General features: G+C 44.1%; 1 protein-coding gene, 1 non-coding gene and 2 pseudogenes across 4 annotated transcripts in view; 3 read left to right on the plus strand and 1 right to left on the minus strand.

Moving 5' to 3' along the window:
* The first annotated feature begins 5186 nt into the window (after nucleotides 1-5186).
* LOC110143438 (transcription factor SPT20 homolog pseudogene) lies at nucleotides 5187-60287 on the plus strand (annotated as a pseudogene).
* Nucleotides 16882-18722, minus strand: LOC110143437 (transcription factor SPT20 homolog pseudogene; annotated as a pseudogene).
* A 30961-nt stretch (nucleotides 60288-91248) lies between the features above and the next one.
* The window catches only part of PDK3 (pyruvate dehydrogenase kinase 3), a 126028-nt gene continuing 73097 nt past the window's right edge, over nucleotides 91249-144179 (plus strand). For 2 of the 3 annotated variants that reach the window (XM_020903074.2, XM_020903075.2), the window contains exon 1: nucleotides 137813-138079. In XM_020903074.2, coding sequence (XP_020758733.2) covers nucleotides 137974-138079 — 106 coding nt within the window. In that variant the 5' untranslated portion in view covers nucleotides 137813-137973. Of the gene's footprint in view, nucleotides 91269-137812; nucleotides 138080-144179 lie in introns of those variants that run through there. The other variant, XM_070462388.1, reaches the window with a different exon arrangement.
* TRNAW-CCA (transfer RNA tryptophan (anticodon CCA)) lies at nucleotides 135426-135497 on the plus strand. The gene has a single exon. It is a non-coding gene; the product is annotated as a tRNA-Trp (tRNA).

The following is a 144179-nucleotide window of genomic DNA, read 5'->3' on the forward strand; positions in this document are numbered from 1 at the left end:
GCATCCGTGAATGACCAGATTTATTCCCTTGATGACTGATCCAGCTGTGCAAGGGCAGAATGCCCTGACTTGTGTGGACCTGGACCCCTCAGATGAGCATCCTACAGGCTGCGCTTGACTGCCCTTGGCCAAAAGGAGGGACTGCGGAAATGAAAAATAGCCCTACTGGCAGCTAGGTTGTGATGTTCTCAGCTGAAGATAAATAGCGCGTGTAGAAAATAAATAATGTCCAGAGAAGGCCACTCTGACCACGTTAGGAACTAGAATAAGTCAAGGCCACTCCTCAACCCAGAAAGTGATTAATAGTTCATCCTCTTCCTTGACCAACAGGATTCACTGTAGCTCCTTTACCAATATATTAATAATTCTAGTCCCTTCTTAATTTTCCCCCCTCAAAGAAACAGGAAGATGCCCAGCTATTATACTATTGCTACCTCTTAGCAACATGGAATTCAGAACATGCCCCCTCTTCTGTAAACTCTTCTTAGAACCGCTCAATGCCTGCCTAAATCCCCCAATAGCCCCTCATATTCCTTCTTACTCAAGTGCCCTGTGGCTCCCCAGGAGTGAGTTCTTCCTAGCTGCTGCAAGCTAATGGGATTTTGACTAGAGGCATACTCCTGTCAGTCTTCTTTTGGTAGGCCTCTGTACTGGCCTCTTCTCTTGACACCATCCAATTAGCATCAGAAGAAATGCTAAAGAAAAGAAAACAAATGCCATGATTTTCAAATGTCCGCCATTTCTTCTTTCCTCTTACTCCTGTCTTTGCCTGTGTTAGCTGGAACTGATCTCTTAGTGACTTCTTTTGTATACATTTGAAATATCCTAACAGCTCCCTATATAGTGTGTCTCTGAGTCAGTTCGCACTGTGGTAGACATTTTCTGAAGATGCAGCAGTCACAGCAGGGTCTCCGTCGTGCCTCCATTTAGTTGATACCTTATATTCAGTATCACACATCTCTCTCTTGAAAATGTCCCTCCACCATTTCTTCCCACTTGAACTCCAGCTTCCCAATAAGTTGCTTAACTCTCTTCTCTGCTGCCCACCAGAAAACAAACAAAAATAAACCCTCCAAACCCCCAAACTTCGAAATGACATCAGAAAGCCTCCCATTTTTTAGGCAGAGCAATTAATCGCACTCAAGCCTCTACCTGAACACTCAGCTCCTTTGTAGATCTAAGGATTCGTTAATGAATGAGGAATGGAAACTAAGCAGAGTATCCAGTAATTGGAGAATAGTTAAGCATAGTGCATCAGCCTAGTGGACTATCTTACGGCTGTTAAAAGAGGCAACTAAGGCAACCTAGGGCTTCCCTGGTAGCTCAGCTGGTAAAGAATCTGCCTGCAATGCAGGAGACCCTGGTTTGATTCCTGGGTCAGGAAGATCCCCTGGAGAAGGGATAGGCTACCCACTCCAGTATTCTTGGGCTTCCCTGGTGGTTCAGATGGTAAAGAATCCGCCTGCAGTGTGGGAGACCTGGGTTCGATCCCTGGGTTGGGAAGATCCCTTGGAGGAGGGCATGGCAACCCACTCCAGTATTCTTGCCTGGAGAATCTATGGACAGAGGAGCCTGGAGGGCTATAGTCCATGAGGTCGCAAAGAGTCGGACATGACTGAGCAACTAAGTACAGCACAAGGCAACCTAGAAACAAGGAAAATTGTGTACAAAACAATTGTTTATGAAGATTATAATACAGTGCATACTGTGATTACAACTATTAATAGGTAGCAATCCTCTATGTGTAGCTCAGGGCCTAAGCTGGGTACCAGGAGGGCTTTGTAGGTATGACTTGATGGCATGAGCAGTTGGCCCTCCACGGCTCTACCTGAATGAAGCATAGTTGAACCTGATGGAAAGCATCAGGGCTTGGGGTTAGGGTGAGACACTTGCACAAAATTTAACAGCATGCCAAACAAAAAAAACTGTTGGTAATTGGGGCTTCCTTGGTGGTACAGTGTCTAAGAACCTGCCTGCCAATGCAGGGACACAAGTTCAATCCTTGGTCTTGTTAAGTCCCCAAATGCCACGAGGCAACAAAGCCCCCATGCCACTACTGAAGCCCGCTCACTCTAGAGTCCAAACTCTTCAACAAGAGAAGCCACTACAGTGAGAAGCCTGCAAACTGCACCTAGAGAGTAGCCCCCACTGGCTCTCCCACCTCTAGGACTGAGCCCCATTGAGAATAAAGGCCACTCCTTACTAACCCCAAAGGAGGGAGAGTCCAAAGGCACACACTTGGTTGGGGGATGGCTGATTGGAGGGAAGATATTTCCATGTAGTCAAATGTCAAGTAGATCTTCTAGGGACTTGGGCTGGAACAAGGGGATACAGCAAGAAAAAGTGGCCCATCATGCAAGTCTCCATACAGAGGTGCTCTTATGAATGTAACCCAGGGGAGTGACTTGTTGAGATTCTTGCAGTGCAAAATGGAGTCATGTCTAGGAGTTAGAAGCAGCAAAGGACACCGCTAAATAACCTGGGGCCCTGGGGCACTGCTGTCTTTGTGGAAGCAGAGGCTGAAGAAGCATGTTATGTTTGTGCAAAGATACATGTGGGACAAATAAGAACCCCCCCACCCCCGCCCAGGGAAGGCAGACATCTGGAGATGACTTTTTGGTATATTCTGAAGGTTGAGGGTGGGGGCCGATCTTGTTGAGATTCAGTTTTGCAATGGTCATAAATCTGTTGAACAGCCAGGCTAGGGTGGCCTGTGAAAAATCAGATTCTGTACACAAGTATGCAAGGACTAGAAAGGAATGCCTCTGAACAAAGATGACTACGTCAGAGAGGGAATGTAATGGTTGTGTGAAATCTTTTCATGTTTCTCTTAGTGTTTTTATGAGATTTTTTTTTCCCGCTAATAAAAAGGAAAATGAAATTACCTATGCAGAACCAGGCATCATAGCCTGGAATTCAGCAAACTTAAATTGTCCTACCCCAGTTTGCATGCCTGACTCGCCACGAGGCCAAACAAACTGAAATGCTGGGGTTGGAAACAGAGAAAGTTTATTGCAGGGCCAAGCAAGGAGAGCTGGTGGCTTGTGCCCAAAAGGCCTGATTGCCCTGGTGGTTTTCAGGGAAGAGTTTTCATAAACAAAATTTAGGGGAAGGTATGCAGTGTATGTGACCTTCCTCTGATTGGTTGGTGGTGAGGTAATAGGGTGGCACTCCAGGAATCTCAGTCATCAGCCTTTTGGTTCCAACCAGTCTGGGATCCACATGCTTGTGCTCAGCCTGAAGTTACTGTCCTCCGCATGGGTGGGGACTTTAGTTCCTGTAGGAGAACTCAGAAATATACAACTATGCATACCCCTTGAGGAGGAACCAGGACGCTGCTTTCACCGCTGCACTGTTGTTTCTTAAGTGTTCCTCCTGTTTCTGTATTCCTTCCTTTCCCTAATTAGTAACTGTTTGAATCTGCCCTTTGGAACTCAGGGAAGGTCTAGAGGCTGAAGCCTTTTTCCTACAAACACAAAATGAGGGATGTGAAAAGGGTTTTGTCCTTGGGGAGGGCCCCACAGGGTCCTGCTTGGGTTTCGAAATGACAGTATCTCACATGATTATCTGAATATAAATATGTGAGGTTTCAAAAAAAAAAAATGTGAGGTTTCATTGAGATCAAGAGCTTGGTTTTCCTAATAGTGTCCTTACTAGAAAACAGTAGGTCAACTTTCTATGAAGATAAAGTATCTATAGGATGAGGCCTAAAATAAACATTCTTTTATTTATTCTGGGACTTCCTTGGTGGTCCAGTGGTGAAGACTCTGTGCTTCCACTGCAGGGGGCATGGGTTCAAGCCCTGGTCAGGGAACTAAGATCCCACATGCTGCAAGGTGTGGCTATAAATAAGTAAACATTTAAAAAAATGAAATAAGCTTTCTATACTAAAACAAACTAACAACAATAAAACCCTAGCCAGTCATTCTGACGTGTAGCCAAGACTGAGAACCAATAAACTAGTGCTGCCCAACAGAACTTTCTACAATGATGGAAGTGTTATACCTGCACCATCCAATAGGGTAGCCACTAGCCATATGTAGCCCACATGTGGCCACATGTGAGCACTGAAATGTGGCTAGTACGACTGAATTTTAATTTTTGTTCAAATAAATTTAAATGTAGATGTAAATATATTGCCACAGGTGACTACCGGCTCCTGTGTTGAACAGCACAGCTCTCGTGCACTGGTGCTCAGACTTGGGCCGAGCATCAGAGTCCCCTGAGCAACTTGGTAAAGATACAAAGGTCCAGGCTGCATCCCACTTCAACATACTTGGGTGTCTAATCTTTATTAGTTCGCTGGGAGATGTGTCTATAGTGGCACTTTGCAGACTTTTGTGGGGATCTTGGCAAAATGCAGATTCTGATTCAGTAGGTCTGGGATGGGGCCCTGCATCTGCATTTCTAACAGGCTCCCCTGTGACGCTGATGCTGCTGGTCCAGGGACCGCACTTTGGGTAGCGTGGCTCTTCAGCATGGCTGAAGCTCCAATACTTTGGCCACCTGATGCAAAGAGCCAACTCACTGGAAAAGACCCTGATGCTGGGAAAGATTGAAGGCAGGAGGAGAAGGGGACGACAGAGGACAAGATGGTTGGATGGCATCACCGACTCAGTGGACATGAGTTTGAGCAAGCTCCAGGAGATGGTAAAGGACAGGGAAGCTTGGTGTGCTGCGGTCCATGGGGTCCCTCCCAATGGACACAACTGAGCAACTGAACAACAGACCTTACTTGTATCTGTTTCTTTGTAAGGTACATTCCTGAGTGGATGCTGTTAGCCATTTCCGAATGTTCTACTCAGTGGAAGTTTTCTAAAAATTCATTTAAAATTTTGAGATATAACTGACATATACCGTGTAAGTTTAAAGTGTACCACATGTTGCTTTGAGCACTTGTGTATTGCAATATAATTACCATAGAGTTTGTTCACACCTCTATCACCTCACATGATTAAAATTTCTTTTTTGTGATGAGAACATTTAAGATCTAGTCTCTTAGCAACTTTGAAGTATATAATGCAATATTGTTGTCTGTGATCATTGTGCTGTGCATTAAATCTCCAAAATTTATTTATCTACTAGTTACAAGTTTATACCCTTTAATAATAGCTCCCAAGTCCCCACACCAGGGGAAGAAGTGTTTGGGACATCGGCTATTCTTTCACTTCCCTCCGCCTGTTTGAATCAGGCCAGCTATATTTTGTCCTCCTGCTCCAGTTCCCTGCACGTTGAAAATGCCAGCATCTCCTCAAAGGCTAGGAAGAGGTAACAATCCCAGGTAAGTGGCATCCTGATCATATCTGTATTTTGTGCAGAGCTTTATTTTTCTTTCATAATTTACTACCAGTTCCAGAAAAAAAAAGAGAGGCTGTCTGTGTGTGTGTGTGTGTGTGTGTGTGTGTGTGTCTGTGTCTGTAGGGGGGCAGTCTATGTGCACAATGAGAGTGTTTTGAAATTTTACCAGTTGCCACAAATTCCCATTACTGAAAAATGAAAGCTCTGCACATATTATGGCACAGCAATGGGGTCTGACTTGTATTTGCCAATATTAAACAGTCATATTTCCTATAGATATTAGAAAAAATTTCCTAAACCTATTGCTATAACTTGACAATAAATATAGACTCCTGATTAGTCAATAGAAGAGAAAGGGGGATTTTTAGTGGGTCTGAAGCGGTACATTGTCTTACCATGGACTCACTTTTTAAGTCTCAGGAAGTTAAATCAGTCTTTAATGGGAGATAATGGACACCCTCTTTCTATTTCCACTACTGGTGTGTTCCACAGTGTCACCCATACATCAGGCAGCTGCTCCTTTCTTAACAACTCCAAGCCTACAAAACTCCCATTTAGATAAAAGAACCTAATTCTGCACTGTGCATCTCAATTACAATCTGCTACAAATTGCAGATGTGGGAGAATGGAGGGCTGTGAGAAAAGACCCACGTCTCCCTCAGCCTGCCTGCAGGGAAGGACATGTTTTCCCCCAGGTTCTGTCTTTTCTGACCCTGAAGCTGTCTGACTGCTGTGGCTGGAGTTGCCTTTACCTGTATGTAGGTTGAGGCTTCCAGAAATTACCATCCACCCACCTTCCTGCTCTTCCTCTACTTTCTTGATCACTCCTCAGGCTCCCATTCCAGCTTATTCTTTTTATTTTTACTTATTTTTGGCCACACTGCACAGCATGTGGGATCTTAATTCCCTGACCAGGGATCAAACCCAGTGAAGTACAGAGTCCTAACCACTGGACCGCCAGGCAGGTTCCCAGCTGTTATTTCTTTTCCCAAGCTGTAAATGTTGGCATCTTTCTAAGCTCAGTCCTAGGCTTGCTTTCTTCTGTATTTAGCTGCTGTGTTGCTTGGAACATAAAAGTTTTTGACACTTGTACCTTCTGTTATTCCATGATATACCTCTTCAGTCTCTCAAAGGTACTTTCATCTTCAATTCCCCCTTTCCTGATCAAAATATTGCCATTTCTGTTTTTTATGGCATTGGCCTTGCTGTCTCTTCTTCTTCCTCTTCTTTTTTATAACTTACTGTATAGCTGGGTTTGGTTTCATTTTTTAAAACTCATTTTGACATTTTTGGTCTTTCGATAGAATCAAGTCTGTTTGCATTTATTGAATGACTGGTATACTTGGTTTTATTCCTTCTGTGTTGTATTTATGGTATACCGTTTGACTTTGATGGTCCTTCTTTTTCCTTTTTCTTATTTTTCTGGTCTTATTAAGTTGCTATCCATTCTATTTTTTGCCATTGTTAATGGCATTCCATTGTACTTTTCCATTCTTTTAATGGCAACTTGTTCTTTTCTGGTATTCTTAATCAACTACTTATTCTGTTACCATTATTTGAACATAAGGCACCTCAGCTATTTTTCTCACCAAGACAGGATATTTTTCCCTGAATTCCTTACTCCAATAAGATGATATTGTTAGACTATTTTAATTTCTCTTCCTGCTCTAGTTGAGAAATTTCAAATGCTGTTTCTCCACTCTACCTCCATGCTCACCTGATCCAACGTCTAGGGTTTTCTGAAAGTTTAGTTCTAGATTATTATAAAATTGTCTTTGCAGCAACCTCTTTTGTTTTAAGAATCCTTATCTAGTATTTATATTACATATTCTAAGACTTTGGTGATTGATTTATATTAAACTACATACTAAAAAAATACATACTACTTATTTTTAGAAATCCAATCATTACCCATTTAATTAATTAATTTGGGGGATTTGTGTTTTTTAACTTTTAATTTTATATTAGAGAATAGTTGATTGACCACGTTGTTAGTTTCAGGTGTACAGCAAAGATATGTGTGTGTGTGTGTGTGTGTGTGTGTGTGTGTGTGTAGCTTCTTTTCCTGATTCTTTTCCATTATAGTTATTACAAGATACCAAATATAGTTCCCTGTGCTGTGGTTATCTATTTCACACATAGTAGTTTGTATCTGCTAATCCCAAACAACTAACTCATCCTCCCCTACCCCTTTTCTCCTTTGATAACCCTAAGATTGTTTTCTATGTCTATGATCTATTTCTGTTTTGTAAGTAAGTTCATTTGTATCATTTTTTAAGATTCCACATATAAGTGATATCATATGGTATTTGTCTTTCTTTGACTCACTTCACTCAGTATGACAATCTCCAGGTCCATTCATGTTGTTGCAAATGGCATTATTTCATTCTTTTTTTATGATTGAGTGGTTAGAATGATTTTTCTCGATGAGAGCATGTTGTTGTTCAACTTTTTTAATTCTTAAAAGCCAGGATGGATGAATGAAATACTGGCTGGGTATGGGATTTGTGGTTGTAGTCCTTTACCCTCAGTAATCTCCTAGATGTTACTTCAACATCTAGTTTCTAGGACTTCCAACATTGTATAAGAAAAGCCCAATACTTATCTTACTTTTTATTTATGGAAAACTTGTTCTTTCTGACTAGAAAATTAGGATTTGTTTTTCATTATTGAGATTTATAATTTTACCAGGTTCTGACTAAGTGTGTATATCAGCTTTTGCTACAGTAATGCTGTGTAACAAACTACCACAAAAATCTCATTAGTATTAATCAATAAGCATTTTGTCACTCACACATCTACAAATCTAGGCTGGGCTTGCCTCTGAGATCCAAGTTGGGTCCAGGTCTGCTTGATGTATTTGTCAACCTCCTCGGATCAGGAGCCTCCCAAAGCAGGCACTTCTCAGGGCAGAAAGCAGAAGCGTGGGATGGTGAGCCCACTGTGCAGGTGTATGTCAAGTTTTTTCTTGTGTCATATCCATTAAGAGTCTGTCTGCCAAAGTGAGTCACATGATAAAACTCGAGCTGAAGAGTTGGGAAAGTAGAATTTGCTCCATGTTAAAGGCGAGGGAATCAAAAGAATAAAAAAAAATAAAGGGGAGGGACTCAATACTTGCTGAACAGTAATTAATCTACTATAATGGGTAGATTGTCTACTGTGCTTCTAAGGGAACCTGGGAACTCGGTGCATTTTTTTCAGTTTGTAAACTTGGGTCTTTGTTTTGCTCAAGGAAAATTGAATTTTTTACTTGCTTAATCATGCTTCACCTCCATCAGTTCCTTTCCCTCCTTCCTGATCTCCTATTTTTGCTTGCTGTATCTCCTAGATATATCCTCCAAGTCTCTTAACTTTTGTTTCTCTAAGTTCCATCTTTTTAAAATTTTTGAGACATTATCCCTTGAATATTTCTTCCCTTACACCCAGGTTACTAACTCTGGCCACCACAGTAGCTGTCCTCTCCCTTAATTCAGCTAATGTATTTTGAAGTTTAAAGCCATAGCATCCATTTCCAAAATGTTTATGATTTTTTTTTTTAAGTTGCTATCTATCCACCTCTAGCAATTCTGTTTTGCTGGATGCCTGTCCTGTTTTATGTTCCTCCTCCTGACTGCTGGGAAGTATTAGTTGTCTGTTATTTTTCTTTATCTGCTGTTCTGAGACCGTTTGGGTATCACATGTCATGCATCAGGGCTTGGAATGAGTGGAGCTGTCAGCTTTATTGGGGGACAGGAAAACTTGAAAGGGCAAGGTAGCAAGAGAAGAGAAGGCTCAGGTCCGCTTCCTTCATTCGAGAAGTGCCACTGCACTCTCCTGGGTACATAGTATCCCTGCGTTCTGGTAGAGTGACCGGCATCCTGTTACTCTCTTTTTATAGAATGAGCATGAGAAAACAACCTTATCAGTGACGGCACACACGAACGGCTTGAGTGCCGCCATCTGGACTTGGACACTAGCTATTTAAAGGAGTTGTTGAGGAATTCCAGTAGCCAGCACCTGAAGTCTGTTGGGGGACCCTTCTCCATGTTTTCCTTGTTTCTGGATATCTTATGAGCAGAGACGCTGACGCCTTTATCACAGACTAACTTTCCCAGGAAGTCTGTACAGTGAACAGTCTTAGGAAAAGGAGATAGTATCTCTCTAATGGGGCCAAAGACAGATTTGTTTGTGGACTGTCATAATAAAGATAATGTCTTTCTCTTGAGCAAAAAATTGGGCAGGTTTGTTTACAGCCTCTTTAAAAATATTATTGTTTCCTCCACTTGGGTTCTTCCCCCGTGACACACATCCGCTGTGTGTGCAGCATTCACTTGGACCCACCTCTGTGCTGTCCCCACAGGACTTGGGTGGGCGAGGAAACCAAGACACACATGAAACTCACACTGCCTGTTGTGCTAAGAGTAATAAAGTCCTTTGTCTCTGACCCAATATTCTTGTCTTCTGCCAGCATTCATGAAATTAAGGCCGACTTGTTAGGTTGCAGGGTAGTCTCAGACCCCTCAGAGTACCCGACAGAGCTCTTTAGAAGTGACATGCCCTCCAGTTAGGAAGCTGAATTCCGTGGGAATGCTGCTCTCCATTCTGCTCCAGCCCCAGCCAATTTGTGGTCCAGGCAACCCAGAATAAGGTCACTTTGGGATAATGCTTATTCAACAGAGTGGGTAACTGGCAACTAGAGGGTGTTCGGTAATTCCTGGCCTCTATATGGAGGAAGCCCTAGTCTATGGAAGAGTTGTCGTCCAATGATTTAAGTATTTTTCTAGGGAAATAACTCTATAAATGGCAGTTATACTTAGCCCCAGGTGTTCTTAGACTAGTGCTCTAAACTTACTAATTTCAGTTTAGTGGTTAAGACTGTCGGTTCTGGAGCTGGACTACCTGATTCAAATGCTGACCTGTCCTTAGATGTGTGACCTTTGACAAATTACATTGCAAATTATATTCATCTCAGTTTCCTCACTTGAAATGAATGAAGTTAACAACACTAACTACCAATAGGGTCTTTTTGAGGATTAAATGAATAATGCATGCATTTCCAAGCTGCTGTGCTAACCATTCAGTTATCTAGTCACTATGTACAGTGTGAGCAAATGGTCCCTGATAGCCCTGTTCACAGGCCTTCCCTGGTAGCTCAACTGGTAAAGAATCCATCGCAATGCAGGAGACCCTGGTTCGAATCCTGGGTCAGGAAGATCCCCGGGAAAAAGGATAGGCTACCCATACCAGAATTCTTGGATTTCCCTGGTGGCTCAGATGGTAAAGAATCCGCCTGCAATGTGGGAGACCTGGGTTTGATCTCTGGGTTGGGAAGATCCCCTGGAGGAGGGCATGGCAACCCACTCCAGTATTCTTGCCTAGAGAATTCCACAGATAGAGGAACCTGGTGGGCTACAGTCCATGGGGTCATAAAGAGTCAGACACGACTGAGCGACTAAACACAGCACAGTCCTGTTCATATAGCACACACTGCTGGAGATGATGCTTATTACCTACTTCTTTTGCCAGGGGAGGAGCTTCCATTAGAGCAAGTGTTCTTAACCTGGGGCCCAATGACATTTCCAGGGGATCCATGAACTTAATGAGAAAAGAAAATGCTTAGTGCTTTATATGTTTATATTCTCTGATCTCTAAGTGAAATGTATTATTTCCCACAAATGACTCAGGTAACAGACCACAGTAGTATTAACAATGTCTGTGTCTTTGAAGCAAATTAGAAATCACAGGTGTTTTCATTTACTGCAGATACCTCAAAATATCATTCATGCTCAGCACTTCTTTGAAATTATGATAATTATTAGTTCTGCTAAATCTTATTATTTAATACATTAACAAAGAAGCATATTTATTATGTATTATTTATATATATACATGTATATTATTATATATGTATTATTTATATATATACATGTATATTATTATATATGTATTATTTATATATATACATGTATATTATTATATATGTATTATTTATATATATACATGTATATTATTATATATGTATTATGTATATACTTTCAGGGTTGTATTTTAGTACAGTGGGCTTCCTTTGTAATGTCATATACTTTATGCACATAAAAATGTTATTCTGAGAAATGATTTATAACCTTCACCAAATGCCAGAGGCCTCTTATCCAGGGATTAAGCTCTTCTTCAAAGTAAACTTGGACTTTCACTGCCCACTCATTTCCCTCTGAGAGAGCCAGACCCACGGGGAGGGTCTGTAGATCTCCAGCCCTGCCTGTGAGTGAGTGGAAGAATCTCTCTAATACAGGGCACAGTATTAGAAAACCTGCTTGGTCTAGATCTCAATTATGTCTTTGAATATATGAGCATAACATATAAAGAGAATATATCAACATTCAGCTGAGTACTGAATCTTTCTCCTTCAAATGGTCAGAAACACCAACATATAGCTAAGTGACAGATGGTAATCTGTCATTTCATCCACATGTTTTGAGGTCTTTCCAATCATATGATGAGCCCAGTGGGGACAAGTCCATGTCTTGCCCTCAGTGGGCAGTGGAGAGGTTAGTATGTTAAATTACGTGGTCTCTGACCCCAGGAGGCTTGGGTCCAACTCTGGGCTCTGATACTTCATAGCTGGCTGACCAAGAGAAAATTATTTCAGCACTCATGCTTGTTTCCTCATCTAACTGTACCTTCCTTGCAAAGACTGAGTGAATTAAAACAGGTAAAAACAGAATAGTGCCTAGCAGAAAGTAAGAACAGAGGGGAAAATTTTGTTTTTTTAGAGCCTAGGTGTTTCTCAAAATGCAATTAAAGCAGCTAAGTTTTACATTTTCCCTGCAGATCAAATACTTAAGTAATGGAGTTGAAGGATTATTTTATTAGATTTTGTAGGAAAAGACATTTAACTATCTAAAACACTACTAAGACTGTCAATGTTGTCTTCTCCTTTGCCAGTAAGAATAAACAGTTTTCTCTAAGGAACAGGGGGTCGTGGTGCTATTTCAGGAAGCAAAACACAGCAAAAGCCAACAGGCCAATATTGGTATCTGCTGAGAGGTGGCAAAAGTAAGAACAGGGCGTTGCAGATAGTCTGTCTAGCAAGAAACCTAATATGCTTCTGTTAATTTAAAGAAATAGTAATAAAAGTTTCTTAGGATTCTTTTCCTCAAGATTTCTCAAAACAGCAATCTAGAATTGAATGAGAGATTTTTAAATTTATCACTTATAAACAAGTACAAATCCTCTGTGCAGATACACGTACCCAGATTTCATGAGCTGGGCAATATTTTCTCTCTGGAGTCCTATTTCCATCATTTCTTTGGTTTATGTCCCGACATCCAACTTGTGGCAGGGGCATAAGTCACTAAAACCTTGAATCTTCTGCTATTCCCATTTTCTCTGTCGTGTACTCATCTTTAGATATGTAACATTCATTATTCTATTGAGACTTTATCATACAGGGAATCTAGCTTAAATTGCTGATAGATAAAATTACATGACTTTTGGATGAGACCTACATTCTAAAGAGGTATTTTTCTTTGGTATCTGCATTCTCCCCGTCCCACCTGGGGCCTCATACAGTACAAGGTACATGGGAAGTCCTCTCTACACAGCTGTTTGAATGAAGACACCCTCTGGGATTTTATTTCCAGGAGTACAGTCTTCATCAGTGTGGCAGTTGCTTTGAATTACCAACCTTGGTGAGGACCATTAGAAGGAAATAAACAAAGACCACCAAACAGTAATCTGAAACAAAGCTGCATTTATTTGCTTGTCTGGGAAGGGAGCAGGACTTCAGCTGGTGTCACCATGTAGCACTTGAAAAGATCAGTGAGGACACAAATTCTGAGTTCTGGTGTCTGGTTGGCTCACAAGACTGAGCATAAACTCTTCTTTGCAATTGGCCATTGCACTGCTTCACTCCTTAACAGTGCAGGCATCATCCCCGGAGATGTCCAGTGTGGGCTGCATGAAGCTCTAATGGACTCATGGTCACTCCACTGGCCTCTCTGCGTTGTTGGCTTCAAGCTGACCAAATCTTTCCTTAACAGGATCTGTAGCACATTAGTACAGCTGGATTGATCAAGTAAGACCCGCCTGTTATCTGTCTCTTCGCTCATCTCTTTTGGAACTGCCAGACCAAACTTCCAGGCAAAAGGCATATATGTATACTTAGAAAAAATAATTTTATAAGAAAGTTCTCCTTCAAAGTTATAAGAACAAAATATAAGAGGCATTCAGATACTTGTACACAAATGTTCAGAGCCACACTATTCACAATGGCAAAAGGTGGGAACAACTCAAATGTACATCAACACATAGTGGATAAACAAAATCTGGTGTTCACAAACAAGAAAAGAGTATTCAACCCTAAAAAGGAAGGAAGTACTGAGACCTGTGCCAACTTGGATGAACCTCGAAAACAGCATGCCAAGTGAAAGACTCCAGACAGCAAAGGTCAGATAGTCTCTGATTCCATTTTTAGGAAAAATGGAGAATGGGGAAGTCCATAGAGAAATAATCTAAATCAGTGGTTTTCTGGGCTGGGGGAGAGGAAGCTTGGAAGAGTGCTGAATGGTGCAGAGATTTCCCTTGGGGGATGAAAGTGTTTTGAAAATAGAGGCTGTGGGTGCACAACATTGTAAATGGAGTAAATGCCACTGAATTGTACACTTTGAAATAGCTGATTCTTACGTAAACTTATCACAATTAAAAAAAGGGGGAAAGAAAGGGATGAAGTAAACAGAAAAGTTCAGGGATCTTTTGAGCCCCATTGAAACAAGAAAGAAGGAAAAAAATAGAGAAGAGGAAGAGGGGCGGCTGACCAACGGGTGATCACTCAGCAAGAGACAGAGAGGAAGGGGGCAGGGGGACGTCACCTCGAATGTAACAAGGTTGAAAACACCTGAAAAACAAACAAACCGACTCATTTCCAACCGTTTAGCTATTTACCTTCTGCAAACAACCCAGGGATGTCAAAAATGTCAGTGATTTTATAGGGAGACAACCACATCCCAGAAGTGCCTTCGCACAGCTGCAGCCTGGAGGAGACGGCCTGGGCTGGGGACAACCGTGCAAGCAAGCGCCCCACCCCTGCGGCACACCTGGAGGGGCCCAGGGCCTCAACATTAAAGTGACAAGGTCAACTTTGGGTACGTTTAGCTTTTTCTCCCCCCAAAATGTGTGAAAATTGCATTTCACACACTGTGCAAAAACTGAAACAAATATGGAAGTGCATTCTCTTCTGAAGGATGTTTCCGATATTTCATAGGCAACTTCAGTGTAGATTACACACCGTGAAACCCTCTGTGAAAAGCGACGACCTTCCTGTGGCATGCTAACAGGGATGGACCTTGAAGTCAGGATGCTCAGTGAAGTGAGCCCCTCACCAAAGATGACAACTGCAGGACCCCACTTCTAGGAAGAATCTACCGCAGCCAGACTCAGAGACCCAGAAAGTAGAGGGCTGGGGTGGGGGCTGGGGGAGAGGGAACCGAGAAGTTGGTGCTCCTTGGGGAGAAAAGAATCTGTGCAAGCAGAAAAGAATCCTAGAGATGTGTTGTACAACAAGGTGAGTCCACCGAACACCAGTGAGCTGGACACGTAAAATGGTGACGATGCCACAGTTCATGTGTTAGTAACTCATCGAAAAACTTAAAAAACAGTCATCTTGTTAATACTAATTTTTACTTTCTTGGTATTACAGCTTTATTGCCTGAGAGAAATAACAAGGCTTCAGGAGTTTAAACTGACCCTAGTTTGGGTCTGGATACACTTGAGAACATCACAAAAAAAATAACTGTCCACAACCACCACCAAAGCCATGGCTTAGGTGAAATAATCCCAGTTTATTAAAGACCTTCAGGGCTTGTATGTAAAAATTGTGCCTCTGAGGAAAGTCTGCACATCTAAGAATGTAAAATAGTGACACATTAAAAAATAACCCAAGTGAGGTTGACACTCGGGATTCATTTGATTTTTGCCCTTGGGATTTTTTTTAAAGAGAGAAAACCAGACAGGGCTCAGGGCTTGGGGGCAGCTGGGGGGCCTCCCTCCGGGGTCCCTGCGGTCTGGCTGCCTGAATTGGGGCCCCGAGGGGGCGGCGCAGTGGGGGCTGTGGGGTCTGCGGGGTCTGCATCCACTGGGCACCGCATTATCCTCCAGTAAAACGGCTGGCGCGGGTCCGTCAAGGCCTGGATCCTGTGATGCAAGATCCTCAGTACAGGGTGGCTCTGGACAGAGCCTGGCGGAGACAACCCAGGCACCCGGGGCTGCAGGGGGTCCTGCTGCCGTTGGAGGTGAATGACCATTGTTGGCTGGGTGCGGACAGTGACATTGGGCCAGGCAGTGCCCAGTGCCCCTAGAGCCTGTAAACCCGAACACTGTGGTCCTGAGGCCTGTGCCCGTGGGGTCTCTGCCCCTGGGATCTGTGGCCCTGAGGCCTGTGCCCGTGGGGTCTCTGCCCCTGGGGTCTGTGGCCCTGAGGCCTGTGCCCGTGGGGTCTCTGCCCCTGGGATCTGTGGCCCTGAGGCCTGTACCCGTGGGGTCTCTGCCCCTGGGATCTGTGGCCCTGAGGCCTGTGCCCGTGGGGTCTGTGCCCCTGGGATCTGTGGCCCTGAGGCCTGTGCCCATGGGATCTGTGGCCCTGGAGCCTGTGGCATTGAGGCCTGTGCCCGTGGGGTCTCTGCCCCTGGGATCTGTGGCCCTGAGGCCTGTGCCCATGGGATCTGTGGCCCTGGAGCCTGTGGCCCTGAGGCCTGTGCCCGTGGGGTCTGTGCCCCTGGGATCTGTGGCCCTGAGGCCTGTGCCCATGGGATCTGTGGCCCTGGAGCCTGTGGCATTGAGGCCTGTGCCCGTGGGGTCTCTGCCCCTGGGATCTGTGGCCCTGAGGCCTGTGCCCATGGGATCTGTGGCCCTGGAGCCTGTGGCCCTGAGGCCTGTGCCCGTGGGGTCTGTGCCCCTGGGATCTGTGGCCCTGAGGCCTGTGCCCATGGGATCTGTGGCCCTGGAGCCTGTGGCATTGAGGCCTGTGCCCGTGGGGTCTCTGCCCCTGGGATCTGTGGCCCTGAGGCCTGTGCCCATGGGATCTGTGGCCCTGGAGCCTGTGGCCCTGAGGCCTGTGCCCGTGGGGTCTCTGCCCCTGAGGCCTGTGCCCGTGGGGTCTCTGCCCCTGGGGTCTGTGGCCCTGAGGCCTGTGCCCGTGGGGTCTCTGCCCCTGAGGTCTGTGCCCATGGGGTCTGTGCCCGTGGGGTCTGTGGCCCTGAGGTCTGTGCCCGTGGGGTCTGTGCCCCTGGGATCTGTGGCCCTGAGGCCTGTGCCCGTGGGGTCTCTGCCCCTGAGGTCTGTGCCCATGGGGTCTGTGCCCGTGGGGTCTGTGGCCCTGAGGTCTGTGCCCCTGGGATCTGTGGCCCTGAGGCCTGTGCCCGTGGGGTCTCTGCCCCTGGAGCCTGTATACCTGAAGGCTGTTCCACCAACTGCAGATGACTCACGGGGCAGGGCCGCGGCGAGGGCTGCTGGAGAGGCAGCGGGTAGAGGCGCAGCTGCAAGGCCAACTTCTGGCTGCTCCACACCACCGACCCCTGGGGGGGCTGCACCAGAGTAAAGAGCCTCAGATCAGAAGCGTCCTTCAAAAGCACCTGACCTGTTCTGGGAGGAGGAGGAGGAGGAGAAGGAAGAGAAGCAGGTCGAAGAGGCCCCGGTGGTGCTACGGGCTGCAGGTTCAGTGGTTGAGCTGCGCGCTGCTGGCCCGGCTGGATCCCCACGGGAGCGGGGGCCCTAGGGGCACACCCTCTCCCTGAGGCCTGGCTACGGCAAAAGGGGCCCACTACTTTGATGACCTTCAGGCCAGGGGCAGTGGTCGTGACCCGGACGTCCGGGGTTCTTTGTAATGCGCCTATGATGGACAGGGAGGCTGCAGGAAGCGAGCTTCCTCTGTTCAGCGGCACAGACGATCTCTGGGAAAGGCTGGGTGGCTGAGGAGCAGGGCCAGGAGATGGGCGGGCCTGAGAGCTGCCCGCCTGCTGTGAGGTAAAGCTGTCACCGCAGGAGCTCCTCTCTGGGCTCTTGAGTGGGGGTGGAGGTCTGGCTCCCCAGTCTGGCACTGAGGACGGAATGGACGCAATCCTAGGCTGTGCTGACCGTGTGCCTGGAGCAGGCTGCCTGAGACAGGCTGAGCCACTGGAGCTGGGTGACGTCTGCACTGGACACTGGGTGCTCTTCTGGACCAGTTGCTCAGACTGACTGACCACTCTCCCAGCATCAGCCTGTGGCTTGGACAGGAAACTCCTGAAGTGGTCATCTGTGGAGGACTGGGGCAGACTCGGCTCTCTCTCCCTTGTGGCTTCTTTCTCAGACCCATTTCCAGTGGCAAGTGACTCATCAGCTGGCTGCCTGACGGTCAACCTTGTTGCCTGGGATTGGTAGGCAGCCTCACATCCAACTGCAGGATCACCTAGTACCTCCTGGGTTGGTTGTGACTCCTCATATCTGACAGACTTCTTCCCTTTAGCATATTTCTGCACATCCACTTGAGAAGGGACAGCCAAGTTAAAGGGTCTCTGTTTCCCCGTATCTACTCGAGTGCCTGCTTTAGAAATTTTGAGGTCATACAGTTGATTTGCTTTACTTTCTCTTATATTTTTGCAAGAAGTCGGGATTCTTAGCTCAGGAGGAGGTGGACAATGGGATAGCTCCTGTTGCTCCTGTTGCTGATTCAGAGTGGGCACAGAAAACCTCTTGAGATTCCTTTTCATGGGAAGAGTGTTCATCTTTTGCCTGTTATAGAGCAGTCTGTTTGCAGTGCAGGCTACAGATATGGAAGGATCAAGACACAGTGGTTCTGCTGTAGCCAAGATCAGTTGGCTCTCAAGCAAAAGTTTGTCCTCCTCAGTCCAGTTCTGGTTGTCACGGGCTATGGCCTCTACATCACAGACTAACGTCTGCATGGTGGGACGTAAGAGAATATGCCTGCTTTGGTAACGCGGAGGTTCCCCGGCACTGCACTGCCTGTAGTCCCGTATCTCTACTATGACACACCCCTGATGAAAAACGTTAACCGCAGACTTATCCAGGAAATTCAACAAAGTAGGAGGTAATTCTTCAGCATCCAAATATTCGAGAAATTCCCGTTCTTCATAAGGCAGTCGAATGCTCTCTGAAAGTGATCCATCTTCTCCCTTGAGCATCAGGGAATAGCCCTGGTTTCCTGGGTACAAGTTGACCACCAAACAGTGCAACGACTCTCTCCTAAGGAGCTTCTCTAACAGGTTCACGTTGCTTCTTAATTCCTCCGTACCCTCAGGCTCTTCATCACATTCTTCAACATAAATGTCATACAGTTTCTCCTGGAGAGACATCTCTCCGCTTGTGGAGTATTTCCTTTTCGGCGGTCTTTGTTGGGCAGTTGCAATGACATACTCTGCACGATCCATAGCTTGCTCTGGAGCTTGTTGCATTATCGTACAAGATGGGGACCCTGTAAGAAGAAAACATGTAAGTGGGCGACAAACCGAGAGAAATCTCTTACCTGAAGTATCGATGTGCAGTCTTGCAAACGCAGCCACTCCACTGTGGAGTGAGCAGCGTACCTCAAAATGAACACCAAGAAACCCGCCCCCGCCACCCCCCCAACAAGCATCGTGCCAAATACCTGCGATTTGGGGAAATCCAGCGCTGGTCTAGCCTCGTGCTCCTGCAGATGGACCGGAAGTGGATGGAAGCGGTTCCACATGCCCCGCACCCCCGGCACAGCGCCCCCTAGGTGCACATGCGCAGGTCGCAGATTCTGGTCTCATCATTCAATTACCTCCTGGACGCCCGGCCTGCAGCCAGCACTTCCGGGTCTGAAACCGCACTTGTGCCAACTGCTGGGTGGCGACAGGCCCTCTTCATGTAACCTTGAAAGCAAGCATCCCAAACTACAAGTGGCCAACGTAAACATCCATCATTTTTTTGTACGGCTTTAATACACACCAATTTTCATGGTAATCAGTTGCTGGGAAGGTCATGAAAAGTGGTCGTATCTTTCCTTAGCGATCATGTCACCAAAATTTACCCACTGTTTTAGGAGTCATTTGTTCCCAAGGGCAGGACTGCTCCTGCTGTCCATCGCCAGTTTAACATACTCAGTTCCTACCTCTTGACTCCAGGGACACTTGCTGTATTTGGCGCAAGCATCAGAATTCTTCAATGACTCTTCCCGTGATCTGCCTGATGCTTTTCATAGAGATGTGCACGGTAACATGACATTCTTTTATTTCCCTAGCTATTTCAGAAAGGGCTTTTAGCGTGTGGTAGCTAAGTTATATTGTCTACCAATTGCAGTTCAGGATTAAACTGTTTTAAAAGGTGGTTTGTGTCTGATAGGGTTGAGAACTATTGTTCCTGGTGCTGGCAGGACAGTTTAAATGATTACTCTAACTGTAGACCATAGCTACGGTCCTAGGGATGGTTTAGAAGGATATGACTGAGTCCTAGATACTTTATGGGCCATTGTTTTCTATTAATATTGTTGCCTTGAAATCTGCCAGCCTTTTGAACAAGTTGTTTTTTTTTTAAACCTTTTGATGTTTAGATTTAGACATAATGATAATAGGATATTCACTCTGAAGAGTCACAACTGAGAAGAATCCAAAATCAATTGGTGAAACTCCTGAATTACAGACTACTATAAAATAAATGTTTTTCTGACCAATAGCAATTATGATAATTACATATTACAGTAGATAGAATCTATTGAAATAGGACTAATAACTCCTTGACTAAGAGTTCCTGAAGTATGTCCCTTGTTCAGGACTGGACAGGAATCATTGTCTCCTGGCATGTCAGTTGTCTTGGGGCAAGTGTATAAGTCATCCCTTGGTATCACCAGGTGATTGGTTTCAGGACCCCCTGCCCAGCCCCCTGCTTTTAGGGATGAGCCAACTGCCCAGAGCCAGGTCCTCTGACTGTTGTGTGTTCTCTGCCAGGGGCTCTCAGTCTTGGCGCTAGTGACATTTGTTAGGGGGGACTCTCCTGGGCACCGCAAGATGCTTGCTAGCATCCCTGGCCTTATCCATTAGATGGCAATAGCTTTCATCCCTGTCGGAAGAACAAAACATGGCTCCAGGTATTGCCTGATACTGTTGAGGGGGGGGCGCCTATCTTTCCCTGGGTTCGGAACCCTGAGGTCCCCTGCTCTGTAAACCATGAGCTTGATCCCACTCGGCCCCTCAGCTGATGTCCCCGGGTACCCCTCTCTCAGTAGAGAGGTGTATCTGCCCCCTCTCCTCTGGGATGGACTAGAGGCTCAATTGCTGTGGTGACTGTGTCTTCGGGCGGGGTCCCCAGGAGCCATCCCTGACAAGAGGATTCGAGTGCAAGGAGTTTACTTGGAGTTCATCCTGAGAAACTCTGGGCAGGGGAAGGGCAGCTGAGTCAGGACTGAGGAAGGAGGTGATAAAAGGCACAGTCAGGAGCAGAAGGCTGCTGGGGACAGCTGGTGCCTGCTGCGGGGCTTGGGGAGACCGTGCCGAACGAGCGTCGGGTGGCCCTACCTAGAGGCACAGAAGCTGGGATGCATATCATCCACTCCTCTCTCTCATCGGCCGAGGACGGTCCTGGGGGCCGGATTCCCGATCCCTCTGGGTTGCCACACACGAGTGCTGCCGTGCTACCGTGGCTGGGATGCCCTCAGCGAGCGTCAGGAGCGTCTGCGGTGAAGCTCAGAGCTCGTGTCCAGGATGCCAGTGCCGCGGGGGCAGGGGCAGGGCCCTGGCAGCATGGGCTCCACCTGTGGCTGCAGAGAAGTGGAAGCATTCGGCCATCGTTCTCGATGATGCAGAGAGTGTGCCATGTAACGTATCCGCCCACATGGACACATGAGACTCTTCTGCCTCCAAGCGAAATGGGTGGTTTCACGTGAGGTTTTGTCAGCTGCGACAGTCCACCAGGCCGACAGTGGAGAGTGCGATCCTCGCCTTACTCCTCAGGGGGACGACCCCCAAGGCAGTCTGGCCACATGTGCACTGGCTGAGGCTCTGGGCCCAGCCGTGCGTGTGTCCCAGTGAGCTCCGGTTGGCCTGCCAGGGCTTCTCATGGCTCAGCCACCCCCTACCCCTGAGCTCCCTAATTGCCCGGTCTTTCCACTGGATGAAGGTTTTTGAAATTTTTCGCAGTGCACACCATCCTTGAAGTCTTCAAAACATATGCACAAGCATGAGTATAAGGATTCCAACTGCTGCTATCCCCTACAGCAACTCCATACAGATGCACATGCTGGGAAAACCCATGGCTAGATTAAGACGTGCTGGAGGAGGAAGAGAACTAATTGCAAGAAAAGTTACCTAATTTACAGTAGTCAGCTCGTCTGTTCTCCACCCACTGAGGTCTAGGTCTAGGTTTTTACCACCTCTTCCCTGCTGCAGGGAATTAGATGGACCAGGCAGAGCCTTGGTTCTGCAGACATCACAGATTGCAGAAGGTGATGAGACATTTTTTGTTGGTCTCATTCAGTTTTTTTTTTTTTTCTTGTGGGATCTTAGTTCCCCGACTGGGGATCCAGGTCTCATCCAGTTTTAATCCTCCATCACTCGTGTTGAGACTTCATGTGTTACCCTGTGATCAGGTCCCAGATTCAATAAAGCAAATCCCAGGGAATGTTGTAGCTCTGTGAGATTATATGAGCGGAGATCACTCCCACAGCCTCTTACATCATTCTGTCCTGCCACATCTACTAGTTGTTTCATGGATCTAAGAACTTCTCAGAGCCCGTAAGTGTTGCACTGCATATTTCTTTTTTCTTGAACTGTCTCTCCCCTTCCACCTTTCCCCACTTGTGTGTCTTTTTATCAGTTTACTGAAATTGGATGTTTTTCTGGTTTTATTGCTCCGTTATACACTCCTTGAGATAAATAATCATAGCCTGAGTCATGGTTTCTCAGCCTCTGCTTGTTGTCATTGTTGCAAGGGACTGTCCTGGGCAATGTCGGGCGTTTAGTAGCATCCTTGGCTTCCCTGATGGCTCAGCGGTAAAGAATCTGCCTGCCAAGCAGGAGACTTGGGTTCAATCCCTGGGTCGGGAAGATCCCCCAGAGGAGGGCATGGCAACTCACTCCAGTATTCTTGCCTGGGAAATCCCATGGACAGAGGAGCCTGGTCAGCTACAGTCCATGGGGTTGCAAAGAGTTGGATGCGAGTTAGCTACTACACAACAAACAAACAAGCATCATGACCCCATGGTATCACAAAACAGTTGGGTTTGGAGAAATGAAGCGGCGATCTACAAACCACAAAACACTTCGAATCTTAATTTCTAGGACAGCTCAAATGATTCGATGTGACTTTTAACTTTTTTGTTTGTGTTTTGCTGCGATTAATTTTATGGTTGGCCCCAAATTATCTTGCTAATTCTCTAAAATTTCCATTGGACCAAATTAATATGTAGAGTCTCTGGCTAATAGGAGAGATGCAAACAAAAACATCATTAGATCTTTAGAAAGTAGATTTTCAGAAACATACTAGCAGAGATTTTCCTTTTAATTTCATCTGCCTGATAACAGTCACTAACAATTTCCCAATTTTTCAGCTTTATTCCACAATTGAGAATTTTTGCTTATTTTAATAATTTTTCTTTGATCTTCACTCAGTATTTGCTCTTTCAGTGTATGTTCTCTGCGCTTCATTTTGCTTTCATAATGTCAGACCGTCCCTGAACTCACTCCTTCCCTCACTTTTCTCTATTTACAGTCAGTACTTCAGTGATTTCATCTAGGCTCATGGCTTTAAAACATAGATGGTTTCTCAGTTTATATCTCCAGCCTGGACTTCTCCCCTGAACTACAGACTTATATCATCAAATTTCCTATTAAAAATCTCTACATGGTTGCCTAATAGGAATTGTAAATTTAATATGCCCAAACCGAACTCCTGATCTGCTACCCAAACTTGTTTGTTTGGCAGTGAAACATTAGAGTTCCTGGCTCAAAAAACAGCTCTCCTCTGGTATCTCCTTGATACCTGAAATTTTGAGTCAAAGTTTTTTTTTTTATTTTAATATGTGCTGCTTTAATTTTTAAATTTTTGTTTATTGTTGACTGTGTTGGGTCTTTGTTGTTGCGTGCGGACTTTTTCTAGGTTTGGCCAGTCAGGACTGCCCTCTCATTGCAGTGCACAGGCTTCTCATTGCAGTGGCTTCTTGTTGCAGAGCACGGGTTTTAGGTGCACAAGATTTAGGAGTTTCAGCTTGTAGGCTGTAGGGCTGGGGCTCAGTAGTGGTGGTGCATGGGCTTAGTTGCTCCAGGCATGTGGAATCCTCCTGGACCAGGGATCGAATCTGTGTCTCCTACCTTGATAGGCAGACTCCCATCCACTGTACCATCAGGGAAGTCCCAAAGTTTTTTACTAGGAGAACCACGGACGGGTTTCAGAAGGTCTTTGAACTTTCTAAAACAGTTGATGAACTTTAAATCATTCCTGAGAACCTGTGTGGTGTTTTTTTTTTTTTTTTTCTGAGGGAGGAGAGAAAGCATAGGCTGTTTGAGGGAAGTGAGAAAAAGACCAGAGACTTGTGTGGCCAGGAAGATATATTTCACCTACCTTACAACTTTCTCAGGAGTGAAGGAAAAGTCACCACCCAGTAAAAGACCACTCTGCAGGTGGTAGAAGCTGAGTCAGCCTCCAGGACTCAGTCTGTGGATGATGAGGAACATTCCCCCTCGAAAACTGTGCACAATTAAACCACCAGGGGAGTTAAAACACTCAATTCAGCTGTTCAAGAAAGGCCTTTTCCTTCCTAAACCTTGAAGGTCAGATGCCACTTCCCAGCTGTTTCTTCTCATCATTTTCTCTGCTTTTGTGATCCCTCAAGGAACCGAAGATGAGTAAAGAATGTGGTGATCAATTGATAGGCCAACCCATTCAAAAAGGGTAATTCAACAAGAGCACAGGTCCCCTTGCTACCCTGTCTTCTGTCTGCCCTGCCTACCAATCACCAGGTGAGTTTTCTTTGGAAAGCCACCAACCTCACACTGAGTGCCAATGAAAACTGTCCTGAAATTCACTTTAGAAAGAACCACTTTCTCGGAGTGCTCTCTTTAGTGAGTTTCCCCAATCCCGGCACACATGTCTCCCATCACAAAAATGTCCACTGGTTCTTCTTATTGTGGACAGTGATTTCAGCACTGGCAGTGCATTTGTTTTGAATTTCCTTCATTAAGCTGAGAGTTTTCATCCTGGGTTATAGCAGATTATTTAATGTAGATCAAGACTCCTTAGCATCATCACAGTAGACACTCCATAAATAGGAGCTGTGTGCCGCATAAGGTGGGTGATGTGCTTCCCAGTTTGTTGTCGTTGAGTCGCTCAGTTGTGTCTGACTTTGCAACCCTGTGGACTGTAGCCCGCTAGGTTCCTCTGTCCATGGAATTCTCCAGGCAAGAATACTGGAGTGGGTTGCCATTTCCTTCTCCAGAGGATCTTCCCAACCCAGGGATTGAACCCACGTCTCCTGCATTGGCAGGCGGATTCTTTACCACTGAGCCACCAGGAAAGCCCATGCTTCCCAGTTTACAGACAAGGAGATAGGAGTCTGGAGACTCATCAGAGTCATCTTGCTCGATGACAGCAGTCTTTAGAGCAGAGGTTTATACCCGTAGCTGTTCATTAAAGTCATGGGGGGATTTTAAAATTAGCAACATCTGGAATCACACCCAGAGATTCTGTTGCATTACTCTGGGTGGTACTTAGGCATTCTTCACTTCCAAAAGCTTCTCAGAGGATTCTAATGTGTATGTAGCCAGGATTGAGAACCGATACTTTCAAACTTCATTCTAGTCTTCTAGCTCTTATTTGTCTCTTCCAGACAGCATCTGGTCCAGTGACAGTTTTACAGATGAGAACACTGAGGTCCAGGGAAGATGAGTGATTTTCTTAATGCATCAGAACTGGAAGTAACCATTTTAAAAATCACAATTTATAACACTTCTCTGTCTCTGCATCAGCTAAATGCAAACTTGGCTGAGCATAAGAATCACCTGATTTCTTATCAAAAATAAGAAATCCCAGGTTCCCTCCCTGGATATTATTTTTAAGGAGGTTTGTGGTAGGGTCCAGCTGTCTGTAATTTAATAAGTATCCCTGTGATTAATATGATCTAGCCAATTTATTGGTTCTGTGTAATTTTTAAAGATTCCATATATAAGTGATATATATTTGTCTTTCTCTGACTTACTTCACTTAGTATGATGATCTCTAGGTCCATCCATGTTGCTACAAGTGGCATTATTTCATTATTTTTTATGGCTGAGTAAATTTCATTGTGTGTATGTACCACATCTTCTTTATCCATTCATCTGTCAATGGGCATCTATGTCCATTCTGGTGATGGACAGGGAAGCCTGGTGTGCTGCAGTCCATGGGGTCGCAAAGAATCAGACACGACTGAGTGACTGAACTGATGTCCATTCTGAACCAATGTGATTCTTGGTTTCCCCCCCGCCCCCTGCAAAAAGCTTTCTTGTTTTCATTGGTGCAAGGCTTGGGAGAGGGCTCTGGGGTGGTTAAAAATCTGCCTCGTGGCTGCAGAGAGGGGCTTTCGGGCAGAAGCTCTGACACCAGAGGGGCTCCTCCAAGCCCGCTGGCCTCAGGCGGCTCCTGGTGGTGCTTGCGGGTGAGCCCTTGGAAGAGAGACCTGCTCAGCCCCGCCTGGGGACCAGCCAGCCTGCGGAGGTCGGTCAGGTGGTCGCCCATCTTCCTGACGAGTTTCACCTGCTCACCTAGGACGCGGCTCTCCCGGAAGTGACGGAGGTGGGGGCTGCGCGGGGAGAGCCCCAGGCCTGCAGGTCCATGACGGCCTGGTTCGGATGCTTGTCCTGGAACTCGGTGGCCTCCACGGCGTCCTGGGCTTGACCCCACTCAGCCTGAGATGCGCCTGCGGTCCTGGGAGAGGGCGCGGCTGCCTTGCTGGTCTTGCATTTTCAAGAGATGCTGGGCGCCCTCGCGCTTCTCCTGGGCCAGTTCGTGGACAAAGTGGCCACCGCGCTCCAGAGCCACGTGATCGCGGTGGAAACAGAAGCCTAGAGAGAGGTTGGTGTGTGAGGCCCACAGATGCAGGGTGACCAGGTGGTGGATGGGGCCTCCACCTCGGTGGAGTCATTCTGACGAATCTAGGAGGTCAAGGTAAAAATCGGTGGTCTGGGTGGCTGAGGGTAGCCGAGGGGCTGATTCTGAAGGTTGTGACTGGAAAAGAGGTTGGAGGCTGGAGTGATGGACGTCCCTGGGTCTGTTCCGTCCAAACAAACACTGTTATAGCAAGAGACACATCCACAGGACCACCTAGTGCACTGCCTGTTGCTACTTTCTAAGCTAAAGAAAATTTTAGTTCTTTCGTGGTGGTACAAAAAAGAACTTAAAATTCTTTTTCCCCTGTGGGAAGATATTAAGAAAAGGTAATAACCCTGCTTTATCCAACTCTAGCCTTTAATTACAGTTCTGTAATTCTTATTTTGTTTGGTTGTTGTTTTAAAATGAAGTGAGTCCTTTACTCAAAAGAACATGGATATACTTTTAAGTTGGTATTAAGTTGTGAGTTGAATTCAAATGGTTATAGCTTTGGGGACAGAAAATTAACTGGCCCTACTGCTGCTGCTGCTAAGTCGCTTTAGTCGTGTCCGACTCTTAGCGACCCCATGGACTGCAGCCTACCAGGCTCCTCCGTCCATGGGATTTTCCAGGTAAGAGTACTGGAGTGGGAACTGGCTACTACTATGACCAATTATAATGACACATGCCATTCTGCCCTCTGCCCCAAGTTTGGTGGTTTCCAGGCAGGAAGGGTAAAGCAGCTATAGTCTTAGGTGGTCGAGCTGAAGAGTGCAGCTCAACAACCACTTGTCAAGGGCCCCCTGACTAAGCATGTGACTCCACAGGAATGCCCTTAAATTCCATTCTTCCAAAAGCAGCTTTACTAAGAGATGCAATGGGAAGAGCCCTGAAATCCAACTCTGAAGACCGAGGTTCCAAGATACTGTTCTCCCACCTACTTGCTAGGTGACTATCATCAGATCGTTTGATTTCTGAATCTCACTTCCACATCTGTGGTGAGGATAATGAGATCCATTCCACCTACCTAGTGAGGGATATTTGAGTATTACATTAGCTCATAGATTAGTTAGCATTTGCCTCATAATAAATATCACAAACCTCTGTGGTATATGACAATAAATATTTATTTTTCATAGATCTGTAGGGTTTAGCTAATCTAGGCTGGGCTTCCTGGGCAGCTTTGCTGATGCTGGCTGAATTCACATGCCTGGGACATTGACTGATCCCAGCAGGGCTGGAAAAGGGTGATTAACCCAGATGTATCCTTCTCATGGAAATGGCAGGGTGCAAGATTGCATGAGAACAGGCCCCGTTGCAGAAGCACTTTTACAAGCCTCTCCTGTGTCATATATCTACCATTGATCAAAGCAAGCCACATGGCTCAACTGAAACTTAGGGACTGAGCTTGTATATTTGGCCTTTTGATGGAAAGAGGTGTAAAGCCACACAGTGAATGGCATGGGTACTGGAAAAGATGAAGAAATTGGGTTATTTAACTGTGTTATCTAACACAGCGGATGCTTATGAAGTGCAATGTAAAGTATATTAACTAATAAATGAAACTTCGGTGATCCAGAATGATAAGTAAATTAACTATATGTGAACTGACTTGTGAGTAACTTTTATGGATAGAAGAGGGTATAACTCATTTTATATTCCAAATATTTTCCGTTTTAGTGGGTTTGTAGGCAGCTTTGTGTATCGTGCCTTCAATTATTGTGCCGCCTGATTAAACAGTATAGGACACAAGTTTAAATGACGTGGTTGTCGGAGAGAACTTTTTCTTTTTCCCTGGATTAAGATCTTGAAGAAAGCCAGTTGTGTATATCAGAGGTTCGTTTCACCGTTTAAAACTGTGTTTCTCTGGCTGACTCCAGGGAAGGAGCACAATTGATTGAAGATGAGTGTGGAATATCACGATGTGTCAGGAAGTAAAGAAATGATCTGAAAAATGATAGGGACACCAGTATTCTTGCCTGGAGAATCCCCATGGACAGAGGAGCCTGGTGGGCTACAGTCCATGGGGTTGCAAAGAGTTGGACATGACTGAGCAACTAAGCACACACACACATTAATAGAATGCCAAGCACTGCCTGGTCAATGTGGAGGAAGTCCTAGAGCTGGAAGATTATCATTTAGCCTTGATCAGGCAAGGATCATCAATGGATACTAAATTTAAAGAAAATTTTGATGGGCAGGATATTTCTATGGTTGTTCAGTATATTGCCAGAGATTATTCACTAGTAGCTGGGGAAGGAAAAAATAGTAATTATACAATGGAAAAAGTAGACAACACCTAGACCAGGTGACCAAAATTAACATAACCGGTGAAGGAGAGATGGACATCATGTAGCTCCAGAGGTGATACCCCAAAAAGGATATATGTCATTTAGGCAGTATTTTGACTGAAAATGTATAATCTGAATCTGATCCTGAGGAAACATCAGCCAGACACAAAACACAGAAAAGGAAGTGGTGCAATATTCTTTCAGTGTCATAAAAGACAAAGAAACGCTGTGAAATGTTCCAGGTTAAAGGAGTCTAAAAGATATGACAGCCAAATACAACATCTGAGCCTAGACTGAACACCATACTATGGGGAAAGTGAAAATACTACAAAGGGCATTATTAGGTCAACTGACAAAATTGAAATATGGACAGTAGATTAGACAAAAACATCGTTCTGGCCATGATGAAGTAACAGGGACCAGCTTCACCCTCCTACCTTAAACAACTCAAGAATCAGATAAAATGAAATGATGGTTCACAGACTTTGGAACAGGCAGCACAGGACTGAGATCCCTAAGAGCGGAGAAACAAACAAGGTGAACCCTCTAATTGCCCCTGCTTACTGTCGGGAGCAAGTTTCTAACCTCAGCGCATAGAGGGAAATGCAAACAGAGCCCCCAGTCTTTCTGAGTTGAGACATAGTTGAGAATTTGGAGAGGCCACCGTGGCCAGGATTCGCAGGGCAAAGGACCAGATAGGAGAGTGCTGCATGGAGATAGAACACTGGAGGTCTGCAGAGGGGCTCCCTTGAATCATCAGCTTGAAAAGTGAAAGTGAAAGTCGCTCAGTCGTGTCCTTGTAGTCCATGGAATTCTCCAGGCCAGAATACTGGAGTGGGTAGCCTTTCCCTTCTCCAGGGGATCTTCCCAACCCAGGGATCCAACCCAGGTCTCCCGCATTGCAGGCGGATTCTTTACCAGTTGAGCCACAAGGGAAGCCCAAGAATACTGGAGTGGGTAGCCTGGTGGATCTTCCCGACCCAGGAATCAAACCGGGGTCTGCATTGCAGGCGGATTCTTTGCCAACTGAGCTACCAGGGAAGCCCCCAAAGTGCTGATCTGTGCATGAGTTTCTAAGGAAACTGCCTGAGGCCAGGGGAATTCTCTTCCAAAAGTATCAGATGGCAGACTTCTTGGAGATTGCACAGGCTTGGGAACAGTTCATCTTCCCAGCAGCCAGGCTGGAGAACCCTCTTACTATGTGGGCCTTAGGCAGAGTACTTAGAAATGTATTAGCCCAATGGTGAGATCGCTATTGGGCTTATAAACTAGGCCTAACCTAAAGGCTACTCTGGTCTGGTCTAGCCTAACAAAGCTGAAAAGCAAAATTGGAAAGAATCAAATTATTTCCAAGTAACTTACCTGCATCCCAGAGGAAAGCACAAAATTATTTACCAAAAATTAGAGAATATCACAAAAATTACTTAAATCCAGCACCTAACAATGGACCCAGTGTCTGGCATCCAATCAGTCTGTAACTGTACTGTGGTTATGTAAGAGACCATCTCCATCATTCCGAAGTACACACTAAAATATTTAGGGATCCAGGGCTATGACGTATGAAATTTGCAAAGAGGGAAGTGCGGAGAATAGGTGAATCTGGTTAAATTCAGGTATATCCTGAAAAGGACATACAGGGTTCTTTGTACAATGTTTATTTTGACAAAGTTTTGAATTTGAAATTATTTCCAAGTAAGTTAATTCAAAAAAAGAAAGATAAAGTCAATGTTTCTTTTACCTCAGAAATGAGCAGAAGCCTATCTGGATAGTGCTATGATGGCACTCAATCCATCCACAAGAATGTGTATAACCTTTATCAACTACTACGGAGAATTAAAAATAGCATTTAGGAGGGATCCTTCAAGAGCAGCAAATTAGGGGGGGAAAAGAAGAGAAATATAACAAATAACTATTTGTTACCATAATGAGCATTTGGAAATTCTTTTAAGTGTTAACTTTTTCCTTCATCAGCCAATTCCTATATTTTGCTGAACTGGGGGATATGCCAGTTTGCTTTTCTCCTACCTGTCCTGGTTTTGTGATCTACTGCATTCTGGATGAATGAAATCTAGAGCCTTTCTGATCTAAGTGTTGAGGAAATCTGACTGACTTTGCAAGGAAGGAACAGAACCTAGTATGAGGCAACCAACAACAGGGAGAGACCTGTTCCTGGTCTCAGGGGAACCCGGTAGTTCTAAGTGGAGCCAACAGTTTTCCGCAGCCCTTGATGCTACAGCATTTTCACATGTTCAGTCTAAGTTGAGGGCATATGCACCTTCACTCTGATGGGAACTGGATTTGTCAAAACAAAAGGAAACAGACTTAGCCAAAGTCTGGCTCCTCTTCCTGAGTAACCCTTGAGGTCTTGCAGTGTCAGTATAAAGTTCTGTTGAAGTCTTCAATTCTTATCCTGTGACCAGTTGGAATTATTTTTCTACATAGTGTGATCCTCAGATGCAAGAAGACCCCTAAGTTTATGCTGCATCAAGGTGATGAATGTAAATTCCTTGATCAGTTTGGGTTTTGTGGCACCTATAATATCCTAGGATTTGGGCCTGAGAGAGAGGAGGTGTCACAGATTTTCCAGCCAGTGGAATAGTCCCTATTTCTGATATTTGGGAATAAATTTGATCAAAAGAAAAACAGATTTTTAGTTCACAGTCCCTATCTTTAATAGCCCTGGAACTTACCTCTCTCTCAGGTGTCCAGAGAGGTGGTCATTGAACATTTTTCTGTCTCATGGTCTATTGATTTGCTCTAATATGAAACTTCAGTTCCCACATCGAGTCTTTTCTAATCAGAAACATTATGCAAGTGTAAAGTAATAAGTAGTTTTATTTTGGGAAACCATGAAATTTAGTCTCATCTGTAACTAATGAAAATTTGTGCTCCAGAAAATCTCTAAAAGTTCTGAAAACCATATACAAAAATCACTAAGAACAAATTGGTCAGCCTGCAGAATAAAGAGGATGTTGAATGATGTTTAGAAGAGTCTATGCTGCATGAAGCCCAGTGGATCTCAGCTGTGGCTGTACCTTTGTGGAGCTTTAAAAAATCCCATGACCAGGAAGCCAAGCGCTAGATTGATTAAATCAGAATCTCTGGAGGTGGCTTGGGCATTAGCAGCTTTTAAAGCTCCCAGCTGATGGGCATCTAGGTTGCTTCCATGTCCTGGCTATTATAAACAGTGCTGCGATGAACATTGGGGTGCACGTGTCTCTTTCAATTCTGGTTTCCTCAGTGTGTATGCCCAGCAGTAGGATTGCTGGGTCATATGGCAGTTCTAATTCCAGTTTTTTAAGAAATCTCCACACTGTTCTCCATAGTGGCTGTACTAGTTTGCATTCCCACCAACAGTGTAAGAGGGTTCCCTTTTCTCCACACCCTTTCCAGCATTTATTGCTTGTAGACTTTTGGATAGCAGCCATCCTGACTGGCATGTAATGGTACCTCATTGTGGTTTTGATTTGCATTTCTCATAATGAGTGATGTTGAGCATCTTTTCATGTGTTTTTTAGCCATCTGTATGTCTTCTTTGGAGAATGTCTGTTTAGTTCTTTGGCCCATTTTTTGATTGGGTCATTTATTTTTCTGGAGTTGAGCTGCAGGAGTTGCTTGTATATTTTTGAGATTAATTCTTTGTTGCTTCGTTTGCTATTATTTTCTCCCATGCTGAAGGCTGTCTTTTCACCTTGCTTATAGTTTCCTTTGATGCTTGGGCATTAGCAGCTTTTAAAGCTCCCAGCTATATGTGGAACTTACAAATAAAATAAATTAATGAATGTAACAAAACAGAAACAGACTCACGGATCTTGAGGATTAGTGGTTGCCATTGGGGAGAAGGAAGGGCAGGCTAGGGAGAGGGGATTTGTTGTTGTTGTTCAGTCGGTAAGTCATGTCCAGCTCTTTGTGACCCCATGGGATGCAGCACACCAGGCTCCTCTGTCCTTCCACTGTCTCCTGGAGTTTGCTCAGATTCATGTCCATGAGTGGTGATGCTGTCTAACCATCTCATCCTCTGCTGCCCCCTTCTCCTTTTGCCCTTCAGTTTTTCCCAGCATCAGGGTCTGTTTTATATATAAAATAAATAAGCTAACAAGGATATATTGTACAGCACAGGGAATATAGCCAATATTTTATAATAACTATAAATGGAGCATAACCTTTAAAAATTGTGAATCACTAGTGTTGTACACCTGAAACTCACATTATATTGTACATCAACTATATTTCAATTAAAGATAAAGCTCCCCAGGTGATTCCAGTATGTAGCAGCCTGTGTTGAGAACCACTGAGCTAGAGTAATACATGATTTTCACATTCACCCTGAGGCAGGTATTTCAAAGAAGAAAACCAGGGGGATGATTTTCAGTTGTTCTACATACATGTGTCAATTATGGCTATTAGGTCAAACTATAAACCCAAATTCCATTCTGTGCCTATAAGCATAGAAAATGTAACTCCATATGGTTTAAATAATGACAGAATTAATAACCCATGCAAGCAAAAAGTTTACAGACTAGGTTGGCTTTTGGAGAGCCTTGATCCAGTGGCCTAAGTACATCAGCAAGGATTTTGTCTCTCCACTCCGCCTTTTGCAAAGTCATTCAACCCAAAGATGCATCCTCTTGCAGTCTCACAATGGCTGCAGGCAACACCTATGGTTCCTTTTTCTTTCATTTCTAGCAGGAGAAAGAGAACTTGCTGCCTTCCCAGGAGTAGTTTTAAGATTCACTCTGATTGGCCTAGATTGTGCCACATGCTTACCTTTTAACCAATCATTGTATAGAGAGATGGAGTGCACTTATCGGCTTAGCTTTGCTCAAATGCTCCACCCCTGAGAAACTGATGGCTGTTGAAGGGAAAAGTTAGGGAGTGGGGATGAGAAATTGATATTGGCAGTGCAGCCAACTAAAGCCATGGGACAGTTTCAAAAGTTAAATGTGAATAATTGATGCTTTCGAACTATGATGCTGGAGAAGACTCTTGAGAGTCCCCTGGACTGCAGGGAGATCAAACCAGTCAGTCCTAAAGGAAATCAAAATTCAATGGAAGGATTGATGCTGAAGCTCCAATACTTTGGTCACCTGATGCGAAGAGCTGACTCATTGGAAAAGACCCTGATGCTGGGAAAGATTGAGGGCAGAAGGAGAAGGGGATGACAGAGGATGAGATGGTTGGATGGCATCATCGATTCAATGGACATGAGTTTGAGCAAACTCCAGGAGATGGTGAAGGACAGGGAAGCCTGGCATGCTGCAGTCCATGGGGTCGCAAAGAGTCAGACACGACTTAGTGACTGAACAACAAATACTTAAGCTATAAAAAAAATAATGAAACTCATTTCACCCATCCTTACCACCAGTCTTGTTAGTTTATAGCAGGGGGTTCTCAGTCTCAACAACTATTGGCATTGGGGCTAGATTTTGCTCTTGCTCTGGGGGCTGGCCCATGCACTGTAAGATGTCTAGACTGCACTCTCTGCTTTCCTTCCCAGATTCCAAGGGACAGGAAGGGGAGGCAGAGTGACTTCTATGTCTGGGGCATGGGGGAAATGTGTGTTTTGAAGTTGGACATATGGACAAATGAAGTTTAAATCTCAGTCTTTCCCTTTTCTGGGTTACACTAAAGAAGTCGTTACAGCTCAGTCACTTCATCTGAGAACCTGAATACTATCTACCTCACTGGTTTGTTGTTGTACCTACATGAGTCTTTTTCGTGTGAAAGTACTTTGTAAACTATAACGAGCTATGTCCTTGAACTGTGTTACTGCTGGTATCAGTGAGTGTCTGCAGTTTTTTCTGTGGTGTTCATTTGTGGCCTGTTTCAAGGTTGGTGGCTCTGGACTCTGAGGGCAAAGCCTCTTAGAAGCTAAAGCTCTGTGTCAGCATCATGGCATCCTGGATGACAGGAATCCTTTGTTTTGAAAACCCAGCATGGATCCTACATCCTCTCTTATAGCACCACATTTTCCATTGTATTTCTTCTCAGTCTGCGATTATATATTTGTGTAGAAACAGTAACAGTTAACATTACTGAGCATTTACTACATGCCTTCCATGCACTTAAACATCCCATTTAACGCTAGTAAAGTAATGCTCAAAATTCTCCAAGCCAGGCTTCAGCAATACGTGAACTGTGAACTTCCAGATGTTCAAGCTGGTTTTAGAAAAGGCAGAGGAACCAGAGATCAAATTGCCAACATCCGCTGGATCATCGAAAAAGCAAAAGAGTTCCAGAAAAACATCTATTTCTGCTTTATTGACTACGCCAAAGCCTTCAACTGTGTGGATCACAATAAACTGTGGAAAATTCTGAAAGAGATGGGAATACCAGACCACCTGACCTGCCTCTTGAGAAACCTGTATGCAGGTCAGGAAGCAACAGTTAGAACTGGACATGGAACAACAGACTGGTTCCAAATAGGAAAAGGAGTACGTCAAGGCTGTATATTGTCACCCTGCTTATTACTTATGCAGAGTACATCATGAGAAACGCTGGGCTGGAAGAAGCACAAGCTGGAATTAAGATTGCCGGGAGAAATATCAATAACCTCAGATATGCAGATGACACCACCCTTATGGCAGAAAGTGAAGAGGAACTAAAAAGCCTCTTGATGAAAGTGAAAGAGGAGAGTGAAAAAGTTGGCTTAAAGCTCAACATTCAGAAAACTAAGATCATGGCATCTGGTCCCATCACCTCATGGGAAATAGATGGGGAGACAGTGGAAACAGTGTCAGACTTTATTTTTTTGGGCTCCAAAATCACTGCAGATGGTGACTGCAGCCATGAAATTAAAAGACGCTTACTCCTTGGAAGGAAAGTTATGACCAACCTAGATAGCATATTAAAAAGCAGAGACATTACTTTGCCAACAAAGGTCCGTCTGGTCAAGGCTATGGTTTTTCCAGGAGTCGTATATGGATGTGAGAGTTGGACTGTGAAGAAAGCTGAGCCCCCCAAAATTGATGCTTTTGAACTGTGGTGTTGGAGAAGACTCTTGAGAGTCCCTTGGACTGCAAGGAGATCCAACCAGTCCATCCTAAAGGAGATAAGTCCTGGGTGTTCACTGGAAGGACTGATGCTGAAGCTGAAACTCCAGTACTTTGGCCACCTCATTTGAAGAGTTGACTCATTGGAAAAGACCCTGATGCTGGGAAGGATTGGGGGCAGGAGGAGAAGGGGACGACAGAGGATGAGATGGCTGGATGGCATCACCGACTTGATGGGCATGAGTTTGAGTAAACTCTGGGAGTTGGTGATGGACAGGGAGGCCTGGCGTGTTGTGATTCATGGGGTCGCAAAGAGTTGGACATGACTGAGCGACTGAACTGAACTGAACCCTTCCAACAACCCAGTGAGGTCATTATTTGTCCTTTTTAATTACAGATTTGTAAAAAATGTATTTATTTAGTTTTGCCAATGCTGGGTCTTTGTTGCTGAATTTGGTCTTTCTCTAGTTGTGGCGGGTGCGGGCTCCTCTCTGGTTGCGGTGTGTGGGCTTCTCTTGTGAAGCATGGGCTGTAGGGTGCAAGGGCTCAGTAATCGTGGTGCATGGGCTTAGTTGCAACACGTAGAATCTTCCCGAACCAGGGATCGAACCTGTGTCCCTTGCATTGGCAGGCAGATTCTTAGCCACTGGACCACCAGGGAAGTCGATGATAGATTTTAGTGATGATAGAAATAAAGTTATAGTGTGTGTTCAAAATGTTATGTTCTGTTTTGATCAATTAGTAATAGATTGTGAGAATTTTCTGTCACAATCACTGTACTTATCTTTTAAAAAGTTGTTGGATGGAGAAGGAAATGGTAACCCACTCCAGTATTCTTGCCTGGAAAAGTCCATGGACAGAGGAGCCTGGCGGGCTGCAGTCCATGGGGTTACATGACTGAGCATGTATGCACGAGGGTGGAGGGAGATGGGTTGGTAGCAATAAAGTGGTAGAACTAAAAAAAAATAAAAAGTTGTTGGACTTCTAGGCTGTCTCTAATTTTTCATAGGGATAGATAAAACTATAAAGAACATGTTTCTGCATAAAAATTCTGTTTATCTAAATCTGTCTTTTAACTTTGTTCCTGTAGTTTTTTTTTTTTTTACGAGATAGCTGATTATTTGCACTTTTTATGGTCTGGGATGGGGATTAACAAACTTTCTCTCTGAAGGACCAGATAGTAAATATTTTAGGCTGAGGCCCATACAGTCTCTGTCACAACTATCCTAACCTGCCCTTCTAGTGTGAAAGAGGCACAAACAATGTATAAATCATGGGCATGGCTGTGTTCCAATAAAACTTTATTTAGAGAAGCAAGGGCAAGCTGTACTTAGCCCACAGGCCATAATTTGCTGATCTCTTGTCTGGGAGATCTGACAGAAAAAATTAATCCAGGGAACAAAATCTTTGTAAAACATAAGTGGAGAAGTAGATATTGTCCCTAAAATTGGTAAATCTTTTATAGAAATATTTGTGTTCTCCATGATGTCCTAATACAAAAGTTGAGCATGATAAGGAATGATTTCTAATAAGGATATGTGCTCAAAAAGAGTTAACATAGCAGGCCTGACTGCTGTCCTTTGAAAAGCCTGCTTATAAGATTGGCTATTGACTGACATCTGGGAACTTAGATTTTGGAGAGAATTCCCACTCTTAGCTGATAAGACTAGCTCACTCTGCCCAAACAGTCAGTACAAACAATGTGGTTTATGCTGAAAACCTGCTTTCCTTCCAAGAATCTAGAATTTTTATACATGGTAAGCAGAGGCCGCCTATGTGACCAGCCTCCAGTTAAAAAACCAGCCTCCAGTTAAAAAACCAGCCTCCAGTTAAAAAAACAAAACAAAAAACAGTCCTATGAATTCTAGCGAATCATCAAACCTGGGGATGGTCTGGGGTACTCCCAAGACACAGTCTTTTTTACTTTGTCCACTTAATGTATTCTCCCTTCAGATATGAATTATTGTTAAAGAAAAATGTATTCAAGACCCTCATGATGGTATAGGGACCACTGCAATAGGATTTTCCACTGGAGGAGAGAAATTGGATTCCACTCCAAATATGGTGGGCACGTGGGAATTTACACCAAGGAGCAGGGTGGGGTTCAGTGGCTGGAAAATTATTGAGAGAAAACATCAGGGGTAAGGGGCTGTTCTAGCTAAATTGACCTAACGGGATTCTTTACTGAAGACAGGCCAAGATGATCAGACATCACCAGGGGGATGATGGAAGATGAGGAATGTGATCATATATTGAGGATGATCAGATACCGAGCAGAGGGGATTCTGGTTAACTGACTTAGAAGGTTGTTGCCAAAAGTAGATTCTACAAGAAATTGTTAATGCAGGCTCATGTGTCCTATGGACAGTGAGGTCAAAGTGAAACGTGGGGGTTAGGAGTAGAGAAAGGTTTATTGCAAGTCTATGTGAAGAGATGAGGTGGCTCGTGCCCTAAGAAGCCTCAAGCTCCCCATAAGGATTTCCACAAAGCATTTTTAAAAGCCAGGTGAGGGGCTGGGGGTGGTGTTACACAGTATAGGATCGCACAATTCTCTGTTGGTGAGGTCGCAAGGAAGTGTCACAGTGGTGAACTTACCAGTCCTTAGACTCCAGGAGGCATGGGGCTGAGTGCTCAGGGTCATTCAAGTAGTTAACATCTTCCATTTGGTGGGGAGTTTTCACATCTGCAAAACAACTTCGGAAATTTGCATCAAATACTATTAATTAGGTACTTCAGAGAGGATGTGGGGGGGAGGCCTGTCCCAGGAAGGCCCCATAGGGTTCTGTTCTGTTACACAAGTGTGCAGATAGGCCTAGGAGAAGGTTTAGGAGCCTGACTGAAGTTTGGTCAAGCAAAGAATGTCTATCACCATCAACTGTTAATTATGGAGATGTTTCTGATCACAGTGACAAATCCTGGGTTTAACAAAGTAGTCTTCCCTGGTGGCTCCAGGGTAATGAATCCACCTGCCAAGCAAGAGATGTGGGTTTGATCCCTTGGTTGGGAAGATCCCCTGGAGAAAGAAATGGCAACCCACTGCAGTATTCTTGCCTGAGGAAACCCCATGGACAGAGGAGCCTGGTGGGCTACTGTCCAAGGGATTGCAAAGAATCGGACATGACTGAGCACGCACACATCACACCACTCACACACACACAAGACAGTGCATGATCAGGGCCCCACTAAAAGGAACTGAGCAACCACTTACTGGAAAGCTGGTCCAAATCAGCAGAAAAATGGCTTGATGATGCAACTGTGCCTGCAATCTATATATAACTCAACTGCATTATCTGGAGTCAACATAACAGACTTAATGGGTAAACACAGCTCCTAAAAACCACAACCAGACTTAGGGTTCAGTAAATGGCCTGTGCCCAGCTTCATTACCATGAACCAATCTTAAACTGACAAGCTTGGTCTTGTTCAACCAGTCATTCTTTGTGAAACTTTCTAGGTTTTCTTTTGTAAATCCCACCCTTGCTTTTGGTCTGAGAGGGCCTCCATGGGAGCTGCTCTCCTTTGTGTAGTCCTCAATACTTTACTTGTCTCTGAATTATTATTTGATAGTTTGAAGACTCCATCTCATAAAACCTAATCCTGCTGTATTCAGTCAGGTTTTCCCTTTTTTGTTTAGAAGTAAATTCACCTTAATACTAAGTCTCAAAATCTTTATATTTCCTTCATCATCAATCATCCCAAAGGTTGGGTACAGGGAAGCCTGGGCTGATCTGAATCATGCAGATGTCACTTGGTGGAAAAATCAAGGAAACCACCAAGGTTAACACACAAAACAAAAGAGAGGAAGACAAAATCCAGAACTTGTGGAAAAAACTAAAGGTATTCTTTTCCAAAACTCAAGACAAAAGCTGTTTCTCTAGCACCCAACAAAACATTGTAGGGAGGAAGAAACTTTTCCAGTACCCTTTTATGTTCAGTAGCTGGGCCCTGCTAATTAAACTGACATGAGACAGGACAAAAGATTTCTTACATATGAATATGGAGTCCTCACAAAAAAGGAGTAAAGACTCCAACAGGCACTAGATCCAGGGGTTTATATTCCATTTTAACAAAGGGTGACACATTTGTGGAAAAATGATAAGACAAAGAAAAAGGAGTTTGGGATTCCAGAGGCCAGTAAATTGTGAGAAGGTAAAATATATGGGCTGGAGAAGGAAATGGCAACCCACTCCAGTATTCTTGCCTGGGAAATCCTGTGGACAGAGGAGCCTGGTGGGCTGCAGTCCATGGGGTTGTAAAAGAGTCGGACAAGACTTAATGACTAAACAACAACAAAATATATGGGAGAAACAACTAGAAGATAAAGGCTATTGAGTAAGGTTTGTTATGCAGACCCATCTTGGGAGTGACTTTCTGTCTCAGTTGCTAAAGATGGTTTTCCTTTTCCTGGTATGGGAGAAGGGAGGAGGAACACTTTTACAAGGGGAAATTTATGCTCTGCTTCTAGGCAGATAGGAGGAGGGCAGAGAGCTCTTTCTGTATTTGTTGCTTCCTAACTGCCTTTAGCTCAAAATAACTTTTATGTCAAGGTAGCATATTTGGGGCTGGCATTTTCTGATCCCTTTCTGCTTATGAATCGGTTGTAAGCATTCACTCCTGGAAGGTGATTTAAATTACAGTTTTACATTTATGCCTCTTAAAAGAAATGATCCTTAACTTAAAACTCCCTTTCTAAAACACCAGATAACATTTCCCATCCACCCATCCTCAGTGCATTTGCTTGGTAAAGATCTTGAGCACCCCACCCAAACCCACTTTTGTTTGTTCTACTCCCCTCTAGCCCTTTTATACTCAGTGTTCAGATTTCACCTCCCTCCCCGCAAACCTTGACCTGTCTTCCAAATGTTTGGAGCTTCACAAAGGCTTTGAGGGCCCAGGAAATGGCATAAATTCTTTTCAGAAAAACAGTGGATTTTAACGGATAAAATGTTATTTTCTGGGGCCTGAGAAGCAACCACAGACCTCTCCTTTATGACGCAAAAGCAATTTAAGATTCAGATTAAAGACCTTTCTAGTTCCTGAACGGATGAATAGATAAAGAAGTTGTGGTATGTGTGCGTGTGTGTGTGCGTATACACACAATGGGCTATTACCCAGCCATAAACAAGTATGAAACCCTGCCTTTTGCAACAACATGGGTGGACCCTGAAGGCATTATGCTAGGTGAAATAAGTCAGAGGAAGACAAATACTGTGCGGTTTCACTTCTATGTGGAATCTAAAACAAATAAACACCCCCAAAATCATAGAGAAAGAGATTAAATATGTGGTTAACAGAGGTGGGAGTTGGGGAGAGGAGAGTGGATGAAGGTGGTCAAAAGGTACAAACTTCCAGTTATAAGATAAATAAGTACTAGAGATGTAATGTACAAGATAATGACTACAGTTAACATTGCTGTGTGGTGTATTTAAAAGGTGTTAAGGGAGTAAATCTTAAGAGTTCTCAGTTCAGTTCAGTTCAGTTGCTCAGTCGTGTCCAACTCTTTGCAACCCCATGAACCACAGCATGCCAGGCCTCCCTGTCCATCACCAACTCCTGGAGTTCACCCAAACCCATGTCCATTGAGTTGGTGATGCCATCCAACCGTCTCATCCTCTGTTGTCCCCTTCTCCTCCTGCCTTCAATCTTTCCCAGCATCAGGGACTTTTCAAATGAGTCAGCTCTTTGTATCAGGTGGCCAAAGTATTGGAGTTTCAGCTTCAACATCAGTCCTTCCAATGAACACCCAGGACTGATCTCCTTTAGGATGGACTGGTTGGATCTCCTTGCAGTCCAAGGGACTCTCAAGAGTCTTCTCCAACACCACAGTTCAAAAGCATCAATTCTTCGGCACTCAGCTTTCTTTATGGTCCAACTCTCACATCCATACATGACCACTCATAAGGTAAAAAACCATTTTTTCCCCTTTTTCTTTTGTACATGTATGAGATGAGGGATGTTAGCTAAAATTAATGTCGTAATCGTTTTGTTACCTAATTAAGTCATATGGGCCCTGCTGGGGCCTGATCGTGGTCAAGGTCATCTGCCTCAGCAGAGGAGGTTCTTTTTTTGTTCAGGTTAGAGCAGTCGAATAATAACATAACCAAGCTGAGATCAGCTTAGCCCAAGTTTGATACTGTGGGCAAGAATCCCTTAGAAGAAATGGAGTAGCCATCATAGTCAACAAAAGAGTCCGAAATGCAGTACTTGGATGCAGTCTCAAAAATGACAGAATGATCTCTGTTCGTTTCCAAGGCAAACCATTCAATATCACAGTAATCCAAGTCTATGCCCCGACCAGTAATGCTGAAGAAGCTGAAGTTGAATGGTTCTATGAAGACCTACAAGACCTTCTAGAACTAACACCCCCAAAAGATGTCCTTTTCATTATAGGGGACTGGAATGCAAAAGTAGGAAGTCAAGAGATACCTGGAGTAACAGGCAAATTTGGCCTTGGAGTACAGAATGAAGCAGGGCAAAGGCTAATAGAGTTTTGCCAAGAGAATGCACTGGTCATAGCAAACACCCTCTTCCAACAACACAAGAGAAGACTCTACACCATCATCATCACCAGATGGTCAATACCGAAATCAGGTTGATTATATTCTTTGCAGCCAAAGATGGAGAAGCTCTATACAGTCAGCAAAAACAAGACCAGGAGCTGACTGTGGCTCAGATCATGAACTCCTTATTGCCAAATTCAGACTTAAATTGAAGAAAGTAGGGAAAACCACTAGGCCATTCAGGTATGACCTAAATCAAATCCCTTATGATTATACAGTGGAAGTGACAAATAGATTCAAGGGATTAGATCTGATAGACAGAGTGCCTGAAGAACTATGGATGGAGGTTCATGACATTGTACAGGAGATAGGGATCAAGACCATCCCCCCAAAAAAAAGAAATGCAAAAAAGCAAAATGGCTGTCTGAGGAGGCCTTACAAATAGCTGTGAAAAGAAGGGAAGTGAAAAGCAAAGGAGAAAAGGAAAGATATACCCATTTGAATGCAGAGTTCCAAAGAATAGCAAGGAGAGATAAGAAAGACTTCCTCAGTGATCAGTGCAAAGAAATAGAGGAAAACAACAGAATGGGAAAGACTAGAGATTTCTTCAAGAAAATTAGAGATACCAAGGGAACATTTCATGCAAAGATGGGCTCAATAAAAGACAGAAATGGTATGGACCTAACAGAAGCAGAAGATATTAAGAGGTGGCAAGAATACACAGAAGAACTATACAAAAAAGATCTTCACGACCCAGATAATCACGATGGTATGATCATTCACCTAGAGCCAGACATCCTGGAATGCAAAGTCAAGTGGGCCTTAGGAAGTATCACTATGAACAAAGCTAGTGGAGGTGATGGAATTCCAGTTGAGCTATTTCAAATCCTAAAAGATGATGCTGTGAAAGTGCTGCACTCAATATGCCAGCAAATTTGAAAAACTCTCAGTGGCCACAGGACTGGAAAAGGTCAGTTTTCATTCCAATCCCAAAGAAAGGCAATGCCAAAGAATGCTCAAACTACCACACAATTGCACTCATCTCACATGCTAGTAAAGTAATGCTCAAAATTCTCCAAGCCAGGCTTCAGCAATACGTGAACCGTGAACTTCCAGATGTTCAAGCTGGTTTTAGAAAAGGCAGAGGAACCAGAGATCAAATTGCCAACATCTGTTGGATCATCGAAAAAGCAAGAGTTCCAGAAAAATATCTACTTCTGCTTTATTGACTATGCCAAAGCCTTTGACTGTGTGGATCACCACAAACTGTGGAAAATTCTTAAAGAGATAGGAATACCAGACCACCTGACCTGCCTCTTGAGAAATCTGTATGCAGGTCAGGAAGCAACAGTTAGAACTGGACATGGAACAATAGACTGGTTCCAAATCAGGAAAGGAGTATGTCAAGGCTGTATATTGTCACCCTGCTTATTTAACTTATATGCAGAGTACATCATATGAAATGCTGGGCTGGATGAAGCACAAGCTGGAATCAAGATTGCCAGGAGAAATATCAATAACCTCAGATATGCAAATGACACCACCCTTATGGCAGAAAGTGAAGAACTAAAGAGCTTCTTGATGAAAGTGAAAGAGGAGAGTGAAAAAGTTGGCTTAAAGCTCAACATTCAGAAAACTAAGATCATGGCATCTGGTCCCATCACTTCATGGTAAATAGATGGGGAAACAGTGACAGATTTTATTTTTTGGGCTCCAAAATCACTGCATATGGTGATTGCATTCATGAAATTAAAAGACGCTTGCTCCTTGGAAGATAAGTTATGACCAACCTAGACAGCATATTAAAAAGCAGAGGCATTACTTTGCTGACAAAGGTCCATCTAGTCAAAGCTATGGTTTTTCCAGTAGTCATGTATGGATGTGAGAGTTGGACCATAAAGAAAGCTGAGCGCCGAAGAATTGATGCTTTTGAACTGTGGTATTGGAGAAGACTCTTGAGAGTCCCTTGGACTGCAAGGAGATCCAACCAGTCCATCCTAAAGGAAATCAGTCCTGAATATTCACTGGAAGGACTGATACTGAAGCTGAAACTCCAATACTTTTGGCCACCTGATGCAAAGAACTGACTCATTTGAAAAGACCCTGATGCTGGGAAAGATTGAAGGCAGGAGGAGAAGAGGATGACAGAGGATAAGATGGTTGGATGGCATCACCGACTCAATGGACATGAGTTTGAGTAAACCCAGGAGTTGGTGATGGACAGGAAGGCCTGACATGCTGCAGTCCATGGGGTCACAAAGAGTCGGACACGACTGAGCAACTGAGCTGAACTGAATGTCTGGTCATGAGCACCAGTAGGTGTGTCATTTAATATCTACTGTCGCAGAATCAGCAAATAATGAGACAAGGTCTGTTGGAAGTCAGATTTATTACCATCTTGGTCCTAGCTGTTTTTTTTTTCTTCTATTTTTGTAGTTTCCTTATCTCTGAACCCTTTAATTTAAAGATTATATTAACTTCTGCTAAAGGCTGGGTTGGTGGGCTTTGAGCAAAGAACTGAAGCACCTCTGGCAACAATTTCATAGTATATGTGAGTCAAATCACTATGCTGTGTACCTTAACCGTATTCAGTGTTGTATGTTAATTATATCTCAGTACAACTGGAGGGTGGAAAGTTTACACTCTTCAAGCACCAAAACAAAAAAATGCCTTTCCTTTCTAAAATGTTTCCACTGTTGTCACCTTCCCCTACCACTTATCACAAAGTACTTTGGGGCCTTGTATTTCGTTTAGAGTTGCCTTAGTTGCTTATGTAGGAAGAAACTGTCAATCCTAATCCCAGGGCTTTCCTCTAGTTAGGAATTTAATACGTTATGTTGATGCCTGGTTTCTTTTTACTTATTCAACACGTAAGAAATGTTTATTGATTACCTAACTGTGGTACAGTCTTTAGAGATGAGGAGGTGGACAAGAAATAGTCCCCATCTTTGAGATGCTTCCAGTATAGGGACAACATAAGTAAGCAGTTATAATAATATGTACACTAATGGGGTAAGTGTGGTCATGTTATAAGAACACACTGGAGGAGCACTCATGTCGATATTAGGCTCTTCCAAACAGTCTAAAGCAGAGAAACACTTCGTTTTCATTTTTCAAAATCCCTGTCATGAAGACCACTATATTTGGGTTGACCTAGTTCATTGTATTGTCATCATAGATGACGTCTTCCATGACTCCTGGACCAGTTAATAATGGTGGATGCAGGAGTTCATGGAGGCCTCTTTGTTCACAGAGTTCCCCTGGTTCTACTCATCGTTTCTCCTTGCTGTAGATGATTGCATCAAGGATTGATACTCCCTGGTAACAGCCAATCCTACTTTCTCTCCTGAGAATTTGAAAAAAAATATTTACAGAAACTAAAGACAGAAGATGTCTGACTTGACCAAAGCAGTGGTTCTAGGCTTTGAGCATGCATCAGAATTCCTGGAAGGTTTGTTGAGATGCCTGTCACTGGGCCCACCTCCAACCCAAGGTTCTGATTCAGTAGGTGTGAGGTAGGGTCGGAGGATTTGTGCTTCTAACCAGTTCGCTACTGCTGCTGCTGCTCCTGGTCCTGGCACCACAGTTTGAGAATCACTGGACTAGAGAAAAGAGACATTTTGTGTCAAAGCCCCTGTGGAGTGTTTGTATTACTAAAAATGGCCCTCAGGGTAGACAGCTTATTCTTTCACAAGAGCATGTGATGGACTGACTTCCTGCATATGGTTTGTATCTGGGCAGGAGGTAGAAGAGGGGAAGAGAGCCAGCTTGGCCAATTATAGAATCTAATTTGGTGTAGAGCACCTCTTTGCAAGTTGTATTGCTTTGGGGAAAGTTTGTCCTCTTTAATCAGATTTAAATCTACTGCTGAGAATGTTTTTTTTTTTTTTTTGGCCTTGGGACAGAGGTTTATTTTGCCCAGCGTTTACCCACTGGGGACTGGAGCAGAGAAGGGGCACAGTTTCATCCCGCCCTGCTGGGGAGGGAGCTCAGACGAGCTGACGTATCACACCAGAGATCCTGGGCTGTTCTGCTGGACTTTGGGAACGTCCTGCCTGAGAATTAGAGAGCTGCTGACTACACTTAAAAATGGCTAGAAAGGTGCTGCTTGAGGTTGGTCCCCCAGAAGAAGACCCTAAGATGAGGATTCATATGAGAGTCTTTTTTTTTTTTTTTTAATGAGTGCTTCCAGGGAGACCTTTAAAGGGTAAGAGAAACCGGAGACTAGGAAGGGGAGAAACCCTGAGGATGTGATCTCAGGTGAAGACCCAGCCTCAGCCTGACCCTGTGAAGGGCAGGGGGGCCTCTGGAGGTGGTCACCCCTCTGAGTTTGTCTCAACTTCTGGCCAGGGAACTGGGCTTTCACACTCCTATGCCCGCCTAGCCCGGGCTCTGGCTCTTTAAAGCAGTTTCAGTAGCATAAGGGCAGTCTTCTAAAAAGAGTCTCAAATGTAGACCATCAGAAGCCAAAGCACACAGAAGCCAAGAGAGGGGCACATAGATACTGTAAACGGGGTCCCAGAGGGCCCGGATGGGGCCCCCAACTGCTCACTGCAGAAGCTGATAAACCCAGCACTGTGCTGACCCCTGAGACAGGGCGTGGACTTTTCCTACCCCTGAGACAGGGCGTGGACTTTTCCTATGGTGGGATGAAAACTGCACTGAACACAGGTGATGAAGGGGTCTCCTGCTGTCTCTCTCCCTCAAAGGGACAGAGAAGAGTGGGCCTGGGAGCAAGTCTGAAAACTGGGATGTACCATCAAAAGGACACCACCCTCCTCAATGAAGTCTTTAATGTCCTTTGTTCTTTTCCTTTGGACTATGAGAGAATTGGCAAAGAGTCGGACACAACGGAGCAACTGAACAACAACAGCATGAGAGAATTCATATTTAGCGTTTAGTTAATTTTTTTCTACCCTGTAAAACTGATAAGTTTATCCCCACGCGGTCAGTAAGGTCTTAATCCCATGCTGGGGGAATGAAGGGCAGGCCACCACAGGGAGTGTGGCCCACCTTCCCTCTCCATGACAGCATCGTCACATGGGGGAGAAAGGCTGCCTGCGGTGGCGCAGAGCAGGAGCTCCCAAAGCAGAGAAGGAGGTGCCAAGTGTGTGACTCGAGCAGATAGACGATGAACCTGCTTTTCTCCAAATATAATAGAAAAAGCATCACATTTGAAGACAGTAGGGAGAAGCTACGGCTTGGGTTACACATAGAATGTGTCACATGGGATGTGAGAGGTTCTACAAGAGAGGATACCTTGGCCTTGTAAAGACTAGATTATCATCAAAATGGCAATGGCACAAGGCATTGACTTTCCGAGACAGATGAACAGATAATGAACGATATTTCCAGAAGAATGTAGGCCAGGAGTCATATCTCGTTTTTTATATATGACAAAACTAAAATTATAGTTGGGGCTATCATCTTTTCTTAGTAATGCATTTCAACTGTAATTTAGTATTAGACAGTGTTATATATTTAGTAACATTAGTCAGCCGTATTAAAATGGATCTGATGACACAATTTTCTTTTAAAAATATATTAAGTTTTTACTCTTTTTCAAAAATGTAGGATGACTAAATCGGAGATACTTTGTCTATAGGACCTTCTTTGGGTAAGGTAATATGATGCCCTTGAATATACAAAGAATTTTACTATATACATGAATTATATAAATATTAAAATTATGTATACCAAAGCTTACTATTTCCCCTTATATTTCTATATTTACCACATCTATTTATACACCTTATATTTACATTCCATTTACATAATATTTACATATTAAATTTTAGCATTTATAAAATTATAAAATATATACACAAATGTATTTTTATATTTTTGAGCACAAAGCATGCTTTCCATTTTTTGAGTTCCATTTGGTAATTCTTATAAAAACATGTAGTCTATGAACTGGCTTAGGGATTAGAATGTTGTGGATAATGAAGAAGGTTTTTGTTTCTTTTCATTGTTTTTGAAACAAGCCTTTTGTTCTTGTTGTTGAAGCATAGTTGATTTGCGATGTTGTGTTAAGTCTCTGCTGTGCAGCAGAGAGTCAGTTATACATATACTTAGATCCACTCTTTTTTTAGATTCTCTTCCCATATAGGTCATCACAAAGTATTGAATAGAGTTTCCAGTGCTATATAGTAGGTTCCCATGGAAAAGATTTTTGGTTTTAGCCCTTGTCCTTGGAAATGCTTCCAAGTGGTAGCAGGAGTCCCCTTCCGACCTCAGCAGGTATGAGATTGTGGATGGAACCGAGTCTTGGGGTGATGATGCTGATCTTGCTTTGCTTCTGGATCCTGATCCTGAATGTTGTTTTCATCATGTCTGTTGGGAATGAATACATTTCAGATTTGCCCATTTTCTTGTGATTTTTCTCCTTTCCAGTGTTTTGAGGCTCTGCTAATCGAGCTTCTAATGGACTGTAAGCCTCAGCCTGAATAAATGCCTCACCTTGGGAAAAATTAGAAATAGGGAAGAAAAAAAAAAAAAGAAGCTGTGATTCCTAAAGGCCTTGCTAGAATATCTAAGCCCAAAGGCTTCTAGGCAGTACATTTTAATTTCAAGGGAAAGAGAAAGTTTGTCTGCTAAGAAAAACCATATATATTCCTGAATTTGCTCCAATCATGTGAGCTTTGACGAGGTTTCAAACCTTTTGGGTCTCTTTTTCCTCATCTGTAAAACTGAGACTGTAGTGGGCTTTGAGAGATTAAGGAATGCAGATACTGTACACCGTGAGCACTCAATAACTGTTAGCCATTGTAATTCTAGAAAGCTAAACAGATCTGAAGAGCAGGTGACCTCTGTTGACATTAAAAACTCAGTTTACATAATCTCGGTTTACGTCATGGGGGTGATCCCTGTCTCTGGTTACACCAGGGCAGGGAGCTGGATTTGTCAAGTGTAAACTGTGAACTGATATCAGAAAGGAGTTGGCAGTGCATGTGCTGGGAAAGTGACCAGGCCAAGAGGCCTACAGAAATGGAACATTCCCCCGCAGTCCTCTGAGGGGAAAATGGGGAGCCAGTGGCCTCTTCTTCCACAATGCAATCAGCAGTGGCCTGGGAGGAGCACACTTGGAAACAACCCCATTAGCAAAATAGGCCTCTCAGTTTTGGTTTTTCCTGATTTCAGAGCCTGAGTTCCTACCACTATTTTGTTCTGGTTGGGTTTGTTCTGCGTTCCTCAAAGACCCCTAAAACTCTTACTTACTTGTTTCTGACGTTTAGGATCTTGGAAAGAAAGCATTTTGTAAAATTAAAGAAGGATGACAGTAGATATTCTGGGCAAGGCTGCCTGTGTCTTTTTCATACATCTCTTCTTTCCCCTCAGTTTCAATCAGATACTAGACAACCAGGTAGCATGCTTTTGTTAGAGAAGTATGAGGTTGTGCAAACCTTGATTCAGCAAACTACAGGCAGCAGAATACAGATCTTCACTAAACACTGTATATAAAACATACATTCATTTTCTAGTGCTGCTGTAACAAATTACCACAAATGCAGTGGCTTAAAACAACACAAATTTACAATCTTATATTTCTGGAATGCAGAAGCCTGAAATCTATCTCACTAAGAAAAAATGAAGGTGTTGACAAGGCTGCATTCCTTTTTGGAGACTCCAGGGAGGATTTGTTTCCTGGCCTTTTCCAGCTCCCACAGGCCATCTGCATTCCTTGGCTTCTAGCTCTTTGTTCCATCTTCAAGGCCAGCAGCAAAGCATCTTTCAGTCTCTCTCTCTCTGACTTTCCTCCCTCCCTCCTTCCCTTATAAGGATCCTTGCGATTATATTGGGCCCACCCAGAAGGTCAAGGATACTGTCCTCATCTCAAGCTCTATAGCTTAATCATATCTGCAAAGTCTCTTTTGCACTGAAAGGTAAGAGAATCTCTGGTTCCAAAGAGTAGGATGTGGACACCTGGGGGCAGGGGCATTATTCTGTCTACTGTAAGTACCTAGCAAGGCCTGGTGCTGTGCCCTAGGTAAGCAGTAGTGAGCAAAAGAGCAGTCTAAAGAATGCCATCATTCCCCAACTTCCTACAATCTTGACCCGCCCCCCCCCAAAGATTGTGAATTATATGTGACATCATGTAAGTCACCACAAGCCACACAGTCTCTTAAAGCTAGCAATTCTGAGTCAAATTCAGCTCTCCTTGTTTTCACTTCCTCTAACCAATTACTTATCTGCTCAATCTTCCTTTACAGCTTTACTAACATTGACCTCATCACTTACCACTGGGATATTGCAATCACTTCCTGACCTGTTTTTCCTGCCATCAGTCTCACCCAGTTCCAGTCCATTGTTCTCACCATGGTGCCCCGCTGTCTTAAAGAAACAAAAGGAAAAGGCAGTTGGAAGGGTGATGATGAGGAAAAAAATGGCTAACCTTTAATGAGTTCTCACTATGTCCTTAAACTTCAAAACAACTAGATGAGGGACTTCCCTAGCAGCCCAGCAGTTAAGAATCTATGTTTCCACTGTAGGCGATGGGGGTTCAATCCCTGGTTGGGGATACCTTACAGTGCGACGCGCCCCCCCCCCCCCATACCTTACAGTGCGACCAAAATTTTTTTTAAATAAAATTAAAAAAAAAAAACTAAACCAAGTAGGCGTCAGCGGCATCGTTATCATCTCAACTCAATTTATAAATGAAGAAATGGGCACAAAAGAATCAAATAACTCGCTCAAAGGCACACAGATAATCATTCGAACTATGGTTTAGACTCAACCAGCTGTAGAAATTGACAGGTGATTCTACAATGTGGAAAAGACAAAAGGACTAAGATAGCCAAAATTAATCTACAAAAGAAGAACAAAATTGGAGCTTTATCACTACCTGGTTTCAAAATTTATTATAAAGCTACAGTAATTAAGACACAGTGATATGGCACAAAGATAAGACAAACAGATCAGTGAACCAGAAATGAGAGTTTGGAAATTGGGCTTCACATATATGGTCAATTGATTTTTTGCAAAGGTGGGAAGACAGTTCAATGGAGAAAGGATAATCTTTTCAACAAATGATACTGGAACACTTGGACACCCATATGCAAAAAATGAACCTTGACTTATACCTGACACCTTATACAAAAATGAACTCAAAATAGACAATAAACCACAACATAAAACCTCACTACTATAAAACTTCTAAAAGAAAATATAGGAGAATAGCTTTGTGAACTTGGGCTAGGCGAAGATTACATAGACCTGATACCAAAAGCACAACCTAGAGGAGAAAAAAAGTGATCAATTGGACTTCATAAAAATTAAGAAATTTTGCTCTTCAAAAGGCACTGTTAGGAGAATGAAAAGACCCTGATGCTAGGAAGGATTGAAGGCAGGAGGAGAAGGGGACAACAGAGGATGGGATGGTTGGATGGCATCACTGACTCGATGGACATGAATTTATACAAACTCCAGGAGTTTATGATGGACAGGGAAGCCTGGCATGCTGCAGTCCACAGGGTCACAAAGAGTCAGATATGACTGAGAGAATGAACAGCAACAAAGAATGAAAGGTAAGCTACAGACAGGGAGAAAGTGTTCACAAACACATGTCTCCTACATGACTAGTATCCAGATCATATAAAGACTCTCAAACTTGAACCCAGTAAAAAAATAGGCAAAATGTTTGAAGAGACCTATCAATGAACATATAAGTGGAAACTAAGCTCATAAAAAGGTACTCAATATCACTAGTCATTAGGGACATGGAAAATAAAACCCCAGTGAAATACACTAGACACCTATTAGAATGGTTTAAAACAAAACAGACCTGTTAATACCAAGTGCTGACAAAGATGAGAAGCAATGGAGACTCTAAACATTGCTGTTGGGGAGAAGGAAATGGCAACCCACTCCAGTGTTCTTGCCTGGAAAAGTCCATGGACAGAGGAACCTGGCGGGCTGCAGTCCATGGGGTTACATGAGCGAGCATGTGTGCACGAGGGTGAAGGGAGATGAGTTGGTAGCAATAAAGTGGTAGAACTAAAAAAAATAAAAATAAAATAAACATTGCTGTTGGGAATACAAAATGGTACAACCACTAACAGTTTGACAGTTTCTTGTCCAGTTACACAGACTTACCGTGTTACCCAACATTGCTATGCCTTGATATTTACTCAAGTGAAATGAACACTTATATTCACAGGAAATCTTATTTGCAAATATTTACACCAACTTTGATAATAATCACCCCAAATGGAAAACAACCAAAAGCTGTTAACTGGGTAAGCAAACCCCAGTATATCTACACAATGGAATATTATGCAGCAAATAATAAAGAACAAACTCATAACACATGAAACAGCATGGATGAATTTTAAATGTAGGTATGTTAAGGAAGCCAGCCCCAAAGCTATATGACTTATGAATCTATATGACATTCTGGAAAAGGTGGTCCATAGGCATAGAAACATCAATGATTGCTAGGGACTCTGGGCAAGGCCAGAGTTGACTCCAAATATGCATGAGGGAATTTTTTGGAAAGAAAGGAACAGTTTTATATCATGATGTGGTGGCAACATGACTGAAAACAATTTTCAAAACTCACAAAACTACACTGAAAGTGGTAAATTTTACTCTCTGTATATTACACCTAAAAAAATTTCATGCTTGGCTCATTGAGTATGGAACAGACGAGCTGACTGTTGTAAATTAGGTAACTTATCTTGTTAATTCAGGTCTCTTCCTCCTCCAGCATGTCTTAATCTGGCCATGGGTTTTCCCAGCATGTGCATCTGTGTCTGCTGTAGGGGATAGCAGCAGTTAGAGTCCTTATACTCATGCTCATGCATGTGATTTTGAAGGCTTCAAGGATGGTGTGCATTGTGAAAAATTTCAAAAACCCTCATCCTGTGGAAAGACCGGGCAATTAGGGAGCTCAGGGGTAGGGGGTGGCTGAGCCATGAGAAGCCCTGGCAGGCCAACCGGAGCTCACTGGGACACACGCACGGCTGGGCCCAGAGCCTCAGCCAGTGCACATGTGGCCAGACTGCCTTGGGGGTCGTCCCCCTGAGGAGTAAGGCGAGGATCGCACTCTCCACTGTCGGCCTGGTGGACTGTCGCAGCTGACAAAACCTCACGTGAAACCACCCATTTCGCTTGGAGGCAGAAGAGTCTCATGTGTCCATGTGGGCGGATACGTTACATGGCACACTCTCTGCATCATCGAGAACGATGGCCGAATGCTTCCACTCCTCTGCAGCCACAGGCGGAGCCCATGCTGCCAGGGCCCTGCCCCTGCCCCCGCGGCACTGGCATCCTGGACACGAGCGCTGAGCTTCGCCGCAGACGCTCCTGACGCTCGCTGAGGGCATCCCAGCCACAGTAGCACGGCAGCACTCGTGTGTGGCAACCCAGAGGGATCGGGAATCCGGCCCCCAGGACCGTCCTCGGCCGATGAGAGAGAGGAGTGGATGATATGCATCCCAGCTTCTGTGCCTCTAGGTAGGACACCCGACGCTCGTTCGGCACGGTCTCCCCAAGCCCCGCAGCAGGCACCAGCTGTCCCCAGCAGCCTTCTGCTCCTGACTGTGCCTTTTATCACCTTCTTCCTCAGTCCTGACTCAGCTGCCCTTCCCCTGCCCAGAGTTTCTCAGGATGAACTCCAAGTAAACTCCTTGCACTCGAATCCTCTTGTCAGGGATGGCTCCTGGGGACCCCGCCCGAAGACACAGTCACCACAACAATTGAGCCTCTAGTCCATCCCAGAGGAGAGGGGGCAGATACACCTCTCTACTGAGAGAGGGGTACCCGAGGACATCAGCTGAGGGGCCGAGTGGGATCAAGCTCATGGTTTACAGAGCAGGGGACCTCAGGGTTCCGAACCCAGGGAAAGATATGCGCCCCCCCCTCAACGGTATCAGGCAATACCTGGAGCCATGTTTTGTTCTTCCGACAGGGATGAAAGCTATTGCCATCTAATGGATAAGGCCAGGGATGCTAGCAAGCATCTTGCAGTGCCCAGGAGAGTCCCCCCTAACAAATGTCACTAGCGCCAAGACTGAGAGCCCCTGGCAGAGAACACACAACAGTCAGAGGACCTGGCTCTGGGCAGTTGGCTCATCCCTAAAAGCAGGGGGCTGGGCAGGGGGTCCTGAAACCAATCACCTGGTGATACCAAAGGATGACTTATACACTTGCCCCAAGACAACTGACATGCCAGGAGACAATGATTCCTGTGCAGTCCTGAACAAGGGACATACTTCAGGAACTCTTAGTCAAGGAGTTATTAGTCCTATTTCAATAGATTCTATCTACTGTAATATGTAATTATAATTGCTATTGGTCAGAAAAACATTTATTTTATAGTAGTCTATAATTCAGGAGTTTCACCAATTGATTTTGGATTCTTCTCAGTTGTGACTCTTCAGAGTGAATATCCTATTATCATTATGTCTAAATCTAAACATCAAAAGGTTTAAAAAAAAAAACAACTTGTTCAAAAGGCTGGCAGATTTCAAGGCAACAATATTAATAGAAAACAATGGCCCATAAAGTGTCTAGGACTCAGTCATATCCTTCTAAACCATCCCTAGGACCGTAGCTATGGTCTACAGTTAGAGTAATCATTTAAACTGTCCTGCCAGCACCAGGAACAATAGTTCTCAACCCTATCAGACACAAACCACCTTTTAAAACAGTTTAATCCTGAACTGCAATTGCTAGACAATATAACTGAGCTACCACACGCTAAAAGCCCTTTCTGAAATAGCTAGGGAAATAAAAGGGAATAAAAGAATGTCGTGTTACCGTGCACATCTCTATGAAAAGCATCAGGCAGATCACGGGAAGAATCATTGAAGAATTCTGATGCTTGCGCCAAATACAGCAAGTGTCCCTGGAGTCAAGAGGTAGGAACTGGGTGTGTTAAACTGGCGATGGACAGCAGGAGCAGTCCTGCCCTTGGGAACAAACAAAAGACTCCCAAGACAGTGGGTAATTCTTGGTGATGTGATCGCCAAGGAAAGAAACGACCACTTTTCATGACCTTCCCAGCAACTGATTACCGTGAAAATGGTATGTATTAAAGCCCTACAAAAAATGATGGATTTTTATGTTGGCCACTTGTAGTTTGGGATGCTTGCTTTTAAGGTTATATGAAAAGAGGGTCTATTGTGGCAGAGCCCTTGGAGGAAGTGTGGGCTGTAGGTAATTGAATGATGGAATCTGGAATCTGCTTGTGCATACTAGGATGTGCACCTGGGGAGCAATGCCCTGAGGGCGGGGTGGGTCCTGCTTCCAGCCCATCTGCAGCAGCGAGAGGCTAGACCAGCAGTGGCTTTCTCCAAGTCTCAGGTATTGTGTGCTCTGCTTGTTAAGGGGAGGGTTTTTGGTGCTCATTTTGAGGTACACTGCTCACTCCACTGTGGAGTGGCTGCATTTGCAAGACGGAGTTCATCGCCCACTTCCATGTTCTCTTCTTACAGGGTCCCCATCTTGTATGATCATGCAGCAGGCTCTAGAGCAAGCTTTGGATCATGCAGAGTATGTCATTGCAACTGCCCAACAAAGACCGCCGAAAAGGAAATACTCAACAAGCGGAGAGACGTCTCTCCAGGAAAAACTGTATGACATTTATGTTGAAGAATGTGAAAAACAGCCTGAGGTTATGGAGGAATTAAGAAGCAACGTGAACCTGTTAGAGAAGCTCCTTAGGAGAGAGTCGTTGCCCTGTTTGGTGATCAACCTGTACCCAGGAAAGCAGGGCTATTCCCTGATGCTCAAAGGGAAACATGGATCATATTCAGAGAGCATTCCACTGCCTTATGAAGAAGGGGAACTGCTTGAATACTTGGATGCTGAAGAATTACCTCCTGTTTTGGTGGATCTCCTGGATAAGTCTGCGGTTAACGTTTTTCATCAGGGGTGTGTCATAGCAGAGGTACGGGACTACAGGCAGTCCAGTGCCGGGGAACCTCCGCATTACCAAAGCAGGCATATTCTCTTACGTCCCACCATGCAGACGTTAGTCTGTGATGTAGAGGCCATAGCCAGCGATGACCAGAACTGGACCCAGGAGGACAAACTTTTGCTTGAGAGCCAACTGATCTTGGCTACAGCGGAACCACTGTGTCTAGACCCTTCTGTGTCAGTAGCCTGCACTGCAAACAGACTGCTCTATAACAAACAAAAGCTGAACACTCTTCCCATGAAAAGGAATCTCAAGAGGTATTCTGCACCTGCTCTGAATCGGCAGCAGGAGCTGTCCCATTGTCCACCTCCTCCTGAGCTAAGAATCCTGGCTTCTTGCAAAAAAATAAGGGAAAGTAAAACAAGCAAGCAACATGGCCTTAAGACTTTTAAAGCAGGCAAGTGTGTAGATACGTGGAAACAGAGACCCTGTAACTTGGCTGTCCCTTCTCAAGTGGATGTGCAGAAATATGCTAAAGGGAAGAAGTCTGTCAGATATGAGGAGTCACAACTAACCCAGGAGGTACTAGGTGATCCTGCAGTTGGATGTGAGGCTGCCTACCAATCCCAGGCAACAAGGTTGACCGTCAGGCAGCCAGCTGATAAGTCACTTGCCACTGGAAATGGGTCTGAGAAAGAAGCCACAAGGGAGAGAGAGCCGAGTCTGCCCCAGTCCTCCACAGATGACCACTTCAGGAGTTTCCTGTCCAAGCCACAGGCTGATGCTGGGAGAGTGGTCAGTCAGTCTGAGCAACTGGTCCAGAAGAGCACCCAGTGTCCAGTGCAGACGTCACCCAGCTCCAGTGGCTCAGCCCGTCTCAGGCAGCCTGCTCCAGGCACACGGTCAGCACAGCCTAGGATTGCGTCCATTCCGTCCTCAGTGCCAGACTGGGGAGCCAGACCTCCACCCCCACTCAAGAGACGTCCCTGGAGCCCAGAGAGGAGCTCCTGCGGTGACAGCTTTACCTCACAGCAGGCGGGCAGCTCTCAGGCCCGCCCATCTCCTGGCCCTGCTCCTCAGCCACCCAGCCTTTCCCAGAGATCGTCTGTGCCGCTGAACAGAGGAAGCTCGCTTCCTGCAGCCTCCCCGTCCACCACAGGCGCATTACAAAGAACCCCGGACGTCCAGGTCACGACCATCTCCCCTGGCCTGAAGGTCATCAAAGTAGTGGGCCCCTTTTGCTGTAGCCAGGCCTCAGGGAGAGGGTGTGCCCCTAGGGCCCCCGCTCCCGTGGGGATCCAGCCCGGTCAGCGGCCCGCAGGATCTCGGCTCCCGAACTGGAGGTCCACACCACCGCCGCTGCTTCCTCGTCCTTCTCCCCCTCCTCCCAGAACCATTCAGGTGCTTTTGGAAAACGCTTCGGACCTCAGGCCCTTTGCTCTGGTGGAGCTCCCCCGCAGTTCAACGGTCTGGAGCAGCCAGCAGCAAGCCCCGCAGCCATGTGTCTACCAGCTGGTTCCCCAGCAGGCCCCGCAACGGCCTCAACCGCCAGCGGCCCGGGCTTCCAGCACACGGCGTCCACGGGCACAAGCCCCACGAGCACAAGCCTCAGGGCCACAGTGTCCGAGAGCACAGACCCCAGGGCGACGGGGTCGAAGTTCACAGTGTCCGGGTTTACAGGCTCCAGGGGCACAGGGTGCTGCCCAGCCCAGCACCACCATCCACGCCCAGCCAGCAGTGCTCCTTCACCTCCAACGGCAGCAGGACCCCCTGCCACCCCAGGTGCCTGGGTTGTCTCCACCAGGCTCTGTCCAGAGCCGCCCGAGGCTGAGCATCTCGCATCACAGGATCCAGGCCTCACAGGCCCCACGCCCGCCGATTTACTGGAGGGTAGTGCGGTGCCCAGTGGATGCAGCCCCCACAGCCCCCACCGCGCCACCCCCTCGGGGCCCCAATCCAGGCAGCCAGACCACAGGGATCCCGGAAGGAAGCCCCCCAGCCGCCCCCAAGTCCTGAGGCCTGCCTGGTTTTCTCTCTTTAAAAAAAACCCCAAGAGCAGCAACCTCACTTGGGTTATTTTTTAATGTGTCACTATTTTACATTCTTAGATGTGCAGACCTTCTGCAGAGGCACAATTTTTACATACAAGCCCCGAAGGTCTTTAATAAACTGGGATTATTTCACCTAAGCCATGGCTTTGGTAATGGTTGTGGACAGTTATTTTTTTGTGTGTGATGTTCTCAAGCGTATCCAGACCCAAACTAGGGTCAGTTTAAACTCCTGAAGCCTTGTTATTTCTCTCAGGCAATAAAGCTGTAATACCAAGAAAGTAAAAATTAGTATTAACAAGATGACTGTTTTTTAAGTTTTTAGATGAGTTACTAACACATGAACTGTGGCATCGTCACCATTTTACGTGTCCAGCTCACTGGTGTTCGGTGGACTCACCTTGTTGTACAACACATCTCTAGGATTCTTTTCTGCTTGCACAGATTCTTTTCTCTCCCCAAGGAGCACCAACTTCTCGGTTCCCTCTCCCCCAGCCCCCACCCCAGCCCTCTACTTTCTGGGTCTCTGAGTCTGGCTGAGGTAGATTCTTCCTAGAAGTGGGGTCCTGCAGTTGTCATCTTTGGTGAGGGGCTCACTTCACTGAGCATCCTGACTTCAAGGTCCATCCCTGTTAGCATGCCACAGGAAGGTCGTCGCTTTTCACAGAGGGTTTCACGGTGTGTAATCTACACTGAAGTTGCCTATGAAATATCGGAAACATCCTTCAGAAGAGAATGCACTTCCATATTTGTTTCAGTTTTTGCACAGTGTGTGAAATGCAATTTTCACACATTTTGGGGGAGAAAAAGCTAAACGTACCCAAAGTTGACCTTGTCACTTTAATGTTGAGGCCCTGGGCCCCTCCAGGTGTGCCGCAGGGGTGGGGCGCTTGCTTGCACGGTTGTCCCCAGCCCAGGCCGTCTCCTCCAGGCTGCAGCTGTGCGAAGGCACTTCTGGGATGTGGTTGTCTCCCTATAAAATCACTGACATTTTTGACATCCCTGGGTTGTTTGCAGAAGGTAAATAGCTAAACGGTTGGAAATGAGTCGGTTTGTTTGTTTTTCAGGTGTTTTCAACCTTGTTACATTCGAGGTGACGTCCCCCTGCCCCCTTCCTCTCTGTCTCTTGCTGAGTGATCACCCAGTTGGTCAGCCGCCCCTCTTCCTCTTCTCTATTTTTTTCCTTCTTTCTTGTTTCAATGGGGCTCAAAAGATCCCTGAACTTTTCTGTTTACTTCATCCCTTTCTTTCCCCCTTTTTTTTATTGTGATAAGTTTACGTAAGAATCAGCTATTTTAAACTGTACAATTCAGTGGCATTTACTCCATTTACAATGTTGTGCACTCACAGCTTCTATTTCCAAAACATTTTCATCCCCCAAGGGAAATCTCTGCACCATTCAGCACTCTTCCAAGCTTCCTCTCCCCACCCCGCTCAGGAAACCACCAATTTACATTCTGTCTCTATGGACTTCCCCATTCTCCAGTTTTCCTAAAAACGAAATCAGAGACTATCTGACCTTTGCTGTCTGGAGTCTTTCACTTGGCATGATGTTTTTGAGGTTCATCCATGTTGGCACAGGTCTCAGTACTTCCTTCCTTTTTAGGGTTGAATACCCTTTTCTTGTTTGTGAACACCAGATTTTGTTTATCCACTATGTGTTGATGTACATTTGAGTTGTTCCCACCTTTTGCCATTGTGAATAGTGTGGCTCTGAACATTTGTGTACAAGTATCTGAATGGCTCTTATATTTTGTTCTTATAACTTTGAAGGAGAACTTTCTTATAAAATTATTTTTTCTAAGTATGCATATATGCCTTTCGCCCTAACAAAGTAAAGGAAGTTTGGTCTGGCAGTTCCAAAAGAGATGAGCGAAGAGACAGATACCAGGCGGGTCTTACTTGATCAATCCAGCTGTACTAATGTGCTACAGATCCTGTTAAGGAAAGATTTGGTCAGCTTGAAGCCAACAACGCAGAGAGGCCAGCGGAGTGACCCTGAGTCCATTAGAACTTCATGCAGCCCACACTGGACATCCCAGGAATGATGCCTGCACTTTTAAGGAGTGAAGCAGTGCAATGGCCAATTGCAAAGAAGAGTTTATGCTCAGCCTTGTGAGCCAACCAGACACCAGAACTCAATTTGTGTACTTCCTCTGTTTTGTCCTCACTGATCTTTTCAAGTGCTACATGGCGACACCAGCTGAAGTCCTGCTCCCTTCCCAGGCAAGCAAATAAATGCAGCTTTGTTTCAGATTACTGTTTGGTGGTCTTTGTTTATTTCCTTCTAATGGTCCTCACCAAGGTTGGTACTTGATACAGGATCTCTTTAGAGTATAATACCTGTCTATGTTTTGTGAATAAGCTTTTCATTCATTGTAGCATCTTGAGAACCTGGAGCCTCTTCCCTACCACAGACCAGATCCATGCACTTCATCTGAAATGTGTTCCCTGCAGGCTGTGTCTTCTGGACTTTAGGGCTGAGCATTCATAGTGAGGTGGTTGTGTGAAAGTAGATGGCCTCAGAATTTTATGATACAGAGCAGAGAAACTGATCCCAGTGATTATCATCCAGGAAAATCCAGGTAGACTCCATACAGCCTGGCTTGTTGGGGAGAGTTGGGGCCCTTGTCACAGGGTGGGGTTTTGAGCTCAGGATTATATTCCTCGAGGATAGTATCAAGTATAGGAAGGACTCCGGTTCTAGGTCAGCGCTGAAAGAAATAGAATATGAGTCCTATATATTCAAAATCTACTAGCCATGTTTTATTAAGTAAAAAGAAATAGGAGAACTTACCTTTAGTGATTTAACCAAATATATCCAAAGGATTATCATTTCCTCATGTGATCAATATTTTAAAAAATTTAGTGAGACATTTTATTTTTAAGAATATTCTTTTCTTAAATTTATTTATTTTTGGCTTTCTCTAGTTGCAGCAAGCAGGGGCTACTCTTCATTGTGGTGCTCGGGCTTCTCATTGTGGTGGCTTCTCTTGTTGAGGAGCACAGGTTCTAGGCACATGGGCTCAGTAGTTGTGGGGCATGAGCTTAGTTGCCCCATGGCATGTGGGATCATCCCAGACCAGGGATGGAACGAGTGTCCCTGCATTGCAAGGAGGATTCTTAATCACTGGACCACCAAGGAAGCCCTATATTCTCTTATTTTACTAAATCTTCAAAATCCAGACAGTTGCAGCCTGTCTAACTTCAGGTGCAAAATTTTCATCAGAAATGCTGGATCTGTCTTTACATTTTTACATAAAAAAATTTCTTCTTCCAAACATAGTTTTCAAGTAATTGAATCAAGTACCAGTTTTAAAATCTAAATGAGTTAAAGTTTTTTCTTCAATGTCACTAGCCATGTTCCAAGTGGTTAGCAGCTGCCTATGGCTCTGATGTTGATCTGTGCAGCTCCAGAGGAGCAAAGCAGATCATAGAGACAGCACCTCAGGAATGATTTGGGTACCAATTCTGGAGATAAGGCAGGAGCCGATCACCAGAGCACAAGGGTGGAGTGGGAATGATGACGCAGATCCCATGTGCTGTGTGGTGCTCTCAGGAATCCTCACTGCCTCTGGTCACCTGGGCCTGGACTTGTAGGTAGAGATCAAGTGACCCCAGCCTTGGAGCTCAGAGGGTGGGAGAGACTGGAAAACAAGGGTCAGCCTTTTGCTGACTGTATTCAAACAGGTGATGCAGAGGCACTAACCATCCCAGCAATTAAGTACAACTCACCTAGCCCACCCATACTCCGGGGAATCCCAGATTATTACTCTGGGGAGCTGTAATCTGAGGGAATTTGAGAGGGGAGATTCACTATCAGCTCTTTCCCTTTCCTGTCACCCCTTCTCCTGTTCAGTGTCGGCAACTCAAGCTCTTTGGCACAGAGACCAGCACAGCCGTGAGCTGGGTGATGGGAGCATGGAGGCTCCTTCTTCTGTGAAGAAGTATGTTTGGCATGTGTTTAAAATTGGCCATACAAGTGTAAATCGCTTTATGGCATTTTGAGTAATTGAAGGTTTGTGGCAACTCTGCATCCAGCAAATCTATCAGTGCCATTTTTCCAACAGCGTTTGCTCACTTCGTGTCTCCGTGTCACATTCAGGTAATTCCCTCGCTCCTTCAAACTTTCTCATTGTTATTCTCTGTGTTACAGTGATCAGTGATCTTAGATGTGACTGCTGCGACTTGCTGAAGGATCAGATGATGGGTAGTATTTTTTAGCAACAAAGTATTTTGAATTAAAGCATGTACATTTTTTAGACATAATGCCATCACACACTTTATATACTGGGAAACCAAAAAATTCACGTGACTTTATTGCGATCTTTGCTTTATTGGGGTGGTCTGGAAGTGAACCCGCAGTGCCTCCGAGGTTGGCCTGTGTGCATCCATTTGAACAATCAAGCTGCCACACCTTGCCCCGTACCATCCTTCATCTTGTGCCCAAAGTCCTGCCAAGCCCTGGCCCTTGGCTTGCCCTTCCTTCTTCCCGGCTTCACTGCCATAGCCACAGTAAGCAAAGGGTGTTCGAGTTAATTGTTAAATTCAGTTCAACAAGTTCCTCATTAGGGACAAATTACCTGAGTTTGAAATCTGCTAATTTTCCAATCAGAGTGAGTGTTTGCACTTGTGATTTGGAAATAATTACCATATGGTAAAAGCAAAACTTATGTGGGGATTAAAGTAAAGGTGAGGGAGGACAGGAGCTTACTTTAGTATCTTCCCTGGAAACTCATGGTATAAGTGAGGATCAGTAGAGGTGCCTCTACAGGGGACGCTCAACTGTAGCACCATTTGGCAAAGGCTGTTTACTCCCTGTGCTAATATGCCCTTGAAAGGTGACCGTGATCTTGAGGGGAGAGCCCTGTGGCCTTCATATGTCTGAATTGTGTCTGAAAAGAGAAGAGTCTTTTGCATTTAGCTCTTTCATCTAAATATACATCTCTACTTTTGCTTAGATCTGTCCTCTTTCTAAAACTTCTCTGAGTTACAAATAAAAACTTTTGCTTGGGGGTGGAAGTGGTAACTTTAAATGTCCTTCGGGTGATCTTACAATGAATGTATTAGGGAAAACTCATCTGAGAAAATTGTGGGATAAGAATTGCTGTAGAATACAACTATGATCCAAAGTGTAGAAATCTGGGTCATTCACCTTCAGTGATTTGTTCCAGTCCCAATTTACTGTATTACTAAAGCTTTGGAAATGCATGGTCAAGAATCATCAAGGTGTCAGGTAATTTACAAGCCATTGCAGAAAAACCCCTTCTGAGATATCGCTTTTGAAATTTAGAGCAAGAAAAGCTTGTCACTCCTGAGAAGGTGGTAACCCCTCTTCCATTCAAATAACTTGAATTGTAAACGTTCTCAGGTTTCCCTTTGTGCCTTGGCTGCCAGGAAACTCAAAACCCAATTTGAAACTGAAATCACCAAGTTTATGGTTAGTACTTCAACCTTTCTTGCTCCTTTTTGTTTATTTCTGTTGTCTTTTGTTGTAGACTACTTCAGATCTTTTGTCAGAGGAAACTGGAAGCAAATGCCTCCTTACCTGCATCAATGTGCTTTAATAAATAGTAGCTTATATTACGTTTATATACACTGCCTCTAATCTTATAATCATCTTGCCTATTAGGTATTACTATCTTCTTACCAGGGCTTCCCTGGTGACTCAGATGGTAAAGAATCTGCCTGCAATGCAGGAGACCCGGGTTTGATCCCTGGGTCGGGAAGATCCCCTGGAGAAGGGAATGGCTACCCACTCCAGCATTCTTGCCTGGAGAATCCCATGGACAGAGGGGCTTGGTGGGCTACAGTCCATGGGGTAGCAAAGAGTCAGACACGACTAAGTGACTAACATTCATTCATTCATTTATCTTCATTACAAATGAAGAAACTGAGGCTTGTATAGGACTTGCCTGAGACAATAAGCTATTAAGTGCTGCCATGGAATTTCCTGTCTTCTTCTAAAGTCCTTTGCCTGGGTACATGTAACTATGTGTTGACAGGTCTGGATTCAGTGGTGGACTATATACATTAAACTATTTTTTCCAATCACTACTTTCAGTACAGCACCTAGCCCCTTTCCCCATTCTTTAATGACACCTTGGGCAGATCCGACAACTTTCTGAGTGATCTCGGTTGGTAAAGCTGATCAGTCCCCATGACAAGTCAATATGGCATCCTCTGGCCTGGAGGGGCAAAGAGAAGAGAAGGGAGATAGAGATCTTCTGTGGATATGGTCCTTTTTCAGGTCTGACGCTCAGATCTGCTGAGGTGGCGGGGGGGGGGGGGGGGGGGGGGGGGGGGGGGTGGTCTCTGCACAGGGTGGGTTTCTGACTTTCCGCTGGGCTCCTCCACCCCTTGGGGCTCCCTGAGAGAAGGGCAGCTGTGCCTGCTAACTCCCACCCTCTTCTCCAGGTTCTGACCCCCATCTCGTCGACAGCCCTCTAAGTGAGCGCTGTGCCCTTCCACATGGAGCTTTGGGAATTGCTGAGATGCTTTTTTTGAACTCTGAAGGCTGTGGGGTCACGGATCAAGGTGAGTGTGACGTTCTCCTTTTCTTTCCAGGAACCCAGCCCCTCGGTATCTTTGGCTCTCTCGCGTTCAGATATCTGTTGACCACAAGGGGGCACCAGACTCCAGGTTCACACACAGCACGCAGCTCCCAGTTGAGTTCAGTTCAGTTCAGTCGCTCAGTCTTGTCCGACTCTTTGCGACCCCATGGACTGCAGCACGCCAGGCTTCCCTGTCCATCACCAACTCCCGGAGCTTACTCAAACTCATGTCCATCGCATCGGTGATGCCATCCAACCATCTCATCCTCTGTCATCCCCTTCTCCTCCCGCCTTCAGTCTTTCCCAGCATCAGGGTCTTTTCCAATGAGTCGGTGCAGCGCCCAGAGGATTAGTTAAACAAGAATTCCCTCTTCAAAAAAAAAAGAAAGAAAGAAAAGAATTCCCTCTTCAACTGCTCTCCAGGCTGCAGGGCAGGCGGCCGGACTGTGCCAGAGACTGGATGCCCACTTTCCCCTGCTGCAGACCTGCTCCTTTCCTTGAGCAGCTCTCTTAGATTTCTCCCTTAGACATCTCAACTTGGGGGAGCCGGGGGTGCCTCCCTCCTCCTGCCCGCTCCCCTTCCCACTTGGCCCCAAGAGAAAGCAGCCAGGAGCTTTCTGCTCTTCGCCTCACCTTCCCGGTCCTCCTGTGTTCCCCTGGCCTGGCGCGCGGCAGTTGCAGGGAACTGTCCCGGGTGTGAGAAGACCACAGGTACCAGTCCTTAGCACTCTCTGAGAGGGCTGTCGGCTGGCCACTGGGAGTCTTTCTTCAGATTGCTGGAGTACCTGATGCTTTTTGTTTCCAGTTTTGAGTTAGCAGCTCTGGGACAATAGGAAAAGCCCCATTGCATACACACAGACACACACATACAGAGACACACAGAGTAAGCATCCTAGCCTTCTCCCATTCTCCTCTGTTTAAAAGCTCTGACTCTATGGAAATTTGCTGGATGACTCAGGGAACTCAAACCAGGGCTTTGTAACAACCTAGAGGGGTGGGAGGGAGGTTAAAGAGGTAGGGGACATATATACACCTCTGGCTGATTCATGTTGATGTATGGTAGAAATCAAACAATATTGTAGAGCAATCATCAATCAATTTAAAATAAATGAATACAAAGTGCTCCGGCCTGGTGCACTGGGAAGACCCAGAGGGATCGGGTGGAGAGGGAGGTGGGAGGGGGGACTGGGATGGGGAATACATGTAAATCCATGGCTAATTCATTTCAATGTATGACAAAAACTACTGTAATGATGTAAAGTAATTAGCCTCCAACTAATAAAATAAATGGAAAAAAAAAAAAAAAGAAATGTACTAACCACACACAAAAAAAAATGAATACAATTTTTCTTAAAAAGCTCTGGCTCTGCCTTCCCAGTTTTCAGTGGAAAAGGGCAGAAGCCTATGGCTGGTGAAACTTTTTTCAAAGGACTGTTTTGGGTGAGTTTTCTAAAGTTTTTTGTAAGACCTGAATAAGAAGTCCTTGGGGGAGGATGGGGGAGGGGCGCTGCTTGGGACGCTTCAGCCCTGTACCCCTATAATCAGTATGGATGTTCTCAGCATTGTGTAAAGTGTTCTGCAAGCACAGCTTTGAAACAAATCCCCTCATGCCCGTCCCCGACCCAGCAAGATTCCTCTTGGGTTCTAAGCCGCTCCTGTACAGAACTGTGGTAACTTCTACAGGAAGTAAGAGTTGGAGACAGAAGGGGATGATTTTAGGAAGTGTTATTTGGAGCGATGCATCTTCTTCATACTCTTTGAGGAAACAGAGTTATTTTGAAATTATTTTTTTGGCATTGTTTGGAGAGTGGAGCATTTGAGGTTGAGATTGTGGAGGCCCAGTGGTTGTCGGTAATGAGGTCTCAAGTAAAACCCCGGGAGGGACTGCCTGTGGGAGATGGTGGACACAGTCATTGGGAGAGAGAAAGTCAAGGATACCAGGGGCCAAGCTATTGGAAGGACCATCTCTGTAGACACTGAAATCACTGAGAAGTTTTATGTAGTGTTGGAGAGTGACAATGAGTCGGGTTCTAGAATCTTCCAGGTACGTGAGAGGGTTGACTTCCTGCAGTGGGGGAAGAAGACTGGTTTGGTTTGGTTGTAGGGGTCAAGATGTCCCTTTATGTTGGTTGTGGGAGACTTTCTCAATGTTGTTTCTTGATTATTGAGAGTATGCTTACATGCAAGGCCGTTTGGTCGGTACTTGGAGTAGGAGTAAGGTTCATTCTCTGTCTTTAGTAGGACTAAAGCCTACTCAGAGGAAAAAAGTAAGTATGTGAGGTGGTAGACATTATTTAAACTTATTATGGTAATCACTCCGATAAATGTGTGTGTGTGTATATATAAACATTATGTTGTACACCTAAAACTAACACAGTGTTGTGTGTCAATTATATATCAATAAAATTGTAAAAAATAAAGTCTACTGAGAGAGAGAAGGGAAACACACAAATGACTATAAATCAAGGACACCGTGGCAAATACAGTTAAAGATAAATCTTACTGGATGGAATTGGGTGACACCTTGGTGGCTCAGATGGTAAAAATAAAGAATTTGCCTGCAATGCAGGAGACGCAGGTTTGAACTCTGAGTTGGGAAGATCCCCTGGAGAAAGAAATGGCAAGCCACTCCAGTATTCTTGCCTGGAGAATCCCCTGGACAGAGGAGCCTGGTGGGCTACAGTCTGTAGTAGAATCGCAAAGTGTCGAACACGACCTAGCTACTAACACTTTCACTTTCATCACAAAGGAGGCGATCTTTGGATAGATCTTGGCTTGGATTTTGATAGGCTGAGATGGGTGTGGGAGGAGGGTGTTCTAAGCCGAGGAACAGCACCAGCAGAGGAATGGTGGAAGGTGATGTGCACAGATAAGGAGCTGTGTCTATAGCGTGGTGTATGAGCAGAGCGGAAGGGAGGGATAAGGCTGAAATGACAGGTTGGCTCCATATCATGGATCTTCTTGACTATTTAAATGAAACAAAGGCTCCACTCTTTGAGTAAGGGATCCAGCAGAGTCCCAACAGGACTTACAACACTTAAAGGGAGAGAAACAAATTCCAAAACTCTTCTTCCATATAACAGAGAAATCTGTTAGATATATTTGTTCTTTATAGAGAACAGAACTGACAGTTTAAGTAGTACTATTACCAGAGCAGCACATTAAATGACATGACAAATCATAGTTACAGACCGTTAGGTGTTACAGGTTCCATTTGACAAGATGTAGCAACACACTCTGACATTCAAGTATCTTAAGAGAGATGTTTCCTCACAGATAACACTTCCAAGGGTGGTTTTAATATTAATAGTAACAGAAAACAAAATCAAACCGTGGCCTTTCACTCAAACCTCCACACTGGCCAGGAGAGGGAGACAGATCCTTAAGTCAATGTTCCCTAGTTCTAACTTTATGACATGGCACTGGCTTCACGCCACACAGCAGTGTCTCTGCACCTTTAGGGGAAGAAGGTACATTCTCTCTTTCTGAGATTTTTCACCAACAGTTGGGGCTGGCAGTTTTAAGATTAAGCATTAAAATTCCAAGAAGCTTAAATCTTTACAATATGGAAAAGAAAAAGGCTGTAGAGAAGTTTAGCCAATTAAATATGAGGTAGATATTAGGTTGAACCATATGAAACTGCTAACATTTGGCCATTTTTGCCCCGTTGAAATGGCAGTTTCCTAAGGTTCAACCTAATAGCTACAGTGTAAGTCATGAATGTCAAGTGAGAAATATGAAGTTAATTCAGTAAATATTGGGGAGCCAGTTCTGGGGGAAAATACTCTGATTGAAGCTGTGGTTTAGCATGCTTTCTGTGGCAGGAATGTGAAGGAGAGCAGAGCCTGCAAATTAAACTTGAGTTTCATACCCATCATCCTTGAAATAGACTCCTAGATTTGCATCCATAGTATAAATCGATTAATAAGTACAATTAAAAAACACACACACACACACACAAAAAAAAGAAGTACAATTAGCATTAAGCTTTTAAGTTAAAGATTGTTGTTCAGTCGCTCAGTTGTGTCCAACTCTTTGCGACCCCATGAACTGCAGCATGCCAGACTTCCCTGTCCTTCACCATCTCCTCAGAGCTTGCTCAAACTCATGTCTGTTGAGTCAGTGATGCCATCCAACCATCTTGTCCTCTGTCATCCCCTTCTCCTCCTGCCTTCAATCTTTCCCAGCATCAGGGTCTTTTCTAATGAGTTGGCTCTTCACATCAGGTGGCCAAAGTATTGGAGTTTCAGCATCAGCCCATCCAATGAATATTTAGGATAATTTCCTTAAGGATTGACTGGTTTGATCTCCTTGCAGTCCAAGGACTCTCAAGAGTCTTCTCCAACACCACAGTTCAAAAGCATCAATTCTTTGGCACTCAGCCTTCTTTATGGTCCAACTCTCACATCCATACATGACTACTGAAAAAACCATAGCTTTGACTAGACGGACCTTTGTTGGCAAAGTAATGTCTCTGCTTTTTAATATGCTGTCTAGGTTTGTCATAGCTTTTCTTCCAAGGAGCAAGCATCTTTTAATTTCATGGCTGCAGTCACTGTCCACAGTGATTTTGGAGCCCAAGAAAATAAAGTCTCTGTCACTGTTTCCATTGTTTCCCCATCTATTTGCCATGAAGTGATGGGACCAGATGCCATGATCTTAGTTTTTTGAATGTTGAGTTTTAAGCCAGCTTTTTCACTCTCCTCTTTCACCTTCATCTTTAGTTCCTCTTTGCTTTCTGCCATAAGGGTGGTATCATCTGCGTATCTGAGGTTATTGATATTTCTCATGGCAATCATAAAGATGGAGAGTTTAAATTTCTCCCCAAAGGCAGGCTACAGTGGGTGGACTGTAAAAATGGGCTTTTACAGTCTAGTAGATTCAAATCTGGGAGAAGGAAATGGCAACCCACTCCAGTATTCTTGCCTAGAGAATCCTGTGGACAGAGGAGCCTGGTGGGCTGCTGTCCATAGGGTCGCACAGAGTTGGACACGACTGAAGCGACTTAGCAGCAGCAGCAGCAGAAGCTACTTAGCATGCATGCATGCATTGGAGAAGGAAATGGCAACCTGCTCCAGTGTTCTTGCCTGGAGAATCCCAGGGATGGAGGAGCCTGGTGGGCTGCCGTCTATGGGGTCGCGCAGAGTTGGACACGACTGAAGCGACTTAGCAGCAGCAGCAGCGGATTCAAATCTTGGTAAACTGTTCTACCAACTTGATTTAAAAAACATTCACTTGGGACTTCCCTGGAGGTCTGGTGGTTAAGACTCGTGCTTCCACTGCAGGGGGCATGAGTTTAATTCCTAGTTGGGAACTAAGATCCCGCATGCCACAAGGCGTGGACAAAAAAAAAAAAATTGATTAATTAAAGAAAATAATTGATTAATTAAAGAAATAAAATTACAGTTGAAAAAATAGAAACCACTCACTCATCTACCGCCATCGAGGGGGAAAGGAGGCATTTGAAAGTCCATGGTTCTCCCTGCTGGCCTTCCCCCAACCACAGACCCCACACAGCCTGCTGTGACTTTTCCCTCAAATGAGTCCTCTTGAGAAACATGGATTTATATCTACACAATAATACTGTAAGTGGCGTTTATCATTTTAAATACTTTTTTTTTTTGAGACTAAGGTAGGCTGACAGAGGATTAAAGTCCATGGGCTTATAAACTCCTTGCCGGGCTTTGGGCAGGCCCTTGGTAGCTGTGTGGCATCTCGGAACAAATCCAAGTCACAGGATAGGCTCATCAGCTGGAAACACTCTTACTGTTCCTCCAACTTTAGTGTGTACCAGATTCCCCAGGGGATGGGGATGGGGCCTGAGAATGGTATCTCTAAGGGAACTACTGCTGTCTTCTATGGGGCTTCCCAGGTGACACAGTGGTAAAGAACCCGCCTGCCAGTGCAGGAGACATAAGAGAGGTTGGGTTCAATCCCTGGGTCGGGAAGATCCCCTGGAGGAGGGCATGGCAACCCACTCCAGTATTCTTGCCTGGAGAATCCCATGGACAGAGGAGCCTGGTGGGCTACAGTCCATGGGGTCACAAAGAGTCAGACACAACTGAGCAACTAAGCACTCAGCACACTCTCTGCTACAGGGAAAGGTCTGAATATGCCAGTGAGAAGGGTTCTCTGCTTCTGAAGGAAGAGAAACATTAAAGGTTTAAAAAAAAGGGGGAGGGTAGAATACTTAGGTAACCCAGGTCATCCAGATAGGTCTGCAGAGTGAACCCTGAGAATTCGCCTTTCTAAAACTTTCTCTGTTCTCTGATGCTGCTGGGCCAGGGACCACCCACACGTTGAGGACCACAATCTGTGTGCCAATCACATGGCCACCCTCCAGAGTGAGTGTCCTATTTCCCAATTTAAACCAGAGCTATTCTTAGAGGAGCCCCTTCAGAAAGGCAGGTTCTCTGGCAGAATGCCATTGTCTCCCAGACCCAGTAACTTCTCTTAGTGAAATGGGTAGAAAAGACCTAGAAGGACCCTGTGAGAGAGGGAGGAGGGAGAGTGTTGCATCAGCTAATAATCTCTTGCTAGAGACCCATTGGTTCCCAAGATGCCAGATCTCCAAAGCTAAATATATATCCATGGGAGGATTTTAAGCAACAGAGAAAAATAGGAAAATACCAAAGGTGATGATGATCTAGACACAATGCTATTACGATTTGTTTTTAAACCTGCTGGCTATGTTTGTTCCATTAAAATCCTTTGAAAGAGAAGAACTCATTACTCTCTGATTTGAACATTCTTGGAAACAGGAAGGCCTTGGTTTTACAAGAATCAGGCTCTCTTTTGGAATGCCATTCACTTCTTAAAAAGACCATGTGTGCTTTCTTTGCTATTCCTGGGGAAGCAGTGCCAGTTTCAAAATCTCTTCCTCTAGTTAAGAATGATATTATCACCTAATAAGTAACTAAAATAATATTTTATTATATCAAGGATGAGCTTGGAGACCTCAAAAACTAGTTTCTTTCAATGCCAAAGAGGAGATAGTTATTGGCAGAGAGTGACGTCTACAGTGAATGAACATATAAAGCCACCTCGATTTGATCACATCTTGAAATTATTGGATTGTTGGGAAAAATAATGTCAAGTCTCCCTGAAAACTGGCAATGTTCTAGTTGCCATACTTTTTATTTTAGAAGCAAAGCAGAAATGTAGTGTTAAGAAAAAAAAATCTGGGTCTTATTTTTCCTAGTGATTGCAATGACTTGAGTGTGATGTAACTGATGTAATAAAGGGATTAGACAAGGAAGGAAGGTTTGCTTTATAATCAGTGACATGACCCACAAGTATCATTTCTCCTTACTTCAGTCCTAGTACTCAGGACCATGTCTGAAACCCAGAATTATCCTCACCTAAATTAGGCTCTCTGGACTGCCTCCCCCTTCCCATCACAGCCTGTCTATGAAAGATAGGTTCAGTTGCAGAGAAATTAGCAAGACTCTATGAATGATAGTACAAATTTCTCTTTTTAGTCTTTTTAGATTCTCCTAGGCATTATTCCCCTGAGCATTGTCTTCAAAAATGAACACCAAAATAAATAAATAAATAAATAAATAAATGAACAGCAGCCAGGGGCCCTTTCTGGCCAAGATGAGGTCAAATCGGCTTCTTCTGGTTGTGGGTAGAAAATCTTCCCATCAAATTTATGGGAGGAGGCAAGGTCAATGTTACTGGGAATATGTAACTCCAGTTCTAGATTTAGCAAATAAAAACACAGGACACCCAGTTAAATTTGGATTTCATGTGAACAATGAATATTTTTCAGTCCAGCTATGTCCCACATGTGGCTATTAAAATTAAATAGAATGTAAAATGCAATTCCCCATTGCACTAGCCATTTCATCGAATGCTATGTGTGGCTAGTGGCTACTATACTGGACAGTGCAGATCAGTGTGGATTAGAGAAAACTTCCATCATCACAGGAAGTTTCTTTGGACAGTGGTGCTTAGAGCAAAGCAGGAAGATGTTCTGGAGCCAGGTCCCCAGGCAGACAGTCTCGGCCTGCAGGCTCTTGACATGCCATCTCTTCCTCCTTCACATATAAAAATGCAGGGGATCCCCTAGAGACCACAGGAAAGGGATAGCCCCACATCCTACCTATCAGCAGGCTGGTGATTCAGGATCAGAATCAGTTGTTAAATTCTCTGCCTAGCTGCTCCTGAGAGAAACAAATCCTTTCTGTTTGTATAGGGCTTTGTAGAAAACAACATTTCCAAGTCCACACAGGATTTTATTCTTATAGTAACGTGGTAAGCAGGCCCATGAGAGAAATGAGAAGATGAAAGGGAAACCAGTGCCAGAAGGAACTGCCTCTGACCCTGTGGACTACTTACTCTACTAGGGCTGTCATTTATTTATTCATCTATTCATTTATTTATTTATGGATAATTACAATATTATGATGGTTTTTGCCACACATCAACATGAAATGACCATAGGTACACATGTGTCCCCTCCCTCCCCACCCTACAAGGGCTGCTTTGACAAACTACATCTGTTCACTCATTGGGATCACTACCACGTTTATCCTTTATGCAACTTTCCTCTATCAGCTGGTTTGATAGTAAGTTGAAATGAAAGCAATGTGTTTGAATCTGTCTGTGGTGGGCCCACATTGTGGTCTGACCAAACTCCCGGCTAGATGTTTTAAATCTTCATTTATATATACACAGACTGAGCTTCCGAAAAAGAAAAAGGAAACCATTCACTCAGGGTCACACAGCCAGTGAGATGTGGAACCAGAATACAAATCCAAGATTTCCAACTTCAGTTTGGGTATTAGGAATTTCCAGGGATGTGTGAAGTGTTTTGAGGTTCATGATATTTAAAAATGCTCGTGGAGTCTGTTCTAATTTCAGTTGTAAAGGTCACCAGCTGTTCACTTGGTGTCTGGGGCAGTGAGTAGAGGTCAGCTAGGCCTATTCCAGCCTCAGCAACTTGGTTGTTTTATCACTCAGCTGACTACTTCACCTGCTGCCATGATGGTTTTCACCATTTTACAGCTTTCAGTTATTATTAATTTTAATAATTTTTATTTATTTATTCATTCATTTATTTGAATGTGGCAATTCATTCATTTTGTTGAATATTTGGCTATGTGGGGTCTTAGTTGAGGCAGTCAGGATCTTTATTTTGGCATGCAGTCTTCACAGCGCAAGGGCTTATTTGTTCTGCAGCATGTGGGATAATTCCTGGACCAGGGATCAAACCTGCATCCCCTGCATCGCAAGGCAGATTCTTAACCACTGGACCACCAGGGAAATCCCTCAATTATTTTTATTCCGGTGTTTAACACAACAGGTTATTGGTTAAAGAGAGGAGGCATCAAGAATCCTGATGTAGTGAGCAGACTGAGCTACTGAACTGTGTGCTTGCAAATGGTTAAAAAGTTTAAAAAAATAAAATGAATGAGCACTGAGGGACATAAGCACAATCATTCTGAATTTTGCTCTCAGACCTGTAAGGTATATTTGTATCATTTCTTAGTACATCAGGATATCTCTAGTTCTTCAGAACAGAAGTTAAAAGGAGAAATTTTCATCCAATTTGGCTTTTACTTTATGGGTAATAAAATTACCCAAACCCACAGTATGTTATTTCTGGAGAAGTACTTGCAAATAGCAGCCAGAAAGTGCTCATGTCTCCTCTTTTAGAAACAAAACATGAAAATTATAATAATAAAGTAATTGATTTTTTTTTAAGTGCAAAATTCAAGACTTCCAAATATCAGGTCATGGAAGCAGTTTGGAGGGTTGTAACACATAGTTAAATTTCCATCTACATATTAATACACATTTGGTCCCCAAACAGTATTATTATATCATTTTGAATTTGTAGATAAACCATGCTCTTTCTTGCATACTTAATTTAAAATAAATTAAGCAGCATGCATCACTTGTTAAATGGGAAAAAGTCAAACTTCGTCCTTATATGTTATGAATATTACTAAGGAATACATTAAAATGGAAATTATAATGCAATCTTTAATAGTATACTGATCTAAATGCATTTTTTTTAAACCGAAAGTTGCTTCCTCTTATATTCCGCCCTAAAATAACACAATAATTTAGCATTTCTGTGGGGGTTGATGAGACTACAGATTTCTGTGAATGCCGTTTATGAGGGTGCAGAGCGGAAGAGTGTGGGGTGACTGCCATGGATAGGGTCAGGGTAGGTTGGTGCGTGTGTGAGTATGTGTTTTCTGTTTGGACTTGCGTGTGACACCATTTCTAGTGCAAGTGATAGAAATCCAATTCAAGCCAGTTAAAGCAAAAAGAGGGATTTATTGGCTCAGGAAACTGGCACCTCCAGAGGTAGAGCCAGTCTCAGGTAATCTAAGATGTCAAATGACATCATAAGGGCTGTCTGCCACCCCTCTCTCCCCTCAACTCTGTGCTTCTCTTTATATTGGTCTCTTTGTCATCTAAATGTTTTTCCATGTAGTGGGGGGAGAAGGCAAACTCATGTCACCCTGGCATAGTTGACCCTAGAGATGAGCGCGTCTCTCTTCTACTATCCATCAGTGGGTAGACAACCAGATGATTGGAAGGAAGCAAGAAAAGACAGAGGAAAGACAGAAAGCTCCAGGGAAGAATCCCATTGGGTTCTACTTGGCTCACACTCCCACCTCCAGTGGCTGGGGACATCGGGTATCATGACAGGTGAGGCTTTGAAGACGTGCCACCCTTGTTGAAGGGTGGGGATGGAGAACCACACAAGTGGAAGAATAGTGGTCTTCTGTTACTGCAAGAAAGCAGGTTGGGGGGCTAGACAGAGACAAGATACAGACAGTGGCTCTGGGGTGTGTGTGTGTGTGTGTGTGTGTGTGTAATCTAGAGGCTGTGTGTGTGTGTGTGTGTGTGTGTAAAATCTAGAGGTCTTCAGGATCTCCAGATAATAGCTTGGAAAACAGCTTGAGCTCTTGAGCTGGATATTCTCCATTTGTCCCTCCACATCCCATCTGAAGGGTGGCCCCTTCTGATTAGGTCCAGTCACTGGGGACACTGACAGGAGATCGGAGGCAGGAAGAGAGGTCGGGGTATTGACTCCGCCAGCTCCTGTCTGCCTGGCTGGGGCTGGATGGCAGCTGTTTTCCTCTGCTGAAACCCATGCCGCCCCCCGGCAGCCCTCACCCTGAGCTATGGCTGCCACCAGGTCGGGGGACTGCCGCCTCCTCTTGCCCCTTCAGACCCAGCTGTGAGGCCGCTTCCTCCACTTGCCCTGGTGTGTTCACCATGCCTTGTCGCTTGCCTTTAACCTTACCCTGTACTTAAGTCTCTATTAAACTCTCCCCAGTTTCACTTTTTGAGCCTGCTATCTCTTCCTGCAGGGACCTGCTTCGTACACTGCCCATCCTCTGTACCTCACAGTTCTAGTCCTCCTGGACTCGCTTTTCTACATATTTCTGTGAAAAGCCAGCTGAAGACTTCTATACTCCCTCAGACCACCCCAGTCAGGGTTGTCTCCTTAGTTTGTGTCTGAGGCTTAGTCAGTTTGTGTGGGGCAGAGGGATTTTTGATCTAGAACTTTGTTCCCAGCAATGGACGCAAGCCCCTCTTAATTTTTCAAAGACAAACTCGTAATATTTGAAAAACATTTACTGAAGGTGTAGGAAATGGCAACCCACTCCAGTATTCTTGCCTGGAGAATCCCATGGACAGAGGAGCCTGGTGGGCTACAGTTCACGGGGTCGCAAAAGAGTCGGACATGACTGAGCACAGCACAGCCTTTAGAACTAAGGATAGAACGAAGAAATAAGTCCGAGAGCTTCTGGGTTGTGAGTCTCCTAGAGAGCTGTGGGTGTCCCTGGGAACCGCTCTTTGGTTCCTGGGGCCCTGGACAAATTCCTTTTAATAGGCCAGTTTGCACCTGGCAAGAGACTTTTGTACGAACTCCTCCGTAATGTGCAGGAGGTCACTTCAGTAGGCCTGAGCAGCATAAGCAAGTGTTCAGGAGTTGAAATGATTTTAAGAAAGGAGTTGACAAAATCGCTGCCTAAAGAATAGAAGAATCCAAACAGTGGAAGAAGGTCAGCTGTCTTAGTTATAAGAAAATGCATTGAAAATGTGAAAAATTTCTGGATCCCTCTGTAGCCCTGGAGATGGATGCAGACAAAGCTCATGACTCCCATGGGTTTGATCCTTGGCCCAGGAAGATTCCACACGCCACGGGGCAACTAAGCCTGTGTGCCACAACTACTGAAGCCCGTGCACTGCATCTAGAGAGGAGCTCCTGCTCGCCACACCTAGGGAAAAGCCCACGCAGCAATGAAGACCCAGTGCAGCCAAAAATAAAGAAATATTTTAAAAAGAAAAAAGAAAATGGCAGGGACGAAGTACCACTATCAAAAGGTTGCTCTGAGGATGAAATGGCAGACCAGACATGAAGTGCTTAGAACAATACCTGGAACACAGGAAATGCTTGTGAAATCTCAAGATGACTGAGGAGAGGAAATGACTGAGAAGGTAAAGGGGGGCTGGCTTTCCTGACCTCCATCCACTCAGGCCCCTCCTGTCAGTGTAACTGCCACTGCCTGTGAACAATTGGATACTGAGCAAATTATTTATGGTGTAACGAGCTACTTTCAAGTTCATTCACAGCATAAGTCAGGGAAAAATAGGTAAAACAGGTTGGGAGGTACATGCCTCCAGGAGTAAAGCCTGAAATGAGGATTCAGGTTTCTCCAGGAGGAAGGGCAGAGCAGGACAGGGAAGGGGAGGAGGGCAAGCGAAGGTTGAGCTTGAGCGAAGACCCAGCCAAGGCCAGATCCCCAGGGGCGCTCTTGAGGCTAAGTTACACCCCAAGAGTTTGTCCCAGATCCAAGCTAGGGAGCTGGGCTTTCAGATGCCCATGCTTGGCAGTCATTGTCTGAGTTCTCCCCCAGGAAGCCTACAGCCCCAGGCACTCATGCCCTCTGCACTATGGGCAAAGCGGTGCCAGAACCCGAGAGGGCAGGAAAAACACAAAACCGCCAGGAGGGTCACCCAGAAACTGTAAAGGGGCTGATGCACCTGAACTGAGTGCTGTGGGTTTTGCTGAATGAGGCTGGGCTGGTAACTGATTAGAGTAAACTGATGATGCTGATTACTGACTGCTCACACTTTGGAGCAGCTGATGTCAAAGCTCAGGCTGTAAAAGGTGCCCTGAGGAATCACTTAAAATGCAGATTCCCAGGCCTCACCTGCAGGAATCCTGATTCAGTTGGTAGTGTCCAAGAAAGCTCGTTTTCAACGTGCTCCCCAGGTTATGGGGATGCGCGGGTGGGGGTCCTTGGGCCACATCCTGAGCACCATAGCTCAGTTTGGCGAGGGGGCAGGGAGGGTGAGCATGGGCTGGGTGGGAGCAGCTTTCGGACAGGGTTCCCAGGAGCACTAAGTCAGTGTCTCGGAAGCTCCCTCATGAACCTGAAAGGTTGCTGCTACGAGCCTTGTGCAATGCCTCCAGTTTGTGGCCTCCAGTTCAGTCGCTCAGTCGTGTCTGACTCTTTGTGACCCCATGGTCTGCAGCACGCCAGGCCTCCCTGTCCATCACCAACTCCTGGAGTTTACTCAAATTCATGTCCATTGAGTCGGTGATGCCAGTCCAGCCATCTCATCCTCTGTCATCCCCTTCTCCTCCCTCCTTCAATCTTTCCCAGCATCAGGGTCTTTTCAAATGAGTCAGTTCTTCGCATCAGGTGGCCAAAGTATTGGAGTTTCAGCTTCAGCATCAGTCCTTCCAATGAATATTCAGGACTGATCTCCTTTAGGATGGACTGGTTGGATCTCCTTGCAGTCCAAGGGACTCTCAGCAGTCTTCTCCAACACCACAGTTCAAAAGTATCAATTCTTCGGCACTCAGCTTTTATGGTCCAACTCTCACATCCATACATGACTACTGGAAAAACCATAGCTTTGACTCGATGGACCTTTGTTGGCAAACTAATGTCTCTGCTTTTACCTACTGTCTAGGTTGGTCATAACTTTTCTTCCAAGGAGCAAGCGTCTTTTAATTTCATGGCTGCAGTCACCATCTGCAGTGATTTTGGAGCCCCCCAAAATAAAGTCTGTCACTGTTTCCCCATCTATTTGCCATGAAGTGATGGCGACCAGATGCCATGATCTTAGTTTTCTGAATGTTGAGTTTTAAGCCAACTTTTTCACTCTCCTCTTTCACTTTCATCAAGAGGTTCTTTAGTTCTTCTTCACTTTCTGCCATAAGGGTGGTGTCATCTGCATATCTGAGGTTATTGATATTTCTCCCAGCAATCTTGATCCAGCTTGTGCTTCATCCAGCCCATTGTTTCACATGATGTACTCTGCATGTCAGTTAAATAAGCAGGGTGACAATATACAGCCTTGACTTACTCCTTTTCCAACTTTGAACCAGTCTGTTGTTCCATGTCCCGTTCTAACTGTTGCTTCTTGACCTGCATACAGATTTCTTGGGAGGCAGGTCAGGTGGTCTGATATTCCCATCTCTTGAATTTTCCAGTTTGTTGTGATCCACACAGTCAAAGGCTTTATGTTTTTCTGGAACTCTCGCCTTTTCGATGATCCAACGGATGTTGGCAATTTGACCTCTGGTTCCTCTGCCTTTTCTAAATCCAGCTTGCCCTCCAGAGGAGAGGAATTCGATCCGGGGCCAGTGATGAGGCTTGATCGCTCAGAGCTTTTTGTGTAATAAAGTTTTATTAAAGTATAAAAGAGATAGAGAAAGCTTCTGACATAGACATCAGAAGGGGACAGAAAGAGTGCCCCCTTGCTAGTTTTTAGCAAGAAGTGCCTATTAGCAAGCTGCTCACTGCAGAAAGAAAACACCTCAAAACTGAAAGAGTGGCACCAGGCCCCTCACCCACACAACATGCATTTTGAAATAGCATTGCCCTAGGTGAGTCATCCCGGGCCAAAAAACAATTGACCTGAATCTTGAAGAAAGGCAGCCCCATTTCCAAACAAATACATAGTTCATTAACATAGCTTAAAGGAAACATTTCCATAAGAAAAACGCAATGGCTAGCTCAAGGTTTGAGATAAAGTTACATTCAGGTGCAACCAGGTGTCGCCATGGCAACACAGGGTTAGAAGAGAAAAGAAAAAAAAAAAAAGTCTGCCACTTGCCAGCGTCCTCCTGCCATTTGGGGACCTCTGGTCTCCCTACCGAGGCTATTAACACTCTCGAACCCACCTGGAAAAGCGCGGAAACCGGCGCACCAGACGCCTTCCATGGGAGGCTGGGGGTGGGGTAGCTAGTCCGGAATTGGCTGCTCAATACCACGGCCTCCTGAGGGCAGGGGGGTTGTGAATTACAGAAGTTCAACCAGGTGCGTCTTAGCACGAGTCCCCGCCCCAACGCCACGGGACTGGGATTCCACCCCCAGCAGTTTACTTGGGAGGTGAAGCCAGGAAGTGGCATAGGGGAAGTGGGGGCAAGAGAAGGGAAATCGGTCAGGACAAGTTCTTGGTGGCAGGGAGGAGATGAGTCCTGGGCACAGCCAATAGGCTGTGTAGCACGCATCTCCGAGTGGTCCCTCTTGGCGGTGAGAAACTGGGGCATTTTGCCATCATGTCTCTTCCATCACATGGCTTCCCTGGTGGATCAACTGGTAAAGAATCTGCCCGCAATGCGGGAGACCTGGGTTCGATCCCTGGGTTGGAAAGATCCCCTGGAGAAGGGAAAGGCTACCCACTCCAGTATTCTGGCCCGGAGAATTCCATGGACTGTATAGTCCATGGGGTCGCAAAGAGTTGGACACGACTGAGCAACTTTCACTTCACTCTTTCATCAGTGATGGAGGGCTGCTCCCTGGAACTCCTGGCTGCCCTGGGTTTGTGGGGTGCACTCTCTGCAGCTGAAGGAAGCCCCCCCGGCCGGGGTGCAGAGGCTAGTGGTGAGAAGCTGTCAGCCTGGAGGACTGAGTGCTGAGCCCTCACGGGCAGGACACCTACTCTGTGGCCAGGGCGGCTGGGTATTGTGTATCTGGTGACAAGGGCAGTCTCTCAGGAAGTTGCCTGCCCACCCTCCCCCCTCCAGGGTTGGCGTTAGGTGGGCTTGCTAGTCTGGGGGTCCTCACCCCTCAGCTGTGGACTCTGAGGCCTTGGGTGGTGCTCTGTGCTGCCTGGCTGGGTTTCCAGGACAGCCCAAGCTTAGGGATGGTAAGAGGCTCACGTCCTGCCGATCAGGAGGTTCCAGGAGACTTCCGCTGCTGGTGCTCCGGAGCTAGCATCCCCAAGGTAAGGAGGAGGCAACAGCTTCCACCACCCTTAACTCGTATCAAAATTTTCTTTTTTTGTGTATTTTTATTTATTTCTTTGCCTGCGCCGGGTCTTAGTTGTGGCGTGCGGGAAGTAGTTCCCTGAGCAGGGATGGAACCCAGGCCCTCTGCTTTGGGAGTGCAGATCTTAGCCCCTCGATCATCAGGGAAAACCTTGTCTTGTATATTTTTTTGTTCACTCCATGGCTGGATCTTGGAGCCACATGGCGGGTACTCTAAAGATCCACCCCTTAGCCCATTGCACCAGGCTGAGCCCAAGAGGAAAGCTGGGAGACGCAGCCACATTCGTAGCATTCCTTTTTGAACTGCCTTGTCTATTGCTTCCTGGTTTCATCTCTGGCCTTGATCGTGTGCCACTGTCTCTCTTGTTTACCTTTCTTGCCTTTCGGTGCTGATGAAGGCATAGGGAGAACCCTGTTGTTTAGTCGCTCAGTCATGTCCGACTCTGTGCAACCCCGTGGACTGCAGCCCACCAGGCTCCTCTGTCCATGGGATTTCCCAGGCAAGAATACTGGAGTGGGTTGCCATTTCCTTCTCCAGGGGATCTCTCCGACCCACTCCTACGTTGGCAGGCGGATTCTTTACTGGCTGAACCACCAGGGAAGCCTGGGGAGAACCTTACATCCATCCTAATCATCATCCATGAGGTGACAGCGAGAGTGATGGGAAATAGGAGGAAATGACAAGGACAGTTCATGTCTCCAGAGTTTAGGAAAGAAGATTTAAAAAAATCTACCGAAAATATGGGCATGAGCTCATGGTCAGAGAATCTAAAAGATAGAGATGAGCAAGACATGGATGCTAAAAAAAAAAACAAAACTGTTCATGAAAAAAAATGTTGTTTGTGATACATTACCACAAAGCAGGCTAGAGAGGAAACAGGGCAGATGTAAGGAAACCATCGAGGCTGCACAGAGGGCTCTCTTTATAGCTTTGATTTTAAAGGGAGATGTACCAAGCCAGAAATCTGGCATCATTAACGGAGAAACACAAAGCATGTCATAAATTTCTCAAGATGGAAATCAAAAGACCAGAATAAGCTCAGATCTGAGAACAATAGTAATGATAGCAATAAAAAAGCTTTTATGTTCTATTTGAAACAGGAATAAGGAAAGGGTGGGTCTGCTTGGAGCAAGTGAAATGAGGCAAACAATGGTAGAGAGAGGAAACACACAACCTCTGGTTTGTTGCTCCTTTTTCTTATTGTTTATTAAGGCCAATGGTCTTTATAAAATGGAAAGGGTGAAAGACTCTTGGTTAAACTAGTGGTCTGTGAAGAAATAGAAAAGAGGCCCTGGGTGTTTGGAACAAGTTCAACTCAGTCTGTGGTTGTCATGGGAAAGAGTGCGTTCGTTATGATACGTCGAGTTGTCAAAGAAGCGTCATCTCACAAGGTGGCGCTAGTGGTGAAGAACCCACCTGCCAATGCAGGTAGACATAAGAGACCTGGGTTCGATCCCTGGGTCAGGAAGATCCCCTGGAGGAGGGCACAGCAACTCACTCCAGTATTCTTGCCTGGAGAATCCCTTGGACTGAGGAGCCTGGTGGGCTACAATCCATGGGGTCACACAGAGTCTGACATGACTGAAGCGACTTAGCACACAGGCACGTGAGAAAGGAAGGATCTGAAAACCAGCTGATGAAAGTCTGGAAAGGTGGAGGCTTGCAGAAAGACCATCTAGGCTTGGAGAAGAACAAGAGCGCGCTGTGATAGGGTGGAGAGTGGGGCTGAGCCTGATGGGTTGACATCCTGGGGAAACACGGTCCAATTCAGTATTAATACTTCCAAAAGCTTCGAGGTAATTACCACTGACTGCCTCCAAGCCCATGATGTCTCCATAACAGTACAGTTCAAACTGAGTAACTGAATTTGTTGACTGTGGTAGAATTTGGTTAGGTTATGATTATAAATGTTTGTTCTTAGCTTTTTTCTAGGTCATGGAATCCTTTGAGAATCTGCGAAAATACCTCTATGTTAAAATGCCCATCAGTGCCAACACATCACTTTTTATGTTAAGCTTCATGGAGTTCACTTTCCATAAAATAGGATCATGGTCCCCAGGTTCAGAAGCCCACAGCTAAAGGGATTCTCTCTATAATACAGCGATTTTAAGCCCTTTCCCCAGAAGTTGCACTTTGACAAATCTCTCCCCAGAGGTCTTTTGGAAACATTTTCATGGCTCAATACAAGGACAAAAAATGGACAGAGTGTGCTAAATGAAACCAGCTGAGTGTTCAGGCTGACCCCAAACTTGGTTTCCTAGTGTATGATTTCCACACACGATCCATGGCAAATCCCAAAGGTTCAACTTTTTAAATCGTGAAAGGACTAATTGCAGGTTTGCCCTTTGTCTTCCCCATGTCTTTTGCTGTCGGTTGTTCAGTCGCTAAGTTGCGTCCAACTCCCCTGCACCGCAGCGCGCCAGGCAGCTCAAAGCCATATTGTAATACAGAGAAGTACCAGCAGATGGCACCATTGGGAAAGTCTTGGTTTGCAAGTTGGTTTCCCAGCTCTGACGTCTATTCTAAACATAGCCTGATAAAATGCTTCTGGAAGATGGAAAAGAATCTATTATGGGGGAGGAAAAACACCAGTGACGAGACAACTCTGGCACTTTCCTGGATTTTGGTATACAGAGTCAGGCTTAGATTACTTACTTCTACTTCTTAATTGTCTGCTTTTGGAGGCAGATGCATAGATTTATATAAGACGTCAGCATTTCTTTCATCCACATACATACATTTTCTGCCTCTGCTGATGTTCTGTGCGATTTAGAAGCTGCTCATAATTTGGGGGAAGAGCCTGTTCTTCTTTTGGACTATAAACTTGCACATTCATTCTTCTATTGTGTCTGTCCCCTACTTCACTTCCAGTAAGAATATTCGGTTTGCATGGAAACATCACACGAGGCCTTTCTGGGAAAGGCAAATCTCAGTTAGATCAGCTTTTCTGCTGTGAATATCAGGCCAGTTGCAAAGATGAAAGGGAAAGGGGAAGGCAGAAGTGGACATGGATGGAAAGCAGGCTTATCCCTGAAGTTGACATGTCTGTTCCATCTTCTCTTGCTTCTTCCAACTTTTTCTTAAAAAAACAAAACAAACAAACAAAAAAACCCACCTTTTTTTCAGAACCCATGTTCATGGTACATTAAGCTTCATGTTTCTGATTCTTATTTTACCGCTTGGGGTGACGTTTGCTGCCCCTTGGCCAGCTTCCTTCAGACAGTGAGTGATGCTGATAAGCGTACAATTATCTTGTGTTGAGAAAGAACCCTCTGTTGGTTTGTGGTCTTTGGCAGGCATCTCACAGAAGTCATCTCAGAACACATGCAATGTCTCTTTGGGGCGTGACTTTGGCCGGCCTTCTCTTCATTTTTATGCCTGCAAGTGGAAAATCACCACTTTGATGAGCCACATACCCTGCAGGAAAAACGTATTTGAAATTACCCAATAGAGAAAAGTGCCCTCTCCAAGATCTTTGAGAAAAGGTAGTGCAGAATGCCCCCAACTAAAGTCACAATAGGAGTTTCTTTTCTCCTCACATTTTATTTCAAAGATAGTTCTGTTAGAATCCTGTGTTTCTGAGCAAAGAGAGTTGAAGCGGACTTGTGGTGTGGTCCAGCTGGGAGAAGCCAGGCATACTGGCTGGCATCAAGGAGGCATCTTCCCTGGTCTGGCTCTGTGCTGGGCGTTCCAGGACATGCAGAGAGTAAAGAGATACTGTTTCTCTGCTCCAGGAGCTTCCAACCTAGCAGGAAAGACAAACATACAGAGACCCCATGTTATGCCTGGAATTATAGTTGAGTGCCAAGAGCAAAATAGAATCAAAGTACAGTTCTACTTGGCTGGGCCGGGCTGCCACAATTGAAAATCTACTAAAATGCAGACTGAGCAGAGTCAAATTATCCGTTGTCCTCAAAATATAAGTAATTGGCTGGATATGGGCTATTTTTCTTCCTTTTTATACTTTTCTGTTCTTTGTAAAATTTCTAAAATAAGCATGTTTAGGTTTTTTTGCCCTCGTTATAAAAGTAAGTGGGCGTCTGAAGAGGAAAATGTGTACTTTTTTAGGGGGTAATACTCATACTAATGTTAACAAAAGCAAACACTTATTTGTGGTTACTATGGTGCCAGATACTGTTCTAGGTGCTTTTATATATTAACCCAATCCTTCTAATCATCTTATGAAAGAGGTGCTTTCCTTAAACCTATTTTATTTGGCATAGTGGTAAAGAATCCACCTGCCAATGCAGGAGACATAGGTTCAATCCCTGGGTCGGGAAGATCCCCTGGAATAGGAAATGGCAACCCACTCCAGTATTCTTGCCTGGAGCAATTCCATAGACAGAGGAGCCTGGCGGGCTACAGTCCATGGGGTTGCACAGAGTCGGACACGACTGAGCACACACGAACAAATAAATGATCGAGCAGGCAGTTGGGGCACAGAGAAGCAAAGAAGCTTGCTTGAGTTACACCAGGATTGAAGTGCCTGAGCAGACTGGCTCCAGAGTTGGAGTTAAACTAAGTAAGTTAAGGATTTTTGCATCTATGTTCATCAGTGATATTAGCCTATAGTTTTCTTTTTTTGTGGCATCTTTGTCAGGTTTTGGTATTAAGGTGATGGTGGCCTCATAGAATGAGTTTGGAAGTTTACCTTCCTCTGCAATTTTCTGGAAGAGTTTGAGTAGGATAGGTGTTAGTTCTTCTCTAAATTTTTGGTAGAATTCAGCTGTGAAGCCGTCTGGTCCTGGGCTTTTGTTTGTTGGAAGATTTCTGATTACAGTTTCAATTTCTGTGCTTGTGATGGGTCTGTTGAGATTTTCTATTTCTTCCTGGTTCAATTTTGGAAAGTTGTACTTTTCTAAGAATTTGTCCATTTCTTCCAAGTTGTCCATTTTATTTGCATATAGATGCTGATAATAGTCTCTTTTTAATTAATTTATTTTTTATTGAAGGATAATTGCTTTACAGAATTTTGTTGTTTTATGTTAAACCTCACCATGAATCATAGGTATACGTATGTCCTCTCCCTATTGAACCTCCCTCCCATCTCCCTCCCCAGCCCACCCCTCTAGGTTGATACAGAGCCCCTGTTTGAGTTTCCTGAGCCATGCAGCAAATTCCTGTTGGCTATCTATTTTACACATGGTAATGTAAGTTTCTGTGTTACTCTTTCCACACATCTCACCCTCTCCTCCCCTCTCCCCATGTCCATAAGTCTATTCTCTATGTCTGTTTCTCCATTGTTGCCCTGTAAATAAATTCTTGAGTACCATTTTTCTAGATTCTGTATTTATGCATTAGAATATGGTATTTATCTTTCTCTTTCTGAAATCTTGCCAGTAATGTGAAGCTATAGAAAATAGGTAGGCCAGATTTAGCTGTAGATATATTTTGATGTGCTGACACAAAAGCCAAGGAGCTTGCCTTTGGATGTCATACATTCTCCAGCTTGCCCCAGTTCCACTCTCCTTGTTATCTTAGTCTCTTATGATCCTTTGTATTTCTGTGTTGTCTGTTGTGATCTTTCCATTTTCATCTCTAATTTTGTTGATTTGGGTTTTCTTCCTTTTTTCTTGATGAGTCTGGCTAGTGGTTTGTCAATTTTATTTACCTTCTCAAAGAACCAGCTTTTGGTTTTGTTAATTTTTGCTATGGTCTCTTTTGCTTCTTTTGCATTTATTTCTGCCCTAATTTTTAAGATTTCTTTCCTTCTACTAACCCTGGGGTTCATAATTTCTTCCTTTTCAAGTTGCTTTAGGTGTAGAGTTAGGTTATTTATTTGACTTTTTTCTTGTTTCTTGAGGTAAGCCTGTAATGCTATGAACCTTCCCCTTAGCACTGCTTTTACAGTGTCCCATAGGTTTTGGGTTGTTGTGTTTTCATTTTCATTCGTTTCTATGCATATTTTGATTTCTTTTGTGATTTGTTGGTTATTCAGCAGCGTGTTGTTCAGCCTCCATATGTTGGAATTTTTAATAGTTTTTCTCCTGTAATTGACATCTAATCTTACTGCATTGTGGTCAGAAAAGATGCTTGGAATGATTTCAATTCAGAGTGAAGTAAGCCAGAAAGAAAAACACCAATACAGTATACTAACGCATATATATGGAATTTAGAAAGATGGTAACGATAACCCTGTATATGAGACAGCAAGAGAGACACAGATGTATTGAACAGTCTTTTGGACTCTGTGGGAGAGGGCGAGGGCGGGATGATATGGGAGAATGGCATTGAAACATGTAAATTATCATATGTGAAATGAATCGCCAGCCCAGGTTTGATGCATGATACAGGATGCTCGGGGCTGATGCACTGGGATGACCCAGAGGGATGGGATGGGGAGGGAGGTGGGAGGGGGGTTCAGGATGGGGAACACATGTACACCCAAGGTGGAGTCAAGTCAATGTATGGCAAAACCAATACAATGTTGTAAAGTAAAATTAATAAATAATTTAAAAAAAGAAAAACAAAAAAAATAAATAAACTAAGTAAGTTGAGTAAACATTATGAAGCAAGAGTTTTTCCTCCTGAATTAATTTCCCAGATACCTGAAGCTTGTCATCCTGTCTCCGGATGGGGCTGGGGCATGACGCGTTCCTGGAGAAGGAGGAGGCAGGAAGGGCGATTGGAAGGTCAGGCCTAAAAGGCTCAGTTTTTTGGGGGAACCTGCAAGTATAAACCAAAGGGTTTCCAGCTGGTTGGCCTAGCCTGGCCTAAAGGGTTCTGGGAGATAGCAAGTCCTTCTCTAGAAAAGCTGCACACCCTGGGAGGGTGGAGTTGTGGCAGGTAAGCAGAGTGTCACGGAGAAAGGGATTGGGGTTTGGGCCAGGGGTTAGTGCTACATGTTGGGGTTAGGGTTATGGATTAGAGTTATGTGATAGGGTTTGGGGTGAGAGGGTTGAGGGCAGAGTTTTGTATTTGAATAAAGCATAAGGATTTGGATAAACATTAGAGTTAGGATTTGGGGTTAGTGGTAGAGATTTGGATTAGGGTTAGAGGTTAGAAGTTAAAGTTAGGTTCAGGTTTAGAGCTTAGATTTGATGGTTAGGATTTAAGGGCATTATAGAAACAGCTGTCCTGATGAATGGATAAAGAAGATGTACATATATACACAATGGAATACTACTTTGTCATAAAACAGAATGAAATAATGCCACTGCAGCAACATGGATGGACCTAGAGATATCACACTAAGTGAAATGTCAGACAAAGACAAATATCATATGATATCACTTATATGTAGAATCTAAAAAAATGATACAAATGAATATATTTACAAAACAGAAACAGACTCACAAACATAGAAAACAAATTTATGGTTACCAAAGGGGAAAGGGGGGGAGGGATAAATTAGGAGTTTGGGATTAACATATACACATCACTATATATAAAATAGATAAACAACAAGGATCTATCATATAGCACAGGGAACTGTATTCAGTATTCTTTGATAAACTGTAATGGAAAGGAATAAATAAACAGCTGTCCTGTAATTTAGTTTAAAAAACAAAGAATTTCCCTTAATACTGGTATGTATGTAAACACGTTGTCCTTTTGGTTATGAAAGCAAAGTTCTAAAAGGGGTGCTACATCTCATCAGAGAGCAGGAGCATCACACACACCATGAGATACTAATTATCAGGTCCTGCTCATGTCAGCTAGGGCCACAATAGTGATATTCACTAAACCACCCCGACTCACTCACTGTGTTAGAACAAACATTGTTTATTCTTCCTCGTGCACCTGGGGATTGGCTTACTTAGGCTGGCCTTGACTAGGCTTGGCTCTAAGGTATAGCTGGGTCTAGGTCTACTCCAAGTGCCTGTCCTCTTCAAACCAGCAGGCTACCTGGGACATCCCACTGGCCAAAATTTGCCACATGGCCAAGTCCTGTATTATCGGGATGGGGAAATCCACTATGCTTCTCGTGAGAGGAATTGCAGAGCCTTAACATGAAGGGTATGATGCGGGGAAGGGTCCAGAATCGAAGGCAATAATGAAATCTTCCATACCACATGTTTGTCAAACACAGTCACCTAGGGATGAGCTTTTGACCCTAAACTCATTGTTCAAATCTTCTGAACTAATAAGCTCTGAACTATGTAGGCAGAGAAGGAGAATTGTTATTCTTTAGTATTATTATTGAAGTATAGTTGATTTGCAGTGTTGTGCCAATCTCTGTTGTACAGCTGGGTGACTCAGTGTTACGCATACAGACACTTTTTAAAATACTCTTCCACTAGGGTTTATCCCAGGAGATTGGATATAGTTCCTTGTGCTGTACGGTAGGGCCTCACTGTTTAGAACTGCTGTGCTAATACACAGTACCCCAGAGGACACAGCTCCTCAGATCTTGGATCTCAATGTAAGCCTTTCCAGCTTGTTTTAGGCTGCGTCCTATCTGGGAATGTGTAGGAGTAGGCCTTTACTCATTTCTGCATCAGTGCTCAGCTAGTGGTTGATCTCGCCACTTTTTTCTGCACAATTCCTTTGCCATGCTTATATTTTATTTTGATTGATTGATTTGGCTGTGCCAGGTCTTGGTTGCAGCATGAGAGATCTTTAGTTGTAGTATGTGAACTCTTAGTTGCTGCCTGTGGGATCTAGTTCCCTGACCAGGAATCGAACCTGGGTCCCCTGCATTGGAAAGCTCGGAGTTTAAACCACTGGACCACCAGGGAAGTCACCCGTGCCATGCTTAGATGTCCACCTATCATCTCTCTTTCTCCATCCCCTAGGGCTGCTACCACCTCCATCCCAAGGGGTGACAATGATTCTTTGACGAAACTTGAGTCAATTTCCCCTGAGTTCTCTTTTTGACTCTGCCTCGACTGTAGGCTTGATCCTTAGCTCAGTCCAGTTTTAGCAAAAATCCTGCTTAATCAGCTTAGTGAAAACCCCCATCCTTAATATAATAGCTGATCAAATTTCTCAGTCTTCACCCTCCACATCTCTCACCACACCTGCCTTCAGCAAGAATCCTGTTGAGTCAGCCTAGCAAGAACCCCACTCTCCTTGTTTTTTCCTCTTAGTAATTTCCTGGGCGCTGCCCCTGCCCTCCTCCTTGGCTATAAATCTCCACTCATTCTTGTCCTGGGTTGGCCAAATCTCTCTGCCCCACTGCAAACACCCGTTCTAGTGGGCCCCTTCTGGAACTGTCTTCCTTACCTTCTTTTTTTTTTTCTAGAAATCACATTTTATTTATTTATTTTTTTTCTGTTTCCATTTATTTTTATTAGTTGGAGGCTAATTACTTTACATCATTACAGTAGTTTTTGTCATACATTGAAATAAATTAGCCATGGATTTACATGTATTTCCCATCCCGGTTCCCCCCTCCCACCTCCCTCCTTACCTTCTTTTACGAGCATCCGAATACTTTTTTATTGAACAGGAATGAAGGCAGAAAACAGAAAATTCTAGATGCTGCAGTGCCACGGCCCTGGGTTTCAAATCTACACATTTTAGTAACGAGTCCTGTGAATTTGGGAAAGCTGCTCTGACTGGCAATTCCCTCATTCACAAAAGTGGAGATAATTCTACATATCTCACAGGATGTTGTATGGTTCAAACGATTAAGGTCATTAGAAGTGTCACAATATCATATCTTGGATACGTTTTCAAATCTAGATTGTAACCTCAGAACCTGTGGAGATGCATTAAATTGTAAGCTATTTTCTGAGAAAATGCCTATTGTCTTCCAGGAAGGTGTAAGGTATCAGCCAATGTCAGGATGACCTTGAATTGCTCTGTGGAAAACCCATAACTGGTCCTCTGCACCTGGAAGCCACAGAGGATGAGATGGTTGGATGGCATCACTGATTCAATGGAACATGGGTTTGGGTGGACTCTGGAAGTTGGTGATGGACAGGGAGGCCTGGCGTGCTGCGGTTCATGGGGTTGCAAAGAGTCGGATATGACTGAGCGACTGAACTGAAACTGATAGTTGATCTGAAGCCAAGGAAGTTTGGATAACCCTTGTCTCTCCAGCCTCACCTACAATTCAACTCAATAAACACTTAAAGCACTTCTTCAGCGACAGAATGGGAGATCCAAAGAGAGCCAGGAATGAGAAAGAGTGGTGTAGTGAAAAAAGGTCTCTGGGCTATTCAGAGGTGGTAAACCCAGGGGCTAGGGGAAAAAGTCAGTGGTGAAGAATATTCTGTGCATCTTCCCACCTTGATATTTCTACCTGACCTTACCTCCATTCCATCCCTTCCGCTAAACAGAAGGCTTGTCACTGAGTCGCTGGTCAGTTTCCCTTCTTATTTCTCCTTCAGCGAACTCCTGATATACAGAATTTGAAGGCTGCTGGCAGAAGGATGGGGAAATCAGCATGAGAAGGCCGATGGCCTTCGGGAAGAGCAGGCTGTGTCGGCACCAAGCCTTTTCCCTGAGCTTCAGAAATAAGGTCTGTTGCCGGGGACACTGGAGGTGGGGACTGGAGCACGCCTCCTGCAGGGCAGTTACTACCCGAGGGCGAGGGCGGGTGAGACTGGGGCAGTGCGCTGGCTGTAGCTTTGAACCAGAAGTGGTTATTCCCAGGTCTAGAGTATGGGGCACCAATGAACTTGTCCCAGTGCAGTCCGCCTGGGGTCAGGCTTAGCTGGACAAGTGGCCATGGCGATGGGCCCAAAGAGCCTGGCACCTGGATTTCTTCTTCCTCATATCACGTGGCTGCTTAGTCACCACCCCTTCTTGGGCAGCTCTGGGGAAATGAGTGCCTCAGCTGCAGTGTTCATCTGGTCTGGTGGCCAACTGGTGGTGACTATAGTGTTCCTTCATGTCAAGAGGGTTCTGATTTCCCACAAAGAGTAGTAGGGATTTTCAAGTCAGACAGTAAAAATCCCAAGGGATTCCTATCACACAAGGGAGTGCAAGAGAGTAGGAAGAGATGGATTTCTACTAGTTGGGACAGGTAAGAGCTTCAGCGTGGCATTCTGAACAGTTCTTGGGGGAGGGAGTGCTCACTTCAATTGGAAACTGAAGTCTGATACCTCAGTTGCAGAGTCAAGATAGGGTGAGAAAAAACTAATATGGGAATATCTTTGTATTCTCAAATTTTTTTTTTAAATAAAAAGTTTGTTTTATTTATTTTTTAAATTTTATTTATTTATTTTTCCAATTATTTTTATTAGTTGGAGGCTAATTACTTTACAGTATTGTAGTGGTTTTTGCCATACATTGACATGAATCAGCCATGGATTTACATGTGTTCCCCATCCTGAACCCCCCTCCCACCTCCCTCCTCTGTATTCTTAAATGTTAATGGGGTACATTCTTATGTGGCTCTGGATTTGAAATGCACCTTAATGTTTTTTGAAGTACAAATTTTGGGGATCTTTTTTTTTATTATGGTAAGAAGCACATCACCTAAAATTTACCATCTTAACCAGTTTTTAAGTGTACAGTTAGTTGTGTTAAATATGTTCACATTGCTGAGTCCATTCTCTAGAACTTTTGTATCTTACAAAACTGAAACATTAAACTGAAACTATACCCATTAAAAAGCAGCTCTCAAAAAAAATTAAAAAGCAACTCTCCTTTTCTACTTCCCTGCAGCCTCCAATAACCACCATTCTCCTTTCTGTTTCTATGACTTTGACTACTTCAGGTACTTCATATAAGTGGAATCATCGAGTCTTTCTGTGACTGGCTTATTTCACTTACTATAGTGCCCTCAAGGTTCATCCATATTCTAACATGTGATAGGATTTCCTTCCTTTTTATGGTTGAAAAATATTCCATTGTATGTGTATATTTTCTTTTGTTTATCTCAGACAGTAAAGCGTCTGCCTATAATGCGGGAGACCCAGGTTCAATCCCTGGGTTGGGAAGATCTCCTGGAGAAGGAAATGGCAACCCACTCCAGTACTCTTGCCTGGGAAATCCCATGGACAGAGAAGCCTGGTGGGCTACAGTCCATGGGGTCGCCAAGAGTCAGACATGACTGAGCGACTTCACTTTTGCTTTCCACATCATGGCTCTTGAGTGAATAGTGCAATTGATTTTTGTGTGTTCATTTTTTTTCTTTTTAAAATTTGTTTATTTTTTAATTGAGGGATAATTGCTTTACAGAATTTTGTTGTTTTCTGTCAAACCTCAACATAAATCCCTCTTGAACCTCCCTCCCATCTCCCTCCCTATTCGTGTATTCAATTTATATCCTGCAACTTTGCTGAATTTATTAGTTCTAACAGATTTTTTTTTTTGGTAGACTATTTGGGGTTTTGAAGTACAGATTTTTTAAAAAGCAGTCTCATGTATGAACAAGATAATGTATGACTGAAATTATGAGTCTCCAAATAGTTCTTGAGAAAGTATGTTGAAACTTCACCAGAGAGAAAGTTTAACCAAATTTCAATAAATCCAAAATTCGTGACACCATCAGTTTTCCCCCTTGACTTAAAAGAAAAAAGAGTAGAGTAATTGTATAATAGTTCCCATTGTCCATTATGTAATGGAGGGAAGTGGGTAGACTTTGTCAGTTAATCTGTTATAATATTCACGCATGAGACATTTTTGCTTTCAATGACATTTCTATTCCCTTATCCTAGGGAGTTTTCTGATAACCATAAATAGTTTCATCATGCCAGTGCAGAACATAAAACACTGTGTTAGGACTTCTGGGGATTTCTGATTATAGTGAGCATATTGTCTCATAGTGATTACCAAGTTCACAATAAGAGGTGGTGGTACAAGTAAGGGCAAAGTTCTGACTTTGCGGTACATCTTACAGGTCAATGTGAAGCATCTTCTCGTGAAGCTCTTAGACATGCTGTAGAACAGCCAGAAATGTATTTGCAAAATCTTGCAAAGTAGGAGTCTCTTTTTCAACAGATTCTTTGCCTATGGCAGTTCTTCAGTTTGGAGATTATTGGCCTTCTTGGAGGTAAATGCGCACGTAGAGGAACCAAAAACATTCTTGTTTTGCTCTTATTTGGCAGAGTTACTTTTACTTTGAAAAAAATATTTTGAGACATTGATTCTGAACCTTTCGGGATGTGTGGTGACATCATTGGGTTAATTATATTTTTTTTAACGGGAGGCTAACTGGTTTACAGTGTTGTGTTGGTTTCTGCTTGTACAACAGTGTGAATCAGCTGTAAGTATATGTATGTCTCCTCCCTGTTGAGCCTCCCTCCCACCCGCCCTGAATCCCACCCCTCTAAGTCATTGCAGAGCGCTGAACTGAGCTCCCTGTGCTATGCAGTAGCTTCCCACTAGCTATCTATTTTGCGCATGGTAGTGTACAAATGTCAGTGCTACTCTCTCGATTCTTTCCACCCTCCCCTTCCCTCACTGTGTCCACATGTCCATTCCCTATGTCTGCATCTCTACTCCTGCCCTGCAAATGGGCTCATCTGCACCATTTTTCTAGATTCCATCTATATGTGTTAATATGCAATATTTATATTTCTCTTTCTGACTTATTTTACTGTGTATGACAGACTCTAGGTCTATCTACATCACTACAAATGACCCAGTTTTGTTCCTTTCATGGCTGAGTAATATTCCACTGTATATATGTACCACATCTTCTTTATCCATTCATCTGTTGATGGACATCTAGGTTGCTTCCATGTCCTGGCTATTGTAAATAGTGCTGCAATGAATTGGGTACATGTGTCTTTTTGAATTATGGCTTTCTAAGGGTATATGCCCAATAGTGGGATTGCTGGGTCATATTGGGTTACTTTTAAACATATCCTTTTCTGTAATCATCCGAGTTCTTAGTTGTTAGCATCAGAATCTAGTCCTGTTAGTTTAAGATGTTTATTGAAAACTTTTAATAGTTTTCAGAGTCTTGAGGGCCAGAGAGTCAGACTTGGAGGTTCCACAGCTGGACAAGCAGACAGAGCTCCCAAATGCTCCATGAGGCTGTTCCAGAGAAACCTCCCTGCCTCGGTCCTTGTGATCCTGGATGCACCATTCAGCTCTGAGTTCATACAACCAGCTCACTTTATCATTATTTTAAAAAATCAACAAAGTTGGATTTGAAAATCTGACAGTCTTCAATATGTAATGGAAGATGAGAGTCCCTTACTGATTGAGTCCCTTTGAGTCAGGCCAAGCCCTCATTTTCAAAAGAGGGAATAGAGATGTAGCAAGATGATAGGAGTTATGCCTGAAGGTCTTCTGACTCTCAGACCATTACAGAGGTTGAGAGGGACAGTTCTGCTCCAGTCTGTCAAGAGTGTTGAATTAGAAAGGTGTTGTTGGACAGGGCTGGTTTCCAAGGATTCTTCAAGGCAGCAGATGAAAATCTTGCCACAGTTGAGAAATTGACGAAAAGCTTCCATGCTGTGTACATGGTTCTCTTTCTCTCTTTTTTACCTTTAAAAAGAAAAACCCAGAAAAACACATCAGATTTGTGTAAATGAGGGTATGCCAACAGGGTGGCCAGTTTTGCTTTATGATCTTATGAAGGAAAATTTGTGACCCTACTCATGCACACACACACACACACACACACACACACATCTATATCTATATATCCCAAACCAGCAATGGGACTTTGTTTATATTGTAAATAAATATTATTTTTTCTTTAAAAAAAAAAAGAAAGGCATTGTTGGCGGTCATGGATATCATTGATAAACTCCTTTCACTCCTTTGTCACTGAGAGGATGAGGTTTTGGTCTCTCCCTTACTCTGACCTGACTTGGGCACCCTGGGCCACCTCTCTGCCTTCAGTATCTGCATCTCTAAAATCCCTGGAGAATTGACCTTGAGCCTAATAATAAGCAACCATTTATCAAGCGCTCGCTAAGTGCTAATGTGTGCCGTCTCATTTAATTCTCACACCCGCATGAGGAAGCAGATAGTTTCTTGAGTCTCATTTTATGGATGAGAACACCAGGCCTAAGGGGGTTCAGAGCCTTGCCCAAAGGGAGTGAAAATAAGCTGCCATTCAAGGAGAGCACTGGCTCCATCTCCTTGGAAAATTCTAGCTTTAATACTCTGTCCTCTGATTCAGCCTTGATACTTCAGTGGGAACTGAGTGCCCCGTTTGCTCCTGTAAGACCTGTAATTGCCCATCGAACCATTTGCTTTCTGGTTTTGGCCTTTCATGATGTAATGACACTTGTCCCTGTTTAATAGGGAAGAGATGAGGATTAATGAGGATTAGCGAGTGTTTTGAACCTGTTGAAGAAAAGCTTGGTCTCATGGGCTTCTGTATGGGAAAAGAATTATTTTTTTTTTATTGAAGTATAGTTGATTTACAATGTTGTGCCAGTCTCTGCTGTATAGCAAAGTGACTCAGTTATATGCATACAGACATTTTTATAGACAAGAATTATTATTTTAAAAAATTATAGCAGCTTTATTGAGCTCTAATTTACATGCCATACAGTTCACTTACAAGTGTACAATTCAGTGATTTTTAGAATATTCATAGTTGTACAACCATCACCACAATCAATTTTAGAATATTTTCATCACCCCTAGAATGCTTTGTTTGATGGTAAGCAAAAAAGAACAGAAATTTGTTACTACTGTATTATCACAACTGTACAAACAACACTGGAAGAAAATATGTCAGTCTGATTATAGAAAAGAATTATTTTTAATAGGAGTGAGAAACTGATGAGAATTCAGTAGTAAGCATTTTGTTTTGAGGTGGTGGCCTCTTAAACCACGAGCTATCATGTTGTTTAAAGATTTCTAAACCCGAACAAGCAGTATAACAAGCGAGCCTCAAAATCAGTTAGTGAACCAAAAGGCAAACATTTTTGTAACCAGGCAATAGGGGAGCCGTACAGCCGTTAAAGAATATAATCTGCAAGCACCCCCGCAATCTTACCAACTGGCAATGCAAAATACATGGGTTTTAATCATTACACTGGAATAACTAAACAACCAGCTGATAGGAAGCTCAAATCTACTTTATTCTCAGGGGCAAGAACAAGTTTAGAATTGTGTGGTGTATTTATTTTATCTCTATGTTTTCAAACCGACTGCAAAGGATTAAGAATTCAAATTCTATAAACTTAGCAGTCAAGTAACACCCTCTACTAGGAATGATACCCTAAGCTCCTTGGAAGAAACACACAGAGTTTACCTGAGGGGAAGTCAGGTGTGGAGACCTGGCTGTCAGCTCTTCTATGCTCAAAGGACCAATAACACATGCTTTGGGCTAGATCCCAGTGCCATTCCTTCTGGGGCATTCATTGCTTGAGATATTTGGACACCCCACCTCCCAGTCTTCATTAGATCTCCCCCTTCTTTCTCTCTCAAGACACCTTGAACTTTCTCTTACAACCTTCTCCATAATTTTTCTTCATTAAGTAATGTTAATGTTAAGTAACTTGTTAATGCTTGCCTCTGCCACCATACTGTGAATTCCATGTGTGGGTTCAATTCAGTTCAGTCACTCAGTCATGTCCGACTCTTTGCGACCTCATGAATCGCAGCACGCCAGGCCTCCCTGTCCATCACCAACTCCCAGAGTCTACCCAAACCCATGTCCATTGAGTCGGTGATGCCATCCAGCCGTCTCATCCTCTGTCGTCCCCTTCTCCTCCTGCCCCCAATCCCTCCCAGCATCAGGGTCTTTTCCAATGAGTCAACTCTGAATATGAGGTGGCCAAAGTATTGGAGTTTCAGCTTCAACATCAGTCCTTCCAATGAACACCCAGGGCTGATCTCCTTTAGGATGGACTGGTTGGATCTCCTTGCAGTCCAAGGGACTCTCAAGAGTCTTTTCCAACACCACAGTTCAAAAGCATCAATTCTTTGGTGCTCAGCTTTCTTTACAGTCCAACTCTCACATCCATACATGACTACTGGAAAAACCATAGCCTTGACTAGACGGACCTTTGTTGGCAAAGTAATGTCTCTGCTTTTAAATATGCTATCTAGGTTGGTCATAACTTTCCTTCCAAGGAGTGGGTGAAAGTGAAGTTGCTCAGTCGTGTCCGACTCTTTGTGACCCCATGGACTATAGCCTACCAGGCTCCTCCATCCATGGGATTTTCCAGGCAAGAATACTGGAGTGGGTTGCCATTTCCTTCTCCAAGGAGTGGGTACCCAGTTCCAAATGCAGACTCTGACACATAGTGAGCGCTCAGGAAATATTTGTGGATTTGTGTGTTCCTGTGGAGAATGGAGAGGAGTGGGTGATAATCTAAAAAACAAAATTTTTTTAATTTATTTTTTTAAAAAAACAATTTTAATAGGAATGAAAATCTTTCGTCTTTCTGATCTCTTCATAAAGGCGCATGTGGCCCAGCTAGGTTCTATTTGAGAAATATGTGCTGCACAAGTTGGTGTGGAATGTCTCAAGTTTGTCTTCATGTGACCGAACCAGACTTGGGTCCACTTGCCCATGTGCAGTAAAGCCAGTCTACTGACACTGGGTTGTGGTGAAGGAAAGTGTAACCTTTATCTCAGGGCACCAAGCAAGGAGTCCAGGACAGCCAGAGCCTAAAAGACCTGAACTCCCCAAAGGCTTTCTGGGCAACATTTTTAAAGACAGCGTGAGGGAAGAGGTTGGGGGATGTGATCAGCTTATGGACATTCTTCTGACTGGTTGGTGGTGAGGCAGCTGAGTCAACGTCATCAACCTTCTGATTCCAACCAGGCTGGGGTCTACGTACTGTGGACAACATACAGTTAACTTCTTCCGCCTGGTAAGGGTTTCACGGTCTGCCACAGAGCTCAAAGGATTTGGCTCAGAATATTATCTATAGTCCTTGAGGGAGAACTAAAGGTCCTTGACTTTGTTTAATGGCTAAACTATTATTATTTTGTCTTGCTTGACTGTTTTCCTTTTGTTTCTGCATTTTCTCACTTCTCTGATTAAATTTATTCTTTGACTAAAGTTTTTCTACAGACAAAAGGCAGGTGGAAGACATTGGAGGGGAGTCCTGTTCTGGGGAGACCCCGTAGGGTCCTGCTCGGCTACATTCAGTCCTGTGATGCTGCTTAGTTCATGCCCAAGATATATGCATGTATGTAGTGCAGTGACCAAAAAAAAAAAAAAAAAAAAGGTGGGATTTAGAGTCAGAAAGATCTCAGCTCAGATCCCTGTCCCACTGCTGGTCCCACTGCTGGTCATGCGATCTTAGGTTGTTAAGGCAGCCATGAAAGGGCGCCACCCTGACCTGCTTTGGGAGCATAATTGACTGAGCACCCAGTTCGTGCTCCTCTGAATTCATGGCTGCATTTGCACTGAGGCTGCTTTTCCTGGATGGGCTGCTCCCAGCCAATGACTAGGCACAGTCGGTACCGGTGCAGGCCATCCTGGGGACATGCGGGACTCCTCCCACGGGCCACCTTGGCTCAAGGACTGCTCATCAGCCTGGTTGAGACTTTCCTAGAGCTGCACAGCTCGAGGACTCTTCCTAGTGATCCTCTGTCCTCCGCAGGGCACAGACTGGCATGCCACCCAAAGGTGAGCTCTGCAGTCTCCTCCCCCTCTGCCCCCAACTTTCCCAGGAAGTTCACCCATACGGCTTTTGCACTCCTCATCCCATCTTGGTGGACCCAATGAATTAACACAGCTAGTCACCCAACCTCTCTCTGGCTTTGTTTCCTTATCTGTTAATTCCCTTTAGGGTTGCAGCGAGGATCAATGGAAAAAACCTCAGAACATGGCTGTCATTCATTCCTAGTTGGTCATTCATTCCCAGTGTTTGGCCTTCATATTGCCCACTCCCGCTTACACCCATTGACTGTCTCTGTCATGGTATCTTGTAGCTCTTCCTTCCAGTTCCCAAGGGATCAATGAACTTGATGAACCTTACCTGCCCCCCAACAATTCACCTTCATTAATATACTAATAAGAGCAGTGTTTTAACATGACCCTCTGGCATAAACTGCAGTCATTCTAATGATGTGTGCTTAGTCACTAAGCTCAGTCATGTCCGACTCTTTGCGACCCCGTGGACTATAGCCCACCAGGCTCTTCTGTCCATGGGATTCCAGGCAAGAATACTGGAGTGGGTTGTCATGCCCTCCTCCAGGGGCTCTTCAAGACCTAGGGTTTGAACACAGGTCTCCCGCATTGCAGGCATATTCTTTACCGTCTGAGCCACCAGGGAAACCCCATTCTAATGACGGAACAAGTTAAAGAAGTCATGAAATGACGATTTATATTTGGCAATCTCCCAAGTTCCCTTTGTGCCTCTCTTTCTCTTCCAACTGCTTCAGTGGTGGAATGGATAGACTTCAGCTGTCTCTTTTGTGCCCCCAATAAGATCTGTCATCACAGAGGACATGCCAGTGAGGGTGGCTCATGCCTCTTCTGTATTTATCTACCTATTCCTCCTGCCCATAGGCTGGGCCCGCCTGGGCAGCTGAGATTAGGAATGATGGCTCTGGCTGCCTCTCCATGCTGCTCTGGAACTTCCTTTTGAGCACTTCATTCCCACTTGGCAGTACCTTCCTTCTAAGTGGGGCTCTCCTGGTGGCTCAGTGGGGTAAAGAATCCACCTGCAATGCAGGAGATGCAGGTTTGATTCCTGGGTTGGGAAGATCCCCTGGAGGAGGGTATGGCAACCCACTCCAGTATTCTTGCCTGGAGAATTCCATGGACAGAGGACCCTGGCAGGCTATAGTTCATGGGGTGGCAAAGAGTCAGACAGGACTAAGCATGCATGCACGCCCTTCTAGATGGGTCCTGAAGTTCTACTTGCACCCAAGTGGTGGCCAAATACAGTTGATAGTACTTATCTTTGCTTCCAGCACAGCACGTCGAAGGTTCTGTTTGGTAGATGGGATGGCCTTAGTGTTGGCAGGTGATGGGCAAAGTCCACCCTATTCTCTGGTGTTGGAGCCCCTCAAAATGTCTCCTTTGTCATCCAGACTTCTCTGGACTTGCCCACAACAACTCATAAATGTTCTGATCCTCTCGGACAGACCTGGCGTTCACTCAGCTCGTCTGAACTAGGGCCACACTGGGTGTCTTTTGCTTCATTCTTAGCTGAATTGAACTTTCTGAACCTTGTGGAGTCTCCCTGAGACCAACCAGTCCTAACCCTTCCTTTCAGTTTTTTCTGTTTCAGTGTTACATATTAGAGTCCTCAGCAAAGTTTTATAAAAACCACATTCCTCTCTAAAGCCCAACAGTCCAGGAGCTCCTTTAAGATGGGCTGGGAGGACCATGTGCTGCCTTTCAGCCTCTATTGATAGACTGTTTCTGAGGCCTTCAGGACTCCCACGCCTGGGCTCATTGCCCTGCCCGGAGTTTGACAAGTGAAAAGTTAAAAAACAGAGAATAATGAGACAGAGAGTAAATGCTGCTTATTGTAAAAAGTCAAACTATAAACAAGTCCAGGGAGCAGACACTGGGGGCGCCACGCCCATGTCTCTTGGCCCTCACTATTCCCACGCATGCGTCCTCCTCTAAGCCCCTGTGATGGTCATTCTGAGGGCTTCCTTGGGCTGGTCCAAGCACAGGCAGAGTGGGGAGTAAATGCCCTGTGAGTGGCTTTCAACGATTGATGGAAAGAGCTGGAGTAGTTACACCATCTTCCTTTCCCTTAGGGCAGTGGTTGCCAACATTTTTGGCACCAGGGACCAGTTTTGTGGAAGACAATTTTTCCATGGATCCGGGGTGTGGGGATAGGAGTGGGAGAGGATGGTTTGGGGATGATGCAAGCACATTTATGGTGCTCTTTACTTTTGTTATTATTACATTGGGTTATATAATGAAATAATTATATAACTCACTGTAATGCAGAATCAGATTATTAGGCATTAGAAATTCTCATAAGGAGCATGCAACCTAGATCCCTTGCATGCGCAGTTCACAGTAGGGTTCACACTCCTATGAGAATCTAATGCCACCACTGATCTGGCAGGAGGTGGAGCTCAGGTGGTAATGTAAGCAATGGGGAGTGGCTGTAAATACAGATGAAGCTTCACTCGCTTGCCAGCTGCTCACCAGCTGCTTTGCAGCCCAGTCCATGGCCCAGGGGTAGAGGGGACCCCTGCCCTGGGGACGGGGGACAAGCCTAAGGCAGGTTCTATACCAATATCCAGTCATCTCAGTTGCCCACAGTGATGACTTGCTCACTAACATATCCTATGTTGATTTTCTTCCCTTCCCTGTCTTACTCCTCACCTTCCCTCCTCATGTGCTTCCTGGGTCCATCTCTCGGTTCAGCTACTCATATCAAATCATCTCCAGGTCCACCTCTAGATGAACCCAATCTAGAACAACCCATGTACCATACAATATTCTCTGGAAATAGCCCTTCATGTTGCTTACAGCAATGAACGCCATCTCCCCCCCCCCCCCCCCCCCGTATACCCTCCTTAGTACACACACCCATTATATTCTTACCTGTTTATTTATTAATGATATACTCTCATTAACTAGTATATTAAGACATGGGCTATACCCTGGGCTAGCTTTATATCCATATTTTAAATAAGCACCTGGATAATTTTGAATTCTTTGTATAACTTCAGATCTGAATAGAGATGATCATTGTTTTGACTACAACTGTGGTGGACACAGAAGGTTCTAGAAGGAGGAGAAATGCATCATTTGTTGCATTGCGAGAAGGAGAATTCTTAACATTTTCTGGTTGTTTGATTCATCTTGTCTTATGCATATTATTTCTAACCAGGGTTTCCTTTGTGGGATTTTTCAGAGTCACCCGTTTATTTTATGAGAATTGGTTTCATCATAACTAGAGACTAGAATCTGTAAACATCCTTTATCTTATCAATGTTGCAACATGCCGGAAGCGAATGTGAAGCTTCTCCTCCCTTCAACTGAGGAATTCCCACTCTGTCTTCAAAATAATTGGTGTGTTCTTGTGTTGTACCTGTCTGACCTCCACATGGGGTAGGGGGAAGGTGGGTGTTGGCAGGAATCCATATATTACCCACTAGTTGCCTCTATTTTCTTATTCTTCGGATCAAAAATGAATTCAATTGCAGTTAATGCCTTTCCTTCCCCCACGGCAGTGGGTCATCTTGACCACCCCGTGAGGTGTGTGCCCCGACCTTGGACACCACTGATTGTTTGTATCTGGTCCCCGTTCCTTTGCCTGTTCTTCTAGAGCCTCTGTGCCCTGCAGTCACCTCCCCAGGACAGTGTTCCAGCCAGTCCAGCCTCTTCCCTCCTTCGTTTGTTCCCGGTTCTGATGTGTGCCCTCCCTCCTGCCCCAGTTGCATCCACAGTGTTTTCATCTTTCCTTTCCTGTGGGCTTCCTCCAAGCTATTGGAGCCTAGAATGAGCTCATTCTGCTCCAGACCCCGGAACATGTCTAGCCCTCAGCATACTTTTTTAAAAAAATGCACCACCTTGGAGCTCTCACCGCTGCCCACAGGCTAGAGCCACTTGAATGCAGAGAGTACACAGAGCTAACTGGAGGTGACATGGCTTTTATTAAGTGGCGCCAGATCCTACATCCCGTAACCAGCCCAGGGGCCCAAGGGCCCTCCGGTGCTCTTAGCGCAAACCGTGCTCTTCGGCTCTTCCAGCATCTGTCTCCTCTGGTGACTGGCTGGGGAGAGTAAATATTATTCTGTCTATGGCACGCAGGCAGTAAGGAAGCTACAGAGAAATGACTCCCAACTCCTAGCTGAGAGGACAGAACAGTGTTGGGCTCAGGGTGAGCTAGCCCATATTTCTCACGGGTTACAGCTTCTGTTCTGCCTTTTCAGACTGAGTCAAACACTTTTCATAATAGGACTTTTTTAAGCCCACATATTTTTTGGGGGGTCCTTTTGTTGTTTAGTGTGCTGCCATGAGAACTCTTCTACATGGGCAGTTTAAGTTCTGAATTTTTGTTTTAATTCTGAATTAAAAAAAATTTTTTTGGCTGCCGTGCGACATGCAGGATCCTAGTTCCCCGACGAGGGCTTGAACCCACGCCCCCGGCATTGGAAGTGCAGAGTCCTAACCACTAGACTACCAGATAATCCCAAGTCCACATTTATTTTCGAAACTGGATCTCCCAAAGCATAGAATGAACCACTGTGGTTTTTTTATACAGCTTTATTAAGATACATTTCACATGCTATATAATTCACCCATTTAATGTGTACAGTGGTTTTTGACAGAGTTGTGCAATCAATTCATGTGATGTTCAGTTTTACATGTCAGCTTGGCTTGGCTACAGTCTCCAGTTATTCAATTAAATGCTAACCTAGGTACTGTGTGAAGGTGTTTTGTAGATATGATTAAAGTCCACAATCAGGGAGATTATTTTAGATAATCTGGGTGATTCAATTGGGTGAAAGGCCTTAAGAGCAGACCTGGGGTTTCCCAGGAGAAGAACATATTCTGCCTGCAGACTGCAGCTTTACCTCACGCCTGGGAGTTCCAGCCTGTTTTTCCTGACGGCCGGCCCTGTAGAGTTCAGACTTGCCTAGCCAGCCCCACAACTGCACAAAGTCACTCTTCATGCAATTAGAGTCCTAAGCCCTAGACCACTAGGGAATTCCCTAAATCTCTTAGTATATATCTCCTATCATTTGTATGTCACTGGTTGAACCCTGACTGATAGAAGCTCACTTTGAAAATACAAGAACAAATGTCCATTTTCCATAGGAGTTTGCTTTTTTTTTTTTGATGTCTTGCAATCTTCTACCCTTTTGCTCTGTGCTCTTGAGGAGAATATTTCTCCTTCCCTCCTGCTCCCAGGGGCTAAGTCTTGGATTTGATCTTGATTGTATATAGGTATAGCCAAAGAAATGTTCACCACCACCAGGACAATTTGAACTCTATTTGAAATCTCTCCTATTGCAATTTCCACTAGAATGTAAATTCCACGGGGAAAGGGATCTTGGTCTGCTCTGCTTATATGCCAAGAGCCCAGAACTGTGCCTGATACATAGGAAATCCTCAGTAAACACTTGTTGAATGAATGAATGCCCATAGTGACATGTAAACTCCTTGAAAGGAGGAGAGGGTCTTTTTTTAACATCCTTTGTAAGAGCCTAACAGTGTAGGAGCACTGAGGTGCTTGTGGTAAATTGCAAAAATGGCCACAAATCCTTCTTTTCTCCTAAGAGCTAGAGTGTAGTTCTCCATCTCTCAAATGTAGGCTTGGCTATGTGAATTACTTTGCTCAATAGGACATGAACAAATGTGATATATGCAGAGACTTGAAAAGTGCTTAGGTATTGGGACTTGGAATTGGAACTCTAAGGTGACCATGAGGTAGCCTGCTAGTGGGTGAAAGGCCACACAGGGAACCCAGGCATCACATCTGACAGTCTACCAACTACCAGATGTGTTGAGTGGGGTCATTCTAGATCATTCAGCCACCTGCCTAGCTAGAAGCTAAACACAGACACGAGAGCCAGTCTGGATCAGAAAGACTGCCCTACTAACCCATTGGCTCATGAGCCAAATCATATATGTTTGTGGTTTTATGCTGCTCAGTTGAGGTCATTTGTTATACAATATTAGGTGAATGATGCAGTGATCAATGAATTCCCAAGTTTAGATAAAGAAAAATATGTCATCCCAGTTCTCAAATACTATGTGCCTGCTATATGCCAGGCTCTGTGCCTGGCACCCAAAATAAGAAGATTAAAAGATGTGATTCCTGAAAGCCTCCTAAACATGACACCAAAGGGAAAAAAATGACTAAAGGAAAAGATTGATAAGTTGGATTTCATCAAAATTTTAAACACTTGTGCTTTAAAGGACACCATCAAGAAAGTGAAAAGACAGCTCACAGAATGGGTTAACATACTTATAAATAATACATCTGAAAAGGGACTTATATCCAGAATATATTAAAAAAGTACAAGTCAATAATAAAAAGTCAACCCAATTTTAAAACGGATGAAGGATCTCTTTAGACTCTTCTCCATAGAAGATACATGAATGGCTGATAAACATATGAAAAGCTGCTCAATGTCATTAGTTATTAGAGAAATGCAAATCAAAACTACAATGAGGTATCACTTTACATCTGCTAGGGTGGCTGTAATAAAAAAGAAAATAGCAAGTATTGGGAAGGATATGGAGAAATTGTAGTCCACATGTATTGCTGGAGGAAATAGGGCAACTGCTTTGGAAAGCGGTTTGGCTGCTCTCTAAAATGCTAACCTGTATGACCCAGAATTAGTGTATGACCCAGTCTGTACTGTACTGTGACACCAACCAACCAGTTCTCTGAACACCAATGGGATGTCCAATGATTCAATTTAATTCTGACACTAACTACCTGGAGTTAACAGCTGATTGCACAGATTTAAGGGTTCAATCCCACAAGACTGCCCCCATTTCAGATGCCAGTTCCAGTGTCCTGGGCCACATGTACTTCTGGCTATAAACTGTAGTTCCCACGACCCCCTCCTCAAGTTCAATGGTTTGCTAGAATGGCTCACAGACCTCAGGGAAATACTTTACTTACATTTATAGCACAAGCTGGAATCAAGATTGCTGGGAGAAATATCAATAACCTCAGATATACAGATGACACCACCCTTATGGCAGAAAGTGAAGAACTAAAGAGCCTCTTGATGAAAGTGAAAGAGGAGAGTGAAAATGTTGGCTTGAAGCTCAACATTCAGAAAATGAAGATCATGGCACCCGGTCCCATCACTTCATGGCAAATAGATGGGGAAACAGTGACAGACTTTATTTTCTTGGGCTCCAAAATCACTGCAGATGGTGACTGCAGCCATGAAATTAAAAGACACTTACTCCTTGGAAGAAAAGCTATGACCAACCTAGATAGCATATTAAAAAGCAGAGACATTACTTTGCTGACAAAGGTCTGTATAGTCAAAGCTATGGTTTTTCCAGTAGTCATGTATGGATGTGAGAGTTGGACTATAAAGAAAGCTGAGTGCTGAAGAATTGATGTTTTTGAACTGTGGTGTTGGAGAAGACTCTTGAGAGTCACCTTGGACTGCAAGGAGATCAAACCAGTCCATCCTAAAGGAAATCAGTCCTGAATATTCATTGGAAGGACTGATGCTAAAGCTGAAACTCCAATACTCTGGCCACCTGATGCGAAGAACTGACTCATTGGAAAAGACCCTGATGCTGGGAAAGATTGAAGGGGGGGAGGAGAAGGGGACGACAGAGGATGAGATGGTTGGATGGCATCAGTGACTCAATGGACATGAGTTTGAGTAAACTCTGGGAGTTGGCAATGGACAGGGAGGCCTGGCGTGCTGCAGACCATGGGGTCGCAAAGAGTCAGACATGACTGAGTGACTGAACTGTACTGAACTGATGGCTTTATTATAAAGGATGTGAAGTGAAGTGAAAGTCTCACAGTCGTGTCTGACTCTTTGAGACCCCATGGACTATACAGTCCATGGAATTCTCTAGGCTAGAATACTGGAGTGGGTAGCTTTTCCCTTCTCCAGGGGATCTTCCCAACCCAAGGATCAAACCTTAGGTCTCCCACATTGCAGGCAGATTCTTTACCAGCTGAGCCACAAGGGAAGGATACAACTCAGGAATAGCCAGAGCGAAGAGCTACACAGGGCAGGGTATGGAGAAGGGAGGGAGCACAGAGCTTCCACGTCTTCTCCAGTTATACCACCCTCCCAGCAAGTCCAGGTGTTCACCAGCCTGGAAACTCTTCAGATCTCACCGAGTTTTTATAGAGTTCCATCTCCAGCACCACCTACTTGTCCCAGAGATTGGTAGGTGGGGCTGAAATTTCTAACCTTCTGATCACTTGGTCTTTCTGGTTGCCATCCTATAGCCATCCAGGGGTCCCACCCTAAGTCACTTCATTGGCATACACTCAGGTGTGATTGAAAGGTGCTAGTTGTGCATAGCAAAAAAAAAAAAAAAAAAAAAAAATTCCTATCGCTCAGGAAATTGCAAGGGTTTTAGGAGCTCTGCCAGGAACTGTGGGCAAAGACTAAATATATTTTTGTATTATATCACACCCAGAAATTCCACTCCTAGATATATATCCAAGAGAAATTAAAGCACACATCCACATGCTTTTCACAAAACTTTCTGTTTTCACAAAACTTCTGTGTGAATGTTTATAGTAGCATTGTTCATAATAGCCAAAAATAGAAACAATGCAAATGTCTACTAACTGATGCATGGATAAGCAGAATATGATACATCTATACAATGGCATATTATTTAGCAATAAAAAGGAATGAAATTCTGATGAATTCTGTAACATGGATGACCCTTGAAAACATTATGCTAAGTGAAAGAAGCCAAAAACACAAAAAACATACATTGTACAATTAAGTTTATAGAAAATGTCCACAATAGGCAACTATATACAGAAAATATATGAGTGGTTGCCAAGGGCTGGGAGGCTTGGCAGGAATGGAGAGTGACTGCCAGTGGCCACAGGGTGATAAAAATGTCTAAAATCAGGGTGTGGTAACAGCTGTATAATTCTTTGAATATACTAAAAGACATTAACTTTTACACTTTACATGGATGAACTGTATGCTATGTGAATTCATCTTGATAAAGCTCTTTTCACACAGTTGAGCAAGTTGGCCAAAGGCAAATACTTGTCAGTAGATAAGTTGAATGGGGACTTGAGTCCAGGTCCTATCGGCATACTTTCTTTCTGTTTGACTTTGTATCTTAGATATGCCTAACACATTTGTTTATCTCAAAAGCAGTGTGCATGAAGATGCATGATAATATGTAATGTATATCTAACAATGTTTTATAATCCACCTTTTTTTTAACTTTAAAATAGACTGTGAACACTTTTTCATGTCATGATATAGTCTCCTACCACATAAAATTTTAATAGCTACATAGTATTCTGTTGCATGGCTGAACCTTAATTTATCCAGCCAAATCCCTGTGATTTGAATGGTTTCTAATATGGGGCCTTTATCAAGCTCAGTGCTATTAACAGGCTTTTTCATACTGTTCATGGGACTTTCTATTTTTGACAATATCTATGACCTTTTTCCACTGACCAGTGTAGGGTTTCTGTCTTTTTAAAACATTTTACTAAAGCACAGTGTATATGTATAAAAGTTCCCATATCGTAACTGTACAGTTGGCCATATTTCACAAACAGCACACATGTATAACCTGAATCCAGCTGAAGAAACAGATCATGGCCAGCACTTCAGAAGCCCCCTCCTGTCCTCCAGGTCTTTTTTTTTTTCTTTTTCAATTGAACATCAGGTAGCAGTACATCACATCAGCAAATCCAACACCTTCCTTTGGAGCAGAACCAATAAAGTTGTCACAGATTACCACTTAACGTACACTCGTGTCTTTTTATTCTGTTTGTGCCTTGGCTGTCTGATTTTAATGCTCTAGTATTTAGTAACTTAATCCTCACCTGAGCATCACTTTGACCTTGAGTTTCCACCTTTTGGGTAGCTTCAGGAGCTGAGTGGGCAGCTGGCAAGTTGAGCTGGCATGGGTGAGCGGCAGGACCAGACAGGTGGTGCCCTCTTTCTCACCCTCCACGCCTGACAACACCTGTAAGGACAGCCTAAGTGGTGTGAACAAGGGTCAGACGTTTTAAACTAGTGGATCTTAAACTGGGCTGCATATCAGAATCCCTGAGGAGCTTTCAAGTATAACGATGCCCGAGACCCATCCCCAGAGATTCTGATTTTACTGACCTGGGGCATGGCCCGGATGTGGGGATCTTTTAAAAAATACCCAAGTGGCTCCAAAGTTCAGCCAAAGCTGAGAACCTGTGCTCTACAATCAGATTCACTTTGGCTTCTGTGCATGTACTGCTTGGTGTCACCCTTAGCTGAAGATGAAATGCCGTGTCTCATTGACTCCATCATATTTTTCTCATTCTGTCTAACTTCTTTTGGTTTTCCTTAGAGGGTTTGCGCAACACTGTTTTGACAACATCGCACTCTGTCTGTAGATTGAACTGACATTCTCTAAGGTGGTTGTGGATAGAGGTGGTCATTTAGCCTAGATGGGAGTTAAGATGTCTTAACACAATAATGAGTTACAAATATCACTCCTTGAGCATATTTATGTGTTTTCCTGTCTCTCCTGCTGACGATGTGCCTTGGTATAATAGTGTGCTGCCCAGAGGAAATGATACTTTCTGATGTGTAAATTACACAAAAGGAGATAGGCAAAGCCCTCACACCTGCTCCATCTGAATTTTTCTGTTTCTTGTGGGGGACACAAAGCTTCAGAAGGGCACTTTGCAGGCAGGGGAAACTTTCCCAAAGAGATGCCCAGACAATGTGTTTGAAAGATGGTTAAAGAAAGTTTCTTTTGTAAGTTACCCTCAAGAGGGCAAAGGAAATACCTGGTTGATGAGCACCAAAGAATTGATGCTTTTGAACTGTGGTGTTGGAGAAGACTCTTGAGAGTCCCTTGGACTGCAAGGAGATCAAACCAGTCCATCCTAAAGGAAATCAGTCCTGAATATTCATTGGAAGGACTGATGCTGAAGCTGAAACTCCCAATATTTTGGCCACCTGATGCGAAGAACTGACTCATTTGAAAAGACCCTGATGCTGGGAAAGATTGAAGGCAGGAGGAGAAGGGGATGACAGAGGATGAGATGGTTGGATGGCATCACCGACTCAATGGACATGAGTTTGAGTAAACTCTGGGAGTTGGTGATGGACAGGGAGGCCTGGCGTGCTGCAGTGCATGGGGTCGCAAAGAGTCGGATATGACTGAGCGACTGAACTGAACTGAACTGAGCCAAAACCAATGGGCTGAGCAAATATCAGACAAAAGGAAGACACAAGAGTTTGAGCAAAGCAAGAAGGTAAGTTGGCGCTTGGAGGGTGTGAAAGAGGTGTGACTGATCCCCAGTAGAGGGACCGACCAGCTAGCTTCCCTGGTGGGGTTGTTGGCAGGTGTCATCTCTGTTAGACAGAAAGGGTAATAAACAGCTGAGGTGCAAGTGCAGACATGGAAATGCTTCCTGACTCCCAGGGGAATGTCACGCTTTCCCAAATATTTGCCCGAGAGTGCTGGTGTGTGGGCTGGAGTGTCTAGGAACCCCATCCTTTCTCAAGGAATGTTCGGTGGACCCTGGCCAGAAGGCGGGCTCCAACAGAGCTCCAAGTTGATGATACACTTTCCCACGTGGTTTCAAAGCAGTGGTGGGTTCTGTCTTGTATTTATACAACCAACGGAAAGAATCTATTTTGGAGAAAACAGGCAGAGAAGAGAGCTGAGGGTAGTAATTTTGTAGCCTGCTCTGTAATTTAGGCTGGTATTCTCTGCTGAAGGAGAAAATAGTCCTTGTGTTAACAGACAGTAGAGGATGAGAGAGAGGGATCAAGGAATTTGAACCCTGGTCCTGGAATTTTCAGTGTGTTAGGAAGATAGGAAAAGCTTGTTACTTTCCCGCCCCCCACCCCATTTTAACATCATACAAAGACATGGCTTATTTGTAGAGAAGATAGAGGTGTAGATTCACCTGTAGATGGATGGACAGGCAGATCACTGTGGCAGGGTGGGCAATGTAACAACAGATTAAAGAGAGGAAGTTAGCGTATTGGCCACAGGCATAGATTCTGAAGACAGAGCGCTCACTGCCTGGGACAGTCGCAGCTGTCACTGACTAATAAGTGACTGTGGGCAGGTTATGCAACCTCTCTGCACCATCCTCATCTGTAAAATGAGATAGTGAGAGGACATACCTCTTGGAGCCTGGCACAAAGTAAGGCAATCACAGTTCACTGTAATTTTCATTATTATCAGGATATTACGAGAGAACACATGAGGTTTATCTACCCCAGCCTGAGGAGGTCAGAGAGAGTCACCTCCCCAGTCAGGGGAGACGGTGACCTGGGCTGAGTCTCAGATGATGAATAGGAATTGGCAAGAAAGGACAGAAATGGAATTCCCATACTAGGCAGAACAGTAAGGTCTGTGGGAGAGAACATGTTTGTAAGGAAGGTTTTTAAGTGATTGCATTTTTTTGAATCATAGTTCCCTTCTCTCCATGTTTGAAAGACAGGTGAACGCATATGTGGGGGTTACAGTGTGGTTTTTTTCCCCTTTCCAGTCCACAGGATGATTAGGGTGCAAGGAGTTTCAGGAACGTCCTGTAATGTCTCCTAGTCCCCTCACCAGGGTCTACAGTTTGGACATAGTTGCCAGAGTCTGCTGTCTCCTGGGCCCAGGCCCTGCTTTCCATTGAAGGTTTTCAAATGGAGGAACCATGGGGGAAATGGTTGCTCAGCATCTATTTCAACCTCCTTTCAGTGTGCCTTTATGTAGAGCAGGGTCTGCACGTCTAAAACTGCATTTCCCAGACTTCCTGGCAGCTGAGTAATTTCAGCTCCACCAATCAGATACAGTCACGTGAGACAAATTCACATCTCTCCTAAGCAGGGAAAGAGGCATGGTGGGAAGCTTCTGTTTTGTGGGTGCAGCTTACATCAGGTCTGGTGTGTCTCTGAAGCCAGTGGTTCCAGCAGCGGCTTCCTGGATCCCCAGATCACATCCGGGGTCAAGATCCTGGAGCTGCCAGTTTGCTCACACCACCTCTTCCTGAGGGTGGAGGCTTGCTGTCAAGAGAACCAAGTTAGCGCTGGTCAGGGGTCCCAAACCCTGCTTTCTGTCCTGCTGTATCCAGTGAAGGGTCAGCCCCATTTCCCCTGTCTCCTTTCCCTTGCCGTTGACTTTTTAAGAGTCATCTGGTCTCTACCACAGCTTTGGGAAGCGACCCTGCACTGGCATCTCTTACTTTCCTCCCAGGAGGCAACTGGTCTTCTTAATGCAAATTTCTGTCCTCCCACTTAACCAGATTTGACCAATCCTCTGCCTTTAGGCTTTTTGTTTATTTAATCTTAAAAAAAGGGACATTTGCCTCCCTAAATATTTGGCCACAAAGTGATGCCACTTGGGGCAGAGAGAGTGATTATACATAACCTTGGGGGGAAATGCTGATACAGAAGGCCAAATGATCTAGGTAAACAAACTCACCAAAAGGCAGAGATTTCCAAGTAAATTATAAAGAGAGCAGTTTGTAGTCAGAGCCAGGAGCTAGCCTTTGAAGTGGGAAAAAACCTTTCAGGGTCTTGAACCTCAAGAGAAGTTGAGACAGAGTAAGCAATAGCTCTGACCTGGGGTGGAGTGGTCTCTGCTGTGTTTGGGAGAGTTTCCACTCTGGACAAGGTCCCTATGTGCACTTTTGAGGGGGGGATCTGTTCTGCCCTCACATGCCTGACTGAGGGCGCCAAGCAGGAGTTGAAATCCAGCCCAAGCCCTGCCAAACTGCGGTCCCCAGCATGGGGCTGTGTGCTCCCAGAGGAAGGGATGGGCGCCTTTTGAAATCCTCAGTAACGCGTCATAGGGGCCATCCTAGTTCCAGGTGATGGGAGAGAGAGAGGCGCCCAGACGCTGCCCAGGGCAAAGCCTCCTGACAGCTGGAAGGGGGCTCCCCCCCACCAGCCCTTCAGGGCATGGAGGGTGCAGCGCTGTCCGCCCAGCCTTCTCCCAGCTCTGCCTGAGAGAGCGGCTTGCCCTCTGATTACATAACCACACAGGAAGGACAAGGTGGCGTTGACTTTGTTATTGTTTCCTCTGCTAAGTGTTTTCATGCCATAAACTGCACGTTAGGAACTCTGCAGTCTTTCTTGGGCCTTTGAAGAGTGCTTAGAAACTGAGTGCTTCCTGTTGAGAGAGGGTGCAGAGCCTGGGAAGGAGGAAAAGAGGAGAGAACTAGTCCTCTTGGAATGCGAACTGCCGGCTTCCCTTCTAGAGTGACTAACCACATTTGGTCTTTTGTTCCTGGCCTGGGGAACATGTTCAACAAGTCTAAAACTGGAGCAGGTTGCTGGCAGGAAAGCTCTGAAGGTGCCAGGGCTTTTGCTCTAATAGCAGGGCAGGCCGTGTTTTCTACTGCCTGGAACCACATCCACCAAACACAGACAACAGGTCCGACCAGAACGAGCCACCTGCGCAGACCGAGGCCCTCGGCCTGCTGTGAAGTGGGCGAAGCCGGTGTGTCACCAGCAGGACGGGTGGAACACTGTGCGTACTGGTGGAGGAACAATGCAAGTGCGCCCAAGAGGATGTCAGAAAGTCGGCCACGACCGTTAAGTCACACAGAGCACTTTTTCAAAAGCACGAAAAGGAACAATGGGGCTTCTTAGGTGGCTCAGCGGTGAAGAATCCACGTGCAGTGCAGGAGACCTGGGTTCGATCCCCGTATCAGGGAGATTCCCCTGGAGGAGGGCATGGAAACCCACTCCAGTATTCTTGCTTGGAGAATGCCAGGATCGGAGGAGCATGGTGGGCTACAGTCTAGGGGGTCGCAGAAGAGTTGAACATGCCTGAGCGACTAAACAATACAACAGGAAACAAAAAGCTATGGCAGATGCTTGTTTCTCCACTGCCAGCTCTCTGCATGTTCCCACACACCTTCCACCTTCCAACAGTCTGCAACGGCTCTTCTGCTCCGAGACGTGATCTGGATGCCAGAGCAGCCCCCAAGGGCCCGGGCTTCTCAGGAGGGGTGGCTCGGGTGCACATGTTCTTGCTGGTCACCCTGCATGCTTCAGTTTTAAAAACTGAATTAAATATTAAATAAATGAATATTTGAAGTTACATGAACTGAAGAAAGAATGTGACTATATCTTTTGTAGAAATAAAATATTAGGGCTTGTTTTAGAGTAAAAGCATTGTACATACAGAGAAAACTAGAAGAATTCAGGAAAGGAGAAAACCATCTCTATTTTTCATGCATAAAGAAAACTCAGCATTGCATTAGTTTAGTTTATTTTAGTCTATGTACAGGTTTTCTCTTCATAAAAAGTGTCATCATAGCATAAACTCATTCCATATGATTATCTTTTGTAGAAATCAGACATCATCTTGGTGAAATTCCAATGAGTAGATAAACCATAATTTACTAACCTAGTTCCCTGACTTTTTTCAGCACTGCTTACTATTAATAGCAGAAGTAGAGAGGGTGGATGGTCAGATGGACATGTGGTTGGAAGTTGCAGAATATACTGGGAGTGGAGAGTCTGTAGTGTTGTTTTCGAAGGGTTAGACTGGATGAGACTGGAAGATGATAAGGTTGGCAAGAGGCAAGTGTGACCAACAGGGAGAAAGTAGAAGGCTGGTGGTTGGAGGTCTTCGAGGGTTTACAGAGCAAATGTGATAGAAACCAGGTAGAGAAAGCTAGAAGGACAAAGGGTTTGCTCTGAGAGAGAGGACACTGAAATTTAAGAAAGAGTTTTAACTGCTTTGGGTGCTATCAAAGTACATTGTTGAGGTAAAATGGAGTTGATGATTGTAGTGTGAAGTGTGGTGTAAGATACAGCTTTGGGACTTCATCAAATTAAAAGCTTGTTTTTCAAACTTCGTTATCTAGGAGGTGAAAAAACAACTCACAGAATAGGAGAGAGTGTTTGTAAATTATGTGGTAAGAGACTTGTATCTAAAAAATATGAAGAACTCTTACAACTCAATAATAAAAAGATTAAAAGCCCAATTAAAAAATAGGCAAGGCATTTGAATAGGTATTGCTCCAAGGATAATATACAAATGGTCAGTAAGCACACGAAAATATGTTCAACCTCATTAGCCATCAAGGAAATGCAAACCAAAACCACAGTATGATACTATTTCACACCCACTAGAATGGTAATAAATAATCATATAACAAACAAATATTGGTAAAATATGGGGAAACTGGAACTCTTATACACTGCTGGTGGGAATGTGAAATTGTGCAGCTGCTTCAGAAAATAGCTCGGCAGTTCCTAAATATGTTAAACTTGCCATTTGACCTAGCAGTTGCTCTACTAAGTAATACCCAAGGGAAAAGAAAGGGTTCAGTTCAATTCAATTCAGTTCAGTCCAGTCGCTCAGTCGTGTCTGACTCTTTGCGACCCCATGAATCGCAGCACGCCAGGCCTCCCTGTCCATCACCAACTCCTGGAGTTTACTCAAACTCATGCCCATCGAGTCGGTGATGCCATCCAGCCATCTCATCCTCTGTCATCCCCTTCTCCTCCTGCCCCTAATCCCTCCCAGCATCAGGGTCTTTTCCAATGAGTCAACTCTTCGCATGAGGTGGCCAAAGTATTGGAGTTTCAGCTTCAGCATCAGTCCTTCCAATGAACACCCAGGACTGATCTCCTTTAGGATGGACTGGTTGGATCTCCTTGCAGTCCAAGGGACTCTCAAGAGTCTTCTCCAGCACCACAGTTCAAAAGCATCAATTCTTCGGCACTCAGCTTTCTTCACAGTCCAACTCTCACATCCATACATGACCACTGGAAAAACCATAGCTTTGACCAGACGGACCTTTGTTGGCAAAGTAATATCTCTGTTTTTAATACTCTCTCTAGGTTGGTCATAACTTTCCTTCCAAGGAGTAAGCATCTTTTAATTTCATGGCTGCAGTCACCATCTGCAGTGATTTTGGAGCCCCCCCCAAAATAAAGTCTGACACTGTTTCCACTGTCTCCCCATCTATTTCCCATGAGGTGATAAGACAAGTTGCCATGATCTTAGTTTTCTGAATGTTAAGAAAGGGTAAATCCATACAAAACTTGTACACAAATGTTCATAGTAGCATTACTTAATAGCCCAAAGTGGAAACAACACAGATGTACATCAACTGACAAATGGATACACATAATGTGATATATCCATACAGTACTCTAACATGGATGACACTGGAAAACATGACACTGAGTGGATACAGTCACAAAAGACCACATGTTATATGATATATGGTTCTATTTACATAAACTGTCCAGAATAGGCAAATCTAGAGACACAGAAATTAGATTTGTGTTAGCTGATAGTAGATTAGGGGTTGAGGATAATGAGGAGTGGCTAGCCTTTTCTTAATGAAGTAGAACAGAATAGAACATATCTTAACATCTCAGGTCAGGTACCATGTCCTCAGAAAGTCTTCCCTTAGTAGGTCAAGTCCCACTGTCTTAGAGCCTTTTGTAGCAACAAGCACAGTTGAAAGTTTGCATTCATTTGCCTGTTGTTTGGATGAGTGTTGGGATCCCAGGATGTGGGTACAAATCCTGCTTCTCCTGTACCTGGCACAGTGTCTGGCACAGGGCCGATGGTTTGTAAATGTGTGTCCAAAGAAGGAAGTAGGCCAGGGGCCAAAGTTCTAGATGAACAGAATAACCTAGAGGGAAATAACCTTGAGGGAAAGGAATAAAATGGGGGATGCAGATGAGGTCTGTAAAATAAAGTTCTCTAAGACAGTGTTTGTTCAACTGGGGGTTACAGCACATTAGTGAGTTTGTGAAAGGGAAATACTAAGTTGTGGCCCATGTTTCTAAAAAATGAAATAGAATAGAAAATATCAGAGTGTTTTTTACATACCAAGAGTAAAAATTTTCATGACACTTCTGTTTCATTTATATCCATATAGAGGCATATGTGTATCATGTCAAGATTTTACTGTGAGTTTTAATTTAAAACATTTAAGAGACACTTCTGTACTCCCTGGTGGCTCAGCTGGTAAAGAATCTGCCTGCAGTGTGGGAGACCTGGGTTCGATCCCTGGGTCAGGAAGATCCCCTGGAGAAGGGAATAGCTACCCACTCCAGTATTCTGGGCTAGAGAGTTCCATGGACTGTGTAGTCCATAGGGTCACAAAGAGTCGGACCTGACTGAGTGACGTTCATTGTTCTGTACTATACCCATTAGTTCAAACATTTGTGATTGTGATGCTTTTCTGAAGTGTTGATCATTCTAGTGGTGGGTTGAGAATCATAGACTGTGACCATAAGACCTTTGTTAGCTGGCACTAGTAATATAGCACAGCGTTTTTTTTTTTAATTAATTTATTTTACTTTACAACATTGTATTGGTTTTGCCATACATTGACTTGAATCCACCATGGGTGTACATGTGTTCCCCATCCTGAACCCCCCTCCCACCTCCCTCCCCATCCCATCCCTCTGGGTCATCCCAGTGCACCAGCCCCGAGCATCCTGTATCATGCATCGAACCTGGACTGGTGATTCGTTTCACATATGATAATTTACATGTTTCAATGCCATTCTCCCATATCATCCCGCCCTCGCCCTCTCCCACCAAATCCAAAAGACTGTTCAATACATCTGTGTCTCTTTTGCCGTCTTGCATACAGGGTTATTGTTATCATCTTTCTAAATTCCATATATATGCATTAGTATACAGTATTTGGTGTTTTTCTTTCTGGCTTACTTCACTCTGTGTAATAGGCTCCAGTTTCATCCACCTCATTAGAACTGATTCAAATGTATTCTTTTTAATGGCTGAGGAATATTCCATTGTGTATATGTACCACAGCTTCCTTATCCATTCATCTGCTGATGGGCATCTAGGTTGCTTCCATGTCCTGGCAATTATAAACAGTGCTGTGATGAACATTGGGGTGCACGTGTCTCTTTCAATTCTGGTTTCCTCAGTGTGTATGCCCAGGAGTGGGATTGCTGGGTCATATGGCAGTTCTATTTCCAAGTTTTTTAAGGAATCTCCACACTCTTCTCCATAGTGGCTGTACTAGTTTGCATTCCCACCAACAGTGTAAGAGGGTTCCCTTTTCTCCACCCCCTCTCCAGTATTTATTGCTTGTAGACTTTTGGATAGCAGCCATTCTGACTGGCGTGTAGTGGTACCTCATTGTGGTTTTGATTTGCATTTCTCTGATAATGAGTGATGTTGAGCATCTTTTCATGTGTTTGTTAGCCATCTGTATGTCTTCTTTGGAGAAATGTCTGTTTAGTTCTTTGGCCCACTTTTTGATTGGGTCTTTTATTTTTCTGGAATTGAGCTGCAGGAGTTGCTTGTATATTTTTGAGATTAATTCTTTGTCCGTTGCTTCATTTGCTATTATTTTCTCCCAATCTGAAGGCTGTCTTTTCACCTTGCTTATAGTTTCCTTTGTTGTGCAGAAGCTTTTAATTTTAATTAGGTCCCATTTGTTTATTTTTGCTTTTATTTCCAATATTCTGGGAGGTGGGTCATAGAGGATCCTGCTGTGGTTTATGTCAGAGAGTGTTTTGCCTATGTTCTCCTCTAGGAGTTTTATAGTTTCTGGTCTTACATTTAGATCTTTAATCCATTTTGAGTTTATTTTTGTGTATGGTGTTAGAAAGTGTTCTAGTTTCATTCTTTTACAAGTGGTTGACCAGTTTCCCCAGCACCACTTGTTAAAGAGGTTGTCTTTTTTCCATTGTATATTCTTGCCTCCTTTGTCGAAGATAAGGTGTCCATAGGTGCGTGGATTTATCTCTGGGCTTTCTATTTTGTTCCATTGATCTATATTTCTGTCTTTGTGCCAGTACCACACTGTCTTGATGACTGTGGCTTTGTAGTAGAGACTAAAGTCGGGCAGGTTGATTCCTCCAGTTCCATTCTTCTTTCTCAAGATTGCTTTGGCTATTTGAGGTTTTTTGTATTTCCATACAAATTGTAGCACAGCGTTTTAAAAAGTCATTTGTTAAGTATAAACCTTAACTTTTCAAAGTATAAATTGAATGTTAATGGAATTTCTTAAGTACAAATAAACATTAATTCAATTTCTTAAGAAGAGATTAAACAATGGTTGTGATCTGTATTAAAACATTATTCAGTCTCTAAAATAATATCAATAGTGATGATTATTTCTAATCACTTATGATTAAGAAACCCAGGAAGCCAGTGTTTAGTGATGATGCAAAATACATGTCCTTTTTTTTTTTTTAACAATGAGTTATTTCAAGGCAGTTTAATTCTAAGATTTCTTTCAGTGCTGGCAGTATATCAGACGAGCTTAACAGTCTGTTCATTTGGAAAGTGTGTGTGGTGGAATACACAGGGGCTCTAGAGCCAGTCAGGTCTGCATGGAATCCTGGCTTAGTTGCGTAATAGCTGTTTGACATTTGACAGATTGGTATGCTGGGGTCTCGACTTCCTTGTCTGTAACACAGAGAACATAATATTAGGTGAAGCCTTATGATACTGCCACTTGTAGAGGTCAAAAATGGTCAACCATCAGCAATCTCATATGGTTCCCCTATTGATTACCTTGCACGGTGGTTGTGAAGATCAAACAAGATAATATTTACTTAATACCTGGCACAATGCTTATTAAATGTTAGGATCCCCTTTGATAAAAGTGAAAAATGTTAATATTGATGTTTAATCATCTCTTTCAAATTTGGCAGCTTATCCATTGGTCCATTGTGCACCAAATAATTTAATTTGTACCTCGCCTTGGTCCAGGGACAATTTAAGGAGGCTGTTCTGCATATACTTGGTACTAAATATTCAGATGCTAGTGAATTAATGTTTCTGTTTTGGCTCTTTAGTTATTTATGAGCTGTCATTTTATACTTTGCTAGAATTTGATGGAACACTAGAGAGCCCAGTTTGGACTGAGGATTTCAAAGAGAGTTTATAACAAATTTCGTCTTTCATACTTCTGTGTCAGGTTCCTTCCTGCAAGCCAGCCCCATGCAGTGGTATCTGGTGAATGTGTGGGAGAGGGTGGACCTGATTAGTAGCGTTTTTCAATTTCCATGGCATGACGATTTCCATCACTGCTGATTTCAGCCTACCCACAAGGCATCACCGAATGCAGACTAAGGAAGAGCTGAGTGCAGTGAACTCTCCTGAGCCAGAACCAGTTGGCTCCAGCATGCCACTGGCCCCAAAATGCATGAAACCCCATCAGGGCAGTGCTCTATAGACAGGAACTGATAGCGTTTGTAAGATATTTGATTTAGATTTATGTTGCTAATGAAAAATTTTCACAATTACTGAGCATTTTGGAAAAACACAAACAGAATAAGTGCAAAAATGGAACAAAACTAATTACAACAGGTACTGCTGTCCTAGTTCTGTATGATACCTTCTCATTAAATTGCTTTTCTTGATGAGACAACCTGCAGGGTTTTGCTTTTTTTTTCCTTTGTCAACCTCTTATTTTAATGAGTAAAATACTAAGTATGCCCAAGAGAAAAATACTATATAATTTTATTTATTGACTCTTGATGATCTTACTGACTCACATGTTGGGAAATTCCTTTTTGGTGGGATTGTAAAAGCGAAGATCACATTGTTCAATAAAACATGAAGGAATGTGAGTCACAAATGGAGAAATTTCTGAGGACATGGATCCTTTTTCTTTTTTTCTCTTTAACAGTGATGTATTTGAAGATTTAAAAAATGGTTCTGCAAGTAAATGTTTTTTTACTCTAAATCAGGGGTACTAAGTAGGAGGTGGTACTGTCCAGAGGTGAAGGTGGATTTTAGAGATTGATGGTGGCATTTTTTGCTTGTTACAATGATTGGGAGGTAATATTCAAAGGGTGAGATCCTGAGATGCTAGAATTGGAAATTGTTTTTTGCTCCAACTGACCTTCAGATGTCCCGCTGAACCTGCGTGTAGGTGAAAATAAGCACCTAATTTTCCCAGAATGCAAGTGCCGTGGAAATTAAAGGATTAAATTAACTTTGCTTAGAATTTTTCAAGAGTTGTCCACCATGTTGGGAAGTCATAGCCACATGGGCAGGTCCGCTTTTGTAATCTGAGTTGCCACTAAAGCACACCTGGGTCGGGCTGTGTCTCTAGCTGTCATTCAGTGATGATGTGATTATCATAAGTTCCTTGATAGCTCAGTTGGTAAAGAATCCATCATCAATGCAGAAGACCCTGGTTCGGTTCCTGGGTTGGGAAGATCCACTGGAGAAGGGAAAGGCTACCCACTCCAGTATGCTGGTCTGGAGAATTCCATGAACTGTATAGTCTATGGGGTTGCAAAGAGTCGGACATGACTGAGCGGCTTTCACTTTTCTGGCTGTTTTATTCTGTGATCTGGTGTTGTCATGCCAGAGGGTTTATGTTTTGAGGTGCGTGCTATTTTATTATAAATAACTTTCCTTTTATTTCTTCTTTCTACTAGGTCATTATGTTGATTTTTTTTTTTTTACAGTGATTGTAGAAGTATGTGATATCACCTTTGAATTTCCTTTCAAGTCAGTACAGGAGGACTACTAAATTTATGTTATAAAAGGAATCATTGGGTCTGAGATCACTGGTCTGAATAACTAATCCTTAGCATTATCTGACAAGATCATTTCTTTCCCAGGCTCCCAGCATATCTACCTACCATCTAACATCAAAGAGTAGTATATCATGTTCCCTTGGCTGCAAGACTGTAAAAGATTGTTCAACTCTGCCCCAGTCGCTACCATTTGTGGTCTAAAATAGCAATTTTATCCATTTTCTTGATCATTGCTTACCGTTTTGTCATCCGTTCTTTGAAACATTTGGTGCCCTCTTGGAAAAGGACATAATCAAACAGTCCAGTGGATCAAATCTTAAGGTGGTTTGAAATGAAGTGAAACTAAATTTGCTTAGAGTTTAGAATTTTCCCTTGAGGAGTTCAGAGGCAAGCATTAACAAGCACATCTCTTTTGTCTCATGCCATACACATTGGCAATAAACACCCTGGTAAGAAAACAAGCAGTTAGAGCTATGCACACAGTAATAAACAATAGCTCTATATTTTGGGCTGGATTCAAATGCTGACCTACAGATCATATTGTCAACACAGTGAAAGAGAAAAAATGCATCATTGGTGAATAAACCTGTAATGAATATGCAGGGATAACCTTTGGCAGGTTTGCAAAGTGGCTGGCATTTGTTTCCAGCACTTTCATCTTCTTTCCTTGGTGCCCTTTGCTTCCCTTCAGCTCCTCCCACAACCACAAGCCTAGGGCTCTCAGTCAGCAGGGAATTCGCAGTTTTGAGCTACTTCTCCTGTACGCCAGGCATTCTGATATTCATGATCAAATCCTTTTCTGATATGAAGGAGTCTCCCTGTCTGAATGGAGGGATGCTAATAAACCTTTTTCCTCCACTTAGTAACTCTAGAATCTTTTCAGAAGGGCTCCTTTTAGAGATCAAGATAGTTGTCATCTTAGACAAGGAGGAGTTACTGGGGAGGGGCATGAGAACTTCTGGGCTTTTATTGTGGTAAAAAAGTACCTATCATAAAGTTTAGCACCTTAACTGCTTCTAAGGGTGCAGTTCAGTAGTGTTAAGTATATTCATATTAGACAGAAAATATCTCTAACTTTTTAATCTTGCAAAACTGAAACTCTATACCCATTACACAGGAACGTCCCATCTCCTCTGTCCGCAGCCCCTGGTAACTACCCTTCCATCCTCCTTTTTATTTCTATCAATCTGAAATCAATAAAGAGGTATCTATTCTAGATACCTCATATGAGTGGAATTATACAGTATTTATCCTTTGGTGACTAGTTTATTTCCAATAGCAGAGCATCCTCAAGGCTTACCCATATTGTAGCATGTGAAGAATTTCCTTCCCAATGTTCTGTTTCTTGATCTGGGTGCTGCTTACCTGAGTATGTTCATTTTGGGAAAATGTGTCCACTTATTAATTGGACACACCTGTTATACTTCCAAAGAGGAGTTTATTTTTTAAAGGTAGATGGAGATAAAATTTTAAAATCATCACCACCATTTCTCCTAAGGTATTAGTGACTTGTATTACCGTGTCCCAGAGATGCTTTAGAAGTCCAACTCGGAGATGGCATTGCTGAATTCAGAGGAGTAGAATTAAGGGTAGAAGATGAGAAGAAATGGCTCTTCTAATCTCACCTGATGTGTGTGTGGCTCTGAAGCCCTTTATACAGAGAGCTGGGTCCGTCCTATCACAACCCTGATCGCTAAAACTTAATCTCCCCAAATAAGAGTAGAAGGTGAATAATTAACTGTTCTTAAAGAGGGAATGAAATTGGGAAGGAAATCCATTAAAATAATGGCAACCCACTTCAGTATTCTTGCCTGGGAAAGCCCATGGGCAGAGGAGCCTGGTGGGCTATGGTCTGTGGGGTCACAAAGAGTCGGACTTGACTTAGCAACTAACATTTTCCCTTTCATGCTCAGGATGGATTTTCTAGCTCCAAGTCACCCTTTGAGGAACTGCCTCATTTTGTCACTGCTTTGTGTAAACATAAAGACTATTGTTTAAGACCAAAAAAATGCCATTTTAGGATAAAGAACAAAACAAATTTGGATGAAGAAAATCATGTAAAGTTGCCAGATCTAGTAAAAAACAAACAGAAGCAGTCAATCAATACAGGGCTTTCAGTGTGATTTGAATTTCACATGATCACCATGTAAGTTTTTCAAGTATAAGTATGTTCTAAATAGCACATGAGATATACTTGTACAAAACATTTATTTCTTATTTATCTGAAATTCAAAGTTCACTGGACATCCTGTATTTTACATGGCAACCCTAGATGCCAGGGAAGGAGATACAGTCCTCAGTTCAGTTCAGTCGTGTCCGACTCTTTCCGATCGCAGCACGCCAGGCCTCCCTGTCCATCACCAACTCCTGGAGTTTACTCAAACTCATGTCCATCGAGTCAGTGATGCCATCCAGCCATCTCATCCTCTGTCATCCCCTTCTCCTCCTGCCCCCAATCCCTCCCAGCATCAGGGTCTTTTCCAATGAGTCAACTCTTCACATGAGGTGGCCAAAGTATTGGAGTTTCAGCTTCAGCATCAGTCTTTCCAATGAACACCCAGGACTGATCTCCTTTAGGATGGACTGGTTGGATCTCCTTGCAGTCCAAGGGACTCTCAAGAGTCTTCTCCAACACCACAGTTCAAAAGCATCAATTTTTCGGCGCTCAGCTTTCTTCACAGTCCAACTCTCACATCCATACATGACCACTGGAAAAACCATAGCCTTGACTAGACGGACCTTTGTTGGCAAAGTAATGTCTCTGCTTTTTAATATGCTATCTAGGTTGGTCATAACTTTCCTTCCAAGATAGTCCTAGGGAACATGAAAAATGTCTCTGCAGTACAGGGAGCCACCCCAAAATCAGATTGGGAAGTACCTAATAGTAGTTAGCATCCTTGTCCTAGAGGAAGGAATGAACTTTGCACTGAAAATCAGTTTGATTTTGCAATTAATAAAAATGAGAGAACTTTTCTTGAATGGATAGGGGCCCAGAGTTTAAATCAAATGCTGTCACATGAATTGGGAGATTGGGATTGACATATATACACTACTGTGTATAAAATAGATAACTAATAAGGACCTACTGTATAGCACAGGGAACTCTACCCAGTGCTCTGTGGTGACCTAAATGGGAAGGAAATCCAAAACAGAGGGGATATATGTAGGCGTGTAGCTGACTCACTTTGCTGTACAGCGGAAACTAACCTGGCTTCTCTGGTGGCTCAGTGGTAAAGAGTCCACCTGCCAATGCAGGAGACACAGGTTCAATCCCTGGGTTGGGAAAATCCCCTGGAGAAGGGGCATGACAACCCATTCCAGTATTTCCACTGTTTCCCCATCTATTTGTCATGAAGTGATGGGACCGGATACCATGATCTTAGAATGGATAATGCCGGTCCCCCAAAATGTCAGCCTTCTTCTCGCTAGAATTGGTGAATATGTTACCTCACAGGCCCAAAGAGACTTTGCAGATACCCTTAAGTATGCTTATCTCCAGATGGGGAGATGATCCTGGATTATTCAGGTGGGCCAGTGTGATCAAAGGTTCTTATAGGAGGGAGACAGGAGAGTCAGAGTATGAGAAGGAGAGTCAGAGACAGAGATGTGACAGTGGACGTAGAGGTCGGAGTGATGTGAGGCCACAAACCAAGGGCTTCAGGCAGCCTCTAGAAGCCAGGAAAGGCAAGGAAATGGATTTTCCTCTAGATCTTCCAGAAGGAATGCAGACCTGCGGACTGCAATTCTAGGGCTACTGACCTCCAGAATTGGAAGAAAATACGTTTGTGTTGTTCCAAGTCACTAAGTGTGTGGCAGTTTGTTACAGCAGCCATAGGACATTAAGATAGGAGGACTCTACAGTGTATTTTCAATTAAACAAGCATGGTTTGGTGAGAGTGTTGAGGTATGGACTGGTAGGAATGTTCAGAGAGTCAGTTACTATTACAGGTTTTTCTTGAGAGCCTGCTAGTAGCTAGGAACTGAGACCTCACTGGTGGACAGACAGACATGGGCACTGCCAATATGGAACTTAGAGCCCCAAGAGGAAGACTGGCATTAAGGCAAAACTGCTGTTAATTAACCTCAAGTGTGCACTGTGCTATGAATGAGCACCACATGGTGCTATGTGAGTGATTCAGAGGAGACCTAGTCCATCTGGATGGTCAGAGAAGGTGTTCCTGAGAATCAGATTTCTTTATTTTTAAATTTTATTGAAGCATAGTTGATTTATAATGTTGTGTTAATTTCTGCTATCAGGAAAGCAATATACACATATATATTCTTTTTCCTATTCTTTTCCATTCTGGTTTATCACAGGATATGGGACATAGTCCCCTGTGCTATACAGTAGACCTTGTTGTGTATCCATTTTATATCCACTAGCATCTGCTGATCCCAAACTCCCCTTAGGGTGCAATGTTGAAGGCAGACTCTAAAGATGAGCAAGAATCGGCTCTCAGGTCAATGGGGGTGGAAAGAACCTTTCAGACAGAAGGAAGAGCATGTCCAATAGCTGTAGGCAGGCGAAACATCGCCTTTTAAGGCATTCATATAAATCCAGTATTGCCGGAGCAGACAGAATGAGAGCGAGAGCTGTACAAGAGGAGATGGCGAGCTGAGTAGGGCCTGGACTCGGGAGGGCCTCCTAGACCCTTAAGGAGAGGGGCGTGACCATATTCACACTTTTAAAGATCCCGTAGGCTTGTGGCTCAGCTGGTAAAGAATCCGCCTGCAATGCGGGAGACCTGGGTTCGATCCCTGGGTTGGGAAGACCCCCTGGAGAAGGGAAAGGCTACCCACTCCAGTATTCTGGCCTGGAGAATTCCATGGACTGTATAGTCCATGGGGTCGCAAAGAGTCAGACATGACTGAGCGACTTTCACTTCACTAGGCTGCATTAGGTGAAAGAATGGAATGAGGGGCAAGAGAACATGCCAGGAGACCAATGTGTAAGGACACCGCCACAGTCCAGGTGACAGGTAATGGTCAGAGACCAGGATGCTGGCAGGAGGATGGAGAGATGCAAAAGGAAAGATTCAGGAGATTTATAGGACAGAGAATTGGAAGACTTCATGATTGAGGGGGTGTGAGAGGCGACACCAAGCAGATGCCAAGGATGATGTCCAAGGTTTTGAGCTGAATCGGCCTAGTCAGCAAAACTACCATTTTCTAAGGACAGGAATAATGCTGGAAGAGAAGAAATTTGGTGGGAAGATCCTGAATATAATTTCGGACCTGTGTAGCTTGAGGAGGTCACTGAGCCTATCAGGTGGAAATGGCAAGTCGGCATTTGCATATACAGCGGCAGAAGATTAATTGGTAGTCAGAGTTTTTTTTTTTCCATTTATTTTTATTAGTTGGAGGCTAATTACTTTACAATATTAAGCTGTGGGGATAGTGAAAGATTGCCTGGGAGGAGAGACGCAAGGAAAGAGCTCCAGGGAACTCTAAGATGAAGCCTAGGAGCAGATGTCAGGAAAAGAGACCCAAAGTGACCAGGAAGCATGGAGAAAAACAGTGAGGGTGCGGAGCCGCTGAATTCGAACGAGTTTTTCAGCAAGGAGGAAGTGACCATGTGGTCAAGAAAAGTAAGAACTAAAAAACATCCTTTGGACATGAAGATGATGGGTGACCTTACTATAAATTTGGCATGGTGGGTGGATGGAGAGAGAACCTAGGGATTCTCATCTCCTCAGAGTGTTTCTGGCAGATGTTCATGAGAACAGAGCCTTCAGGGAAAGCACTGTGGTGGTGAGAAGTCCAATGGAAAATTGCTCTTGGGGAAGGGCTGAAATACTTAACATAGGTGCTTTGCCCTACCAGTAGCCCCGGGGCCTTAACCACATCTCTTTGTTCACTTGTTCACCTTTGGCCACAAGCACTCCACCATTTGCTCTTCTTCTAGCTCTCTAGTCCTCGATAGCTGCTGTCTCTGTCTCAAGCCTTGGTTATTCTGAGACTTGACCTGTGAACTCACCTTCTCCTCCTCTTTCTTCCTTTCCTTCTCCTGATGTGGTTGGAGAGATTTTGTGTCTCCAGGGAGTCTGAGTAAATGAACATTTCATTGCATCTGCTTTTCATCCTGTGTGTACGAGGTGGTTCTCCATCAGGAACAGGGCCAGCCCTGCGGGCAGACAAAGGACAAACAGGGTTATTTGTTAGGTTGGTGAGTTCAGAGTAGTCTAAGGGGAGGATACAGCTCAGGCTCCCACCATGTGAGAAGCCAAGGAGGCTAAGGGAAAAGCCAAAAGAGTTGCCTGAGGTTGAAGGTTAAAATATTGGAAAGAGAAAATGGTCCTTTATTTGTCACAGTTGTCTACTGAAATTCAGCTTATGTCTAATTCAAATGGAACTCTTTGACTGGCTACAAGGGAACATAGCTGAAGAATGAGAACAGGTGTTCCTCAGGTCATGCTGCCAAAGAAAACTAACTCAAGACCAAAGTAACTTTCTCACTGAAATCAAAGCAACAGCAGGAATGCAGAGAAGAAAAAATAAAAATGCAGTGAAGGAAGCCATTTTGAGGAAAGGAATAAAAGAAGAAAAGGGTTATACAAGGAGAAACAGGGTATAGCTCTGACTCATCTAATAACCTTGAGTGGTGAAAAAATAATTGGAGAACAATGTCAAAGAGTTCCAAACTTGGTTTTGAACACAAACATAGCTTTTATGTATAAATTTTAGGGTAGATATCCCCTCTCTCCTTCTATTTCCTTTGCCCTTCAGACTTGGAAATTATTCCCTTTGGTTAAAACAAAATTATTTTGTCTCCTTTCCTGGGAAAGTTCTTGTCCTCACTCTTCATTCAGGATCTGTTGAATAAGTAAGTACGTGAGGAATGATAGCTGTGGGTGACTACATTGGCAGCAATAAATAATTGAGCATTGTAGTCAGAGTTCTTCTCATAGACTCATGAGCTCTTTTTTAGAGATCAGCTGAAGTCCAGCTCTCTCACCTGACATATGAGGAACTGGCCATGGAAAGATGAAGCAATTTTCCAAAACTCACAGAGCTACTTAGTGGCAGATCTAGACCTGGATCTTTGAGGTCAGGTGTCTCGTAGGCTGTGCTGTCACGCACAGTGTATAGACACTTGGCATGAACCCCCATAATGGAAAGCTTGCTGAGGCCAGGAGGACACCGTCTCCAGTTCTCAGAACAAACCTTTGGAGGAGCCTTTAACAGTCCCATTTTCCAAGTGAGGAAACCAAAGCTCAGAGAGGTTAAATAGCTTTTGCCTAAAACCACACTGTCAGTAAATAGCAACACACCTCATCTTGTGGGATAAGCAAGTGGGGGTGACCAGTACCTAGGGGTGATCCTCTACCTCAGTGAGGAACAGAAGATGGCCTTCCTGGTGTCATGAGGACCGCTCAAAGACCCACACAACCAAAGCTATCGCCCCAACTCCTTGGCTGTGGTGCCAGGAAAGGGCAGAGGGGTGAGGAAATGGGACACTGAAGTTACGTCCTGTTTGGAAGGGAAACTCCAGGTCCAATAGTATGATGCTGGTCTGGTGGAGGCTGAATGAAGGGAAGGGGTCTCTGGAGAAAGGACAGACACTGCCTAGCTCAGAATAGCATCTAGACTGAGGCTGGGTCTTTGCGCCCCTCACTGGGTTGAGGTGTTTAGGGGAGCTGATCACGTGCATTTAGAGATACGTGTGCTATGACTCTAACTGCTTTCAAGGGGTTCCATAATTACATAGACCTGAGTTAATAATCCTGGGCTCAAGGTCCACAGGTCCATGCGTGCCTCTCTTCTTAATGAAATACATAAACCAGTATGAACACCCAGGAACCAACACCCAAACCCTAAAGTAGAGCATTTGATGAAGCTGTCTGACTATACCATCTTTAAAAAATTTTTATTTTACTTAAGTATAGTTGATTTACAATGTTGTATTAATGATAATACCAAGTTTTGAAGAAGAGATTATGGATTAACAAAATCTCTTATTCATCCATAGGATATAAATTGGTTTAATTGATTTGTATTATCTTGTAGTATTAGACTTTCTCATGGAGTCCATATACCTGTCCAAAGATAACATTTACAACCATACTGTTTACTATTTGTAGTGGATAAATAAATACGTAAGAAGAAGGAAGGAAGGAAAGAAAGACAGTGTAGAAATAACCTAAACACAACATAAAATGACAAAAACTTATAGGAATCTTTTTTGAATGGGGCAGCTCTTAGCTCTTCAATAGCACCCACTGAAAGCCTCTTTCCAGGTTACTATCCAAGGGAAAGAAAAGCAGGGCTGTATCACTTGTCACCAGTCATGTGTTTGGAACTTGGCCTCAAGGACTAGGGAGGTGTAGTTTATTTTTTTAATGAGGCTAGTCTGTGTGAAGCAATTTCAGTTTTAGAAAACACGTCTCCTTCCATTTTTTTTGGCATCACTTCTGTTTGTATAGGTCACCGAGCCATGGCAGAGAGAAAAGACTTGACAAATGAATAATGTCCTGAAAAATTATCCAGTGTTGAATTTACTGGCTCTTTCATACTTCAGTGGATGACCTTAGGCAAGTTACTTAAGTTCTTTGAGCCTCAGTTTTCTCATCTATAAGCGGGTCTACTCTTGAGTGCCTTGCAGGATTGATCTAAGGATTGAAAGAGCTAACTATACTCAGCACAGCTCTGGCACAGAGAAGCCCAGCAGCAGATGTTAGTTACCTTGTCCATCTACACAGAGGTAGAAGGGGCACCCTGCAATATATCGAGCACAGCACTGTCCAGTGGAAATCTAACAGGAGCCCCAAATACAAGCCACAGGTTTAATTTGACATTTTCTGGAAGCCACATTTTAAAAAGAGTAAATGAAAGAGATGAAATTAATTTTAGTAATGTACATAATTTAACCAGTATATCTAAAATGCTGTTATTTCAGTATGTAATCAGTATAATAAGAATTATTCATGAGACAGTTTTGTATATTCTTTTGCTTTTCTTTACTTCCTTCCTTCCCTCCGTCTTTCTTTTCCTTTTTTTTTTTTGCATCCCAAGTCTTCAAAATCTGGTGTGAATTTTACACTTACAATATGTCTCAATTCAGGTCAGCACATTTCAAGTGCTCAATAGCCCCGTATGGGCTTTAGTATTCATACTTCTGATGAGATTGAATCTCTTTAGATTTTGAGATCTGGCCTTTTCGATTCTATTCTATTGCACATTTCAAATTGTGGTAGGCAATTGGCCCCGGTCTCGTTTCTTTAATATCACTGATTTAGAGTTATCTCAGGCAGCAGGCTTCCCTGGTGGCTCAGATGGTAAAGAATCTACCTGCAGTGCAGGAGACCCGGGTTCAATCCCTGGGTCGGGAAGATCCCCTGGAGAAGGAATGGCAACCCACTCTAGTATTCTTGCTTGGGAAATCCCATGAACAGAGGAGCCTGGTGGGTTACAGTCCATGGGGTTGCAAAGAATCAGACATGACTGAGTGACTTTCACATTCACATACATTCACATTCAGGCATGGGATGGTACATGGGACCAGATTACCTGAGAGCAGGAATCCTCCATCTTCTTGTGAGGAATGGCTGGCTGGCTTGTCCTCAAAGCTTCAAACCTCTGGAACACTGGGATCAGTGGAGGGAGAAGGAAGGTGAAAAGAACTGGGGCTGATAATGACTCTGGAGCTCCTGGGGGAGAGGCTCTCCTGGTAGCTACACAACAAGGCTCTCTGATGAAATCTTAGCAACTTGAGAACTGACTCAGGTTTGCTGTCAAGTTCACTATTAGGGGTGGTGATAGTCAGGGGTAAGGGTGGTGGCTGCTTCTTGGCAAACAGCTTGGATGGGTGAGGGCGGTACTAGACTTACTCATGTAAGAAACATCAAGTTTTCCAGATAAGAGGTGGCACCTTAGATGTCAGAGTCCACTGTACATAACGATTCATGCTCAGTTAATTATGGGTGCTAAGTAAATATTAATCGGAACTGATAAAATCATGCTTTGGATAAAAACAGTGGATTCCGACATGTCTCTGTATAATGAACCTTCTTTTGGGGTGAAGGAGGACTGAATAAGGCCATTCATGTTACCTATCCTTGGTTCATGTTTTGGAATCACTTCCCACCCAAGAACTTTGAGAATTTCCTAAACAGTATCACTCAAAACACTCTTTAGGGAGTTGCTGTTGTGGGCGTTTCACTCTGTTTACTTCCAGACTCTTTTCTATGAAGCCTTTGTGATTTCTTCATAGCTGAGCTCAAATAAAGTTTTGTATCTTGCCTTAACCTACTTAAAATGTTTGCATTTCCCATGTTCTTATATAGACTTCACACAATGAATTTTTAATGACAGTATAATGATCCATTGAGTGCATGTGCCATGACTTGCTAACCATCCTCCGTAACTGTTTCTTTTCTTCTGAACATTATAAGATGTGATTTTGTTCTACAACACTTGGACACATGAAATATTACTTTTGTTTTTAAAAACTCATATTAAATCTGAGTTTGAGTTTCCACATGCAAAGCTGGCGAGACACCCATCAACAGACATAAATGTGGGTCTTGTTCCCAATTGTGTAGGCAGGGTATCTGAAAAACGCTGTGTTTGCCACTTAGGATACTTCTGACTCTAAGTAATACTCATCTCCCAGAGCTGGCCTAAACCATAAAGGAGTTTGTACTAGCCTGTGTAACTTGGAGCTCAGAGGAAACTTCAGGATTGCTTTGGTTTAGTTGCCTGACAACATCACCAGGGACCTAATCTCTTCCCACTTGTGCTCTGCTTTCTACACTGTCAGCTTCACCCTACTCACAAGACGGTTGTCCATTGATTCTTCTGAGTGTGTGCTTAGAGATGGAGAGGAGGTAGAAAGAGTGAGAGATCCTTCCAGAAGCTTTCTCTGAATGGCAGGTAAGTTTCTTTTACAGAAGCTCCCAGGAAATGCTTCCTGCCTTTTAAAATTTTTTTTGGCTACATCAGTTGGCCTGTGGGATCTTAGTTCCCCCATCAGGGATGGAACCCACACCCCTCCTGCAGTGGAAGTGCACAGTCTTACCCACGGGATCACAAGAGAAGTCCAGTCTTCTGCTTTTTATTGGCCTCAATTGGGTCATGTGCCAAAAACCGTGAGCCATGGCCAGTGGTCAGAATTAAGCTCATGAGTTTTTAGATTGAGCCATATATCTCATTTATTATTAACACCACCAAAGTGGGCTATTCCCCATTGGACACCTCCCCCATGCCCCCAAAGCACAATTGCACCGCACTGGGAAGTAAATAAAAGGCAGTGGGAGGTAGTTACCAACAGAAGAGGGAATGAATTTACAGAGACTATCAGCTTTGCTCAGTATTATAGCCAATGAGGTTTATCCGAGGCAGGATTACAGAGACTACCAGAATGTCTCTTAATATCTTGCAACCTGTTTTCAGCCCTAGAAACCAAAGCACCCTCTCTACAGAACAGCTAATAAACTTCCCAAGGCACAGGAGCCCAAAGCCGAGACCCAAAATCTCCATTCTCTTTTAGGTGGGTGAAGATCAGCTTCCCCTTTGTTTTGTTTCCTCCAAGAGCAGCAAAAACAAAACCCAGATTTCATTTCTCAGTAAATTAATCTGCCACACTATCCCTGTAGTTAAGGTCTTTTCTGACCTCTTTTGGGGCAAGAGAAAGACCATTAAGACCAAAAATCCTTAATTAGAACAGAAAAGACTAGGATAAATGGACTTCAAGAGGATCTGAACCACCTAAAGTAGCTTGTCAAAAAAAATCAAGAATCTTGACCCTTGGGAAAATAGAGCTACTGCTTCAAATACACCAATATTTGATTCAAAGTATACATTTAGTAAAACATAAATAGTTGTTGCTTCTCTAGTTCACTCATCTCCACACTCTTATTTTCCACATTTCAAATCAAAAGGTGGGCTAGTGAATCTTGGGTGCAACCATAATTTCCTTCAAGAGGCAAATGGATAAATAAAACTCTGCTACATCCAGACAATAGAATATTACCCAGACCTAAAAAGAAATGAGCTATCAAACCACAAAAAGATATGGAGGAAACTTAAATGCGCATTGGGAAATGAAAGAAACCACCCTGCAAAGGCTGTATACTGTATGATTCCAACTATATGACATTCTGAAAAAGGCAAAACTATGGGAACAGTAAAAGGATCAGTGGTTGCCTGGGTTTGGTGGCGGGTAGGACGTGTAGGCAGAGAATAGCAGATTTTTCAGGGAATACTTCTGTCCAGAGCCATAGACTGTACAATACCAGGAATAAATAGCAGTGTAAACTATGGACTTGGGTTGATAATGATGTGTCAGTGTAGGCTCACTGTAGCAAAGATACCATCTGGTGTGGGTTGTTTATGGTGGGGGAGGCTGTGTGTGGTAATTTACTTTTCACCCAATTTTGCTATGAACCTAAAAATACATTTTTTAAAAAGTCTATTTTTAGTCTTTTTAAGAACAATTCAGGCCAGTATTATGAAAGAACATAGAACTGAGAGTCAGGAGATCTTGATTCGAATGTGGACTGTCATTTACAAATGTGTAATCTTAAATTAGTTTAAGCTTTGTGTGTCTTAGTTCACTCACCTATCAAATAAGGATAATATTCACCCATCAGATTTACTGTGAAGAGACAACATAGGTACTTTCACAGAACACACAGTAGGTGCTCAAAAAATATTTGTTGAGAGTGAAGAGAGAGAGAGAGAGAGAGAGAGAGAGAGAGAGAGAGAGAAGAGGAAAAGACAGGGAGACCAGAATTTCATAGAGTCAAATGAAGGTAGAGGCATTTTATGACAAGATCCACCCATCAGTGATTGATGGTCAGATAATCAGGGTTATTTTTTCCCTCATCTGTTACAGTCCACTTTGGATTTTGGCTTTATCAAATTATTATTTAATGAAGTGTCCATTATCATTTTAATTACTCAGAACACTACCCTTGCCTTTGTTCTCCACTGAGAGCTGATCAAAAGGAATGCGATTTGGGGTAGGTTTTGTTGTTGTTGCTGGTTTTCATTTATTTAAAAAATATTTGTTGTGAACCTAAATACTAACTGGTACTTATGCTGGACACTGAGGATGAAGCAGTAAATAAGCCAGACCTGGATCCAGTGGTTACAGGGTGATGTCTATTGCCAACGAAGAGAGGAATAGTCAATAGACAGCAATAATCAAACCATAACAAACTGTTTTGCGTGTTACAGTGGGAGGCACGAGAGCCAGGAAAATATATAGCAAGGGGAATGAGTAGCATTTATGATGGGGGAAGGCCTCCCTTGATGTAGATCTAAGTGATACGTGCGCTGAGGTCTGAGGCATTAATAAGAAGGAATAGGGCCCTAGGTTAGAGTGCATAGCGCAGCACACTGGTTCTCACCCTTAAAAACAAAAATTTTATTGGAGTGCAGTTGATTTGCCACAATGTCGTGTCCGTTTCAGGTGTTCAGCAAAGTGGTTCAGTTATACATAAACATATATTCCTTTTTAGATTACTTTCTTGTATAGGTTATCACAGAACATTGAGTTCCCTGTTCTATACAGTAGGTCCTTGTTGGTTATCTGTCATATATATAGGAGTGTTAGTTGCTCGGTTGTGTCCAGTTCTTCTTCGAGATCCCATGGACTGTAGCCCACCAGGCTCCTCTGTCCATGAAATTCTTCAGGCAAGAGTAGTGTGTATGTTCATCTCAAGCTCCTGATTTATCTCCCCCCACTAGTCTAAGGGCTTCCCTGGTGGCTCAGAGGTTAAAGCGTCTGCCTCCAATGCGGGAGACCCGGGTTCAATCCCTGGGTTGGGAAGATCCCCTGGAGAAGGAAATGGCAACCCACTCCAGTACTCTTGCCTGGAGAATCCCATGGATGGAGGAGCCTGGTGGGCTACAGTCCATGGGGTCGCAAAGAGTCGGACACGACTGAGCGACTTCACTTTCTTTCACTAGTCTAAGGTCACACAGCTAGTTAATGATAGAACCAAGCTTAGGATTCATTTGAGTCCTAGACTAGGACAATTTCTGTTATACCAGGCTCTTTCATATTGTTCCCAGGCTCTAAGACTTTGCCACCTTTTGGAGAAATATTAATAAAACTAGGCACATGACAGTTTAGTAAATCAGAATACATAGATGTAAAGTAGCGTTTTGTTCAGTTAAAAAAGGAAGGAGTGAAATAAATCTTTTTGAGCTCAGAAAGATCAGCAGCGATTTGCAACTTAGGTTGGGAAAAACTCCCCCTCCATGGATACTCAGTCTTCCTGCTCATCTGCTCCCACATTGCCACCAAGTGCACTGTGCCTCCAGGTAGCCCCCGAGAAAGTCACTGGGGGAACCACAGACCAGAGGTCTTTTTGTCTGCCCGTGCACACCATCAGGATTGTTTAGCTCTTCTGGCAAAGCTCCTGGTTAAAGAGATTGTTAGTATGTCTCTCAGGCTTCTGTTTTGGATGGGAAAGACATGGTAGTCTACATAATGTACCACCACCAAGATGACCAAAATGTACTTGAAAATCTAGAAGTGAGGGAAGACCAGTGGATGTCTTTTGAGTGTACGTATGACTTTTTAAGTTCAGAGTAGAGAATTGGGTGCATTAAAAACCCAACGAAGGCACAGAAGCTAAACAGCTACACACCAATAATCCTACTGAGAAAACCAGTCCAACCAGACCAAAGGAGTGATTTCCAGTTAAATTTTTATCTTTCCTTGGAGAATATTCTACCTTTCATTTTTTTAAATATATTTAGTTCTTTGGCTATGCCAGGGTCCTAGCTGTGGCACACGGGATCTTCAGTCTTTCTTGCAGCATGCAGGATCTTTAGTTGCAGCATGTGAGATCTAGTTCCCTGACCAGGGATCGAAGCATGGAGTCTTAGTCATTCCCCATCAGGGAAGTCCCATTCTACCGATCATTTAGTTGATACATTGCCAAAAATAAAGCAAAGTTTGGTGGAAACGGTTAAAGCAAGCTGTATTTTATACCTTCACATTGGGAAATAATGATTTCACATACTGAGCCCTGAGTTCACGTTCACTCTTACACAAAGAATAACGCAGTGTGTAAACAGTGTAAACACAAGCTGCTGTCCAGAATAAGTGGTGTGGTGGTGCTGAGGCATGAAAAAGAGTCGGGGCTGTGCTGTCCTATGGTGGTGGTGGTCATGAGGGGGTCTGAAAGATAGTGCCTAAGACCTTAAATTTGATCCTTTCCAGTGGTAGTGTTGATCCTTTCAAACAGGGCGGGCAGGGGGCGCATGAAACAGAGCCGGTGACCTTAACAATTAATCCTGTCCAATGATGTTAGGGGGCATTCACAGGAGGGGGGTAGGGGTAGGGACGAAATGAAGTGTCAGTGACCTTATAATTGATCCTGTCCAATGATGGTGGTGGTGGTTGCATCAAATAGTGACTTTTCAATTAATCTTGCCCAAAGGTGTTGGCCCATGAAGGACGGTGGGAAGGGAGAGTTGGTGGTAACCAGGGGCGCTGAGTGAGGAAATAAGGAGGCACTGACTTAACAATCCTGTCCGAAGGTGAAGGGTGGGGGCGGGGGGGAGCACGAAACAGAATCAGTGACAAAATGAATTCTGTCCAATAGTGACGGGCAGGCAGGAATCCGAACCGGTGAGTTTATTCTGCCCAACGGTGGTGGTGGTGGTGGAGGGCATGAAGCAATCTCTATAATTAAGTGGTAAACAGAAAATGAAAACGTATCAAGATGCAACGAATACCCTGAAGTGCAAGTCAGCTGATCCAGGGAGGGCTTCCCGGAAGAGATGCCTTCGGTAGAGAGGGGCCTTGAGCAGCGTACGGATCGGATTCCGGGCGAGGGCTTCGGGTCTCTTCCCAGTCTCCTTGCACCTCCGCCACCTTTCAGTCGCGGAAGACCTAGCCCCGGACGGGACCCGGGTCAGCTGCACTTGCCGGGCTTGTTTGGGTCCCAGGAGGCAAGGAGGGACGCACCGGCGCCGGGCTGCGCCCGGGCGAAAGAAAGCGAGGGCAGCAGCGACCAATCAGCAGCCAGCGCGTGCGGCCGCGCGCCCCTCGCGCCCCGCGTACGTGCGGCGGCCGGCTCCGCCCCCGTGGGCGGGGCCTGGGAAAGCCGCGGGCGACCGGCGGCGGCCAGGGAGCTGTTGCTGCTGGTGCTGCGGCGGCTGCACCAGCGGCGCCGAGGCGGAGGCCGGGCTGCGCGCTTGGCTAACGTACCCAATCCGCGCGGCTCAGCTGCACCGGTCCTTGCGGCCGCCTGAGCGTCTCGGCCGGTCTCTGCGCTGTCGGGGCGAGGATGCGGCTGTTCCAGTGGCTGCTGAAGCAGCCGGTGCCCAAGCAGATTGAGCGCTACTCGCGCTTCTCGCCATCGCCGCTCTCTATCAAGCAGTTCCTGGACTTCGGTAAGTGCGGGGCCACGGTCCCCACGACCCCAGGGTGTGGAGGCGCTACCTTCCGGGCCCGCCGCCGCGGGTCTCCGCGGCCTCTGGGCGAAGTCCGTGGGAACCGCGGGCGGGGCTCCGGGGCCTTTCCCAGAGGCTCGGATTTGGGGGCTCGGAGGGGTAGGGCCTGGCACCCGCATACCCGCCGAGGGCTCACCCCGAGACCCAGAAACGGCGTCTGAGGAGCATCAGCCGGGCGGCGGGACTTCCCAAACCTGCCGTCGTTAGCTTCCAATCTGCTTGACACGGACCTCCGGGCCGTTAAAACTTCGGAGCGGAATGTGGGTGGCTTTTCAAGGGTTTTATGTTTAGGTAGTTGGTTGTTTTTTTTTTTTTTTTTTTGTGTGTGTGTGTGTGTGTGTGTGTTGGGTAAGACCTGTTTAGAAACACCTTGCGGTCGAATAAATTACGCGACGACATTTCGTTCCTTTTCTGCTCTGAGGTGCTCTTAGGCACCACCTAAGGTGGCAAGAGCGGCTGGACTCGAACTGCTGTCTTGGTGGTGTTCTGTTTAAGCAGTTGGAGGCCTGGGTTGCGACTGCCTTAGATGCTGGGGAAGAACGGACGTGTGGGTTCCTGGTGCCAGAGCAGGGTCGGCTGCCACACCTTTCGTCGTGCCTCTCCTGCGTCCCCTCGCTTCTCCCCTGTGCGGTGGGCTGCTGGGCAGCTTCCACGAAGTGAGGTGCGAGCGCAGAGGACCCGGCCCCCAACCTGCCTGAGGCCTAGCTGAGATGGGGAGAGAGTCCACGACGTCCTGTTAACTGGACCGTGTTTCCCAAGTGGTGCCGGTGCGAGCACGTAGGGAATACTCACAATTGCTGAATGCGAGGCAGCTGGTTGGGAAACACGTGAAAGTGATAAAACCGAAGTGCGCAGCCGGGTATCGAATCGGAGCACGGCGTCCTGGAAGGAAAAGAAAATGGAGCGGCAGAGATGTTCTAAGCTCTCAAGGGAAAATAATGGGGCAGCTGGTCGTTTAATGAGTCTTAAGTAAATGTCTAGAGATGATGTCAGGTGGGCATAAAAACCCAAGTGCAGAGTAGGTAGCACATTCGGGGAAGAGCGAGAGCACCATGTGATGTTGTCCACAGTTGGGCTAGGATGGGCGGAATTGGTTAGTTGAGACCAAATTAAATGTTAAGAAACCAATTTGCCAGCAAATGATGAGGGAAATCAGAATTCGGTGATATGTGGATCTTTGCATCTTAAACTTCTCTCCCAGAAGCTTTTCATTAGTTTTACTTGACCATCTCTGTCACTTGTGAGAAGTTGAGAGGTTTCAGGCAGTGCCCCTGCCCCCTTCAAAGTTTAAAAAGAAAATGTCTCTGTTGCTATAAATAGCATTTTTCATCCCTAATGTGTGGTTTAGAGAGAGTCTGAAGGTATCTGCTTTTCACTGGGGTAAGCTGAGACAGGTTAATTCACAATAAAAGACATAAAAAGAATCCAGAGCCTCCTACTTCCCTCCTTCCACTCTCCCAAGTTGAAGTGATAGCCCTGGTAGCTTGGTGACATTTCGGTTGATTTATTTCTGTAGCAGCTCCTATCTACCACGTTAATAGGTGTTCTGGCAAAGATGTTATTTGAGGAGGAAAACCACAGTGGGGGATAGTGTTATCGTGGGAAACCCATGAGACCATGATCTGGAAAGAAATGTTCTAATTCTTGTTGTTACACTGACTCAAGAGCCTGGCCTTGACTGAGGGACTGAACTCACTAGAGTTCATTTTCCTCCTCAAGAACACATGTGGGTTGTATAAGGTCATCTCTAAAGCACAGCTCCAAAACTTTGTGATCCTAATTTCGAAGGAGGAGGGATGAGCTTTTTACAAAGAATGACTAAATCTTCGGATAGGCATTTCCCATATAAAGCTTCTGACCTATTTGGGGAATAGTGGAGGGGTACTCTAATCTTGGATGATCAAAGAAGCCTACTAACTGAAGTCTTTTCCTTATAAGGAAGCTCACAGAAGTGCTATATATATAAAATTGTGGTGGAATTTGCTAGAAACTCAGGCCTCCTTTGTAATGCCCAGAGATGAATCGGGTGGCAGGCAGCCTATCTTTCATGACAACAGTAGACAGTTGTCACACAGAGAGGCCACTTCGACTTCTACCATTCTCTTGGTTCTTCCAGCTCTGGATAGCAGTCTGATTTTGGCAAGTGATGTGGGAGTTTGAGAATTTAGAAGGAGTGTGGGGGTATTTTTAAGGAGAGAAGGCACAAGACTTAGGAGGCTCTTATGGCCCAGAGTGGTTGGAGCACACGGCAGGGGAGGGCCACCTCAATTGCTAAAAGGCCCCGGGTGGGGAGCAGCCAGCTTGGGGTGGGGGGACTGTGGCAGCCTCCCTGCCCCCCTCCCCATATGTGCTGGCTCCAGAAAGAGAAGCTGACTGGCACCAATTCAATATATTTTAAAAGATGCAGGGCTCAAATAGAACAGATGCTGGCCCATGTCGAGCCTCAGGCTGCCTCTTGGTGAACTTCGTGACTTTCCCCGTGGCTGCTTTACAAATGGGACCCGAGCTTTTGACTAGAATACCTGGACAGGGACTGGAGAGAGGGTATACTCGGAATTTCACGTTTACAGTATTTGTGACAACCACACCGACAAGTTGTGGTTTCTGCGAGTACAGAAATAGCTTTATTATGCGAATATATCCATACTAGTAAGTGAGATGATCTTCCTTGTTTAAGAAGGAAGGCTAAAACTGCATCTTACTGCAGAAGCACTGATTTTATTTGAAAGGAGGATTCCTCAGTCTCAGCACTCTTGACATTTTTAGGGGTGGGGCAGGTGCGGGCTCTGTCCTGTGTGCTGTGGGCCTTCCAGGCCTCTACCCACTGGATCCAGTAGCACCCACCACTCCCTTCACCCTTGAGTTGTGACAGCCAACATGTTTCCAGACAGCACCATGTCCTGCAGGGGAGCAAAATAAATCACCCTCTGTTGAAGACCACTGCTATGTAAAGCATTTAGAGGCATGGTTTTCTTGCCTGGGCCCCATCCCCCAAACTTTACTGTAAATGTTCGGGGGGGGGGGTGGGGGGTGGGGTATAGAGCATTGGTATTTTGGGTGGTTCTTTAGCATCACCAGAGTTGAGAACCACCAGTTAAGATGACCTTCTGGATCTGGAGTTGTCCCCCTTTCATCTGTGGGTCTTATTTCTCTATGCCTTTTGAGCTCAATCTTTACTTAAAACATGGCCTTTCACACAGTTAGCAACTGTCACAAGAATAGCAGGTGTTCTAAATGAATTATGAGTTTATAATTGCAATGGTGCAATTCCAAAGGGTGTGATTTAAAAAAAAAAAAGGTTCTTTTTGGTCTGAGATTATAGTTACATGGTTCCAGATTCAGAAGGTACAAAAGGACATAGAAAAGTCAGCTTCCAACTTTCATCCACTTGCCTCCCCATTTTAACATAACTGGCAACTTGTGATACTTTTGTCTGTACCTTGCTTTTTTACACTTAATTCCTCAGACAACTTTGCATATCTATAACTGCAGAGCTTCCTTTTTCTTTTTATGGCATCTGAGAGTTTGTATGATGTACTCTATTCATTAGCCAGCTCCCTGTTGATGTTTCCAGTCTTTGCTCTGACAGCCCATGCTGCAGTGAATTATTGCATTCATCTTTTCATGCATGTGTAAGTATTTGTATAGGACAGATTCCTCAAAATGGGATTTCTACATCAAAGGCTATGTGCATTTGAAATTTGGATCTCCGGGTCTCCTGCATTGCAGGCAGACTCTTTGCCATCTGAGCCACCGGGGAAGCCCTGAAATTTGGCTAAATATTGTTAAATTGCCTTCCATTTCGAGGTTGTATCTTTATCCTCTCACTGGAAGTTTCTGCGAGTACCTGTCTTTCTACGGTTCTACCACATGGTTGTCAAACTTTTGATAAGTGAAGAAGGGTATCACGATAGATTTATTTTCTATTTGAGTAAAGAAAAATTTTAAATTGAAGAGTAGTTGATTTACAATATTAGTTTCAGGTGTACAGCATAATGATTCAGTATTTTCATCAAGTAAAACATTAGCTTTTCATTACGGAAAATTTTAAGCGTACGCAGAACTAGAGAGAATAGTATGATGAATTCCTGAATTCATTATATTGATCTCCATGTGCTGTTTGGCTCTGGGTGTTGTGTGTATGTGCAGTCGATTAGATTTTCTTGTCAGCGTCATGCTTGTTTCAGGAGAAATTGTTTTTCTGCCCTAAGACCATAGCTTATCCTTTGAACTATCTGTTCTTTAAAGATTTGGTAGAACTCCACCTATGGAACCTTTTAAACCTAGTGTGTCTTGGGAACTATTGCTCTTTGACAGGCTTCTCTAGCCTGTGGTATTGATCTGTATAGATTTTCTGTCTCTGCTAGAGTCCATTTTGATATATATCTCTAGAAAATTATCCTAGTCATCAAGGTTTTAAATTCAGTTTGCATAGCAGAGATAGTAGTCTCTTAGTCTTAATTTTCTCTGTGGCTGTTCCCCTTTTATTCCTTCTATATTTGTTCTCCCCCCTGCCCTCTTGCTTGATGAGATTAGTCGTTGGTTTCTGTGATTGGATTCAGTTCTTAGCTTTATGACTTTTGTTTTCTAGTTCATTAATGTCTACTTTGGCTTTATTAATCCCCTCTGATCTGCTCAGTGTTGTTATTTTTTTCCTTTTTGAATGGGAAAATTCATTTGTTTGTTATTTATTTCAGTATTTAAGGTGACAAGCATTCCTCCGAACACTGCTTTAGCAGCTGATATGTATAGTATTTGATCCCCCCCCCAGCTCTTCTTCACCTTTGTTTTATTCTTAAGTTAACTAAGAGTTATTAAATTTCCATTGTAAGTGTACCCTGTATTATTATTTTGTTGTTGTTTAGTTTTGTTGCGTTGTGATCAGAGATTGCTATCTGAATCATTATTTCTTTAATTTCTTGATGTTTGCTTTGTAGTCCAGTCAGGGCTCATTTCTTGTCCTTGTTCCTTGGGAAGCAAAAAGAAGGTTGTGTTCTCTTCTCAGGTTACAGAGTCTGATATATCAAATCTGCTGTATTAATTATGTTATTTGAATTTTCTATAACCTTTGTTTTTTTTAATTTGCTGGACCTGTCATGGGCTAAGAGAGGCTCGAGTCTCCTAGTAATAAGATTCTGTTTCTCCACACATTGCCTATGGTTTTTGCTTTGTCCCTGTTAATGTTACATTTGCTGCATGGATATCCTTAACTGTCATTGTGAGATGCACCCTTTAGGATACAGAGTGCTACTGCTAAAATTTTTTACTAGTTCAGTGCTTTTTGGCCTTAAATATTCAACCTCATTTAGCATTGAGATCTGGAGCCCTTTTTTCCTTGTTTTAATTTTCTTCTTGAACCTTTCTGAATTACTTTGTTTTAAATATTGTCTTGAAAACGTAAAGTTGCATTTTGCTTTGTGAGCCAGACCTTATCTTTATGTGGCAAAGTTTAACCAGTTTATATTTGTTGATATGACAGATCTATTATCTTTAATGATAAACATCTATAGTTTCCTTTCACTTTCTATCTTTAATCCTTTAATTTTTATACTGTATTATACATCTTGCTTTGGTTTTATTATGTTTCTTTTAGTAATTAGGTTTGAATTTTTGATTCCAGGGATTATCTTTCTATTTATTTCGACCTTTTTTGTCCAGTTTTGTCACCACTAGCCACTTGAACCTATTGAGCTCTTGAAATGTGTCTGATGTGACTGAAACTGGGAAACTGAGTTGATTTAAGTTTAAACTTGATTCAGTTAATTGGAAAACTTTTAAGTATGTTTAGAACAGTTTAAATATGTGAATCTACCTGAACTATAAATTTGATGAAATCTAATTGTAGGCCAATTATTTCTGATAGAAATTTAGCCTGTGAATTGAGATCTAAGTATAAGGTACTGGATTTCAAGGACAATATAAAAATAGTAAAATATCTCAATATATTTTTGTATTGATTCCATGTTGAAATGGTAATTTTGGGAGTATTTGCATTAAATAAAGCATCAAAAATCTCACCTGTTTCTTTTTATGTGAAGTT

The sequence above is a fragment of the Odocoileus virginianus genome, unplaced genomic scaffold (genome assembly GCF_023699985.2).
Source record: "Odocoileus virginianus isolate 20LAN1187 ecotype Illinois unplaced genomic scaffold, Ovbor_1.2 Unplaced_Scaffold_4, whole genome shotgun sequence".
In the NCBI taxonomy this organism is placed as follows: domain Eukaryota; kingdom Metazoa; phylum Chordata; class Mammalia; order Artiodactyla; family Cervidae; genus Odocoileus; species Odocoileus virginianus.